The sequence below is a fragment of the Hydractinia symbiolongicarpus genome, chromosome 8, assembly GCF_029227915.1.
Source record: "Hydractinia symbiolongicarpus strain clone_291-10 chromosome 8, HSymV2.1, whole genome shotgun sequence".
NCBI lineage: Eukaryota > Metazoa > Cnidaria > Hydrozoa > Anthoathecata > Hydractiniidae > Hydractinia > Hydractinia symbiolongicarpus.
The window spans coordinates 27,627,283-27,744,468 of NC_079882.1; the positions used below are offsets into that span (position 1 = coordinate 27,627,283).

Below are 117,186 nucleotides of genomic sequence, written 5' to 3' on the forward strand. Positions count from 1 at the left end.
AATCTAAGGTTATTTAATGTGTGGTCAAGGATAGTTCGCAAATGACGTTAACGGTTAGGGGGAGATGTTACAATAAAAGTGAAGCTTGACGGGTTAGGTGGAAAATGATACTACTGTTGCCGTCAACCTCCAAAATTTTTTAACCCTTGATTGTTCTAATTAAGCAAAAGTTTATAGAAATGGTTGAACCGAATGTGATCAGTGTGGAAATCCTCTCGTGTTGCTATTTTTGCGTTTTCGTTCAAAGTTTGTTCTCTCTCCCTGAAGTCAATACGCGATGGGGATGAAGATTTAGAAGTAGTAGACTTTTGTGATGATGATAGCGGAAATTTTAAAGTAATTTCTTTGTAACGTTGTTGTAATAAATTTCTCTTGAAATCAAATATATATGAATATGTCGTCTGGGGATCTAAGAGCAAGGAAGGGAGAGGTAGTCAAAAAGGGAGAAGGAAGAGGTAGTCAAAAATCTTAAAAAAACTGGTTGTAGTCATTTGTGAAAAATTTCATACTTGAAAATCATCGTTTATTACTTTAATGGGAGAAATTTTTGCGGGGAAGAAATTTCGCGGTTTGGCTCATCCGCGAAATTTTAGAGTTTCGCGGGGACGTATTTTAATAAGCTCGTGAGCTTGTATTAATACGCAAATGTGTCCTACAAGAATGGAAATTTTTGCCTCTCTGAGCACCGACAAATAGGGAGTAGTCGTGTGTTCGAATCTCATCTTCCAACTCGTAACTATTGCCGAAATGGTCAATTGCAACGTCACAGATTTAAACTTCGTACCTAAACTCTGTAAGTACTTGGAAGTCATCTAAATGACGTTTCAGTCCAAAATTCGTATTTGTTTTCGACAAAATTTGGCACAGTTAACAAAAAAAGTATGCTGAACATGGTGTCATCAAAATTTCGAGAAATTTTTCGTTCAACATCTCACAAATCAATTTTGAAAAATAACTGCGCAGTGCGTAACAAATATTATATGTCGTGTCTAACTACGTAACAGAAATCAAATTTGATAGACAGCTTTTTGTAAACTTTATTCGCGAGGTTGTTAACGAATATCATACGTCTTGTTTTGCATTTAGTTCAAAGCTCTTTCAGCACAACTATAACGTCAGGTAGAATAACCACAACTAGATAAAAAACGAAATGAAATTACAGCCAAATTGTGAAAGAGTCAAAGGGATTGTGAATGCCGTCTTTGTGAATAGATACAAAGAAAATTCACAAACATTAAACCATTTTTTTCATAATCTTTTCTTTCACATTTATTCCTTCCTTAACTTAATTGCAATGCGAATTTTTGAGACGAATTTTCGTGTTTATCAAACTTTTAGGATTAGTTAAAGTAGTGGAATCGAGTACTACACAAAAGTATAAAAATATTAAATGTTCGTCGTTTCAACGCAATAGTATGACCTATGCAGAATGATTTACACGAGCAGATTATCGCTAAATAAAATATCGATTAAAAACTATATTTCGCTGTAAAAACACCACGTGTATACACATATCATTGGAGTGAAAAACTGTGGTAAACCTGAAAAATGTTTGTAACGTTCATACATCAGAGTGAGTTCGAAATGTTGCTTTGATAAATCGTTGAAGTTTTCAATTAATCTGGATGTCCCCATTGGATCACTTTGTAAAAGTTACTATATATCTTCAGCATAGAATAATTTACTTTTGATATAGATCAATCCATGCTTGACAGTTTCGCCTTCTTAGACTCTCTGTCTACATCACTGTCCAGTGTCCTTTTTTGTGACGTTGATGTTTTCTCACTGTCGTGTTTAAATCGTACGATGGTACACGTCATGTTATCACAACCAGACCCGTCGTTGTCTGTGTCTGGAGCTAGGCAGTGATCAAACAACTAGAGAAAAATAGTGAAAGTTAGTTTCCAACCTTTTTGAAGGGTTATCATATAAAAGAGAGAAGTACCTCTTCGCATATTTTTGACAATTTTATTTGTTCTTCTGATTTTTCGTTGATTCTTTCCCTTACAAAATTTATCACTTCCTCACTGGACATCATGTTCCTGAAAACAACAAATGGAGAGAGTAGAGTAATCTTTTGATGACAAGTAAATATGACGATATATGAGAAAGCAGAGAACTTACCAAATACCGTCACAAGCCAGTACCATAAAATCATCATCGCTGAAAATACAAATAATGATCGTATAACTTTAGCTTGGTTTTCACTTAGCGTTAACAAAATGAGCGGTAACATTTTGTATAAATGGAAAGCGATCGCTAGCAAGTTATCGCTTTTCATGAGCGGTAACTAGCACTAAATATGAAATTTTATCATATTGTTCAAAATAGCGCTTTTTCGAGATAACAGCATAAACCTTTAGGGAAGACATTTTTGCGGAACTTATTTTTGCTAAATTAAATTCTCTGATTTTGTAATCTGTTCGCACAACCACCTAAGTTGATGGTATTTTGTGATATACTTTACGTTGTTATAGATTTTTTAAACATTCGCAAAATTTTTTTAGCTACCAATCAAAAAGATATGTTTTAATTTCGAAAATTGCCTCCTAATCGCAAAAATGAGTTCCGCAAAAATTTCTTCCCTTTAACGTAAATCGAGGAATTTCCGAGTTTTACAGTATTTAGGAACTTTTTACATGGAAAATGTTTTAGCTGAGATATACCGCGAAATACATACGAAACCGTAAAATTAATTTAAATTAGTTAAAATCTAATCATAAAGAAATTTGCGTCTAGTGGTATAAAAGAATAAAATAAAACTTACGAAGTGAGTTCTATTGATTTAACATCAGGATAAGCAGTTATGACTTGCTCTTCGGGTGATAAATCTTTGTTTTGTTTATAAGTATGGTCGCCTACGAAAGGTTGGATGCACAGTAAAATCAACAACATAAATTTTGGTTACTCGAATGTTTAAGGAAATCCGAGGCTGAGAATGATACTATACGAAGATAATTTAAATGAATTGTTAAACCATCGAGAACTTCAGCTGCCCTTTACGGGATACAAAAACATTCAATGTAATTCGAATTAATAACATACCGATCGCCCTAGATAAGTTTAAACCGCCATTGACACGCCCATCCATTGTTATCTTGCCGCCCGCTTTTTCTATCCTATTTTTTTCTATTTCGTCTTCCGGTTTGTGATCCACTGACATGTCCATAGCTTTACCATTTCGACACAACACGCATCTCGAGTCGCCAACGTTGGCAACGTATAACGTTTTATTGTGAATTAACGCCACAATAGCTGTTGTTCCGCTGTCTTTTCCAACCTAAAAAATCAAATAAGTCACCCATTTCATTCTATACAAACAGCATTCATTTAATAGTAATAGATTGAATTAAAAGTCAACGCTAAGGATAATTCTTTTTTTTTTTTACGGACAATTGGCTTATAGATTTCTGGGGGAAGTTTAAGAAAAGCTTGAACACCATAACTATTGTTTAATAGTACAGGGGGAGTTTTTTCCTAGGATTATTTATCAAACATCTTATCAATAAAAGTGTCATGTCATGACAATTAATTAGTAACAGCAAACAAGAAAACCAGTCGAGAATAAAATCTGAATATCTGAGAAACGCAGAGAAAGTCAGAAGTGTGCCAGTTTCTCCAAAATTTGCAAACTTTAAATATTTAATTTGCATAAAATATGATGTCTTCCAGCCCTAAAAACCTGCGTATGCAAGTACAGCGTGGATCTATCTGTTTTTTGCTAAGCTTATACAAGGAATTATGCACATAAGACTTATGAAGTGTTGAAAATCAAAACATGTTGAGGCGAGGTTTGATACCATAATCAATATTTGGACATTCTTCTTTTACATTAAAACCTTAAGAATGTCTAGCAAATTCTTTGTACCTAAAATATTTAAGACTAATCAAGATTTAGGTTTCTTTTATCACGTATGACAATAGTTAGTGCATAATTTGTATACTTCAAAGTATGTAAAAAATGTATATAGTTGAAGCTTGCCAAAAAAATATGCTTCTTATAAAGGTCTAGTGCAACAACTTCTATCTAGCAAGCTAACTTTACTAAATGTGTATATAACAAAATTTTGCGGACATATAAACGTACATATAACTCTACTTTTGCATGTTGTTATAAAACATCTTTTGATGTCCCATTTATCAAAGCATAAAGTCTGTTTAACGTTTTTTATTGACGCATTTGAATATTCAAACACAAAGTATAAAAAATATTTTCGCGATACCATATTAGTTGGCCACTACTACAACACATCCACTGAACAATTTTTTCCACGGAAAACAAAAACACAGAAAAAACTCCGTAAACAGACAAGTGTAAAAAAATTAAAGGAACAAAAACTTTGTAAAGGCAGTAGTAGTGGTCAGATTTTTTAAAAGAATAACAGCAAATGTTAGAGCATTTGAGTAGAAAATAAAACTTAAAAAATGTTCCAGCAAATGGAATACCTCGTCTGATCCTTGCTGAAATTCTACTCCCTCACTATCTTCAAACTCCTCTTCACTATCTGACTCTGATGCTTCTTCATCCTCCTCACCATCATCCTCATCCCCATTATCACTGTCCTCTTCATCATCACCATCTTTTTCTTCAGCCTAGAAAAGAGTTATGACGATAGCTTCACACTGAAATACTAGCATATACAACAATGGCTTACTTACGTTAAAATCAGGGTCATCGTTACTTTTACTATCTACTGTATTTCCTGAACTGGAGCCTGCCAAAGAGTTCAAGTCTTCAGTAGCAGCGCTGGTGCTGGATGATGAAGAGTCTGCTACAAGTGAAACGGAGGAGACTTCTTCTGTAGTGTTCTTCGAGGCAGAATCTGATACACTTTCGGTTGCTGTGGCAGAACTGGAAGAGCTTCCACCCACAATGGTGGTTGCAGCTGACGAACTATCTTGATCGCCATCAAGATTCCTAAAAACCAAGAGTGGGCCTCTACACGAGCAGCTTTTTTAAGATGTCAACTACACTAGCGCAGGATTGGAAAGCTAACCCAATGCATAAACACTAGGAGATTATGGAGATCTCTCACAAAAACATGATTAACAAGGTGAGTGTTATTCATCAAAATTTATCTTGCAGCAGAGCATGTAAACCTGAAAGATTCTAGAAGAAGGAAAATGAAATTTGCAGGAATTACTTAGCGCTGGTGCGAATCCTAAGATATTCTTTAAATGCCAGATACTCAGTATGAACAAAAATAAATATGATAAACTGATAGAGGTTAAAGTAATTTTTTATGAGTACCTTTTTACTGGTTTCCTTTGTTTGCGAGATCTTGAGGAAGAATTTAATGATTCTAAGAAATAATGGTCAAGTGTCAAAAGAAATAATTACACTCGCTAAAAATTCACATTAGTCTGGGAGCTGACTAAGGGCAATTTTATTGTTATTCCAAGACGTTGCACACACGACCTTTACAATTTCCCTACAATGTTACTATATTTACTGACCAAAATCGAATGTAAGTTATATCAGCAAAGTCTTAAAAATGCTTAAAATTTCATAACTTGTGCAATAAAATTGCCTGTATTCTGCTTCCAGACTACGGCTAAGATTCCAAAAACAAGTAACTCGCATTTGAACTGTTTTATTACTTTTATGAACAACAAAGAAATGTGTGAGGTTAAGACATTACAGGGTCCTATCCAATTTTCAAAAACGCAATAAAAATCTAAATTTTTTTGATGTTTTCCTGACAGCTGAAACTATACATTATGTGACAGTCACAACATGTTAATGGACTGATCAATATGGTAAAGACTATACCCTTAAATTAATTTATAAAGCCAAAAAACTCTTTTTAAACCTTATTTTACAGTTTTATAAAAGTTCTACTGACTTATTTTAGAGTACAACCAAAATCATTTAAATTTGTATGAGTTTCCGGGTTGTCATTTTGTCGTACTGATAAAACAAACAAACTAAAACAATACTTTTACCATGTCCATTTATACCATTAACCACAGGTTCTTTTTCTTCTTCCTTCTCAAGTAAAATATCATTTTCTACTAGTTTTTCTTTAACATTGCCCTATGGTTTAACACAGTTATCTATTAAGGCTAAAATTTCAAAACGTAAAAAATTAAAAAAAAATATCAAGAGCTAACTACTTTGAATTTTTGTAACAATTCTTCTAATGGCATGTGTGCTTCTTCAAGAAGCATAGCAGCTTCATCTTCCTCCTCTTCATTTTCTTCTTCAGTAAGTCCACCAAGTGTTTTTAATATTTCTATAACCTAATAATATATCAATAAATTCACACATTTTAAAAGAAAATTACTCTCATTATATAGGAAAGTTTACAGTGTTAAACATCTTCAATCCATATATGACTGAATAAGATTTCCCTTGTTTTTAAAGCTACATATTTTACGATAGATATTTTATGAAAAGACCTGAAACATGGAGCCAAAGCATCCAGAAAGCAAAGAGTTTGTGGATTTTCCTTTAATTCTAAATTAAAGTTAACGGTTCTAACTTAACCACAATTTTAAAAAAATGTCTATTCCTAATTGTATTTCTGAAATTATTAGTTCTCATATTTGTCTGCAATTCTCACAAATTGACCTTTGCTATATACCCAGCTTTTCCTATGTTAGACATTGCAATGGAAAGAAATATATGCGTATTGCATCAGAATTAGTTGGTCTTGACATGATAGATCTTTCAGTACAAATTTATTTATTAGTTTGGATTCTCTTTGATGATTTAATAAAGGACTGTTACTCCCTGAACATGGCTCTTGAGAAAATTTTACCTCTTTGCTAGTAATTGCTTCATCAATTGCCATAAAAGATTCTTTCAATGCAGCATCTATCTTTCCTTCTTGATAAGACTCATTGTCAAGTAAAAATTTGTCGAAGTTTTGAGCACAATATTCAGCAACTTCTCTGCCTTAATAAAAAAATCATATATATTTATCAATCATACAAGCAGCTGATACAAAGAGTTTTTAAATATATGAATTTTTTTCTAGGATTGCGTTAGAGGTAAAGTTAAATGAACATCATTGCAAGTTTATGAAGCACGATGTGCACCAAACGCAACTACTTTTGTTCACAGCCAGGCTTGCATAGATTTATTGCTGTGTTTTGACAAAATTTGAAAATATTGCCTAATTATTTCAAGCTAAATTTCTCTTTTTAGCACTGGGATTATCGAAATGATCATGAAAAAAACTGAAGTAAATATTATACCTCCATGCCCATCAAAAACACCGAACAATGCATTGTTTTTTCCATCAATATCAGGTAGACAGCAATGAGCATCCTGTAAACAGATTAATAAAAAAAGGAAAATAATGGAAAATTAGAAAATAAACAAAAAAAAACTTTTAATGTGCACAATAATATGCAGTACAGCTTTATTTTTTAGTTGGAATGTGCTTCCAAACAGTACAAGTTTTTATGTTATAAATCGTTTAATTTTAACATAATCAAAGAATAACATGGTCTACCATGTTCAGTGGACTAAATTTTTGCCGATTTTTTTTTTTTTTAATATAATTATTCACAGTTATTTAGCTATTTAAATGAAAAAGCAATTTGATTAAATGGAATTATTATGGCTATAAAGCCATAAACAATTCAAGCTATACTTAGCATTGTTTAATGTTATGGATTTATTTCCCTACCATTTATCGATATAGCACAATATGGCTGACACACAAATTTTATAGCTAATTCTGTGAAAAGCAAGTATAAGATATCACACTCTTTGTATGTTTATGGTTTAAATAGGTTGCAAATCAACAAAAATACAATTTATAGTCTGTGAAAAATTGCCATTATACTGCATTTCAGTAACGGCAAATTTTTGCCATTATGTTTCCGCTGTATTATATCACAGTCATGGCAAAAGTAGGCGAAGAAGAGTTTTGTTTGCCACAGGATTGATGACTTCCATTATCCACTCATGAATTATATTTATTGTATCCACTGTACATACTCGCCCGTCATTAGAAATATCTTTGTGTGGTTTTTATTGTTAGCATGTATAGCACAAGTTTATTTTTTTTATATAAAGCTTTAGTCATTTTTTAAAACAGCAAATGATAGTTCACTTCATACGAAGTGGTGACATGTCTGTAACTTTTTTTAGATCTTTTCCCTTGTGGGTAAGTCTTGTTAATTTTTTGTTAGCTGCTTGCTTTTGCATTTTTATTTATAATGCATTAATTACAAAAAATACACATGTTTTTGACCTATGTTACCGCATTTTCTGGTATATAACCCAGGCCATTCCTTGAGACGAGTGTGATTGCACGCGCATTTGCCCTCACACTGGTAAAAAAATTTACGAGTGATTTTTATCGCACTCGTAAATTTTTTCTTTTTCTAAAATATTATAGAATGATAAAAAGGGCTATTAAACCTAAAGTAAAAATTCTGTTTTTTTTATGTATTTTTTTAGCATAAAAATAAACAACATAATATTTATTACGGGTTGTCTGTAACAGTGATGTACAGAACAATCTTTTCTAATGTTTATAGAATTTTGTTATCTATTTATATCTCAGCAATCACAGTGTGCACGATAAAATGAATGGCGGCAATAAAAAGGAGATAGTTGCGTGTGTCTAATTAATTATATTTTATATTTACTTTTGATATTCTCTGTGGCCACCTGTTGCTTGAAGGTAGCGAACATAAAAAAAGAAAATTATCATCTATACTATTTATCTATTTATTTTAACATCAATATTTTCAACAGAAATTAATAATTAAGTCCTGGGCACTAGGTTGTGAAATACATGTCAATTAAACCTAAAAATGATACCTGCTATATTGCTCTATTACCAGAAGCAAATCATTTCAATGTGCTCAATGTGATTGCAAAGATATAAATAGATTAGAATTACATTCAACACAAAAGAAAAATGATCTCCAGCATTGTGTTTCAGAGAGAGCTTATAACATTAGCAAGCAATAGAAAGTAAAAGCAATTTCACAACATTTTTTTGAATAGCAGAAAAAAAGATGTTGTGCAATAATTGAAATGTATTTTTATATTTTCACCACCAGGTGGCTGAAGAAAACACCTTCTTGGTGGCCCACAAATATAATTGTTCGTACACAAGAAGAGTATGACTTGAATATTCATCTTTATGCCCTTCAAAATAAATATTAAAAAAAAAATTGTTTTATTCATACACAATGAGAGTGCACAACACAAAATTTGCCTTTTATATTTCTTTTAATCATACATTTCTTGCAAGACTTAAACCTCATTTCTATACAGCTTAAATAACATATAACGTTGTGGTAAACAAAAAAAAGTTAAATGTGAATCACACTTGCAGATATTCACATCGCACATATTCACATAAATTTTGCTTACGAGTGCGATTTTTCACACACCATAGCACTCGTAATTTTTTTAACGGGTGCTTTTTGTAGCCCTGGCATAGTTTTATTCAAGAAATGGCCCTGCGGGTTATATGTTGATTTTTAAGATTTCCACTGTTGGTGTGGGTTTATATGTGGTGCGGGCTATATGATAATTTTTATTTTTTCAGTCAGTTTATTTGTAGTACTAAAACAACGTTATAAAATTACGCAGAATGAAACAAAGCAATAGTATATGTGATGGTCTGGGAAGAAAGTAGGGAACACAAAAGAATAATATAACTACATGCGCGATCCGATACGTAGTTCCCTTACTTCATGTGATTTAATTTTCTCACATAGTGAAATTGCTTTACATTTCTATTGCTTGCAAGTGCTACTATTAGGAGCTCTCTCTAAAACACAATTCTGGAGATAATTTTTTCTTTTGTGTTGAATGTAATTTTAATCTATTTATATCTTTGCAATCACATTGGGCACATTGAAATAATTGGCTTTTGGTAATAGAGCAGTATAGGTATCATTTTTAGGTTTTATTAACATGTAGTTCACAACCTAGTGCTCAGGACTTCATTAATAATTCCTGGTAAAAATATTGAAAAATGTTAAAATTAAATGTATAAATGATATTTTTCTTTTTTTATCTTCGATATATTCAAGCAACAGGTGACCATTGAAAATATGAAAAATAAATTAAAAATACAATTAATAAGACACATGCAACTGTTGATCTTCTATCTAGGCGATTACTAATAAGAATCACTTGGTGGTGGGGTTTTAATTGTGTTGAACCAGTATCATTGGTAATTCGTTGTGTTTAGTCAGAGTGGTGTTCAATAGTGTTGAGTTGAATCAATCACACTAATTTAGCGTTGCGTTATACACAGAAAGAACTATTGCGAAGATAACCTACAGGTTAGTCTTATATATATATTCCTATTTAACAGCAACTATCTCCTCCCCATTGCCACCATTCATTTTATGATGCACACTGTGATTGCTGAGATATAAATGGATAACAAAATTTTATAAACACGAAAAAAGAATGTTCCATGCATCGCTGTTACAGACAACCGTGATACTTATTATGTTGTTTATTATTATTTTGGCAGTCAGAGACAAGGAAGTTAAGACTGAGAGAGTCGCTAGTTCAGGCACTCGGTTCTCGTGTTTGGGGTCCACAAGTTTAAACGTCCAGCATGAAAAAAATGACACAGAACTAAAAAACAAACGAAAAAACAAACCACACGCGTGTGTTTATAAAATGATTCGGGCAAGTAAAAATACGCCGAATTTTTTTTAACACAATGCGGGTTATACGAAGGTGCAGGCTATCTGGTAGCATCTGATTTGTAACTCCCTAAAAAAGCTCAGCTGCGGGTTAAAAGATGTGCGGTTTATATCCGGAAAATACGGTAGCAACCATTTAAGTGGCTAAAAAAACAAGGAAAACAACGTTTTCACAAACTTGTCATCTATATCTTGTCAGAACAGTGGATTACATGTTTACAATACATCCATAGAATTATTTACAAGATAAACTTAGAAGAAAAGAATTATAGGGAAACAACGGAAAATTAAAAAATAATTTTCTGAGGGAACAAATCAAAATTTGATTAAAAAAACATAATCATACTGGTGATTTAAAGTTGTTTTAATCAAAAGTAATTTTTTGCAAACCATGCAAATGCAATAAATTAACACAATATGTATCAGAGACAATCCATTTAAAAATATTGTAAAATAAACACTTACTTCCATTGACATGCGCCATCCCTGCATACCAGAGACTCCAAACTGATACTGGCCTTGTGATTCATCAAGAGAAATCTTTTCAGTATTAGGGGCAGATAAATAGGCACCCATTATGATGTAAAAAATGTATTTTATTTTCCTTTACCTAATAAAAGTAACACATCGTAAAAGAATGCTTCAATTTCTCAAATGCTCAGATTCATGATAAAACTTATTTTGCAAAGATGCCACTGAAAGATAAAAGACTAAGCCATTTAAAAAGTTAAAAAAGTCCCATGTATGGTGTCACGATTAATTTTTAAACTCCCATGGAAACTTATTCTGCAAAATAAAATAATATTGATTGATAGTGTTTTTGTTTCAGCTGAAGTTGCAATAAAGTTATAACTTAAAAAATTTAAACACCCAAAACACTATAACTTTGTGTGCACTATTCTTGATTGACACAGGGTTTATGATTTGTGTTTTACGAAACATTTTTAGAAAGTTCCAGATCAAATTGAAATATCAGTAAAAATCGTGAACTTGTAAACACTTTAAATTTAAGAAAATATAATATTTTTTGTTAATGTTTTTTTTTGTGATGTCACATTTGTTAGTCTAGCTTGTATTTTTTTAAAAAAACGAAAAGGAGATAATGCTAACACTTAACTATGGCTTGTCATAAGCAAAATATTGTCATGCTACAAGATCAAAACTATTAAAAACAGTAAAGTTTATTTGAAAACTAAGGAGAACGGTAAAAGCTTCTACAAGTTGAAAATGGGAATAATTAAATATTAATACTGAAAATATTAAACTTGACTTGTTCTTTTCATGTTTTTGAATTTTTTCTCCTATTTTTTCTATGTTAACGGCTGATAACTATAGCTTACTGTTCAAGCAAGAAAATATAATGCAATATTCATGATTAATAAGAAAGAAACAATGAATAAAACAAACTGAAATTAAAAAACATATTAAAATTAAAAGCAATTGCATTACATGGACTTACTTGAAAGTTTAAAATCCCTATCATTATTTCTTATCTTTTATAAAAGATTTTCCTGACATTTTTCCTATATTTTTAAAGTTCCTGTAAACATTTCAACACATTCTTTTTCAACACAACATTTGTGTCTGACAAGTTGTTCTCCTTTCACGAAATTGTTGTTGTTAAAACTTTCTTATTATATTTTTGCAATTACGCTTTCAGCCATACACACAACATTGACAAAATACTCCCTTACTCAAATCTTGATGTTTTAAAAATAAACTCTTTATATATTGCAAATAAGATAATGAAAAATTTTAATGTTGACTTCGCCATATAGATAGATATAGTCAAATCAACATTAAAAATTAGGTCTTTAACAAATTGAAAAGGAGAACAAATAAAAAAAATTACATAGGATGAAAGCAACATGGCAATTTTTTTTCTTTTTTATCCTTTTTATTATAAATGTCAATTTTTTCCCCACTCACAACGATAACAATAATGTTTGTAGCCATTATTGAACAAAAGGTAACTTGATTCGTACATATTTTGTTGATTTGTGATGTCACACAGAGTATACATAGCTCAACAGGATTTGTATGGATGGATGAAGTTAACTCTATCCTTCGTCTTCTCTGAGTGATTTAAACTCATTGTGAGGTTTCAGCGATAAAGAAGACAAGCTAAATTTCAGTAGAACAACATTCTTTAGAATTTTAACAACATTTGAAAGTAGGTAAGCAATAAAAAACTTCAAGCTTGTTTTTGTTTTGTTTTGCTTTCACAAAATCACTTCCAGTGCACTTTATTGGAAATTATCATTTAAAGTTGTTTTCAAAACTAGCAAATTAAAGGACGCACCTGTTGTCTTACAAGATGTTTTAATACAAAAATAACACAAAAATCTCATAATAAATTTGAATAGCTAGCTAGGCAATCGAAAAGCAAGGCAATGTAATAATTTACTAAACAGAAAGTCCTCATTGACAGTCATGTGGACTGTGTAGTACTACTTTGACTTAAATATCTCGAGAACCAAAGCTTACAAATATAAAAAAAATATTCACATAGTTCATATTCAAACTTTAATGGACATTTTACACACGTAACTTGTTATCCTTAATAACATTTGAGTAAAATTTTTGAGGCATGTTCCTACTATTAATAACAAAGTATAAACAAATTAGAATAGTTAGATTCAGATTGGGTTTTACTGACTCTTATATAGCTAAGTAAACGCGTGTTAGTGTCCAGCCAGCTCCACACACACACACACCACACTGCGCTGATGATTGATTGAAAACAAAACCCGATTTATTGTCTATAAAGTACTGTCTATACAAGCTTGGACATAAGATGCTTTTTTAAAAGGAAAATAGAAAAGGCTTGTCTACTACTATAAACACTTTAACTATACCACGGGGTCAAATGCAGCTGGTTTTTTTTTAATACTCGTGTGGCAAGCACCATGTTTCCTCGTGAAGATCTTTCCCGCGGTAACTCGATATTCGGCACAACTTCCTTCGTGGAGACTGGATAATGCTAGTCACACTCCTACAGAGAGGTTTTTTTCAAAACTTGTTTAATCTCCTGCTCCCAAACAAGAGGGCTGCACGCTTCCCAACCCTCAAAATCCACACACCCATACAACCACGTCCCCAGGGCTATTTGATTCTCAACAACCGCGCTGCACTTCTAGCCCCACAGTAAAAGGTGCTGAGATCGAACTTTACTTCACACGCCGGCAAAAAAATCCGGCCTCACGAATAGAATATTAGTGAAAATGGCCAAAACCGGCGGCAAAATAACTGAGAATTTTTTTTTCTGACTTCGAAGTAAATTATTATGAGTATTTAGCGCATTTCCTTTATAAACTAGAATTAGCGCTTTAAGTCCTTTCGTTAATGACATGTTCCTAATAACATCAACGAGGGTATTTTGTTATAAACTTTCGTGAGAGAGGCGAATGAAATAAAAAAAGGAAAAATTAAGGAAAAAAACTTTTGTTTTGTTTTGAGTTAGTGTTGCGAAGTGAGGGCGATGCGATATGAAAGATATAATCTTGCACCGATACACTTTTTTGTCCAAAAATTTCTTCGTAGAAACGTTTGTGTGCATATGCTCAATTCTTTTCTACACGAGTTTGTGTACGTTTACTCGCGTTAAAATTAGAAAAATTGGCACGCTATAATGAGTCTTAGACGTTTCTATTAGGCGTTGAAAAACAACTTCAGCACACCTTTTTCACGCAAATTAACGCCAGATATTGTAACCAAGCTTAGAACATTTCAGGAGAATTTTCAGAAGCAATTTCGCCGTTGAAAAAATGTTTCTGAGAGAATGCGTCGAAAAATTCGCTTCGTCACTAAGGAGAAACAGTTCCTTTTTTGCGGCTAAATGATACGCCGTAATCTTTGAAAAAATTAAAACGCAATTATTACTATTTATTTTTGGAATAACTCATTTGTAAAAAACACTCACAAACGCTTTTGTATACCACAGATAATTCAGAAATAAAACTTTTCAACGACATTTTGGATTCTTACGCCTGCAGATGAAAGAATAGTTTTTTTTTTTATCAGACAACAGCACGGAAAAACGATAACCAGCACACCAACTTACAAGCGAAGACAAAAGTATAAAGTTTCAAATGTAAAATATATTTCTAGAGTATGTAAGGGTTTTAAGAAAAAAAGCATATGAGAATATTAAATAAAAGAGAGGGGAAGGTGTGACAGGGTAGGTGTGTTGCCACACCCTACCCTGTCATGTCATACAGTAAGTCATAATACAAATAAAAGAGTTTTCAGAGCTATTGAACTCGGAGGTCTGCCATCGTTTGGAGAGCTTATCGTGTATATACATAAATTAATCCTATTGTTTAAACTAGTTCTAACAAAATTGAAATAGATATTGAAGTGAATATCTATCATTACAAGTTAATTTATAAATAATTTGATTGTGTTTTGTCTTTCCGACCGTTGCTACACTGCTGTGTTATGCTAAATTTACACTGAAAAAAAAAGTTATGCGCGCGGCGCGTTTTTACTATCTATAGTAGCCGCTAAATGACGTATACTCACTTTCTGTTTGTGGTATGACGCTGCGGCAAGTTTGGATCGAATCCAGACTTGCCGCAGCGTTTAGCGTTGTTGCATGCTAAAATGACCATTTTCATTGTTATTCTAGGATCTCCTGTTTTTCTCTATTGTATACAAAAATAAAACGGAGTCTTTTAACTTTAATGCGAACAAAAAATTGCAGAAGTCATGCGGCGACGTGACATGCTGCAAGAAACTGCGTTTTCAGTGTGAATTTAGCTTTAGATTTATTAATTGTTATGACTTTCTGTTAAACAGAGGAGATAGAAATTGATTATTCTTAATTAGCTTTATTTGAGTTCTGCTCACAACAACCGACCAAAACAAACTCTTTAAATGTGAATCTCTCCTTTTTATTATAGTTAATATAATAACTACAAACAAGAAAAATAATAATCTTAAACAGATGTTGTTATCCAGGCAAAACCTTAAAACCTTAAACCAACAACCTCGTTCTCAGTGCTTTTTGTTTATTCGTCTCGGTTTTAATATAACATATAGAAGAAAAGATCCCTAGAAACAAGGTTGATAAGGCAAGATAATTGTTTTTGTTTTCTTGTATTTAAATTCTATGCGGTGAATGTTTCGATTTGGAAAGCTTGTTTTATCAGGACAGCTAAGTGAATATTATTCTTGTCAGAACAACTTAAGGTGAAAAGTTAAATAAACTGACACAGTGTCACAGTTATGTCAAGGCGAATGTATTAAGGAATTTGCCGATGTTTTTTGTGAGTCAACAAGCGAATAAAAAATATATAAACTGATTAGAGAGTCATCCGTGGAAATTTGTTTTATAAAAACAACCAACTGCTAAAAGATTTCTCGATATTATTACACAACAAACGGGGAAAGAAACATGGAGCCAACAGAAATCTTGCAAAAGTTAAAAAACGATGATCGAAATGAGGAAACAAGAATTGAAGATATGACGGAAGCTTTAACATGGCTTTTCTCACAACTCGTAATTATAGTTTCTTTTGCCTCGATTGCCTACTGAATTACCCACACAAATCTATAGTTTTAATTCATTCATTATTTTTATCTAAAAAGTCTGGTTCATTAAGGGCATAGGTCCCCTAAAAAGACCATGCTATAATTTTTTTAAAGTTGCGGAGATCTTATTACTGACGATAAGATTTTTGTATAAATTGTGCAAAAAGTTTTTTTAGTTTACGACTGCCCTCAATTGCCACGTTCTTGAATGGTTTTATGCTTCATTTGCAGAGTTTTTTAGCATATCCAAACTCTGTTGTTTAGAAATACTTAAAAGAGCAAGACAAGAGGTTAATGAAAGAGTTCAACCATATTCGCGAACGAATTAACACAATCAAGGAAACTTCAAACGCCAGAGAAAGAGGTATAGAGAGATATATTCAGCAAAAAGTCAATACCCATTAGCATTTTAAGCCGCTCCTTGCATGTCAGATGTGTACCTTAGGATGCTAGGCTTATGTCAGTTTTACCGTAAAAGAATTAAAAAAAAAACGATAATAGAAGGAAGACAAATTGTAAATTAACGCTGTGCTATCTAGTCAGATTTCGCCAACTGACTTGCAAATAAACAATACCACATATTTAGTAAGCCCAGTACTTCAACCTGCTTGGACATGTTATCACTTAGGTAAATAATATTTCGTCCCCAGGCCCTGGAAACAAACATCTACACTTCTCACGGTTTTACCCAGCTTACCACCATGACCTCCACGCCAGCACATGCAATTTATGATACTTCAGTGGGACTTCGCAATGCGAAACAATTCTCTAGACAAAATTTCGCGAATGAATATTGATGATATTTCGCGACATATACGAAATATTTGAAATTCTTTTAGATGTTATAGGGAACAAGGAGTTTTTTTAACATGTTTAAACTTGGAAATCAAATTTATAAAAAAATTAAAAATCTATAGATGAATATAATTTGCAGGATAAACTAAAAAGAAAATTAGTAAAACTTTGCGAATAAATGATTTCTAATTTTTCGCAAGAAAAGGTAAAATTCGCGAAAGTTTCTCCGATTACAGTAGGTCAAGTCAAAAATGTTTTGTATTATAGGTAGATCACTGTTTGATATTTATCACATTGAAGAGGAAGCATTTATTGAAGCTAGAAGGTGCAATTTAAATCCCTTTGATGAAGAACCAGCTGATGGCAAGTCTCTACGGCGGAGGGCTTTCAGTAATGTAGAATTAAACGCAGCAGGAGATTCGGCCATCTTTCATCGATCATTTAAAGAGAGTTTCTAAATCACACACTTGGTCTCCAGGTTTCTGCATTTCTTTTAAGTAAAATCGTAGAAGTGCAGTACGACATGGCGCATATTGATGGTATTGAAAACTATGCTGATCGGGAAAAAGACGTAAATAGACAACACCGGTTACATTAACATGTGAACATTGTATAAATAATTTGTTTAAATAAATATTCTTTACATCAAAAAGCGACATAATATTTTAACATTTGTACAAAATAATAAAAAACAAATTATCTATTGACTTATTAATATGAAGAAAGTTCTGATGCAAGCAAATACGCTTCCAAACACACAGCGCAAGCCGTATTTATCAGTGGTCCCATATAAAAAATTTGGTTTTGTCAAATCTCCACAAACAGCTAATGCTAGATATCGCCTTTGTTCAATGATTGTTGGCTGACAAAACTAGAGGTCATCGATTCAACCTCCTCTTTTCGATTTCTCGCTCAAGCGACAGGTCAAGCAAGCTTTAATTTGACGCAGCTTATATCTAGTGAATCGCCTATACCTATTATGCTATCGTATGATTTAATAATTTGACAATGTTTTCACTCATTTGTCGTGGACAGAACAAAACAAGCTAACGAAGTAGACAACTTGTATTTCATTGAGAATATGAATAAGGACAGAAACGACATGTAACCGATGAAAAGTAAGACTATCAAGAAATCGAATTTGAACCAACAATAAAGAGGGCAAGATTTGAAATTGATTCATCACAATAAAACTCGTGGCAGGTAAAAGATAATATGGCGGTATATGTAAACAAACATGTTACCAAACCAAGCCCTGATAAAAGGGGCGAATGAAAAGTCAACGCCAACGAATGTAAACACAGGATTCTCTTAGCATAAAAACAGATGTCTTCTAGACACGCTGGAGTCACAAGTATTGTATGCATTTCCTCCATTCTACTTGATAAAAAGAGTTTATAGTGGCTTAGACTTTGGGCTTTATTTCAGTTAGAGTCTTAAGGCAGAAGGAAGATCAGAAAAAAATAAAAGTAACAAAGTATTCTTGTGAAATAGCGTAGCTGGTGCCATCGACAACAAATATGTCTCACTGGATATGATTTAATATCTTTTTTCGATTTTTACTTTTATGTTATTCATCTGTCACCATTGGAAGTTACCACTCTGCTATTTCTGCATATCATGTTGAACGATTTTCGGTTAGGAAACACCCGATAACCTTAAAAGTGACAATGGTAATGGATTTGACAGCAGAATTACATGTTTCAGAATTATCTCAAGGAAATATCTTTTAATTTATCTGTTCCTTGCTGAGGGTTCGATTCTAGGGAAAAAACATCAAAAATTGTTATACAACATAAAGCTTGAAGATTGTATTGATGGTCATCAGGCAAAGGCAATATCTAAGATTAGCTCGTTTCTTCTCATTTTACTCAGCTCAGATTTACTCAAACTGGATTACGTGTTTGACGCTTTATCTTTCTTAAAAATGCTTTTAAAATTCGGAATAATTTCTTTAAACAAGTAGGAAATTTTAGAATAAAACTGCCCCAAAAAAGATTCCGAATGTTTTTAGTGATAATAAATGTTAAATTTAAATGTCACTAATCTTAATAAAATGTGTCGCAAGCAAGTCAAGCTTTTTTTCTGGAAATAGAAAATATTTTGGAAAAACGAAAAAATTTACTACCCTAAGTTTTTTTATCTTAAAAATATAACAAACAATCTGTGCTCTACGCTCCATTTTGTTTGTCAAAGTACTAAAATCATGATACTACTACCAACATAGATATAGGTAATAAGTTTAACCACATGACCAAATATAAACCTTACATATGCTTGTATTTCTTTTAAACTTCCTGCGTCGTTCGTGGAGATTTTTTAGTTGATATTACGAAGAAATGTATGTGATGGAGGAAGCGTATAAACCATTGATCGATGTATGTCTTATTTTTTTGGTATATATTCAACGCAATACCACACAAAACAATCATGCCAGACCAGACGTATCTATAGACAAAGAAAAACATATTAAATGCTTTTAATTGGAATAAAAAATGATCTTAGTTGTTTAATCCTGGACAAAAAAGATCGTCCAGAAACTTTTATTCTATCAAATATTTCACTTTTCAATATTCACAGTGGATATAACCTTATCTTTGTTTCCCTAAAATAGCCTTTTTAGAGGAATTTAAATGTTGCTGACGTCAAAATGACTTATATGCCAAACTTACAAGATTTTAACATTAGATTTTAACATTAACGTAACATTATTATTGTTCTGTAATATACACATGTTAAAATGTTAAAGAAGCTTTCCATTAAGGCGTTCGCACATGCATATATTTTTACCCAAGTTTGTAACTAATATAAAAAAAAACACAACACTCAATGAAAATAACTGAACTTACTGAAAAACAAACGGCTTCGTAAACAGCACAAACGATAAAATTATAGTAACAGCTTTCCTGCATGTTGTCACTAAAAACGAAAGAAAAACAAAAGGGTCTTATTTTATGATTTTGCTAAAGCTAAGCATAAAGAGATCTTAATACCTTCTTTTTACATAATATAGGAATTTCTTTTATGTTTACAACGAACAAAATCCTTGTACACACCACAAAGGAGTTTATTATCATTGCGTAATATTAACATAACATTCTCTACTCATAACAGTACTGTTATCAGTGCGAGCGTTTTGCGGGAAAATTGTGCATAAAACTTACATTTCAATAAGTTTAAAAGCATATCATACTTGAGGCAATAACTACATCAAAATATAGGATACAGTAAAAAATAACTAACCTGTCACGGCTAAGAGTGCACCGAAGGCTCGAACCAAAGTCAGTACAAAAGTGATACCAAGATACCCAGTTAATGAAAAAATAAATGTATAACCATAGCTTTGTATAGGATTCTAAACAATATATGGTAAGATCAACACTCTAATCAACAGACAAAAAGGATTCTTACTTAATTTTACGTTCTCACAACACAAAACTTAAAGGAAAATCTTTATATACATATACTTTTTTTCTTACGTCAGCATAATACTGAAATCCAGGAATTAAACTGCCTGATATCAGCAATGCAAAGAGCAGGTACACAAACCCAATACCATACGAATACAATACCTAGAAACAGAGTAGAATGACTTAATCGGTACAAAACTACCCGATCTGTAATCACAAAGACAGGTTAATAAAAAATAGAAAGTTTTGCAAATTTCTTTTTACACATAATGATGCACAAACAGGATCTAAAATCTAAATCACTGATCCAAATTCAAGCAAAATACACCGAAAATAAAATCTGCAAAAAAAACCAAGCAAAAAAGGTACTTTCTTCATCAACCAACACTTTGACCATCCCACCTACTTTTTACTTCACCAATAATAAAGACTCACTACTTCTACGTTGGAGGCTTTAAATAATTTCATTGACTTCTCTTGTACATTCCCAATTGCTGCATCTGAACACAAGGCTAGACTCATCATTATGATACCTGTGTGGAAAGAAACATAAGAAATTAAAAACTGTTTCCAATGAAACAGTAAAGGAAACAAAGTCTTCTACTATGACATTGTTCACAAACAGCTTTTTAGACTCACCTATGTAATTGAAGTTTGGTTGAATTGTTGAACCAGCCAAAATAAAGAATGTTAAACCTATGCTCATAAGTAGACATGATATAAAGTCAATAAAACCATAGTGTTTATCTAAAATGACAAGGTGTACATATACAATAAGAAATATAAAAGACAGGGTGCAGACAAGAGTGATAAAATTGATTGACAATACTCAAAAAACTAACTAGGTTGAGGGCCTAAAAATTCAATTCAACATTTTTTCAGCGTATAATTTTTAACCAGCGTAACTTACCTTGAATAAATATGCCACCTAGCATAACAGGTATTAATTTGCAACATTTGAAAATAACTTGAGTTGGGTAGTTTAGATAACGCAATGAAGAGTTAGACATCCCCATTGTACCAACTGTTAGAAATGCAATCAAGAAATACACCTTTATTGGCATTCTAAAAGAAGGCGACATATCATTTTATCGATCAGTGGAAAAACTCAAAGCGAAATCATCCCGAACAATATATAGCGCACATTTGATACAAAACTTGATAATATATAAACAAAAAATAAAGGATGATATTCTGATCAATAAAATGTTGTAATGAAATAGTCTCTTTTTTAAAACACAAGGTTTAATTGACCTTGTGTTTTAAAAAAGCTTCATCATTTATTATTCTAATACAGCAGTCCATGGTTATAGAGTCAAACAATATACAGAATACAAATGTACCTTTTAGTAATATCCTTCAAAACAAATATTGCTTCCATAGCTGCAAATATAGTGTAGAAGGCAAACTGCACTAATGTCAAATACCATCCATGGAGCTTGAAGCCAGGGATACTAAAAATCAATTCCTAATGAAAAATATTATAATGCATATGTACTGTACTTGAAATAACAAATTCTTAACAAACAGATGAAAATCATAACATAAATAAAAAAAAACACTGTATATGTCCAGATTTCTGTATTTTGTTTGTAAAAAGATTTTTTACCCAACAATTAAAAACCAGAAATATAAATACATACATACCTGGTAATAACCATATAATAAATAAAATAGAAATACACCTCCAATGCAAACTATAAATTGTCCACCTCTTGGAAGAAATGACATATCAATTCCACATAATAGTAGCTGTGATGGATTATTGTCTTCAATTGTGTGAAAAACATTTTTGGGAATGTAACTTCTCATTATTATGACTAAAACTATTTATGAAAAGTATACAGCTATACTAATACAATATAAGCTATTTATTTTTCCTGCAATGTTATTTGTTTACATTTATAGCTACTATTATGTTTGCTATAAGGTTAAGAGTTATACAGTGCTATATAAAGCCTGTCATTTAAGCTTTTTAGCCAATCAGTGCTGTTGATTTCCTGGATAAACCGATAAAAAAAGCTATCAGTTTATAATAAACAGATACTAACTGGTTTTGATTTTGTATTTCTATGAAATACAAAGCTTAATGTCAAAATAGTACAGAACAAGTATGCAGGCCAGTATTCCATGGGAATGTTTGGTCAGTATCCGGGCTACTACCTCACTGCATCTCACCTGAAAAACATACAAACATACAAAAAATGCAAAATTAAAGCTATTATTTTGTCATCTTCAAGTCCACAAGGAAGAAACTACACTTATTGTTCAATTTTGATACTTTCAGAGTTCAAGATTGTTTGATTTGAAACTTTAAATAATTTGTAATGCACGTATATATATAGAAAGAGAAACAAAAGGATGATTTTAGGTAAGCAACTTTTATATTTCCTTTTGTGCTATGGAAATCTGTTTTTTATCTGTCTTTGTTTTTATGATAAAATTTAATAATGGCTTTTCAAACTGGTTAGTATGGCTCCACACAAAGCCCTGAATGAACTATAAAAGGATCATTGGACTTTTCATTGTAACCGTTTTTCTTATCAGTCAGGCATTAAACAACCATATATAATGTCAAAATTATGGAGACAAAATATAAGAGTATATTATAATATTTAATTTAAAATCTAGTCCTGTTGGAAGCAAACTAATAATGGTGCTCACAAATATCAGGGGATAATTATATACCCTGTATGTTAATTCCAGGAGCCATGGTTTAGATGGGAAGTCCTAGAGTATTTAGTGCTAATTTTGAGTTACACAGTCCTAATTAAGGTTTACACCACATATATACCAGACAGCTTCCTGCAACATCCAATGGCCAACACAGTGTGCCATCTCCTCTAATCCCTCAATGGGTTTAGTTAACCCAGTGCTATATTAACATTCACTCGCCAATATTGAGTCGCTGCCAAGGGGAATCGAACCCATGATCTCCCACACATGTGCAACAGTTAAACCACAAATCTACAGCGCAAAAATGTTGATAATAGGTGTGACCAGATAATTCTTTCGTTTACATTTTCAACAGTAAGCTCTTTAGGTTCTGACATCTGCATGGCAGGCAAAAAGATAGAGACACTAGGTAAAGCAAGTTATTATCAGTCTATTCTGTCACATGTTGGCATGTTCTGCCCAATCTTGGAACGTGCCCCGTCTCAAGACTGGCCAGGTCAATGACGGTGACAAATGGGTCTGGAATGGACTGCCCAATCTATAGACATACATGTCCAATCTTAGAAAAATTGTGGAAAACACAGAGAACAGTGACAATTTTAGACTGTACCTCTTAAAAGGAACTTTAAATTGAAACTTTTCTTGGCAAATCAAAAGGCGAAAAAATGATACCGTTTATATAAATGTGTTTAAAAAAATTAAAGCTATTCAACCATATATGGCTGACTATAGCTAGCTAGCTAAACTTCTTATTCAAAATGAAGTTAACAGTTAACGATTTATCTGATTCTTTATATATAAACCTTTTTTTAAAAAAATTGGTCACTACGAGCTGTATAATGTCAAATGTATAATATGTGCTAGCTATACACACGTTTTTTTTTATAAGCAACTGCATTTTTGGGTGCAGCCTGTGGTTGCTAAGGCCTTTTCTGATTTAGTATATATCAAGGACAGAGGAGGGTTATGGCCAGTAACCAATGATGTTTTCGGAATCTTTTGTACAGATTCTTCTTGTGGAAGACTGATCTAAGTGGTTCCTAAGTGTGTAGTAGAATTCAGCCTAAGTTGCTTTACCACTCTGCCAAAACCCAGCCTAGGCAGTTGCTTAGCAGTTGCCTAATTTTTGACCATATTTCAGCCTCAGTTTTTTAGCAACCAGTTGCTTATAAAAAAAACGTGTAGCTAGCTAACTAACTACAATTTTTACTATGCCCAAAAACTAGCCTGGTCAATTCAACAGTTTCTTGTTTTTCGTTTCATGTTTATCATATATCCCAAATATGATGTTTTCATGTGCCTGAGAATGGTTGTTGGGTCTTGCAAACAACAGAGCTTGTGTGGCACATCCCTTCTTAAAATTTAAAAGGCGTCTAGTCTAAAAATGGGCCTAACATGGTCTCCTGCTTAATCTTGTGACGCCTTGCCCAGTCTTAAGACTACTGGGCATTTTTATGTCCAAAGATTGGGCAGTGTCCTAAGATTGGGCAGAACAGCATCGTTAATCAGAGCTAGCTACATTCTTCTTGTGTATTTTTAGGAAAATTTGAGCATAAAAAGTTCTCATAAAAAACCTGAATAAGAAGCCTTACACCGCTCCTCGCGCACTCTGAATCTAAAAATAGGTAGCCAGGTAGAGTAAAAGTAGGTAGCGCTTGTCTTGTGTGCTTGTATATTATATGTCGTATTCAGTGCAGCCTCATTTCTGCCAACACACACACCTCAGCTTAGACGTTTCTTGTGGTCCGCAAATATTTCTCAGCCTATTTTACCGAACTTAAAAATGCCGGAATCTTAAGTTGACACCAAAACTCTGCGAGGAACAAAACATGTTAAATTGCAACCATCATGACTGCTTTGTAGATGCATGTGGCTTTATTTATATTAATATTTATTAATTATTATTTCTTATTTTGATAAGGTCGAGACCTTAAGTTTCGTTAGAACATAGTCATATGACTATGGTTAGACAGGACCTTTTGTTTGTGATTTTTTTTTCAAAAACAATGACAAAGAAGATAAAGAAATTATCAATCGCTGCAGATGATAAAGGAACTATCGATTGATGCAAGGAACATAATTTTTCTTTTTCTTTGTGAACAATTTATTATCGAAAAGAATCGACCTTGTTCCCAGGGCACTTTGCTTGTTGATTGATAAAAGTCTTAGGGATAGGGGCCAAAAGACCCTGGACAAGGATGGAAATTGACGCGACCAAAACCTCACATTTAACATGTATATTGCAGCCAATGGTGATGATGGATGATCAACATGGTCATTCGTGTCACCTAAAAAATACCATTTAGCTCAAATATCTTCGCACTGAATCAAAAGTCTTGTTTAGTAGATCGCAGTAGGCTGGATTTACCAATTTTTAAAATGTTAATAAACTCCATTTTTATCAATTTTATCAAAAATGTGAAATAATGTGTTCTTTTGTGCATAGTTTTTAGAAATATTAAAACAAATTAAATTTTTTTAAATACTTTTTCCACGTTATAGATTTCGCGAAAGTTCTCCATAAATAGATCCATAAAGCTTCATAAGTTGTTTAACCAAGGAAACTCGCAAGTGTAGATTCATAACATAGGAACATAAATAGCTTTTTTCAATTAGAAACTCAACATAAAAAGTACCCTCTCAAATTAGCGCCCTCTTTAGACATAATCCCCAATAAGAGCCCATTTAAGTTTAGCAACTGATGAAAATAAAAAAAAGTAAAATCATATTAGTAAGCAACTTTTCAATATAAACATAATTGAGTTTCAAGTCAACCCATAAACATCACTATTTTGAGCGCTTCTTTGAGGTAGCGCCCTTCCTTTAATCAGCGCCCTGATGGGGTAGCAGTGTGTCGACCAAAATTGCTCAAACAATTTGAAGGTTTTCAAATATTTTTTCATCATTTTCTGAGTGTTTTTAAGGTTTTTTTACGTACATTTTTGCGAAATTTTATACGTTCCAAAATACATAGACGCAAAAATAACACCTATGCACAAAGTACTCTAACATGACAGTGCGAAACACTGTCATGTTAGAGTACTTTGTGCATAGGTGTTATTTTTGAATGGATTTGGAAATATTCATATTTTAAGGTGTTCAAGGTCACCTACTCCAATTTTAATTTCTTTATAGGTCTAGCAGGCTCTGTGAATAACCGCTATCCCTTGAAAAGATGATAATTGAATAAGCGACACGTTAAGATAAATGCAGTATTTATGAGCCAATCTCACTGACAATAATAATATTACATCGGATAAATCTCCCGAAGTGCACAAGTAAAATAGATGCATATCTACAAATCTGCTAAAGAACATCTTCTGGCATCGTTGTATACATAAAAACTTCAACCTAAATATCATCCATTGAACATAACATCAGAAACATTTTCTTCGAGTGCATGACGTGAAAATAAAAAATGCGTATATACAAAGCTTACAGGAATAGTTTTCTCCTGACACAAAAAAAACAACACACACGGGTTAATGTGTTTAATCATAGCCGATTATGAATCAAGGACATATTTTCGAAGGGCTTTTTTCCGCTTTTTAGTAGGTTTGTTTTGCACTTCTTCGGGTACTTTTCCCATCCTCCTTAAGTGTCGAGAGTAACTCCTCTTCAAAACAAATAATTCGAATTTTTCATGCGTGTGCTTCTCATCAAGCTCAGCTAGTTTTTCGCGAAAGGATTTTGAAAATTCTTCACCAATCTCATTGCATCCAACAATGTCTCTGTGTCGTGCCAACGAATGTTCTATAAAAAAAGTATTTTAATTTTTTGTTAAAAAAAAAGAAATGAAAAGCGAACACGTGTTGATATCACGTGATACATTTACAGACCAATTTAAAGAATTACAAATAGAAAACCGGTTTGTTTTGAAAACTTATAGATGTAATTCTGGAATTCATAGCTGGAAAAGAAAATTTTTTAAGGTATAATAACCAGCAGTTTGCCCTCATTTTTACAATACGATAAGCATTCATATAGTAATCGGCAAGTGCTACTGCAAAAAAATTTAAGTTCATGAATTGTCAGAAATATAATAAGGGCAAGTTAATTGACAGTAGAAGGTCACAACGAGAAAATGTGACTACGTAAAATTTATATCAATAACAAAGATATTATCACTTTGTTCAATCGTTCATAAATTCACACGTCATTTTAAAAAGCAGAAAACGTACTCTGTTTACAGCGGCCATTTAAAATACATATTTTTATATTAAAATGTTGAAACACTAACACAAAATCGCAAAAGATGCTGGATCGAGTTGTGCGAAACATGGAAAGTGGCCTTTAAATACTACATACACACTGCAAGCGCAGAGCATCAAGCGACAAAATATTGACACAAAGAAATTTGTTTCCTTATTTTTTAAATAAAAACAAAAGCTTCACACGGTGAATGCAGCTGGAAGGCTGCTCAGTCGCCCTATTTTGTACGCACCTTGGACAGGAAGACAGTGTAAAAACAATGATAAGAAATTAAAAAAAAAATAACAACATTACCCATAGGTGCGATTTTTCGCCTGCTGCGATACGTTCTCCAACCATACCAAATTATTACGCATACACAAGAGAGAATCAAATATGCGATGATCATATTCAAAACAAGTGAAGTGGATTCTTCAGGTGTCAGTAACATCTCCTCAACATCCAATAATTGCGGCTAAAACAAAAGAAAGTACACCAGAAGTTAGCCGAGCACGTCTGTTTGTAAGCCAAATTAGTAGTTGTGCGTAAGGACGGGTGAATCGAGAAGGAATTTACTCCTTTTTTCTCCACGAGGTTTTTGCTGGTTTGTTCAAATTTTGTATACGTATGGCACGATAATCATTTGGAAAGAAATCTAACAAATGAAACAGGAAGAATACGAATTTTTGTCGCAAATAGAAGCAAGGAGAAACATTTTGGACCCTATCTTTGTTTTATTCTTTGGCTTTTTTAGATTTACTTTTCTGTATGTTCTTAATTCTTCAAGATCTTGTCAAGAATAATGCCGTCAGTAAAGAAATGAACATTTGCTCATTTAACATGAGTAAAGACAAAAAAAATAAAAAAAATGATATCGGTCTATTTGAACTGATCTTATGTAGAGAGTGTGTATGGAGCTGTTAGAATAACAGGGTTTTTTTTGTCAATGCATAAGTTGTTCTACGTAATCACAACCGTAAAACAGCAAGTTGCGTTAAAAATCATCCTGGAGAAATATGAAAGCAAGCACCTGCAACAATCCAATTTTTCTTTGCACAAAAAGTGATATTTCCGCTTGGTTAGATGAAACGAAACTTCGGACGTCGGTTTCTACTCTCTTAAACTCACCAGATAACACCACACCATAACCGCTGTTCAGGTCGAGTATTTTATAGATTTTCACATTCATGTCGCTCAAACGTTTCTCGTACCCTTTTGTTGTGACTGCATCAATCAATCCAATCTCAACTTCTTGCCTCGAGACTGCATCGATGACGTCAAGTACAGAAGTATAGTTTCTTGTGTCATCTAGGATGGCGTTACGAAGGATGGCTGTTCGATATTCAAACGAGTTTTTAATAGCAGCAACCTAAAATATAAATTTTGGTTAATATGTAGTAACGCCGTCAAAGATAAAATTACCTGACCTCATCAAATCTTTTTGGCGTCTAAAAGTGACAGCCACATAGTTTATTTAAAGGCGGATTTCCACTTAAACGAAAATAGTCCAACCAATCGACGCCGCTCAAGAAAAAGTCGAGAAATTATTCTTCTTCTGTGAATTTATAAGCGAAGCAAAATCCACCCATTTTTTTCATAAACAATAGGCGATTGGAAGGCATTCTAAGTACTGTCCGGTTGTGTATTCGTATTTTTTAAATGAAGTATTATTCCAAAAGTTATTAAGACGTATTTGAGATTCTTTGTGTGCAAAACAAAGGAATGACGGTTTGAATATTCTTATAAAAGATAAAAGATATTTTTTTTGTAACTAAAGCACATTTAAATAATTTCCTGATAAAATATCGCTAGTCGTCCCATTTAGCTGTTTTAAATGTTCACAAGCTTAATGGCTATCTAGGCGTCTTACGTTTCTGTCCAAAACGTTCTTGTCGCAATTAACCAGAGTAATTTAATAGGCTTCAAAACCTAACATGGTTTGTGGTCACAGGCCAAGTAGAATACTCTTTCTTCGTTTTTTCCAAGTGTAAATTAACAACAGAATTGGGTGCGTCACCATAGTGAATATATTGCAGTTACACCTTTTTAATAGCGAAATATTGATAGTTTATGCAGCCTCTGTATCTTCTTTTGCATCAATCAACGTTGATCGATTCACTGATTTCGTTTGAGTGGAAACCCTCTTTAACATAGCAGATAACATGTGAATGACTGTAACAGTTCCCACCAAATATCACTAGAAAAACCTGTTTTTATGGGCTCTTTAAAATAGACAATTATCGTTGACTTTCCGCGATCTTCGAGAAGTTCTGTTTATTACAAAGACTCTAAAAAACTTCTGTGCAACAACAACATTTAAAAAAGTACTTACTTTCGCCCCATACAGTTTATAGCTCTTCTCGAGTGAACTCACGCTCATGCCAGATGATACAGCACCACCAAAAATGCTGACCACGCATAAACCTGTTAGTATCCAGATAATCATTAATCCCTTACCAAGGTTAGATGAAGGAACGTAATCTCCATATCTATTATAAGGTGAAATATTTAATACCTTCTTTAGTAGACACCAATTTTTTAAAGAAAGCACACGAAATTTTACCCGAGTGTCGTCATGGTGATAAACGAACACCAAAATCCTTCATAAGCACCATATATTGCCCGTTCTTGAGTCAAGTCGCTTTCCTCAGCTGTCTGGTCCTGAAAGTATATTAAGGTTCATTGCGAATTTAAGTTTAAATGAATTAATATTTATTAATTTATCTCTATATTATTTAAAATTTCAGTAACGAAAAAATAACAAAAATAGCAATGGTTTTCAAGCATACTGATAAAAGGGAACGAAAGATGTTTTTAATTTCCCGCGTTTTTTTAAGAAATTTTGAAATAAAGTAGAGAAATACAGATAACTCACGGCGAACCATAGTATCCATCCCATTATTGTAGCCAACAACACTGCAATCAAAATTACCGGCCAGGCTGCCGCTACTGCGGAGAGTATATTTACAAATCCAACTGTGTTATAATCCGGCTGATACACCAGCATGGCGCTTCCTTGCGATGCCACAAAACCAACAAATGGATGCACACCACCAAAACGTGTCAATGCAAACCTGCCAAAGATTGGTAATGATATATCAACATCATTGTTAAGATATTTTTTTACTCCCTCTACATTGTCTTTTTTGACACTCTTCCATCACGCGTTCGGTTGTAGTAAATTCTGGGCTTATATCCTTTGCAATCTACACATACAGCATTTACGACCATGGACATTAAATCCGGAAACAAGCCCTTGACAATGCCATCTTGATTAGACCCAACTTGTTCAATGTAAGGTTTAATTTCGTACCAATTACTGAATAGATATTTTGGACATTTGCATGTTCCTATAAATAAATAATGAATAAATGAATGAATGGATAATTGAATGAATGAGATATTTCATGCCAACTACAAAAATAATTCTAGAAATGAAGCAATTTCATACTCTTAAACAATCATATCGTCATCTTGTAGCTACTTACGTCCATAAACCGTTGCTATTGGACCATCACCATACACTGAATATCCAAATATCTGAAATTCATAAGTCGTATAACTTTCCAATCCTTCCACTCTGTACATCGAAGTGTGTCTATCTAATATAATATCATTTACTGATTCCCCAACTAAATATATGCCTCCTTGTATGAATCTTTTGTAGAATATTCTGTACCCGGTTAAGAAACCATTCTCTTCTTCTTTAGGAATAAAATCCCAAGTAACTGTCAATTCTGTAGTTGAATAAAGGTCAATAGCTGTTGCATTTGGCGGTGGTACACCAGGAGCTAAAAAGATAATAAAAAGGATAATAACAAGAAAATTTCTTATGGAGCACTAAGCGGTATATGGAATTTTAGTTAAGGAATTAGATAATTAGATAGTCTCATTGAAATTTATTTATCAAAGTTCAAGATTCCAGATACATGTTAATCATGGAGGTCATTTTATTAACACATGAGTTACCTCCAGGAGGGGTTCGGAACACAAACACTTCATGAGGGCCAACGCCTGCACTTGTATATCCAGCAACCTCAACCCAGTACCACGTGTATGCTTTGAAACTCTCCACCGTTCTTTGCTCCATCGTGTTATCAACTAAAACTGTATGGTGTTTTTCTCCGTGGTATTTACGATAAGTAATGTTATACCCAAGTAAATTGCCAGGTACTTCGTGACTAGGAATGTGGTCCCATGAAAAATAAACTGTGTTAAAATCCATAATTTGATGGGTGCAAGATGGTGGTTTGATGTACGGCACTACAAGAGAATGAAATGTATTAATTTAATATGTATTTAATTTAAGAGTGCTAATATGAAAAGCACTCACAGAACGAGGGATAAGACATTATAAAAAACCCTGATGATGTTATACATGCCACAAAAAAGGAATATTTTCATTAAATACTCTACGAGAACGATGAAAATCGCCTAAACAAATGACATATCTCACCTCCTTCTATAGTTTGTATCTCAATGAGAGAACTTGCAACACCGTTTCCTGAACTAATTGCAGTTACCACGCGGATTTCATACCACGCCCCTGGTGTTAAGTCAATTATTGTGTACGTCAAATTGTTTGTGCCAAAATTATCCCATGGCACACTTCGATCGCGTGGTCGGTAATATACTTGATAAAGGTTGAGTGCTCCGTTCAATAAGGTTTGATTAATTGGGCTCCAGCTGACGTTGATTGAAAATGGAGTAGGAGAGAAGGCCATGACAGTTTTAACTGGTCCCGTTGGAACTAAAAAAGAAGATTCATTAGTTACCATATAAATGGATTTATTTGTTCATTCAGATTTCTTATTATACTATACTAGACTGTAAAAAAAAAGAGCAAGGGTGAGAAAAACACATACGTGTATTGATAGAAATGTCCTCCAAAGATGTTGGCATGGTGTTAAGAAGACCATCTTCCACAGTATGTTGTAATACTAATGATTCGATACTTGGAACAGCATCATATAAAATGCTAAATTGTACAATAACACTGCCTCGCCTGAATTAGTAAAAAAAAAATTCAAAATAATATAACTAATATAAGTGGAAAAAAATATTAAAGTGGTCTTTTAAACCAATAGAAATAATTTGATTCGATAAGTTAATGTAGCAATCCCATCTACTTACGACATTGACAGAAATTCAATCTCGACATTCTCGGTTTGTTTCGATACTTCACTGGCATTATAGAACACTCTTAACTGTAAAAACAAAACAAAAAACTGTGAAAAACATATCCCTAAAAATCTGTCAACAACCCGTAAACTCTGAAAATATAAATTTTTTTATTGATTTTTTTTATATATGTTTTGAAATATAAAGTCAAATAGCTTGTATATTATACTTGGAAATATCTTTTTACTTGTAGACAAAAAAATTGAAATAATTAAAAACAACAACAACAACAACAATAAAAATCACAATAGCAAAATACAAACAAACAACCAAACAAAACAAGAAAACAAAAAGAAACAAACAAATGGCCAATGATCTGCAGTTATGTCTCATGGCATTTTTCTAACATATATATGGTTAAAGCAGTATGCAGAAAAAACTCTTCTTTTACTTTTTAAAGTCAATGTCAATTTCGTACCCTTGAATAACAACTTTTTAAATCTTGTAATAAAAGCACGACAAGAATAAAAATCATTAGGTAACTCTCGAAAGTAACTTTTATTGCAACGACGATATAAGAATGGATAAAGCTGTCAAGATTAATGAAGGACATGCATTATATTTACGTATTACAATAATAATTATAAAATGTTATGACGCTGAAAATGGAATAGATAGTCATTATGAAAAAATTAATTATCCACTGATACTTTTTTGTTGAAGTTTTTCTGTATTTATATTTATATACTTCAGATGTACCTGTCTGGGTGATTAAAATAAATGCATATATCTTTAAATTACAAAATTACGCATAAAAAGAAAAATCAAAAAACCAACCTCTTTCTCAATCTTTTTACTCAAATTCACAGATTTCTCGTTTGTTATTTGATACATTGGAAACTCCCATGTCTCTTCAGTAAATCGTACAGTATAAACATATAAAGCAGCTGAAATAGAAAACTTGGAAAAATATTTGGGTATTTAAAAACAGTTTTATTCTTAGGTTAAAAATTAAATATATTTATTTTGATAATATTCTTTTGAGAATGGAAATTGCTAATTTTATCTGACTCTGAATAATCTTGTAATCTGATACAAAATGTCCAAGGGATAGTCTGATCCCTTGGACATTTTGTAAACATAAAAAGCGTTTGAGGTGCATGTGGACTGTTTTCTCTATTCAATCGAAGTCACTTACGCAAACATATAGTATTCTCGCTACATGAAAAGTTTCTACTGTTCTTGCCAACGCAATCAGCACCTCCATAGAGCGGTGCAGGTTCATCACAATATCGTTTTTGAACTCGAACTCCATCAAATCCACAAGAATGTTTGCACTCTGAAACTTCCTGCCAATCACCCCATTGTCCATGAACTATAAAAAGTAGAATTCAACATGGTTCTTAACATGGTCATTTAGAAACTTAGGAGAAATGTCAATACACAGCTTTGTTGAAAAATCTTTTTCTAAAAACCTTCAACAAGACAAGACAAGGTACTACATTTCGGGTTAAAATGTTTTATTGGAGAAACAGACAAAAGAAATTTTTTGATACAAAATTGAAGTGAAAAAATAACAGAGTGATATTAAACACGTTTTACTAGTCAGTTTGTGAAGCTTGAGATGCAATATAACTTGTTTCACGCATCCAAGAGAAAACTAAGAAATACATTGAAATAATGAAAACTTTACTCTAAAAAAGAGCAAACTTTCATGAAATTTTATATACTGTAGACCTCTCAGTATAAGCCCATTCGATTATAAGCGCCTTTTTGTATCAGCCTATTATTTATATCGTTGCTGACAAGTGTAGGCATTGCAAGAAAAATTAGAACATCAAGTGTAATCTTAAATCCCGTAGAGAATTGATGAAAAGCAGATTTGCAGCTAATGTTTTGCAGAGGTGCAAATCCAAGACATTGTTGGTAACCAGGTAACATTGTTGGTAAACGGGTAACTAGATGTTTATACTGATTTGTTTGTTAGAAGACTACTAAAATCTCATGCGCTTTACCAGGTGTTTTTTTTATTTATTTCGTAAACTATTTTTTGTTTCCCGAACTATAGCTTATAACCTATAAACCCACCCGTGTATAGACTCACACGCGTACAAACCCCCCACCCGTGCTTGTGCATGAGCTAATAACCTGTGCTTAAGCCCACAATAAAAAGCTTATTAACTTGTACAAGCCAAGGGCTTATATTCAGAGATTTAAAGTAGCATTACCTGGACACGGCATTGGATTGCATCCTTCTTTTATATCAATATTGTGGTCTCCGACACAATAAGATCCATTGAAAGCGGGAGCAGGTGAATCGCAGTTCCTGCTCCTTTGTTGATAACCAAAACCGCAAGTTGCTGAGCAATTAGACCAAGACGACCATCCACCCCACTCACCATCCACTAAATAACAAATTTAAATTGTTTTTAAAATAAAAATTAATTATTTCTCTTGTAAAGAGGATAAGAATGTACCTGGGCAGGGGTGAACATTACAATCTCGTTTGTCCAGAGAAGTTCCAGTACAGCCTCCTGCAACAATACATTCTCTGTACCTTTGGTAACGTCCAGTACCACAATCTTTATTGCATAAGCCCCAATTAGCCCATTCTCTATATTGAGCCATCTCTGCAATAGGGAAAAATAAAAATATTTCTTCAGAATAAAAGAGAATATTAGTTGTTTATAAACATTATTGAAAAAGTATATCACCTTTGTCGATACATCTACATAATCTCCTGACTGTGTTGTCTCCAGTAGCATCGCAATCGATTTTAACAGGCACATTAACATATCCCCGGCAAATACCGCTGCTTAGAACTAAGCTCGGATCATATTTTCGAGAATAAAAATTTGTCTGCACAGATGAGTTGCATTTTACATAGATGGTTCGAGTGTAATTATAACCATCAATAACGTCTTCAAAATACCTTGAAGTGTTTTGAAAATTTAAGTCCAAAGCACACCCAAACTCTTCTCCTAAGTTTTCGCATGTTGATCTGCAGTTATCTCCAGGTGTTGCTAAATAATACCCTGAAAAGAAATTGCAGAAAATCAAAATTATGCAGGTGGAAGAAAACGACAACCCAATAAAATATCTTGAAGGTCAAACAATTAATCAAAATTTAGAGACGTTAAAGAAGTCTTTATTGGTGCTTACCTGGACATGGAAAGTCGTTACAAGGTCGGAATTCTTGTCTCTCTCCGGGACAATAGTCTCCACCTTCCTCTGGTTCAGGATTTGTACACCACCTTTGTCTCATTGCATATCCTAATCCACAACTCCTCGCACAGTTTCCCCAATTCGTCCATGATGTCCAGTTTCCATCAGCTTAATAAGAATTATTCAATTCTTTTACATCAGTAATAGTCAAAATTAAAATAACAGTGAAAACTTTAGTAAAGTAAAAAGACAAGTTGAACACGAGAATTTGTTCCAGAGAAATAATTCTTCTGATAAAGTTTTTCGACAACAAACAAAACTTACTGAATTCTCCTGTTGTACCATTCGCAACTACGCTCAAAACTCCATACCCAACTTCAGTATAACCAGCCACGTAAATAACATAAGGTGTATGAAGTGATAAATCAGTCAATTCACAACTTGAGGTGCTGCAGTAATGTTCCCCTTTTGTTCGTCCCCTTCTGATGTCTGTAAAACCCTCTTCAACTTCAAAGAAGATAACGTATCCCAGTAGTACTCCTTCATGATACCATTTTGGTAATGGTATCCAACTTATATTCAGGCTACTACTGCTGGTATCGTAGGCTGTAACATTCAATGGAGGAGCACTGGGTACTAAATAAAAGTTAGGCATTTAAAAACACACTTAATTAACTTTAAACGTTAGTTTCAATTTTGCAAAAAATACATACCATTCTGTTTCGTTTTGTAGCTTCTTTGGACAGAAACAAATGATTTTCCAGCCGAGGTGCAAGCTGCCACGCTTAAATGGTACAACGTATAATTATCCAAGCCGTCTACCAAAACACCCGTTGTATTGGAAATCCAAGTGTCTTCATTTTGATCTTCTATAGTTTGCCATTCATGCAAGGTATTTACAACAGTTATGTTGTAGTGAGTAACTATCCCACGCCGATTCATTGGAAAGACTGGCAGCCATGTTAGATTTATCGAATTTGCTGTAATGTTTGGAGCAAGTAAATGCCGGACAGGTCCATTTGGAACTGGAATTTAGAGAAAAGCAGAATTATAATTGAACTTCAATTGGACCATCTGCATATATGCATCTAAACATAGTCCAAGTTATATAACTATATAACTGCCAGGTATCGCAAAATTTTTGTCTTATCAAAATTTAAATAAAAATGTTTAAAATATGTCATAAGCATCTTCACTTGTTGTCTCAATTATTTTATGTTAGTGAATTGCAAAGTTTGCAAGTCATAGGCAACAGGGAGTAGTTAACTGCGAACTAAAAATATATCATTTTGAATCAATAGTTGTGGCAGCACATTTTACACCATGATAAGAATGATACCATAGGAAGTAACTAAATTAGAAGTAACTAAAAAAAAAGTTTTACTTTGTATCCTTTTGGTGACCTGAAGAAATTGCAAGACAAATTGAAACCGTAGCGATTATCTCAGACGTTACAGATAAAAAAAAAATATGCAGAAACTGAATTTACCCATATCTAGCGATTTTGTGAATATGTTATCCTTTGCTCCACATCCAACCCTAGTGCATCCAGCAATGGTGAAATTGTAGAACGTGCCAGGAAACACAGTGAACGTCGCATTGTATTGCGTTATATTTCGATCAAAGCAATGTAATGAAGCATTATGTAAGACACCACAACCATACAAATGATAATGCTGAAGGATGCCATGAACAGACCGCGGTGGTATATCTTCCCATGATAGTACAAATGTATCGTTGGATAATAAACTTACATTAAAGTTTGCTGGGGGAAGCGTTGGTACTAAAAAAAGGTGAAACGGTATCATGACAGACACTCCGTTAAAATAGAAGTTTAGTCGATTCAAAATATTATATTTCCATATATTGTACTTTTCTTTCTCTCCGAAAACTCATTTTAAGTCACAAGCAACTAATATTAAAAGTTTGACACCATGTAAATCCATCTTTTTCTCATTCGAACTTTTATTTTTGTGCAGCAATTGTCGCACTTTATGTGACGACGATTCAATATATAGATTATATCGGCACATATTTTTTTACTTTCACAAATACATCATATTTGTTTTAAAATTAAAAGTAGAAAATATTTTCTTGAGCTTATACTTAAAAAGTTTATAAAATTGATTGCTTTTTCTTTTTTTTCCACAAATTGTTATGCCTTCATTATTCTTTCAGGAGTTTCACCCAGGAGCTTGCAAGGACGATTACGCAATTTCACATACGTTGTGTCACATTTACGAAAAAACATGAAACTGCTTAATAGCTTAAAAAAACCCAGCACGTAAATTTAACAATAATTCTTTTTGAGTATACCTACATACAAAGGACAACGTTAAAGACATTTCTTCAAAATACAGAGTTCAACTTACTATCTTCCAAAGTCCGATTTTGTAATACGACTTCAGGACCAATCCCTTTCAAAGTAACAGCACTGATGGAAATATTGAGTTGGGTGAATTTCGTTACGTTAAAAAACACTGTTGAAGTTAAAACGCCATCAACTTCAACACGACGAAATATTTGATCGTCATACTCAGTTACAATATTCACTTCAAAATGAATAACACCATTCTGAAGTAACCTTTCCGGTCTCCCGATTGTCAAAGTAAAGCATGTTGAATTAAAATGCTCAATCGAACAATTAAGAGGGATGCCGTGTGGAACTAAAAGACAAAAAAAATCATGTTACCACAATCCAAAGGTGAACACGTGACTACATCTAATCGAGAAAGCCGTTTCTATGTACGAATGCAAAGTTAACTTTTAGAACTTTTATACCTATAACTTTCGTTTAGGTTATTTGGTTAGATTCAAAAGTCAACCTACACCCCTGTCAAAGTAAAACTTTTTCAGCCTAAGGACTGCAGAGTACTGGCCAAATGATGCTGTTTAGCCATGTCAACGGTTTTTCACAAAAATATCATGTTTAGGGTTGAAATTATATTACATTGTTTTCTTTTTCAAACTGTCCATCATCTTTTTATGATTAGCTGTCATATGTTGTCATTTAAAAACTAATCCGGAATGAATGCTGTAAAACTTTATAATAATAAATAAAAGGAAGAAAATAAACAGTAAAAAAACCTATAATTTTTTAATATAATTGTTTTTTACGAAAAAATCTTACCATCTTGGTCCGTCATATTGTAAACTGGATCAGAAACAAAACCCATACCACCATTATTTTGAGCAAATGCAAGTATTGTGTAATTCCAATATTCATGCAAACCAAAATATTCAATTTCCCTGGATAACGTTTCGTTATAAAAAGTTGCGTTTGATAAAAGGGTTTCTATACTGACATTTTCCCTCACAACATCGAGATATTTTTCTGTTTCTAACAATATTAATCCATAAAACTGCAATTCGCCTGATAAGCAATGGCGAGATAAGGCATCAAATGTGACTATTAGAGATGTTGAACTTGAATTAAAAAGTTTCACATTGGGTGGTGGACAAAATGGAGAATGTTCTGCAGTGAGAAATTTAATGGTTAGATTTTCATTGCTGCATCCTTCTTCACTACAAGCTTTGCCAGTCATTGTATAGTTCGTGTAGTAATGAATGGTTAGCATGTAGTTGACAACTTTTGAAGATACTTGTGGATAAGTCAGGTCGGAACAATTAAGAAAGACTTCCTTTAACATATCCCAATAATCCAACTCGGCTTTGGTGTGATTTATACTAACATTAAAAGTGGTGACATTATCCTCCCAATCTAACGACTGGTACAAAATTTGATAGTACATTACAACTGTTGTTTCATCCTCCAATGGAATATCACCAATGCTAATGTTGACTGAAGACATTTCATTTGGCATTTGTGGTCCAAAGGTGGTATTTAAGACCTGAATTTGGGGGGGAACTATAAAATGGAAGAAGATTTTATTAGATTATTGACATACAATCGTAAACCCTATAGTGTAAAGTGGACTTACCAGTTCGGCCTAAAACGTAACAGAATTCATGCTTCACTCCAACGCCGATGTTGTTATAACCAGCGATTGAAAGATTGAAGAATCTCATATGTTTACAGTTCTCTGGGTGCGTGAGCTCACTAATGTTATTTGCGATTTGCACATTTATGTATGGGCATGATAAGTTAAATTCTGGAAACAATGGCACTATACTGATGTCGTATCCATATAGTTTAAAAGAATTATAAATGTCAATATCATGTGGTAACAAACTCCAATTAAACGCAACCATGGTGGCATTCACAAGTTTAATTGATGTGATATTTGGTGCTAACTCAGGAACTGAATTAAAAAGATAATCGTTAAGTGGAATTTAATCCAGCAGCTAATATGTATAAAATGTTCTTAATTGAAAGTTTGACTATACTAATATTGCGAGCTTTAGAGGTGAAATTCAAGTATAACAAACAAACAACAACAACAATAACAAACATTCTCCTTACCACCTTCGTTGCTTCTTTGAACAACATTTGCAAGTGCACCTAAGCCTAAATTATTAACAGTACCAATGTGTATATCATACTCAGTAAACACATCTAAGCCCTCCAACACAAACTCTGTCACATCAGCACTAACATTCAAAACACTATGATTAAATTCACGTATGGTTCCAGTTAGGTTGTTCACTTCGGAAGTTTTTCTATAAAGTATTTGATAACATAAAAGATCTGGAGCGTTCCAGTAGAAAAAATCGTATTCTTCCCATCTCAGTTTGATTGACGTGCTATTGTGCGGCGATGCTTCTAAGATTGTAGGAGGGTGTGTGTTCACTAAAACAAAAGATAAAACAGCATCAACATATGCGCATATGACACTAAATCACATTGTATCATTACTGCAATAGTCTAATAAAAACTTTGATAATACCAGCATAAAAGTTTTAAACATTTTAAAATTTTAAACATTTTCTTTGGTCTCTTGCTTTATGATTCTTCTGTTTACTGTTGCCTTATTCGAGCATGTTCTTATTCGAACACATTTTTTAATCCGTCCTGTGTACGAATTAGGAGATATGTGCTGCATTCCAAAAAGTAGAATCTAAGTATTATAGACTACATATCGCTTTACCTGATGGTGATAATAAAATAACTGTACTGTTTGCAGGAGGGCCAAAACCCTGATGAGTAATTCTATAAATGGATAGGTAGTATTCACGATAAGGTGTAAGCTCTGATATCAATATGCTGTCAACACCAGTGTAAAAGAAATGCTCCTGCTCTGGCAAATATTCCACAGTGGTGTTAGGGTAATTTCCATGATAATAAACCGCATAACCTTTATGGTTTGTTGCATCTATTGAATGCGAATTTAAAATGTTGATTTTTATATCATATTGCCCTTCTGCTTCGTACTCAACAGCAATGGCAGGTACTAAAAAAGAAAAATGCAACAGTATATTCGAAAAACATGGCATATGATCTCTTATGTTTTAATTATTTGACTAAACAAAATTTAATTTTTACGTAGTCTTTAGATGGATTGAAAACTAGCTTTTCCAACTTGCATCTTTTCTGCTTCAAAAGCAAAAACAAAAAAACTAACCTCCAAAGGAAGAATTACTTCTTTCAAATTTATAGTAATGGCCATGATGCTCGTAGAAATATGTGCTGGTAAGACTATGAACGATGGTACGTGGTAAAGGTGGCTTGAATGAGAAATTTAACTCCGCAGAAACTGTACCGTCAGATGTTTTCCTAAAAAGTAATGATTACCCTAAAATAATATATTGAAATGTCTGTCTGTAAAGACCAAAATTGACATTTTTTCTTTCCAATTGCTGTCCGACTGCTGAGATATTATCTTATCATTAGCATAAGGAAGAAAGATATACATCGTATTTAAAATTTAGAGTGCAAATCTATTCAATATTGAATTGTAAAACTATTAACAGGAACTGGCTGACATTAATTTTTATCATTTAGCCAACAAAGCGTTTTGTTTGGTTATTTTATTGATTTACATAGAAAAGAAATTCATAAAACGAGATAATTTTTTCACCACAGAGCGAACAAAATGCCGTATGTTTCATCAACTAATAATGGCGGCACCGAGAGCGGACGTGTTGCTCGTGTTGTTGTTATCAATTTATACTTTTATCTATATAAAAAAACCAAGTTTTATAACTTCTGATGGTATAAGCCTTACTTTTGGAGTTGACCAAACACATGATATCTATTTATTGAAACATGGTTATTCCAGTTTATGGGTAAACAGAAGAAGATATGTGGATACAAGACCTTATTCACCAAAGAGTTTAATCGCGTTGTTGCTGATTATTTCTGGAGACGTAGAAAGTTGTCCCGGACCGAGATATACATGCCCAAATTGTACAAAAGTTATCCGAAAGAATCAAAAGTTTGACAAATGCCACAACTGTGCAAATCGTTGTCACCTAAAATGTTTTAAAGATGTTTACGAACAAGGAGAAGAACGCTTGTTTTGTAACTTATGTGGTACACACGACGCGAACGATTTAGAATCCGATCATTCGCTTAATCCTGGATTTATATCGTTTCTCAGTCAACGAGGAATGAAAATCATACATCAAAATGTTAATGGTTTATTCGAAAAATTGGATAGAATCAAGTTATTATTATCAGACTCGAAAAATCAGGTATCGATTTTTTGTATTACAGAGACACACTTGAACTCTTCATTAAGTACTTCCATACTTCACATTCCAGGATATATTGTTGAACGTAGAGACCGTAAAAATGGACCGCATGGCGGTGTTTTGATGTATATTCGTGAGGATATAAGTTACCAACGACGGTATGATCTAGAAACTGAAGGAATTGAAGGTATCTGGATAGAAATTCTTATTCCTAACACAAAATCAATTTTATTGTGTTCAGTATATAAACCCCCTGATAACTCAAAGTACATCGACATAAACTTCGACGCAAAACTTAATGACATGATAACAACCGTTACGGATGAAGGTAAAGAATGCTTAATTACCGGTGATCTAAATTGTAACTATTTGAAACCAAACGACCATGTCGATATAAAAGATATTTTTGCTACTAATGGTTTTAAACAAATGATAAAAGAAGCAACGAGAAGTATTAGTAAAACGTTAATCGATATCTTTTTGACAACAGATTCAACAAAAATATCAAAATCTTTTGTTGATGCCAACTCCATCAGTGACCACGACCTTGTGGGAATTGTACGTAAAATGCATGTAAAGAAATACGCTTCTCGTAAATTGTTTACTCGTGATTATTCAAAATTTAACAAGGATCTTTTTAAGGATGAACTTAGAAATGTGCCGTGGAAAAATTGCTTTGTTGAAGATAATATGAATTCATCATGGAACTTGTTCAAACATTATTTGACAATTGTTATCAACAAACATGCACCATTAGTTGAAAGGAAAATTCGAGGTATGCAAAATCCTTGGATGTCGAGAGATATTAAAACGAAAATGAACACTCGTGATTATTATCTCCGTTGTGCAAAACGTACAAATAGTGAAAATGACTGGTCAAGTTACAGAAGAGTGCGAAATCTCGTGTCGTATCTCATTCGACAAGCAAAAGCAAATCACATCCGCTCACTTTTTCGGGAGAACGGTACCAGCCCGAAAGACTTCTGGAAGCAAATCAAAAAGTCGTATCCTGTAAAAAACAATGAAAGTGCATCTAGATCATTTAAAATTGGAAATGAAACTATCACAGATAAGAAGCAAATAGCTGATGGATTCTGCCACTTTTTTGCAACAGTAGGATCTACACTTGTAAATTCCATCCCATCTATCACGAATTTAACATGGTTGCCATTTAATGGATCCTTTTATCTAACTAACGTCAATCCACAACATTTATCATTCAAATTCCAACATGTTGAAATTTCAGAGACGATCAAAGTGTTGAAAGAAATTAATTCATCAAAAGCTTCCGGTATTGACGATCTCCCAGCTTTACTTATAAAGGATGCAGCTGAGGAACTAGCAGCACCGCTATCATTTTTGATTAATCACAGTTTCAAATCTGGCATTTTTCCAACGATCGAAAAGACTGCCAAAGTAACACCTATATACAAGTCAGAAGCAAAACATTTGTTCTCAAATTATCGTCCAATATCCGTCCTTAACGTGATATCGAAAGTAGTTGAAAAAATTGCCTCTGATCAACTATCACAGTACTTTGAATCGAACGGCCTCTTCAGTCCTTATCAATATGGCTTCCTGACACCGTACACCATTCATGTTTACTTCACAAATTACCATACTACGGTATAACAGAGAATGAGCTATCATGGATAAGTGACTATTTATTCAATAGATCCCAATTAGTAAATTTTGAAGGTACCAGTTCTAGAACGGAGAGTATCACTCATGGTGTTCCACAGGGATCCATTCTTGGCCCTCTTTTGTTCATCATTCTTCTGAATGATTTGCATTTTCGATTAAAGAACTGCTCTATTTTGAAATACGCTGATGACACAGTGTTGTACTACTCTCATAAAAACGAACGTCACATTGTATCCGTTATTAACAAAGAAGCTGATGTTGTACAATCCTGGATTAGAGATAATTGTCTTATTCTCAACATGAAAAAAGGAAAAACGGAATTTGTTATGTATGGAAATAGATTGTCAAATGTGGATGATTGTAATGTTGAAATTTTATCTACTACCATCAGCCAGTCTGCTACTTACGAATATCTTGGTATAACGTTAGATTCTCATCTGAACCTGAACGAACACTACAGCAAGGTGTATAAGAAGATTTGCTCTCGTATATACTTATTGAAGAAATTACGACATCAGATTTCTCCTGTGGTAGCTAATTCCATATATAACGCGTTGATCAAACCAATATTTCACTACTGTTATCCTGTATATTGTAACCAAAGTAATTCTTGGAAAATGAAATTTGAAGGACTTCATAATCGTGCTAACACTATCATTCATAATACTGGAGAACATTCGATTTCTATTGAAAACGAACGTAAAAGAAAAGCTGTCACAGATGTTTTCAAGATTCTCCATAAAATTGATAACGTTAGCAATATTCAATACGAGCTGGTGAATCATAATATCAACACGAGAGGTAACAAGTCGCAGATAAGATTACCAAAAGTTAGAACAGAAGCTGGCCGAAAGACTACGAGCTACTATGGTGCACGGTTGTTCAATGCACTGGGCTTGGATGTGCGGAATGAAAAATCTTTTGTGAATTTTAAACGGTATATTTCTAAGCACGAATGGTAATATATATTCATATGTGACACAGGGGATTTTTCATTTCGTGCATCCGGGTTCGGTGTATTGAGCAATTGTGCACCATACGCCTCTTTTGAAACAGTATCATTGTGTATGATGATGTCTGAACTTGTGCTTTCTTAGTAGTCTGTCATAGCATTTCACCTCAGTTGGTGTTTTAACAATTCTGATGCCTCTTTTTGACTCAGTGTCTGAAAGTTTTATTTATTTATTTGATTATTTTGACACATTTTAATATATATATAGTCACACATTCACACTTACGATCCACTATGCCATTCTCCTTCACAGTGACTTATCCTGATACGTGCCTACTTGCTTACTCATCACTCGTCTTTATCCAAGAGTGCTACACTTACTAACTATGCCTCTTCGAAACCAAAATTTTTATAGTATTTTTAGCTTTTACTTTCATTTATTTTTGTACAGGTCCTGCATTGATACCAGATATGTATATATTCTGACGTAGTCAACCTGTGTAAATATGAATAATAATAATAATAATAATAATAATCTATTTTAAATTATTACAGTTAGAAAAAAACGAATTGAATAGCTTAAAATGGTGATAAAAATTCACTGAAAACAGGTGAAAACACCATCACTATTACCACCACCGCCACCACAACACCCCTTTAATACTCAACATATCATCTAAGTAACAGAAGTTCTGAACTATCTATAACGAACCTCTGCTGTACATCATTAAAGCTGAAAATATTTTATTGTGTATAATTTTACCTTTGCAACGCTTGCATACAATCTGAATGTCCTTATATACTCAATGCTTACAAGTATGACCAAAAGTTCCAAGAGTCAATAAAAATTTCAAAACAACAAACCTACTAAAGCAAAACTATTTTTGAACGCATCCTCGCTATAAAGCCAACAAAGGAGAAGTACTCATAATTCGCCCTAGCAACTGTTAGTTCTTAACTGTCACAATGACCTTCTCAACCATTCGTCAAAAACACATGATCTGTATACATTATTTATTTTTTTTGTTTCTTCTAAGAATTTTTTTCCACCACCTTACAACTATAGGCTTATCATAAAATATTAAACCAACCTAGCTATTTGCTGCTAACGAAACCAACACATTGACGTCAATATATCAAACGAAATTATTGACGTAAATACTGTCTTTAAATTGATAACATTGAATTATAATTATAATTTCGAAACAAAAAATCACAAAGCAAAGGAACACATCATCAGAAAAAAGAAGCAAATGTTAAGCCACGGATAATGAGGTTATAATTTCAGGTGATAGTGAAAAATTCAAATCGGTTACAGTTGTCGAAAAAAATTATCGTGACACCACACATCCGTGCAACAGGTAACATTCCACCACAGCCAGGAAAGGATTCGGTATAATTATTTTATTCTGATCGACTGAATAAAAAAATGTTGACTCAGAATTTTTGCTGAAAGTGGTGACACGAAGAATTTCTTTTTACAAGGGTTTCTTGTTACTCGCAACATTTTTTTGTTATTTAAAGTATGTATTTGTTAGCGACCATTAACAAGATACAAAATTAAGCGAACTGATTTTGTATCTTGTTACTGGTTACAAAATTAATGTTGATAGTAATTTAAAAATGCTGTGCAACAAAAAGCTGCAATGGCGACATCAGTAAATATTTTTTGCATCGTGGCCTTGTAGCTTTAGAGTGGCTAAACTGTTTATCAATAAGAATTGCTAAATTCTGCTTTTTTATAAAATGTCTCTCGTTTAAAGCCATTATTACATTAAAATCATGCACGATTTAATCAAAAGACGGTATTCAACTTACGAAAATCGTTTGACATCAACCTTGTAACCTTGATCCCAGATTGAAAATTCCATCCAAGAAATTATCTAAAAGGACACTCGAATTATAAAAATACATAAAAGATGTTAAAATAATTAGCTGGAAAACATAACCTGTGAAACTAAAGAAAAAAATTCAATTTTAAACTCTGTGTTGGGAAAACATTTAAATGTTACAGGCGAGAATTTATTTTCAGAGAAAAATAGAAAAATATAACAATTCCATTATTTATAACATAACATATAAAATAGTTCTAATTTGACTCACAGCATCTTCAAAGTTTTTCTTAACATTAACGTAAACGACACTTTCTTCATTTTGCAAGTCATCACTCCATATTGTGTCATTGGATGACACTTCGAATCTCAACCATGGGTAGTAATTCACTAAATAACAACACCACAAACATTTAAATTTCTAAATTTGCTGGTTACACCCAACTAGATGTACTAAGACGTTAATTTTAGCATGCTGAACAGTTAACCTTCAAGCATGTTTAAGGATTTTTACCACACCCAAAGTTCAAATTAATATTTGACATTACAAATAAAGAGTTGATTATTTAACAATATATCATGATTTCATAGTAATTTGTAGAAAACTGTCATAAAATATTTAACAACGTTTCAATAACAATGTATCGTTTAACAACACATTGCTGAGAATGCCTTTAGATAAAAACGTTTGTTCTATAGTACTCGCGACTGTTTTTTGTCCTTAACAGAAATAAATCTTACCTTTTTTAGCTAATTCATCACCTTAAAAAAATAGACAAGTGATCAAGTTGATTGCAATAATAAGCACTACATAACATATCCTAACTATAGAATAAAAAGCTTTAATATTGATTGTAGAGGATAAAATAGTAATCAAATGAAAAACTAATGTTAAAGGGAAATTACCTTAAAATTATTTTTTTATATATAATACAATCGGTCCATAAAACCATGAGAAAATATAACTTAGCTCCTGAAATTGGTGGTTTTTTTTGTAAACTTGGCAGCTATTTTGACTCGAAAAATTGTTATTTTTTTTATGGAACCTATTTCGTGTTGATGGTCTGCGACTGAGCAACAGCAATGACATTTATGTGTTTGGAGACAAAAAGTCGAGACTTGCGTAAAAAGCATACTAGAAAAACCTTCTGTTGTCTTATTATTTCTTCATAATATCGTATCCAGTTTTAAATCTTACAATATCCACAATCTGCTTTTTACTATAGGATAACAACTTTTGAAAAGGAACTATTGAAAAGGTTGCTTATAAGTCAAGTAACGCAAACAAACTGTTTTTGTTACAAGGACAATAGAGTACTTTTCTAAATGTTAAAATAAACCAGGCTTAATTAAGCAAAAAAATAATTAATTTTTGAAAAATTTATGCCCCCGGCTACACAGATAGCCATACTTTCTTTTTTAAAGTTTGTTTATTGCTTAATATTTTTTAATCATTTTGAGCACATTCAGAATACACGTATCTATTGTAAAACATGTAACTTATTTTTGATCTTTTCAGAATGCAACCAAGTACGAACAATGTTTCGATTTTACATTTTCGAGGACAATCGATATGCGCAGGTATATATGCGCAGAGAAAACATATAAACATTGGACCGCAACAATCAAGAATATTAAATGAAAAAAAACTGACGCTAATATTGTTAAAATTTCCTCTTAAACATTTACAGTGCATTTTATGTCTTGCATTCCTAAAAATCTATAAATTATCATGAATAGCCAATTTGGTCTAACATTTGCAAATCGTACAAAGCTAACGAGAAAGGAAATGTTACAATGTTAAACATGAATGTTGTTTTTTTAATTAAAAATAACAATATTAAAAAAAATACGAATCCTGTTTGATCTGTGTTTTTATCATGATAAAAATATATTTTATTGCAAAGTTGTTTCTTTTTTTAAATTTTATTATTACATTAAGTTTCTAAGAAATTGATAGTGATAGAGAAAGATTTGAAAATGGGCTGTTCAGTAGCGTCAGGTGAAACAAAAAAAAGATGATTGGGTCATATTAAAAGTGTCAATCACACACAAAAGAAAAAAGGTTGCAGTAAACATCGCAAGGAGAAAAAAAGAGTTTGAATAAACAGATAAAATTACAAACTAACTCATTTCATAAAATACCTTTTTTAATTAACGAAAGGATAGAGATGTTAAAATCAGTGTCCAGAACAAATATTAAAGGTAGTTAAAATGGAAAAAAGTCAAGAAATTGTGTTTATTCAAACTGAGCCTTGCTACTTACTTCTGACATGATAGATTCATTGGAAACAAGGAAATCGTTTTCGAAATTTTGATCGAAAGCGTTAGTTTCTTTAAGGGAACCCAAGGTATAAGATGATGTTGGACTTGTATCATAGAGCTCAAACAGTTGGTTAACAAGTCTTTTTTGAATTTTTCAAAAGAAACTTTTCGTTCTCAAGATAATCACATTTGAAGAATTCAGATATAATTATGCTGTATAATTATGATGTCATATTTAAGTGTTAGCAAATTTTGACATTTTCTATCATCCGTAATTTTACACCTGTTAAGGGATGTGCATTCAAACCTTATTAATGCATATATATAGAAATATTTCAAACTAAATTGTGGAAATGTTACTTCAGTAAGCAAAAAATGAAATTTATTATTTTTTTTACAACAACGAGGCACAATAGTTTCAGACGAAACAACACTTTCTATGCATTTTCACCAATAGTTTAGGATAACAACTTACCTATATGATTACTCAATCGGTTGTAATACGAATCCAGATTTTCCACTCGATTGTACATTACAAATTCATCAATACAGAGCTTTGATACATTTCCAAAGGAAAGAGATGTGTCAGAGATTGACAAATCGTTGGCTAATGAAGAGCAGTTGGCTTCATTGCCATTCTCGCCATTAATTCTCCATAAAAGTACACTTGAATTATTGACAATTATATTTATATAAAACCAAGCTTTGAATGGTAAATCTACTTGTCCTGAACATATGGCAACAGATGAATGCCATGTTATGTTTCCCATAATATATCCAAATCTAACTGAAGAATTTAAATTGAAGATAAAGTCTGCAGTAATGACTAAATTTCCAAAGCGATACAATTCAACAGATTTCTTGTCCTCGTTCTGATCAATGTAAAGCCAAAAGGCAACTGCAAAACCATTTGGACATCCTTCCAAATCTAACGCACAATTATCAAAGGCACGTGCAATTATCACACTTGTTTTTTCGATACATCTTCCTGAATTTATTGGAGATGAGACAAGATAACTTGAACCTTCATTAAACGCGGAGAAGAATTTTTTTTCATCCTGGAGTGATCTGTCAAAGCTCACATAACTTATGGCATTTTTAAACAAACCATCATGAAAACCTAAAATATGACCAATAACTTGTTGTTTATAAAGGAGAAAAATAAAACACAATCGATAATTTGACTTTCAAACTTTAGCATATATTTTACTTTGAATTATTTATTGTGCCGCCAAAAGTAATACCACTTTGACATTTATTGAGATGTCATGACAACAATATACTAACATACCATTTTGACAGGTTTCTTGCACATAGTATCTCTTTAAGGACGAAGGACATTTACACATACGCTTAAGGGGCACACAAACACCACCATTGGAACAGCTATATTCGCAGGACTTCAGCTCTATTTTACAGAACAAAATTGCAATGGTTATAAAAATATTGAAACGTGAAAAATTAAAGTAATTAAGGCGAATTTTTTAAATTTTGTTTTACCTAATCGATCTGGACAGAATTCTAAAGCTTCAACTTGGTTGGATGTCATGGTTGCATTGTAAAATTGAAAACAAGAAATTGAACCTTTAAAAAAGTCAGTCGGTGGAGAACCAAGCTTCGATGGATCACGGAAAAAATATAAACTGCTGGGAAATGTGAACAATGACGTCTTCAACTCTGCTGTGACATCATCAACCTAGAATAAACATATGTAAACATAAATACAAACTAATAATTAAAAAAATACAAAATAATAATTAACCCACACATTAGCTTCCCAATCGCTGCAAAGATAATAGATCGAATGGGACTTGAACCCACAACCTTTAATTGCTGCACTGGTTGCCCTATTAAATATGACACTATTAGCTAGCACATGCAGTAGCTGGTGTATGTTTGTATTGCGCCATATTTCTCTGCCAAGATATAACAAGGAAATATCATGGAATGATACACATCTTGAGATTAAGAACCAATGTTCGCTAATATTTTTCCAAATAACTCACATATAAACAGCTTTTCTATAATTTACCTATATTTCCTATGTAATGGATTTAAGTCTGAAACTCATCTCTGTTGGGAGTTGCACAACTCTTATGCTTAAAAAAACCAACTTAACAAATGTTTCAAATATAATTAATAGATTTTTACTTTAGTGATATATGGTTGGCACACGCTTGTAAAAGGATAGAACACAAGGTGACATATGCCTTGCGCTTATACCTATTATCGAATCAATGGCAAAACAATCCCCGGCAGGCTAAAGGTAAAGACTATAATGCCCACTTCATCCATAGTTTTTGCAGCACTTAAAAAGCAATTTTGCACGTGCACTAATTTTAATATCACATATATAAACGCTCGTTCTTTTTATACTGACAAGCGAAATACAGACATTATACAAAAACGGTTAAAGACCAAGTATAAATTTACCGTATTATTCATGTAAACAGATATTGTCTCATTCAGGTATGTTACAGCAACATAGGTCCAAGTCCCATTGGTCAGGTCCCAAGATGATGTATATAAAGTATCACCAGAATGTCTAAAAGAAAATTGATTTAGAACTTTGTTTTTAAAAAAGGTTAACACATGCAGTAACAAAGTTATTATTTCTAACACCTACTTTCTTCTATACTTACTTTAAAAGCAATTTGCTATTGTCTATGTTTACTTGAAAGTTTTCAGCAGGTTGATCACCAAACTGGAAAAATGTTACTTCATTTTCTTGTAGTGTTGGTCTTAAGTGAAATATTATTGAAAATTCTTCTTTAATACCACCTAAAATGCTGGAGAGATCAACCACCTTTAAGATAGCATCGTTTGATGATTTTGAAACATGAAATGCATGTAATGGAAACAAAAGTTTGTCTTCCTTCCATTGGTAAGATAACTCTGCGTGTGGTACGATATGTAAATCATTGCCAGAGAAATCATTAAGAGAATGTTTGAATGAGTACAACAAACTTGGTTGAATCAATCCAAATTTCTTCAAGAGTGTCGGGTTTAAAGTGTTTACTACAAGTAAGAAATAAAGTTTCATGCATTAACATTCTCAAACACTATGTGCTGGTTTTTAAATTGTTTTGATATAATTAAAATATTAATACCTTTGAACTTGTAATCAGGCATAAAGTCAGTTGAGTTGTTGCCATAATCTGCAGTAGCTGATTCGATTGAATCTATGGCAATATGTCCCGTATACCAATCAGTTCTGAAGGCACAAAATTTAAGCTAAAATAAAAATATGCATATTTTACAGCTGCATTGCTTTATTACTATCTACTACCATTGTCAATATTATTTTCAACATTATCATTACAAATATCATTATTTCAACATCTAAAACACAGTACTAGATTTGCATTGGCAGTTTCTACCAAATTCCATTATATGGAATGGGTTCACCTATACTTGCATTTATTAGTCCCTGCCTAGTTGATTTAGACCATCAGTTGTTTACTCAATGATCAATCTGAGAAACATTTCACTTTTCTGTTACTGCCTTTAAAATCAACCCACATCGAGTGCTATTGTTAAGTTATTTAAAATAACTGTAGTATATTGCCTAGGGCATTGGCAGGTAATAAAAGCCAGTTATGATAAATAACCACTTGATTTTAAATTGATTTAAAGATTTGGTTTGTCATGACCAAAGCTAAAATCTAACAATTTATAAAAAGAATTATTTTTATCTTTTAGATTATATCTTTCATTATTACAAGTTGTTAGGATAAGTAATAATACTGCAAAGATTTTATTTATAATAGCTTTTGCAAGGCATGCTAATGTCGCATTTAAGAACAGTTGTGCCAAAGTTTTTAAAGAGTTAAAAATAAGCCACAGAAACCATTTGGAGCAGACAGTAGTCGGTTATTATTGAAGAAAGAAAGGGGTCGTTTCTTATGTCAGATTAGCACTCAAAAGCTTCATCAACAGTGGATTGGTTCACGTACAAGGAGTATTGATGATACTATTAATTTTGAGATTTATTCTGCGTGAGAAAAGTATCGTTCCTTTTGAATACACAATTAATTTTTTGTACATTTTAAAAAAAATATTTCCTGCAGAACAAATTTTTAGCAGCCCCAAAATAGTATTTTTATGTTGTTCAGGCAGTGGGTCTGGAATTTTAGTATGTGGAAAATATACATTTCCAGGTTGCATTTCTAGAAGTAGTAAATGTTTCAAATTAACTGTGTGGAAACTTTATGTCATCTATCTGCAAATATAAATACAGTAGAAAACCTACTGTGTTAATAATGATATTTTCTTCCAAATGTCTACTGAATCGTTACTTTATAGGAACTATGCAAAAAAAAGTCCTGATATGTTACGCTGGAAAAAGTTTGAATATGAGAATATGAACAAGAACTCAGTAGAAGGAATAATTTTGCAAATAAACATTAAAAATCACCTTCCAATTCACTCCATCTTCTGGAGAACTGATAATTGCTCTCCTCCACAATGCACCCTGATTGCCTTCCTTCACAAACACCAATAGCGGTTCTTTCACATTAACTGCATCAATCAACCACACATATAACTTGCCAACAAAATCCCCATACATGTGGTACCAAAACGAAAAACTCTGTCGATTTTTTGGAAAAGCATATGTTGTATATTGGTTAGGTAGGTTCTTGGCTGAATAATATCTTGGTAAGAACTCCAAAAAATTGTCTAAAAGAATATTGGGATTGCAGGTTATTTTCAGGGTGTTTTGCCCAGATTTCCCACCCAAGTCCAGAATCTCAGAGCATTTAAGATTTGTATTGAAGCAGTATGGCATATTAAAATGTCATGAAAATTTTAAGAGGGTTATAGACAAATAACAAACACAAATATAAACAAGTTTTTTTTGCTGAAACATCGGTTTTTCGCTTAGAAAAATGCCAAGAAATATATTAAGTGCCCTAAATGCTTTGGAAAATTAGTTCTTGATAGTTTTCAATAAATAAAGTAGATTCTCAAGGTACTCTTCATTTAATTTTATATAAAGGAAAAGGCTAGCTGTTGTGTCCTTACATTAAAATTATCCTTGTAATAGATTTCAAATTTTTAATTATTTTGCTATACAAATGCTATGCATGAGTAGATAGTAAAATATCTTGTAATAAATAAAAATATAACTCGTGCCTAGGACATGTGGCTCAGTCTTAATTACAATCACTCCAATGATACAAACCTGTTTTTCATGCATCCTAAAAGTCTTACCTAGCCTACAACAAGGCTATGCGAAATGAATCAATAATTTATGTACTTTCTAGAGTTCGCAAAATTAAAATCAGTTCTACCAGTATGGAAATATCTTTAATAGTATTATCAGGTGATTAACATAAAGCAGACAATACTAATAAAAAACATAAATCTAAAAGTCATATTAAATGTTTATTGAACACAGTGACTTGTTTAAGAAAACAAAACATACTATTTTCTTTTTGATAATAAGTGACTAGCAACCTCATATACTTCATTCGTTTTGCAAATGGACCAGGATGTTTCCAGAAAAATACAATTGGAATGAACTCAGGCTTTTCCACAGCTGTTCTATAGGTATCAATAAAATTCCGCAGAAGAGGAGAAATATCTTCAGTAAAGACTTTGTTATCAGCCTGAAATGATTTACTTTCCCATATTAATGTTTGTTTTGATGATAAATATTTCCCAATAGGGTCAAATGAATTCATAGATAAACAGTTTGTGTAATTTTGTTGTAACAGTCCAATTTGTATCGTATTTTTTGTACTTGATGCTACATCGCTAAACAGTTGAAATGCTGCATATGTTATCAAAGGATTTTCACCAAAATAATTTTTCATCACAAAAATTGTAAAGGTTGTGGTAGGATCAGGTAAGGCAGCCAATCGAAATGGATCGCTGTAAGGAATGGTTATGCATTGTGTTTGATTCCAAAAACTGATATTCATCACTTGATAAAACTTGCGTAATACATGTCCATTACCTAAAAGTGAAATATTAGCGTTATCTACGTTGAATGTCATTTTAAAAGTAATTTAGCATAAGTACGTCCATAACCCTATTTAGGGGGGTGGGGGAAGAGTGGCAGTGGGTGATTGGTTGGTGGCAGGAAGTGGTGATGCTGAGTAGTTATGAAATAGTTATAAAAGAAACGTTGGTAGTCATGGGGAGAATAAAAGAGGTACATAGAAGATTTATGTGAAGATTAACACTTTAAATTCTGGATTTAATTCTGAATAAAATTTCTAGGGTGAGCTATACTTTCAGATAGCCGGTTAGATTAGGTGCAATTTTCAAAAGAAACAATTTAAAATATCTTTATAGCAACTATCAAAATGAAAAAGAATTACTAAAATACAGATTCTTGAATCTGCATATTAATACAAAGCTGCGTCTGTCCATCTGTGACCAGTAAAGCAAATATTTCCATTTTTCTTTGATGTAACCGAAAAAGTTATGTCTGATAACTTTTGTGACCTTCAACGGGCTTAGCGACTGGTAATAGAATTATATGTAACAAAAAAAAAACCTACTTTGACACATAAATTGTTTTTTAATATCGCAAGATATTCTACTCCAATCTGTTGGATTAATGTGTGGATTAAATTCTGCACAATCTTTGCTATCTTTATCTGCATCGGAAGTAAATAGCTGATAATCATAAGGTGAACCATCCTGCCAACTGCTCCCTTTTAGGCCAACAATCACATTTTTTGTGGACACATACTTGCTAGATACCATGGAAAGATCGTTGACATCCTCGTCACTGTGAATACTTGCAAGTAAACCACCATTTCTTTTACAAGTAGTGCTTGCTGCATCAAAAAACCTTGTCTTATTACCAAGATAGTAAGACTTTTGCATGGCAGCTAAAAAGATAAAAAAGGTAAAATTTAATACTTAAAAAGTTGCTGTTTACGTTATAGATGCAAAATAATTATCTTAACCCTATTCGGTCCAGGGGGGGGTCCTTATTGCTATATTATATGGCTATGACACTTACCGAGTTTCAATATTTATCTATTAGACACCTGCATACCAAATTTTTAGGCCCCATACCTTTCAGAGGCCATGAAATTGGCCATTATTCAAAACTACCCCAAAAAATCTCTATGAAATCCTCATAATGGGGAAAAATTAATAACTCCTGTTAGGATTATCCTTAGAACGTAAAACTTGCAACACAACTTTGTTTTATTAAGAAGGATCATTTTGCATAACTTGGACACGTGATTAATCCGATTTCCCGACTTTGTCGGATTTTACCCGAAAATCGGAAAAAAGGGGATTTTCAGGCAATTTCTGGCAATTTTTTATGCGATCCACGTAAAAACCGGATGTTAAAAATATGTTACATAACTTTTATTTAGCTTTCAGAAACTTCAAACAGAATGCAAAAATTCGCTCTGGAACAAAAGTAATTAAATTTTAAGCAGAAAGTGGCATTTTTAACAAATGTCAAGCTTCTGATGACGTCACAGAAAATGTGTTGATGCAAGCAAAAATTTATTGCTGCCATTTTGTTTCTTTTATGACGTACTATAAGTGCTCCAAATTTGATTCAATTTGAACAGCCCTATGAGAAGTTATTGAGGGGAGGGGATTCTCCCCATCCACCCTCGTTCGAAAACCCCCGGACCGAATAGGGTTAATAAAGAAGTAAACAGATCGTAAAGAAGTAAACATTACCGGCTTGGTATATATCTGCATCATAGAGTGGACCAGACTTGCATGGCCAATAGGAACATGATGTCGATATCTTACGGGCAAAATTTTGACTTTCACCATACTCAGTTTCGGAAAATGTGATGCTCTCTAAATAAAAATTTAGTTTCTTTTTACAACCAAGCCTTTTAAAAACGCAGTGGTGCGTCAAATATAATCAGCCAAAACTGTTAACAGAATAAACTTAATACCTTCAACTTTAGATCGCCATTTAATAAAAACAGTGCCATTCACACAAAGAATATAGCTTTCAGTCACTTTAAAATCATTACAATATTGATCCATTTCAAACAACCACTTTTTACCAGTTCTTTTGTATAAAAAACCATTAGCATTCACACACCATAGAATATGATTGTAAATGTATGGAAGTATGCATTCTTGCGATATCGTATCACGAACAGTGCCAGTTTGATATGTACCATAGTTTCGCAAGTCATAATTTAAATTATTCTTGGATAAGATATAATTAGCCTTATTGCTAAAAAAAGCAAAATCTCCATGGTAATTAATCGAACTGTAACCAGTGCAGGTCCTGCTTGTCAATGCACACCTGATATAATCTAAAAAATATGATTTTTAATATAGTGTAAAATATATGCATGTGGGACTCTATTAGGTCTCGGGGTGGATTTTCTTCTTCTTTTCTTTAATTTGGCTTTCAGAAACTTTAAACAGATTGATCAATTAGTTGAAAGATTTATGGAAGATATATGGGGCAGGGGGCGAGGGAAATCAACCTTCATGGGTCATATGTTTAGAAAACTTAAAAACAAATAACGTTAAGTTAAAACAGATCTTACCTTTTAAAGGAAACTTGTGGTAACTAGGATTATTCAAGAAATTTACAAGAATATGTTGTTCATCATGTGCTAAGGTAAAGTCCTTCACTTCCTCTGATGAAAATAACTCAATCCAGCTTTTATTAAAATACAAGTACAAATATGTATTATTTGAATCCAAACAAAATAGATAACCAACCATGTATTCCAACTTCTTGCAACTTTTATCAGAATGATATTTCCACTTGTTATTCGATACAGATGGTTCTATAGGATGTACAAAGATGCCATTTTCAGTAGTGCCACAAATCCACTGATCATTATCTTTGTTAATAGCCACGCTAATGCAATCATTTTCGTATGTTGCTGGAACTGGTCCAGATATAACTAAAACAACAAATCAGTAAGGTAACGAACAAATCCTATTTGAAAGGTATTTTTTCTATTTAAGAATTACAAAGCCCAACAATGGAAATTAGTGTATTTTAGAGAAAAAAAAAACGTTTGTGTTCCTAATTAACAACTTACCAACGTTTTTAAACTTAGAAACAAATTTATCATGAGTAAAATTATGTTTCCAAACTTTTAAGTCTCTTAGAGCGAAATTTTGTTCAAATGCTGCTAGATGATCATAATAGCCACCAATTATAACAAAATCATTTCCATTTGATTTGATAGCACTATGAACCACACCATGCTTAGTAGCCACTAGTGTTTGATTTAAATACAATGAAATAATGTTATTTTCTCTTGACCATATGAAAGCATAATCATTCCAGTTTGTCAATCCTTCACTTATATTTACAGGGTAGACTGCTCGTGTTAGCATTGTGGATGTTTGAACAGATACTATTAAGGATGAATGAGCTGATGATAAAGAAACTTGGAATCCAGTTCCACTACTCTTTTGTTTAACTCTTTGAAGACCAGATGAGATAATTGGAAATTCTGATAAATAATCTTTTCCTACAAATTCAGAAAAAAATATTTATAAGTGTGGGAATTTCCCCCTGCTCAGCCAATTTAATATCGTATTTGTTATTTGCAGCTTTAAGATTTTGTGTCTGATTTAATGTGACCCAATTGTGACTGACAGAAAGATAACGACTTTTATTATAGAGATAAACGGTTTTATATAATTACTTAAGTTAGCAACACTTATTCAACATATAGTAGCAATCCTTAGCAAACTATAAAGAAAAACAAAAACAAATTACCAATTGGTAATACTTTGCTGAAAATGTAATGGGGATCATGTGTATGACAGAAGACAGCTGTATTTGTCACATGGAAAGATGTACATTCATATTCATTGAAAACAACATGCCATGAATTCAAAACTGACAGAAACCAGATCCCTTGGTACAAACAGAAACAAAGCCCATTGGGAGACATACGGAAACTAACACAAGGGCCTGTTAAGTATAATTCTGCAGTGATACTGTCTTTTTGTTTGTAAATATTTCCATCATCCTTTAAAGTGTAAAGAGTATCATTGGCTTTGTCATATTCAAATTCCACAATATCATGTCCATATGCCAAATATGCATTAAAAACTAAATAACCACCATCTATAACAAAGAGGAAATTATATAGGCACATATATAAAACGAATACACCAACATGATGGCAAAGGACTACTATATACTCTCATAAAACAAATGAAATGTGCACTTTTTTTCAAAAAGAAGGAAGCATGTTATCAAATAGACATCTGACATAAAATTAGATTTTAATTTATGTCAGATGTCTATTTGTAAATTTATTTATATACTTGGTGTTTCTATCTCTCTGCTTATAAACTTGGTGTTTCTATCTCTCTGCTTATATACTTGGTATTTCTATCTCTCTGCTTATATACTTGGTGTTTCTATCTCTCTGCTTATATACTTGGTGTTTCTATCTCTCTGCTTATATACTTGGTGTTTCTATCTCTCTGCTTGGTGAAAAATTATTTAAACAATTATAAGATAATGTAATAAAAATAGTTTACACACTACATGGCCGGAAAATAAATCTCTATTAGCTATGTCTCGCACTAAGTTTTAGTTTACCTCAAGGATTCTCAAGGTAAATATTTATGTTATAGTTACTTTATCCCTTACTTTATCTACTTTATCTACTTTATCCCTTCATATATTTTTAATCTTCCTAATTTATGTTTCATCCTATTAAGTTTTAAATTCTATCCTCACCAAGTTGCACACCGATTTTATATTTACAGCACCACATTAAATGTAATATGAAATAATAAGAAAAATGTGCATGGTGAAAAAATGGCTCTGATTTTAATTGACATGTACCAGAAATGTCAATTAAAATCAAAGGCATCACTGAAGTAAATGATTTTTAACAAACACAAAATTCCTCTGAAAATATATAGAAAGTTAACAAAACTTATTATTAGTAAAAGAAAAATATTTATCTTAATTTTCGCCAAGCTAAAGTAAATAAAATTTATCATGCAGTTTTTCATTCTTCTTTCCCCATAATTGAATTTCCCTCATTAAATTTTAAAATTTCAAGTCCCTTCACTAGGAAGAAATTTAAAATATTCCCAATAAATGTGTCTTTACGGTTTGTATGTTGAGTTTGTGTTGTAAAGCATGTCATATTGTTTAATAAATACTTAACAACATTTAATTATAGTTAAATGTTTAGGCAGGTTTAGCAATAACATTATCCTAAAAGGTTCCACTATTAGCATTCTAACACAAAGGATACTGATTTAAATAAAAAATGGAATACATATTATCAGGCAAATTACTAAAAGTTATATTGTTCAAAATTAAAAGGTAAGAAAAACTAGTAGCAAGAGAACGAAAAAAGGGAGGATTTTTATTTTGAAACAAAATTTATTTTTTGTGAGTAAAAAAATGTCTATGGGTATTTTTAAAAACAGCTTAATTTTGCAGTATTGAATTATGAGGATTTGCTAAAATACTGAAAAAGTATTACTTTATCATAAAGACTGTGGGTTGATACTATTGTCTCAAAATATTTTTAGTGTTTCACCCTTAGCTTTTGAGCTTAATTTTGTTTTTGGCTCTGGTAAGGCTATAATTATATATTGACCTTACTCAAACATTTAATGGTAAACAATAGTAGTTCTAAGAAGTATGGCCATAAGCACTTGATTCCCCTTATGTTATACAGGCCAAAAATAAAAGCTAAAAATGTTGCTAGTTGTTTTGCCCTATATCGAGTTCTGCCTTTTAAGCTTGATGTTAATCATTTCAAGGAAGTTTTTCGTATGTTGTAAACGCTGTGTTAGGGACACACAATTTGATCTTAATCAATAGCTAACACTAAACTGCAAAATATAAGATTTAGAAAGTAATTTACAGTTCAAATTCTTACCCGGAACCAGTTGAACAACATCTTTAGAGACATTAAGAAATAAAATAAAATTTGCATCAGCATAAAAGTCAATGTCCATTATTTTCCCTTCATAACGGAGGATATCTATATTATTGTTAATATATCGAATACCAGAAGGTTCAATGCAGTATAACCAGTTGGCAGGACCACCATAAATACGACGGCACACATCTCTATATTCAGGTGACACTGTTCTCAACAATGTCGGTGGAGGAGTGGTTCGTTCATAAAGAGTATAACTATACACACCACCACCAACAAAATCATAGATGTAAAGAGTATTTTCATATGATGTTGAGTAATGCTGCCGAGTTAACCCATGAAACATATATAAGCCAGAATTGTCTGAAAAACAATAATTCTAAACATTTATACACAATTATGAGTATAAATTTTTTTGTGATACAGTTTTTTTTCATTACATAAATTGCTTTGCCATCTAAAAAAACTATTATTATGCAAGTTGGTTTTTTAAATAAGGACAAAAAATAAATAAGCAGCGTTGTGTGTGAAATTTCACAAAAATATAAATATACCTTCAGGCGATCTTGGGTACCTCTTTAAATCATGAGAATGTAAACATATAATATATGTACTAGCAACATCAAAGTCTAAACAGTTGCTTCTAGACATTGCTAATGTCCATCTACCCTTGGAAGGAATCCATTCTAAGATGTTGCCATTACTTAAACACCACAGAACACCATCTTTGCTAGTTCTAAGTTTTGTACATGTAACTGGTGGGAGTGATGTCCAATCTCCTGGTACTAGTGATGTAGTTAACGGTCTGCTAACAACAGTATTACCAGCTCTGAGGCCATAGATTATTCCAGTTGCATCACTAACTACAATCTGATAAACACAACAAGGCGCAATAAGTGTAAAATCCGGAGTTCCTATGTAAATGAATTATTATTGCTAAAATCTAATTGCAACAAAACAGTTAAGTAAAACATTCTTTTTTGCGTCAGTCAACATAGTAAATAAAGCTGATTTTGGCTGTCTTACTTATAGCACAACATATGTTCTTTATGAAACTAGAAATAAAAAAAATATTGAAATACTGTAATGTTAGAAAAACATTTGATTAGCATTTATCATGGGAGTACATACATAAAGTTTGTTTATGAATACTTTTAAAGATACTATAGATACTAGGCAGGGAACCTACTGTCGAAACACCAGCTTAAGCCACAAGTAACTGTGTTACTCTCCGTAGAAGAAAAGGTTAAGTACATAAGTGTAGGTAAAACATGTCACAGATTCAAGGGTGGTTTTCAGTAAAAGCACACAGTGTAATTAGGCATGTAAAGCTTTTTTACAAAATTTTCTGATTAAAAACATTTGGCCTTAAACCTAGAACATGTATTATTCAGACCCTATCTGCCTTACTTTTTATGTTTTCTGCACACGTCTCTGTCAAAACTAATATATTGTCAAAAAGTATTTATTAACATCACCAAACATGCCTTAATTTAAAAACTAAGCCAACTACGATGATTGGACAAAAAACTAAAATTAGCTCCTTTTCATCAAACAGGTCTAAGAACATACAATATAAAGTGTTAAATCACTGTTTCATGTTTAAAGAAGCTAAAGTTTAAAAGTCAAGTAGGTTTTTATAGTAATTGGTTTGGAGTTATTGTGTGAAATCTTGATTTGTACTAATATTAAAGACCTGAATGACTTAATCTTGAATTCTCAAGGTGACATATCTTGTGGTAAGCAGTAAGTGGTAAATATATTCATTGCTAATATCACCATTCACCATTGTGTTAAGAAGGGAAGACCAGCGCAATGAGGTATTCAAGATAGCAAAACAAACGAAGAAGATTAATCAAGATGTTGTAGGTGAGAAGTGTGGAGAGGAGGAGAAAAGGGTAGCTTGGAAGAATTATTATCAGAGGTTGCTTAACACTGAGTTTGATTGGGATGAGGATAATATGTCTGATGATGATGTTGTAGAAGGGCCAGCTATGCAGATCAAGACAGAATGGGTAGCGGAGGCTATTAGGAAATTGAAGATCGGCAAGGCTGCAGGAGTATCAGGTATTGTTGCAGAGATGGTAAAAGCATCTGGACATATTGGAGTTGAGCTTATTACAAGTCTTGTTAATCAGATTATAAAGGATAGTGCTATTCCGAGTGAGTGGCAGTTGAGTGTAATAGTGAATTGTTTCAAGAGCAAGGGTGATGCATTAGAAAGAGGTAACTATAAAGGTTTGAAGTTGGTTGATCAAGTAATGAAAGTTATTGAAAGAGTAATTGATAAGTTACTTAGAGAAAGTATTGATATAGATAAGATGCAATTTGGTTTTGTTCCAGGGCGTGGCACTACATATGCTATATTTTTACTCAGACAGCTTCAGGAAAAGTATTTAGAAAAGAGAAAGAATCTCTATTTTGCCTTTGTAGATTTAGAGAAAGCTTTTGATAGTGCCACGTAAAGTTATTTGGTGGGCTATGAGAAAATTAGGTGTGGATGAGTGGCTAGTTACGATGGTACAGTCTATGTACAGCAATGCTAGAAGTCGTGTCAGGATTAACGATTCACTTAGTGATGAATTTAGTGTAAATGTTGGTGTACATCAGGGTTCTGTACTTAGTCCTTTGTTGTTTATTCTAGTCTTAGAAGCGCTGTCGATGGAGTTCAGAACAGGTTGTCCATGGGAGTTATTGTATGCAGATGATTTGGTTCTCATAGCAGAGTCGATGGAAGAATTAGTAGAAAAGTTTGAGAAGTGGAAGAAAGGACTAGAAGAGAAGGGGCGAAGGGTGAACACAGCAAAGTCTAAAGTCATGATTAGTAGCATTGCAGCCAAGTGTGACCTTGTAGTTGGAAAGTGGCCTTGTGGAGTTTGCAGGAAAGGGGTTGGTAGTAACTCAATTTTTTGTCAGACTTGCAAGCATTGGGTACATAAGAAGTGCAGTAGTATTGGTGGAACGTTAAGGGCTGACATCCAGTTTGTATGCAAGTGTTGCAAAGGTGAGATTATAGAGAATGAAGTATTTCCAGCTTCAATGATGTACAACAGTGGCTCGTTAGAGATAATTGAGAACTTCTGTTACTTAGGTGATATGTTGGGCAGTGAAGGGGTGTTGGAAGAAGTGTTACTTGCAGTATAGGTTCTGCTTGGAAAAAGTTCAGAGAGTTACTTCCTTTGTTGACTAGCAGAGTCTTGTCAATTGAGTTAAAAGGTAGGTTGTATGAGGCCTGTGTAAGAAGTGTTATGTTGTACGGTAGTGAGACATGGGCAGTGAAGCAGGAAGATTTTGACCATTTAGAAAGGAATGATATGAGAATGGTTAGGTGGGTGTGTAACGCCAGTCTGAGAGACAGGAAGAGTTCAGAAGCAGGCTAAGTATCCGTAGAATTGAAGATGTTATCCCGATAAGAAGATTGAATTGGCCGGGGCACTTGGAAAGAATGGTGGGGATAATTGGGTAAGAAAGTGTAGACTTGATAATTCCTAGGGCAAAGCCCAGAGGCAGACCGAGAAACACTTGGCAGGAGGTTATAAGGACAGACTTGATACAGAGGAAGTTGAGTTTAGATCTAACACAGTCTAGATCAGATTGGAAGAGGGTCATTAATATACCCCGTCCAACCCATGCTAGCATGGAAAACGGATGTTAAGCCGAGAATGATGATGATGATGATGACCACCGACACCTAATATTTATTATTTGAAAACTTTCCTGCTTAAAAAAAAAATAAAGGCTGACAAACTGGACAGATTGACAAAAATGCTGCCATTGATATGTCTGTTTACCCATACTTTTAGCTGCTATGCCAAGTTCATAAGACACTCAGAAATTCACCAAGACACAGATGTAAAAGCAGTAGAATTATAAGACCATCTAAGAATTGTGGCTTGCTAGCTAGTGATGTATTTTCACTTTTACTAGAATATAAAAAAAAGGAATGGAGGCAGATTTTCGACAAAATTTTGGACAAAAATTTTGAGATAAGAGCAGTTTTTCCTAGCTGATAAAGCCAGTGGAAAAATCCACTGAGGCAGGATAAAATTGAAAAAGAAGCGTCATTTGAATTTTGATGACGTCATCAATCCGTCCCTTCCGAAATGGATTTGGACACAGGTTTGGAAAAATTAATGGCTTCAGTAATTTAATATAAGATATTGATGCTAAAATAGTAATATTGACGTTGCTCCTTAACGTCAGATAATAAAATTTAAAAAATCACTTTTTCGGCTACATCAAAGGAAAATGAATACATTCACTTTGCCTAGCACAGACAGAAGGACACACACTCTTTATTATTATAAGAGCTGGTATTATTATTTTTTCACATCAACAATCCCTCCCAGTTCTGAAATAACTGGGTTTACCAAACCTTGTAATTTTTTAACATTTACAGCCCCAGGTTGATTCTTCTTTCTTTCTTTTTAACAGTTGTAAATTTATTTGGCCTAAAAAATTTATTTGGTAATCTAATATCTCCTTTGAGGGTAAACTTTTATGTTAAGGTCAAAATAATACATCTTATTTACTAAGATTGCATCCACTGCGTTACAGCAATTTAACTGGACAGGTTATAAGAAACAAAACAAGCCTTCCAACAGGATAATATAATGAAAAACCATACCTGGCAAAGAGCTTCTATAGACTTGGCTGTCGATTCCGAGGCACAGTATGTATTCGTCAGAAATAAAGTCGTAGGATTTACAAAGTTTATTCACATAAACATAAGAGTTAGTTGAATTTGTTATTCGAGGTTGTCCATTGTATTGAATTCTAATGAAATATCCATATTTATCCACTCTAAATGCATCAGAATTTTTAGGAACACTACTGCCCTCAAAATGGACTATTTTTTTGGTTGGTTGATCCATGCCATCAATTCCAATATATTGTTCATAAACAAAATAACATTCAACGTAACAACATTTGTGACACCTCGTAGAGTGGAAAAGATAAATCACAGATTCATCAAAACTTATTTGCACCTCATGTGTATTAACTGATTTTCGAACTTCGTGATGCTCACCTAGAAAGAGATTGAAAACAATACAGTTAATACCACATCAACAAGATACTCATTTATACTACATAGACAGCCTAAAAAATGCAACAGCAAAAATACATAAATAATAACAACAATTTGCATCTAATCATTAGTTTGTTTGACTTACCAAATGTGTTGCATAAAACAACATCTAATTCCAGTTGAAAGAAGGACCCACGATAAGACACAGGGTAAATTCGTAAATGTTGAGCATAGATGGGGAAAGGAAAGGATAAATATTCAATTCCAGATTTACTTTTCCTAAATATCTAATAAAAAATATAAATCAATTGTAATGTAAAATATTTTTCCCCTTGGGCTTAATAAAATGTTTAGGCTTCATAAAATGTTAGTACAAATTACATAGGCTTTTGTTGTTCATTTCTACTGCAAAGTGCAGATACCGATTTTAGAGACAGGAGAATAATAAAGTGTTATGTTTAATAGTTTAAAAAGTTTTTAAATGATTGGCAACAGATATTTAAAAGCAACTGTAAAAAAGCTCTGAATTGTTGCCAAAAAAATAATTGTTTAATTGTTTGAAGGCGCATACAAAAAGAAAGTATTCTTTTGAAAGATTTTGCTTTCTATAATCAACCAAAAAGCTAATTTTACATAGACAATAACAATCTTTATATAGTTATAATCTTGTGGATATACTCACAAGTTCACCACCATCTGCATTTGAAATGTTATGCCAAATCGTATAATTTACAGCATAACGTATGCTAAATTCATCCGCGTAGTATAAAGGGTGACTAGCAACTTTTATCATTGCTAGAAACAAAGTAACACCAAAATCAACCTCTAAATAATTTTCAGGACCATGACAGTTTCTCCACTGATCTTGTACATCAAAACTTGCTGCCGTTGCTGTGAGAGCATTGTCTGCACAAGATACTCCAGGTTGTGAAAATTTTAGTGGTATTGGACTTCCGTATTGCAACTCGTAACATTCTAAAAATTTTTGTTGAATAATTTAAAATAATTTAGCAGAATAAGATGGATAAAAACATATCACAACGCATAAATTATGTCATACTCAAGAAAGTGTTTGGAATTATCAAAGAAAACAAAAAAGAGTTATTTGACAAGAATCTTTTAAGTTATGTATTCACGGGTAAGAAGAAAAATATAGGTAGATAAGTATCTTTGATTGATTTGTCAAGGTCTGAGCAAGAGATGAATGCAAGCTAAGTGCAGGCAAAGTCTATTTAACATTGAAACATATCCTTTTTAAAATGTGCAAATAAAAAAATCAGGAATTCCTTATGTTTTATATCTATACTCTCCTCTCCTTTGAAGAACATATTCTCATTAAATGTCCTAAGCATTTGTATATTACCAGTGAACACTGTAGAATAATCAGTTATTGCTAGTTTTTATTGATTTTTCTGGATTTACAAAAGATTAAAGAGATGCAAAAAAATGTGAATTTGCATAAGGAAATAAACACTGAAATTCAAAAAATGCTTATTGGTAATGGCATGTCCCTTTGTCGTAGTACTCAACAGCCACAAATCTATTTGGGTGCTTTGGGGATAGCACACAATAATTATTTATTTTAAAAGAAGCTGTAATAAGTATGAAAATAACCAGGTGAATTATTTGGTTTAAAGGAAAACAGTAACATTAAATACTATATAATATATGTATAATGAAGATTTAAATCAAGACAGATATTATATTACCAACTTAAATTATAAAACCATTGTACTGTATTAAAAATGAAACATACCAAGTTTTTTTAATTGCATGGTATTTTTAGTGAAACAGTCCTCAACATGAGAAATTTCAGGTATATTTTTTATCCATAAGTAAAAACCTTTAAACCCCAATATCTCTGCAACTGTTGGTCAAAGATACATGATCCTATACATTTTCTTGATCAGTGTTCAAGAGCTATATGGAAAAAGGCAACAGGTTTACAAATTTCTAAAAAAACGTTCTTGTCTTCCAGTCTTTGGTAACAGCAGCAAAATTTTTAAACCCTTATATTTCCTTAGGTGTTTTTCAACCTCTACACATTACAGGCAACAAATAAACTAAATTTCACCAATCTTTTTTGTATTTGCAGTGTTGACATCAGCAAAAATTTAAAGTAACATTATTTTTTATTGTCCTTCTGCCTACGTAGATTTCTCCATGGGGTTTATCAACTGGTTACTACAATAATTATGTTTTTCATCTTTTTTTAAAAAAAATTGTACTTAAAGGGATTTCAATATAATATAATTATGTTCCCAATTCATCAGTTTTTTTATTTCTGCAGTAATATATTAGACTAGTAGATAAGAACCTTGAAAATATCCACTTAAGCAAAAAGAAATAAAAAAGGTCTATAATTTGAATTTACTTAGTGCACAAGAATAATTTTTCACAATTTTTAGCCATTATGTAGAGTTTGAAATATTAATCAAAATAATGTATAGGACCACAAGGTTTTGATCAGCACTTAAATAGATATAAAAGTTCAAACATTTTGCTGGTATCAGCAAAGTCGAAACAATATACCTAAAAAAAATATTTAGAAATTTGCTTACCCATTTGCTTATTGCATAGGGTTAGAAATGCTGTTTAAAAAAATTTATATGATGGTATCATTTTCTTGTCTGTTTTGAAACAGGTGATTGGCCAGACTTTGAAAAAATTTGTTCTAATTTGGTCCTAGGTGGTCCCTAGTTACCAGATTAGTAAAAAATAACTTATGGCACCATCCTGTCTTCAACATATATTTAGTGTCAAAGTTATAAGTGCATAGTAATAGCTTCATTGAATTAAATGAAGTTGTGTTGTGAAGTTTACTTTGTCAATTAGTATTTGAGAACTGCATTTTTCATCAATTTCAAAAAATTGAAATATCCGCTTATGTTTTTCACTAACGTAGCCTAATATATATTGTATAAGATCCCAATTTTGGGGATTGTTAACCTATTCTTTTTAACATAGCAGAAATCAGAAGATATGTTAAAGCATCCTTATTTAGGTTGATGAAAATTCAAATAGAATTGAAAATTACAGCTCACATCATCCTTATTCACAATTTTAATAAAACATATTTTTTTGGCATTCTTAATTTTGGCTAAGTTAATCTTTTCTTATACTATATTACTGTCAAATTTTATCAGTTCACCCTTATTAATGTCCCTGACAGGATTATCAATGCACAACAGAGACTGTAAAATATAAACTTTTTACCATCACAAATTTGACGAGGTTGCACTTATCTTAATGAACAAGGAAACAATATAAACACCAAAGGTAAAAGACTAATTTTTAAATAAAAAAACATACCAAGATTGACATGTTTGTTTAGCTTCCATGTCTTACCAGACAAAGCAATATCTTTCTCCTCTCCATTAAAAGGTTCGAAAACAATGACCAGTGATGTTCCATAATGCCAATTTGGCATGTTAAAAACAGCTTGCAATAATGTTGACATACCAACAATCCTGTATGAGTCGAAAGCTCCTTTAACTAATACAATGCCTGACCTATTTTCTTGAATGGATAAACTATTATATTCACAAAAAGCAACAAAATCTTGTGATTTATTGATATACATCGTAGCTTTTAACTTGAAGACTTCATCAGCAGACCCAAAAGAAGATATCAACATATTAGTAGTTGATAAGACTGTTGCACCTCGTGCATTGTTAACTTCTTTAATGTATAAACCTAATTTCTTGTTTAAATTAAAATCTGCTTCGTTATTTGAGCATGTTCCATCCAATACTGCTGACAAGGGCATTACAAGATCGGTTTGCATCGTTCCATTTGGAATGTCAGTCACTGAAAAGTAATAGAAGTAAAAGAATGATATTTAACATTGTCATATAATTGCAATCACTGATTTTCACACAAAATAAAGATAGGCAAAAGTATCACAAAATTAATGCACAATAACACGCAAGTTAACCTATTAAAAAACATCGGGAAAATACATAAACTAATAATTTAGTTTAAATCGAATCCAAAGTGTAAACTGATTTTACCTTCTTTTAAGCTAAAAACATCAAAGGTTGTTTTGGTTATGTTAATACTCCCAACAATTTTTCAATATATCATTTTTAATATAGCTCTGTTTAAAGCAAATTTTAAAATAGATTTTTTTATTTTAAAATCTAAAATTTGTAAATATATTGTTTAGGAGTCTCAGAATGCTGAAACGTTAGCTAAATTTTGATTACAATTTTTTGGAAAGTGTTATTTCCATCCTCCCCTTATAGAAATAGGGTTAATAAGACAGAGTAAGTAATAATAACATACCCTTCGCAGAAAAAGAAACAGTAAGACCCGAACCACAATTGTCAGGGTTTACAATGCAATCATCTGAATCATAAGGTAGTGTCTTTAACTGAGATTTCAATGTCGAGTTAATAACCAAACCATCTGATTCTAGATATGCTCCTTCAACAGGAGAAAAATCTTGCATACTCTGTTTATCTTCAAAAGATCCAGTTAATGGCCAATGATGGGAAGCTTTAAATAAATGTTTTTTTGATAATAATTATAAAATATTAAAATATGTAGAAAACTATTAAAATTGAAAAGTCTAATCTGGCCTTAATAAGCTTTGAAATTATTTACAAGTTAAAATGTTATGTTGGGAACAAGGTTTGTAATAATTAAGGACTCTTATTACGTTTTGTAATTGACTCCTCATATAACTCCACACTCATAGAGGATTTGCATGGTTGGCATCTTGGGTAAAACTCAATATATTCTGCAATCAAAGGATATTTAAAGATATATCTTGAATCTCCTTCCCCATCAGCATATGTGGACCAGACAGCCTATTTAAAAAGCACTTAATAAAGTTAATAATTTGCTAACAATGTTTACTAAACAAAAATAACAAAACTGACCGTACATAACTATACATAATTGCTTCTTTGTACTCACCACTGGTTTGTTCGTCGGATAGTAGAAATCTTTCTTCTGAACACCAGTGTATGGCTTCTTGGACCAATAAGATTCCCCATAGTATATAAAAAATCCTGTTGTGGAGTAGTCACTTGTGTATTTAAATTTACGAACAACAATAGAAGTCAGTTTTCTTTTTCGACCTAAATCAATTCCAAGCCAAACCTTTTTCTCAGTTTCTGTTTGGTAGTAGTCACTTCCTGAAATTCTCCAACCTTCAAATCGAGCTGTATTCAACCTTGCAGCATTTGCATTTAAGTAATTAGTAATTTCAGTCCCGCCATGTGACATTTGCGCATCACTTATGAGGCCACTTTGTAGACCAACAGGGGAAGCATCTACATGTTAAGAGATTTAATGAAATAAAGAATTACCATGTTTAACGTTTTATGCAAAATGAAAGAAACATAGTACTTACATCCCCAATAAGGGCAACCATAAAGCTCAAATCTTGCATAAAAGTACGGAAAAGTGTAATTGTATTCAATTGGGATAAAAGAAACTTCCTTCGTGATTATAGCTTTATCAAACCAAACATAGTTTTCATCATTGCTTAATTTAAACACCTAAAATATATAGTCATAAAATAATGATTACATAGCTGTTATAAATTATTATACTGCTCAGCAGAGTTTGTAGAGAAGTATTGCAGCGTACATGTAACATGCATGCCTTATAATATTTAAAAAGAAATATATTTACAAACTTGTTTACATGCCATGTTTGATTTGAACACATGAAAGGAAAGTTGTACATTATGTAACTTGTTTGATGTAAACATCAAAACATCTAAACACATCTAAAACACATAGCGAATCATTTTTTTTTTGTACATAATCTATCTGCATTTTGCCGATTACATGACTTGTGATGTATCAAAGAAATAATAACAAGAAAATATTTGCACATGCAAATTGTGTAAATTGGAAACTATTTACTTAAGATCATTGGGTTCATACAATTATTGTCATGTAAAGGCGTTTTAAAAACTTCATTTAGGCAGCACACTATATAAAGTTGTATAAAATATTTACATGTTGGAATTACAATTATGAAATAAAAAGTCATGGTAGATTTTTCTACATTTTCGACGTTTTTAAAGTTAATATAGAAAATACTTGAATTTTATCATAAACATTTAGTGTATTATTGGAATCATATGTGACAGTAATTATTAAGTACATCTTCAATCAATATTGTTTTTAAACCAATGATTTAGTTTTGCAAAATCATGACACATCTTATTTAGCAAAAACATGGAAAGTAAACTTTATTTTAAAGAGATTAAAGTTGCCATAATTGACAACGATAGTTAAATTCATTAATTTAAAGCACATTGTTTGAGAGATAAAATAAGTATTTTATGGCTTTAAGGTGGATAAGAAAATCACAAAAAGTTGGATGTGCATCAGTTTATTTTCTCATTGTGTTACTGTTAACATATTGTAAAAAAATAGATAAATGAAAAAACTTACAGTTGAATTAAAGCCATTTCTTTCAGACTCATAGCCAAATTTAATTGTCTTTATTCCACAATGCAAACATGTTTTTCCAGACTCGACAGCAAAGCCAGTGATAAGGCTGAACTGATTCAAATTAACTTTGTAATAACCATAGCTATTGTTATCGTAGCTACCACACCAATAACTTTTACTAGAAGAAATATTGTAGCGCACATATTTGCACTTATTTGCACAAGCATTGTCATTTGTCACACTTGGTGGTATAGTACAACTGATAGCATCGTCATAAATAGCACCATTTTCCAGGCCGAGTGGAGAGGTACATTCTAAATTATCAATGATTATTACAAAGTACAGTATATACTACATAAAGTTTCCTAGTATTGGAAAATGCATTGTAGACCTTTTGATTCATGTGCAACATATTCTTCCTTATTGTGTGTCAACGTAACTGAATTTTAGTTACCAGATTTTTACAAGCATGCAATTCATATAACCAATATTGGTTACGAAGAAAGGGTAAATAGGGAAAAAGTAATAGCAAAATAGTAATAGTAAAAGTAATAGTAAAAGTAATAGTAAAATAGTAATAGTAAAAGTAATGACATTTATTGTCATCAGTAATTTTAGACCTGTTAAGGGATGTGTATTCAAACTTTATCAATGCATGTAGATATTATAAAGGTGAATGGATTAACATAAAATGTTTTGCCAAAATGACATTCGTTTGCTCGTCCCAGGCCTCCTAATTTCTTGCTGACGATCCCATAACTGGGATCTGCATGTCAGTTTTTAAAACTTGTATGTAAAAATGGGTAATTTTAAGATTTTTACAATATTTCCTGAACACATCCAGTTACAGAAAAAAAAAACAATGTTGGAAAACTAGAAGTTTTGTAGAAGCAAATAATAACAGTGTATAACTTTTATAACCCAAAGTTTTAAGACAAATCATTCTGAGGTCCAAGAACTATCGATATGGCATTAATAAAAGAAAATATATCTCAAAAAATGAACATTTTGATGCCAAATATTGTTAAATGACCTAATTGTTGCTGACATTAGCATGTTTAATTTTTCATGTTGTAAATTATTCCATTTATAGTTTAAAAGTAATTGAAAGTGTGACTAACAGACTTTTATAAAAAAGGCTCTTTACCTTGCTATATATTACATTTACAGTCTACTTGCAGTTGAGTAATGACCATTAGATGGTTATTAGTCAACTGCTTGATGCAAATTATAGTTACTTTCTTAAGGCAAAGCTCTGAGTGTGATGGTATTAAAATGGTCTATTTGAAGAATGACTTTCATTTAAAAAAATACAAAAAATACCTGAATAATTTTGACCATTTTGAAGCAATTCTCTAGTTTTTATAAAATTAACACATATTAATGAGATCAAACCAACAGTGACCCAATCCTAAAACATGTTGATACAAAGAAACTATGATTAAAAGATTTCATACATTCAATAATAACATAATTGCTTAAGTTATCAAAATACAAGCATCTGCTGGAACTAAAAAGACTGAAATATAACAATACTTCACCAATAAGTCTAATTATTGATTGGTCATTTATAAAAAGATAAGAATAAAATATGTAGAGGGTATAACAAGAAACAACTTTAACCATTATCTGTTTCATATAAAAACTTTATATATCAGAACCTATTCTTTAAGTGACAAAAGAAGAACATAACTTAAGAAAGAGTTTATTCATAGGATTAGGGAATAGTTTCAGCATTAAAAAATGTAGGAGAATGTCAAATGATGTTTGGAAAAATCCTTGTGAGAATTAGGAATGCAGTTTCTTGCAGCTAAATGAAACCTTGCAACATCACAAAATTGCATAGTATATTTAAAAACAATTATTGCAATATCAACAATCAGTTACCAAATTGAATTAGAAATTTACAATCAAGGTTACAGTACATACGTACAATTTACAAATTAGTAGAATTTCTATGTACCTTTCATGAAGGAGCATTTGAGATCTGCTAAAATGTCTCATGATTAAAAATGGTATGTAATGTAAATTGTTTTTTTATTCTAGATCATAGTGATACAGATTGTCAACTTAAGGTTAAAGAGTTCGCACATTGGGTAAAGAGAGTTTGCAAACAGGCCAAGACAGTACTGAAAATATATACAACAGAAGGTTTAACAGGCATTATTTCCAATATTTCTTCTGAATAAATAAGTTTTAACATGTGTTCTTCTGTAAAAAAAACTGTACTTAATCTTAAAAGGATCCCGAGGTGATAATTACTAAAATTACTGGTTTTTTCATTTTCTATAAGACTTTCTTATATTCGTCCTTTCTCAGTAATCTTTTGCTCCAATATTCTTTGATCTTTCTGATGAAAACCAACAGCTTGCTCTCTAATATTCTTCCTTGCTCAGTAATCTTTTCATCCAATACTTATATATGATTTTTCTGATGTAAACCAACAGCTGCTCTGCTAATATTTACAGAGTCAATGATATTGGCTTACTCTTTGTTCTATATGACAATAAATACATGTTAACAACCTTCCCCTCTTTTTTCTTTCTTTCTTTTATCAGTTTAATCATCTTTTAGTTTAATTAAATTTATTAACATAATTGAATGGATATCCATATTCTGCTACATCCATGTTAACAACAACATAAGTCATTTGACACAACAGCAACTTTAACCAATCCATATTGTGGTCAATATCAACGAAATAGAACTCCAAAATAGTTAGTATCAACAAAATACAACTCCAAAACAGCAAAAATGTTTAAACTATGTACCACATCATTTCTCAGATCTCCATATCTTTCTTTTTCTTGTTTCAGTACACCAGTTGCCAATGTAAAAAGAAGATTCTTGCAATTCGTTTGGTAAGACAATCAGCAATTTGCTGTTCTTTTTTGAAACCCATGCTATCTGATGCAATTCATTATTTCAAATCATTTCTTTCAAAAAAGCCAAATTTACTCTCAAACTTTTGTTTTGTGGAAGGTACAGCATCGTATAGTGTTACATTCGATTAAACATTGAATTGTTGGTGAAGTATATTGAAAATTTCCCTGAATAAACATACAACCCAGCAGCATTAATCAATTGCATGGTTCCTGCAGAAAGACTGCCATGGCATCAAGGATAGTGATTGATTTAGTTGATTCGCTAAGAAAATTAGGAAATTAGGAACACACTATAAGAACCTTCTTCCTTGATGATGCATTATGAACTACAATAAAATTAGCTTCTTCTATGTTTCCAACTGCCCTGAATTTCCATTTCACAGACTCACACTTCGCTTTTTTATATTATCACGTTGGCTCTTAGCATATCTGCAACAGTGGCATCTTTGATGTTACCATTAGTACGCAGCAATCAAAAAGAATGTCTGGACGAGTCTGCATAACTAACCAAATATAGATCCACACAATATTCTCTAATCATGTTTTCGTCATCATCAGTTTCCACTTCTACACGTGCTTCTAATTTTCTTCTTTCAATCGCAGTCTGCATGGATGCAATCTAACATATATTGATCCATGCTTTAACAGGACCTTTGAGTTTCGCTGTCCTATCACAATAACAGAGTCTTTTCCAGTGTCATCAAGTCTCTATTTATAGTATGCGTTATCTCCTGTTAGACACTTCACAACTGTAATACTACAAGGTCTTACATTAAGTCTCAAGGCTCTTTTAAACTTTTTAGAGTATTCAGGTTTTATAAAGGCTTTTCTTGCAGCATGCAACTCATTAATCAGCAACTAATTGACCACTAGTCCCTCCTACTAGAACTGGTGGATCATTCTTATTTTACAACTGGAAAATTGGGGTTGCTGCCAAACAATAGTTGATTTTGGTGAAAAGCCATGTATTTTTTCAAGGAATTCTTGTAACAATATTGATGTTTAAATTCTTACACATGCTACGATAATCCTTTCTTATTATCAAATTCCCACCATTACCGACTAAAAACTTTTTAGCAGAAGCAAATACAGACATCCAGATCCTAAAAATTAAATTAATGATAACTTCTTTCCTTTTACTTTGAATAACACAGGGTGCACTAGAGTCTTCATTTATCTTTCTTGTCCCTTGATTTCAAACTAGCTCCAGTCTTTTTTTGTGGCACCTGACCCAATTAGATAGGAATTACGATTTATAGCTGAAAAATGAAATGAAAAATCTAACATATTAGCAACCAGTGTATGCTAGATTCTTTTGTTTCGAACTGAAAAGAATTTATTTAAATGAACAGGTTGAAAAATTTACTGATTTATAACCTGCCATACTGGTCTGTATCCTCTTTAACCTTGTTTCAAGAGGTTGCTAGAAAAAACCCGCAATAATTGGAGACAAGGTCTCCCAAGTTACCCAAAAAAGAACTGCCAAAGTAAGTTTGAAGCATTGTGAAGAATACTGCTTTAATGCATCCCATGATTCCAATAGTAGCGCAAACATCAACGCTGTGTATTTAAACGTAAGAATGCTTACATACAAAAATGTTAGGTAACCAGTTTAGAATTTAGAGTAAGTGAACCTCTTCCTCAGGCCTTTTGCTTCTAACTGCGCTGTACTTCCATAATAACAGCTTTCAAAAGCATGCATTAAACATGCATTCATCTCTAGCAAACTTAATTATAAAAACATGTTTTTTACCTCCTTTCTTCGGATATTGTAAAACAATGGAGAGCCGTGGGAACGCATGTACAATTAAATTATCCAATAGATGCATTCTCCTTCAAAAAGTCAACTGGTATTACTGGAAAGTTTGAGTTCACCAGGAGTTTAAGAATCCCATTTCTTAATCAGAATCACTTGTCAAGAAGTAGCTTTATTACAAAATGAGTCGTTTTTATTGCAAAATGCCTCAGCTTTTTTTTTACAAAACAAGCTAATAATTTATTACAAAACACATTGAATTACTATTACAAAATAAGCTGTTTATTGTAAAATGTGGCACAACAGTGGTGCCATACCAACTGGTTTATTTTTTTACAGTTTAAATAGTTTTTTCTCAAAACTATATTAGAAACAAAAAAACTACGTTTAGATATAAGGAAAGGGCATTTAAAGCATTTTCTTTATAGACAAGCGAATTTAAAATTCTTCCAAGAAAGGAACTTGTGATAACTATATATATAGGTTACAGTTTTTGGTAAGGAATATTTCTAATACTAGAAAACTAGAAAGTTTAAACTAGAAGACTATCATTGTGGCCAATATTATAGTGTCATCATCATCATCATCATTCTCGGCTTAACGTCCGTTTTCCATGCTAGCATGGGTTGGACGGGGTATATTAAGACCCTCTTCCAATCTGATCTAGACTGTGTTAGATCTAAACTCAACTTTCTCTCTATCAAGTCTGTCCTTATAACCTCCTGCCAAGTCTCTCTCGGTCTGCCTCTGGGCTTTGCCCCAGGAACTCAAAAAACAGAAAAAGAGCTATATGTGACTATCCAGAGGAATTTGATAACAAACAAATTAGCGTTAAACTTTAATGTTATATTGCTATGAAGAACAAAAGAATTAACGCTAATCAACGCTAGATAAAGTCCACTTTAACATTATAGTGTTAACATGAGATAACATTATATATAGCGTTAATTTTTATTGCAAAATAGTGCTAACGTTCGACAATACATTATTAGCGCTAAATTAATGTTAAAAGTGTTAAATTAATGCTAAAAGCGTTAATATAATTAGCATTGTCATTTCATGTCATTAATTTAGCATTGTCTATTCTTAAGCTTAAGAATTTTTTAAAAAATAATAGGGCCACGTCGTAACTTTGTATAAAGGTCACAAAAACTTGAATGAATACTACTCTAACACTAATGAATACTAATCTCTATTCCATGTATTAATCTGTAAAGCAAAAGCCCACAATGCATTCTTACAGTGTTTTTCAGGATTATTTGAGTAGGTGTGCGATGATTTGCACGTGTAAATCAATTAATGCATCAAGTAAACATGTAAATTAACTGTGATGTAAATATGCAAAGGAAGTTATGTGTGCTCCAAGGTTGATCTTTGTTGCACATTTAATTTGTCATAGAAAAGTGGGGGACGTTTTGAATTGTGAGCCTAAACACAATGATCGAGCGTCTACTGGTGAAGCGACTCTCTCAATCTTAACTTCCTTTTCTACATGTCCGAAATAGTATGCATGAATATACTGTTATTTTCATAAATTCAACAAGCAAATAGTCAAAATTATGCTTCGTTTTCAAATTAAAAAAAATCTTCATCCACGTGGCTTAAATAAAACTTCAAAATTCATTCAGAAAATTCAGCTACCTTTTAACAAAGTTTATATATATAGAAACTGTTTAAAATTGTATAAAAAACACTTGCATAAAGAAAAGAATCCATTAAATTTGAACATGCATGGTTTCCAATTCTTTTGTCAAATGAAGAAATTATCTACAATTAAATCCATAATAAAATGTCTCTTCTACCTGTAAGTGCAGTTTTGCAGACTTGCTTTATCCGTGTTCCATTGGCGTTCACTTCTGCATTAGTTAAGAAACGCATGGCTGGATTTCTTGTGTAAGACCTGGTTACCAACGATGAAGGGGGCAGGCAAAAGAGATTTATGTCTACGTAGTTCTTTTAACTACATCAGGAGTCGGTGAATTAGCTAGGAGGGTCAGATCAGCTTTGAATAGGCTTCTTCATGGATTAAAAGGACCAGGACTATTCCATAATTCTGAGACCTAAAAGTGTCTGACCTAGACAAAAATCTATCGTACGTTTTGTCCAACAAAAGTTCGAAACGAGCTATGGGGAAGTCAGTCGTGCAGGAAAGGTCTCAGCCCTGTTATTATATACTTGACATGGCTAAAAACAAATTTTGCCAGCACACGAAAAATCAAAATGGCGTAATCATGCTTTTTAACGTTAATAGCATTATTTTAACGCTAATTATTATTAACGTCTTAACGTTATTACCATTATAAAAAAAATTGTATTAGCGTTAATAATGTTGTAGCATAAATGTTAGCGCTAAAGCGTTAATATTAGCGCTTTAAACGCTAATTAACACTAAGTGTTTGTTATCAAATGCCCCTGGACAGTCACATATATATAAATTATAAAATAAAAGAGAACTTTTTCCATATTATTATTCAACCTTGTTTTGTAGCAAAATTAAATAACGTTTCAAAAGATTCCTAATCCAAGGTGTACTGAAAATTCGCGAATTACAACACGACACAAGGTCGGGGGTTTAGGATTCAACACTGGTACCCAAATGTCAACAAAAAAGTGCCAAGATAGGTGATAAATCTCTCAAAAGAGGCTTTTCTTTTTGGTACTTCTTGTATGCTTTGTTACCGAGAACAGAGGCTTCAAATTCCAACTTGCACCAACTGCGGGAAAAATAAATTTGGCTGCGCTGACTCTGAAAAGACGTATTTGTGACATCTCTCCCTTTCTCTCTTCAGGTCACAGAAAGTTGATTGCATTCAATGTTTTTTACTATAAACAACAATCTTAGTCCCAGTGGATATATATATATATATGCAAATAGGCAAAATACTTTTAAATCCAGAGGTCATCATCATCATCATCATCATCATTCTCCGCTTAAAGTCCGTGTTCCATGCCAGCATGGGTTGAGGGAAATCCTCTTAATTAAGCTGTATAGCTTAATTTGGAAATCTCCTAAATAAGCTGTATCATACAGCTTAATAAGTTGATATACATCTAAATTAAGTGGGTAGAAAAAGTTTTTCCCTGATTTCTCGAAAAATGTAAATTTTAGCAGAATCACCACTGCAGCTCTTTCATCATCAGTTTGACCACAAAATTATAAAAGAAGAACGGTATTTACAGCACCCCGGGTTCAAAAGATATGGACTATAAACAATGGTTCATTGTTAGCGAAAGTCTATTTAAGCTGTACTGCATCCTAATTAGGATGTCACATCACGTGATACATCCTATTTAAGCGGATATTTTTAAAACTTTATATTTAGCGGATCTCCGGGGTGCTACGAAAAAACTAATGTATTGGAGATGTTTATATGCACATAAATATTGGATTTATTCAGTTAGCTAGATATAGATGCTAAAATTCAGTTAAATGTGTGTTTTAGACGATCAAAGTTTTGTACATCTTAACTAAGCTGTAAAACGCCTAATTAGACTGTATCATACATCCTAATTAAGCTGACATCTAAATTAAGCTGTATAGAGCTTAATTAAGAGGATTTCCCTGACTGTATGTTAATGACCCTCTTCCAATCTGATCTAGACTGTGTTCATACGTATATACTCATCTGGCTAACTAAGTGGAAAATGTCCCTGGTATTGACACACATTTAAATAACAAATGGTTTACATAACATGGCAATTTTTATCTTAATACTTTCACAGGTGTCACGGGTGCAATTTTGCTTGTGGGTGCCCACCATTTGACTTTACTTTTTGCTCCGCTTTACTTTCGTTTTCATTTTTGTGATTCCACCTTCTTTGGCTATGATAAAGCGGACCAAGAACCTTGGGTAAAGAGGGCGAGATCTGCACATAAATTTTAGATAAATTTTAGACTTCGTTTACATTGCTGAATTTTGCAGGTGCATAATGTTTGTTTTGGAGGAAATCATCATTATTGAAGAATTTTTAGCATCAAGTCAAAATTTAAAGATCCACGAGTACATATCGCCGTGTGACAAAAGATATTTAATGTCAGAAATTCTCGCGGAAATAAATTTTCGCGAATTTCACGAATGGACCCTAAATTCGCAAAATTAAATGCGTGCGAAAAAAAATCTTTTCGGCTCATTCGCTAAAATAAATTCCTGCGAAAACAATCCATTTTGCGATCATTTGCGAAATTTCGCGAAATTTTTCAAAAATCTGAAGAAATCTTTAAATTATATTTTCAATTCTTTTTGAGCCTAATATTTGCATGTGTTGTATTTTGTAGGTTTTAGGAATAAAACAGTACAATTAATGCTACTACTCCCTAACTTTTCGTCGTTCCTCCCGAGATAACAGGGCTCGACTGTTAAAAGAAATGGGAAAATTGTGACTAATGTTAAAAAACCAGTTTTCTTCTCTTTTATAAAATATCACTAAAATAACGACGTAAAACGTAAAAATAAATTTTGTCTAAATATTGTGACAGTCTTTTCCGGCTTGTTGATTTCTTTTTCGTTACTTGCCCAAACATTTTTTTTTTATGTCACGCGAAGCTGTTTGTTTTGTTTTTTCTTTCTTTTTTCTTTTTCGATTCTGGTTGACTATTGCTTGGCTCAACATCAATATCATCAAACACAAAGGAGCACAAATATAAACTTTCTTCTGGTTTGCTGTATAGAATCTTGGTCATTTCTTCGTACCTCGCAAGTAGTTAATGTTCCGGGCATTGACACTTTAACCATACAGGGTATTTCAAGCCCTGCTTGTGATATAGCTGATCGTCTATAACGAATTGACGTCAGTATGGCTCTTACTTCTGCACCCCTGTCAAGAATAAACTTTGTTAATCTGCTGACTTCACGATGTCCAACTGGTGTAGAGTCTAACCTTGGGGAAAATAAGATAATAGTTTGAGTTAAGGCGATTTTTCCTCTTTAAAAAAAACTACTTAAGTATCACATTTTGTATAGTCAAAGATTACTGATTTTGATAATAATCTCGAATATCCACTTGTTTCAATTTGGAGGTTAACTTATTCTCTACAATTGTGTCAATTTGGTGAATACGTTGGTGTATGCACTCATCATTTTCACTGAACAGCATGCACTCGCGCAAGACCTCCAGTGCTTGGCGAACGTCGTCAGATTTGGGACAACTTGGTTGAATATGTGAAGTATAATTATCGCTTTCTTCCGTCGCATAATCATCTTGATCTAGGATAACTGGTTCCGTGTTTGTGACAGAGTCATTAGCAGATACAATGTCAGCAGCAGTGATTCCTTCGGTGAAAAACTCAGGCAAGTGAACAGCTAATTAATCCAACTGCTCCTGTAAATCTTTGAAAGAATCATCAGCCTCTGACGAAGATTCGGCTTGCTTTTTCTTTTGAAATACCAGCTTTTGCGAAGCAGTTCATAACCGTTTCTTTTTAACTTTTCCCCATCCAATATAGCAAATTCAGAAAGTGGTTTGTTCTTCTCTATGGCATCAATTAATTGTCGGACAGACAATGATCGGACAGACAAAGCTTTTAGAGATCGTATGACAACCAGATCCATTGGCCGAAGCTTTGAGGTCGTGTTTGGTGGCAGGAAAATTAAATCGACTGATACAAGGTCATCAATTGATGGATGGGCCTGACAATTATCAACCAGTGAAACGTCGATCTATTTCATGGATCCATTCTTCAAACAATATGCTTTCCATCCACCTTTTGTTTTGACTGGGTTAGCGACATGGTTAATGCTTTATTCTTAAAACATCGTGGGGATTTTGACTTTCAAATGACAAACAATGGCAACTTTTCCCCCGCTGCATTAGCCGCTGCTAATCCCGTAAGCCGAAGCTTGCTGTGCTTATCACCAACGCATTTTTCATCCTTGAGGTGTAGAGATTTATCTGGCTGAGCACGATAAAACAAAACAAACTCGTCTGCATTGTAGATCTGGTTGAGTTCATACTTAGCTAGAATGGTTGGAAACGTAGTCTCTGCCCAAATCGCAGTCATTTCATGGATACACGCGTTTCTTTCACCCGAGACCTTTTTAAAAGATACATTGTACCGCTTTTTCTAGCGGTCAAGCCAACCATCTGAAGCAAAATTCAAAGTGTCATGTGTAAAGATCATTGGAAAAAAATGTAATCTTGGCAATGGGGAAAGTTTGCTAGTTCTCTGCACGCTACATATATCCGGACATGTGAAGTTTATATTTATTTTAAATAAAGGAATTAATTAGAATTTAAGAAATTTAATTTTTATCAAACAAATTGTTTTTCCTCTTTCCTTTAAAGTTCGAGTTATCCGAAGGAATTGTCTGAAGGGGAACTCGAAAATGGTTCGAGATAGCAAATGTTCGAGTTAACCGAGGTTCGAGTTACGAGTGATTTTTATAAAAAAAGTAATAGGAAATGTTCAAGGGACTGGACAAAATAGTTCAAGATAATAAAGTTCGAGTTATCCGGTGTTCGAGTTACTGGAGTCTACTAGTTGCAGAGAAAAGAGGTTGTCCACTTCTCCTAGGAGAAGTCGATCAGATAGTTTAACAGTACATCAAAGCAGCTTCACACAGAGGAGCTGTTGTAACAAGATCGATAGCCGTGTCAACAGCTACAGCGCTAATGATACGCTATCCAGATAATGTTGGAGAGATTGACCTCAAAAATTCTCAACGTGCAAAAAGACGAAAGCCACAACAGCTAAATTACAATTACGGGCAGGCGTAAAAGAAAAGCTCAGCTTCTTTTTTATCACCAAATCGTTGAAAATAATAAGACCAGTCACATTCCAGAATCATTTGTTTTGAACTTTGATCAAACTCCTATCAAATACGTACCAGTAGCTTGCACAACGTTAGCCAAACGGAATTCTAAGCAAGTAACGATCAAAGGATCCGATGACAAAAGAGCGATCACTGCTTCTTTCACCATTACACTTGACGGAACTTATATATGGTGGAAAAACTTATCAAAGCTTGCCACGCTTGAAATTCCCACAAAACCTTTCTTTGAGTGTAAATAAAAAACATTAGAGCAACAAGCAAGAGTAGCTTAAGCTTATCGACGAAATTATCCTCAATAAAGAACTAAACCGAATGCAGCGACCAGATCAAAGAACCCTTGTGTTTTTTGATGTTTTCCGGGGACAAGTTACTGACAAGGTATTGAAGAAATTTAAAGAAAACCACATCGAAACCGTTTTTTGTCCCAGCCAACATGACAGCATTGTTTCAGCCTCTAGATCTCACTGTCAATGCCTGTGCAAAGCAACCTCGTTCCCAGGGTCTTGTGGCACCTGACTTTATCAACAAGGCAAAATGCCCTGAGAATGAGGTTGTATGCAAAGAAGTTCTTAAAGAAGAAGTTGAACAACTGATATATGAGTGAGATCTCCAACCAATTAGATGCTGGCAAACAAATTGAAGAAATTGAAGCCAAACTTCAGTTAACGAAGCTCAAACCATTTAACGCTGAATGGTTAACAGATCTATACAACAACATGACGAAACCCGGATGTAAAGAAGTAATAATAAATGGATGGAAAGCTGCTGAAATTTTGGAGGCAATCGAAGGCGGCGTCAGCAAACTATGTCTTGATCCTTTTAGTGATTTGGACCCATTACTCCCTCAAATTTCCGATTATGAGATCACCTTCGACATCATTCAAGAAGAAGAAAAATAAGTGTTTCCCAACGAGCGGGAAGATAGCGCTGATGAAAGCAATGAAGTGACGTATACCTTCCGAAAGGCGGCAATCGAAACATCTCGATCTTTTTGATTCCATCGAGGAAGAAGATTACGTAGTTATAGATGTATATGTCTTCTAATCTTTTCATTTTACGAAAGAAAAGCCTTCTTATTGTTTGTAATACTGATCTTGCATTTAAAAATCCTTTCCTTTTAACATTCAATTATTTGGTAAGTTCTGCGCTTGTTAATCAATTCTAAAAGCTTCCTTAAAAAAAATTTTAGACTTTTTTTGCCCTTAATTTTTTTTTTGTACAATTCGCGAAAATTAATTCCGGCGAAATACAAAAAAATTCGCAAATGGGGCGACTCACGAAAATTTCTTTCCGCGAAAATTTCTGACATTAAAGTAGGAGATGTTAAAACTCGCGTATTTTTTCCCCTGCATGTTTTAACATAAGAAGTTGATTTGTTGTACACTGTAATTGTTCTTAATTGTTAGGATACGCCGAAATCCTAACAATCTCAACACGAAGTGATTGATAATTTAATAAATTATGGCTGCATTCTTAATAACCCACATTAGAAGCTTTGGTACTAGAATCACAAAACAATTCTCTACCACTATGCCCTTTGTTTGGTTTTGGTGTCCTTGTTTTTCCGCCCAACCATTCACATAAGGATAAACACTAAAAGATATCTATATTATAATACCCGTATACGTCTGTCCGCCTGTCTGTGTGTCTGTCTGTCTGTCTGTGTGTCTGTCTGTCTGTCTGTGTGTCTGTCTGTCTGTCTGTCTGTGTGTCTGTCTGTCTGTGTGTCTGTCTGTCTGTCTGTCTGTCTGTCTGTCTGTCTGTCTGTCTGTCTGTCTGTCTGTCTGTCTGTCTGTCTGTCTGTCTGTCTGTCTGTCTGTCTGTCTGTCTGTCTGTCTGTCTGTCTGTCTGTCTGTCTGTCTGTCTGTCTGTCTGTCTGTCTGTCTGTCTGTCTGTCTGTCTGTCTGTCTGTCTGTCTGTCTGTCTGTCTGTCTGTCTGTCTGTCTGTCTGTCTGTCTGTCTGTCTGTCTGTCTGTCTGTCTGTCTGTCTGTCTGTCTGTCTGTCTGTCTGTCTGTCTGTCTGTCTGTCTGTCTGTCTGTCTGTCTGTCTGTCTGTCTGTCTGTCTGTCTGTCTGTCTGTCTGTCTGTCTGTCTGTCTGTCTGTCTGTCTGTCTGTCTGTCTGTCTGTCTGTCTGTCTGTCTGTCTGTCTGTCTGTCTGTCTGTCTGTCTGTCTGTCTGTCTGTCTGTCTGTCTGTCTGTCTGTCTGTCTGTCTGTCTGTCTGTCTGTCTGTCTGTCTGTCTGTCTGTCTGTCTGTCTGTCTGTCTGTCTGTCTGTCTGTCTGTCTGTCTGTCTGTCTGTCTGTCTGTCTGTCTGTCTGTCTGTCTGTCTGTCTGTCTGTCTGTCTGTCTGTCTGTCTGTCTGTCTGTCTGTCTGTCTGTCTGTCTGTCTGTCTGTCTGTCTGTCTGTCTGTCTGTCTGTCTGTCTGTCACGCCAAATGGTAGCTTAGCTGCGCAGATAGCGAGACGCACGCGATGCGGTATAAAAAGGACGGGCGAACCCATGGATTTTTCCACGGCCTAATAGTTTTAATTTACTATTCAGTTTTTTGAATTCCCAAAAGTCCTTCAGAATAAAGTATAGTCAGTTATAATCAAGCGAAACCTCTCTGACGCATGAATCAGATAAAGGGAATTAATAATAGTAATAAAAATTGAAAATTCGTAATTGAGAATTGGCAAAAAATTTGTGAAGCTACATAAATAAATAAGTTTTACAAACATCAAAAATTAATTACTATTCAATAAACCAAGCAACCTTGTTCCCAAACCTTTTTTTAGTTTTCACAATTACTCAGGAAATAAAGGTAGATTTCCAAGCTTTGGAGCATTCTACTCTAGAGTTCAAACTTAATAGAAATCAATTTGCCGCTTTAAAAAGATGTTCAAAATAAAATGGCTGCCGTAAACAGAAGAAACCTGTTGCTGCGGAATTTAAAAATAATAACAACAACTTAATTATTATTAGTTTATAAATTTAACCATCAATGCCCTCCTAAACAAGTAAGTGATTTTGTGTTTATCAGGAAGATTTGAAAAGAATTTAAAAATTCATACTTAACACGAGACACTTTTTTCTGAACATGTTGTTATTTTGTGAGTAAAAAGTACAGAAAAAAATATGTTTTTTCTAATGTGTTTTTGAAATGAAATATATTGCGCAAATGTTCATATTTCCTTGAATTTCATTGGTTAAAATTTCGAGATAAAAAATACGCGCCAAAAAAGTCAAACGATGAGTTCAACTTTTTGAGAGAAGCTCTGGAGCATCTTTTTGTTTACGTTTATTCAGCGGTTATTCTACTTCAATGCGCATGCTTGTGCAGCTTCCGCTCGAGCGGAAAAGCAGTCGCGTGGAAACCTCCCTTGTATTATGAGTCACTTAAATTTGGCGCTTATTGCGAAGCATTTATATTTTTTAAAAAAAACAGAAAAGGATAAAAAAGTTTTGAAGCAGAAGTTCCACAGAAAACGACGGGTCACTGGAGTTTTTTCTGACTTTATTCAATTTTCTTTAGAAGGTTTTCTATGATTTTTGGTAACCACCACATTGCATTAATAAAAAAATTTTCTTACTGAAATACTTTTAATGGCATATATCCATTCTTATCTACATATATTTTTTTTACAAACATCGACCAAAGGAAGATGGTTTTAGTGGTATACCATTAACAAAGTTGTTAAAATTTTCATTTTTCAGGGAGTCCTTAAAAAAAGTTTAAAATAAAAAAAAATCTAGGACCTGCTTAGGAATGCTCGTATTAAATCTTTTAAACTTTTTCAAAGGTAAATCCATTAATTTAGACGATACCTTGAATTAGTAAAAATGTTAAATAATCTTACCATACTTGACCATTCCCGCTAACTCGTATCAGAAAATAAGTTTTCAACTCCTACACCCACATAATTTAATAAAATTTATATATATTCATATAAAATAGATTGTATATTCACTATCTTAAACTTGATTCTTTTCTGCGCTGCAGGCACATATCAATTAAATATTTTAAAAAAGGTTGCTCGTAGTGATCAGAATCACAACAAATTTTACTCAATTTTTTGGCCAATCACAGAGTCTCTAGAGTTTTTTTATATGAGAAAAGTCGCGGACGAGGTCACTAGGCTTATTTAACCAATCAGAACGCATCAACAGTTTTCTTTAAAACTTAATGAGAAAATACCCTATGCTTTATTTCCCATGACATTTGAGGTTGAAATTTTGTGATTTTTCTTTACTTATAGATGCTGATGGAAACTTTTTTATAGTAAATTTTCGAGTTTGCTGGAATCTCCCGTCATTTTTCTGTCAATAAATGTATGTTTAAAATTATTTCTTTGAAAGTTATGACGGAAAAATGTTTTTCAATAGTTGTTGTCATGGTACGCATACTAGATAGAGGCCGCCTGAAGGCAGTGTTCAACGAACAAAACAGAACAAAAAAGAACGGAAAACTCTCTGCTGGTAATTTTTACTTTATATTATTGCGCACATTTCAATGCGGAAAGTAAACCCATTGTGAGTAATGTGCGCTAACTAATTTCAACTTTCAAAACGTAATGCCTCAAGGCCAACTGACACTGGAATTCAACAGAAAGATGATGTGATTACATGATGCATGCAGCTCAATATTCAGTGCATACTTATCAGGCGTTTGGTTCTACTCCAATTTTCTTGTACACTACCTTACATTACGTTACTTGAATATGAATTTTAAAGAGGGACTCTGCGTTGTGTTCTTCGCTATCAGACGTGCGACGTTGATGTTTTTGTTACAACCTTGTTGTTCCTATGTTCAATAATGGAACCATTTGCCAAATAAGAATGTTTTTTTCGTGAGAGGCGAGGGGTGATTTCGCCAAAATAAGAACAGAAGACCTTAGGAAGATAAACGGTGACCGGCTATGTGCGAACCTCGTCCCTTACCTAAGAAAAAGCAGAGCAGGTTGGCCACACAGAAGTTGTCAGAAGACAATCTGAGAAATCTAAAACATTGGTGCTATGCTATTTTTTTGCTTATGTGCTTGTAAAAGGTTACATAAGTGTTTTGTATTTACTGAAGTGCCTAAAATTTCAAGGCTTTTTTACATTAATAGCGGCTCATATTGTCAGGTTTAATCCAATCGCGAAGTGACTAGCCAACTAGCTTCTTAAGTTATTTTGCTAAGGGCTGAAGGCTACATGTGTAATGCAACCGCCAACTATGGGATAGTATTCACGAATATTGTTGCAGTGACCATTCACCAACACCTCCTTCTACACCCCTTCAAGCCTTATTCAAGGGTATTAAATGAGTTTTTCCTTTTCCTACTTTCGATTCTGATCTCTTTCAGCGTCATAGATGGTAATGTGGCTGTCTTGGTGATAAAGTTGATGTAATCAGTTTTTCATGTTGAAGGGCTGATTTCGTACTCTGGACATTAAATCAAAGATATTGCGGGATCCTTTTTTACAATATATAGTATACCGATATCCTTGCATTTTTATTTGCAATCTTTCGGGAATCAAACCTTTTGTAATAAAGAAACTCACAAGGAATAACCAAAGGCCTAAAGAAGGTACTCAAGTTCTAGAAAAATCCTAAATTAATAGAAAAAGCGACAGGTAATGCTGTGAAAACCTACCGTTTTGATGATTTTCAAGGACTAACAGGATCAACTAATATCGATCTACCACAAAGATTAAAGGCAAAGAAGGCCTTAATAAACGTTAGAAAACAATGAGAACAAATGTTTTACTTACTCAATACGGTTAGCGCCTTATCCACCAGACAGAAACCCACAAAGACCATCAAAATACAAGGGACACATTAAAAATCTAAACTTCGAGGGTATAAACGTCACAGTAAACATGAAGGACATACCAAATTTTAAAAAAAAACGACATAAAGGTAAATGTATTCGTATACGATAAAGTTATAAGGTTTACAGGAAACAAAGACGTAATTGATCTGCTATACGCATCTGGACATTATTGTTGGATTGAAAACCTACCAAGCCTCGTCTCATGTCAAGTAAACAGTCATGGCAGCAGAAAATTTGTAGACTTTGCGTGAGATATTTTAAGTCAAGCAATGTGTTTAAAAAACATACAAATGCTTGCATTAAATTGTCCAATCTTCGCAACCGCACTAGACAACTTACCTTTTAAAATCGACTTTTCCTCCTCATGCACATCCAAATCATTCATCAACTGCGCAATCCTATCCTCAACTCTCTTCCATCAAATCATTCTGTTTTCATACTCCAGATCCAAATAAGCCTTCACCAAAACATGTTTCGCTGTCCCACAATGCCTTATCGAGACCAAGTATCTTCCTCAAATACTTTCTAAACTAAAGTCCACCCAGATCAATATTTCTCGCAGTCTCAACCTGCTCAACAATCTTATCCAACTCTTTACCCCCGAACTCCTCGGGGGAAAAGAGTTGGTTAGGCAGTTGGTTAGAGATAGGGAAATGTATGTTCTGGCGCAGTCGCGCACGCGCACGCACGCACATACGTCACAGTCAACCACAACAAATCAAATCCATGCGGTGTTGAGCTATGGAATTCAAGGGTAACTTCATAACCGTGTTGAGTTATGCAAGGTAAAGTCCCTATAGAATGCTGACGTCATCAATGCTGCAAATGAGTCAAAAAAGTTCTAGTGCACTATGTAGGGGAATTCCCTTAGATAGTTCTAATAATCATCAAAAATCAACGCATGCACAGTCAAGAGGTTAACTGTTGTTAAAAATACTACTATAATAAATGTGCATCAAATGTCAAAGAAAACTTTATATATTTGGAGGTGCGGTAGTCATGACATTTATAGCCGGTATTGGTATCTCCCTACCACTAATGGCCCTGGCCCTAGTTAAAAGAATCAGAGAAGGAGAAGAAGAATGAATGGAGGATTAACGACGTAGAGAATCGTATTAATTACGCTTAAGAATCATAATATAAATGGTGAAACAATGCAAGGACTGTGAAAGGGTACTTGATGTGTACGACAGATGTACCTGCGGTAGGAGGTTTGAGGTGAAGGGTAAACTTTTATGCTGGTATTACTATCAGGAATATATCACATATAACGGGGGTGACTGCGTATGTACAATGACATGCAATTCCTTGAAGTCGTTTGAATTAAAATAAAACAGGATGCTACAATTTGAGAATGAGCTTGTCAACCCTAAATTATTCTACTCATTTGCTGCTACTTTTACAGACATCAACGATATAAACGTGGACTACCTGACGGTGTCAGATCCCATCCCTGCTAACAGAGGTAAGGATGATCAGTACATAGTAGGTTACCATACACGAGAACTCGTAGTAGCCCTCAGGGTAAAAACACCCAAAATCTGGTTCCCGCATGGGGTCACTCATTACAACGCCAATGCAGTACCAGCGATGAGTCTTGATTTTGAAGAGTACCCTGATTGGGTTGGAAAGTGTCGCCAAATCTGGTCCAAGATAGAGGAGTTATCTTGGACCAGAGATATCTAAGCAATTGACGACATAGCCTGTGAAAAAGGACCGTCATGTAAACGCTAAACTCAAATACTACAAGGTTGCAATCACGACTAAATTCCATGGTGTGCCAGTAGCCTATGATGAACACTGCCAAGCCACTACCATACTGGCTATTTCATCAGTATATGTGCAAGGTAAAAACCACTACCCCCAGGTACATATTACGGAATGTAGGGACTTCAAAGAAGAATGGCTGTTAAGTGATGACTAAAAACCATACATTTTATGGGCCTACGAGACCTATAAAATATATAAAATTAAGGCTTATACTCAGGTGGGGACTCTAGTTACCGCTTACATACTGCGCATATCAACCGTTCTTTAAAATCTCATTCTGCATCGCTTGCCTCCCCTCTTGTTTTCCCTTAGCAAATAGCTGAGCACGCTCCTGTGCATTGATGGAGTCAACAATACGGTTAAACCGTTGCCTTATCTGTTCCTTCAATAGCATATACTTTTCCTTCTCTCGAGAGATCAGGCTGTACTCGTAGTCACTGATCGGCCCATTTTCTACTGCCATTGAGATGAGATCAAAAATGGAATTCAATTTCGATTCGATTCTCCAGGTCAGCATGCCCCCAAGCGTTTAGCTCCTTAGTGGAGAGTAAAGCCAGAATCTTAGACTTTTTGCCATCAAGTAGGCAGTCGTCTTCATCCAACTGCGGACAAACGAATGTCAATATATGGTAAACATCAGTCCTGTAGTATGCATTGTGGTCGCCCTCCTAGTAACATTTACCATCAGCCAGAGCAGGTAGACCCAAGAGCTCTTGCAGTGGTTTGTTAATCACCACCGTATACCCGTGGCTAACACGGAGCCTACAGAGTCTATTTTTCAGGACAAAAAGCTTAATCTTGTCCTGTGTCTGGGAGTTGACAATAGTGGGCAGATCCTCGATCTTGTACAGGCCGTTCATGATCTCGATTCGAGTCGCCCTCTGATCGCGCCCCGCCCTACGGATAGTGAAGTTGTTGTCACTATAAAGGTTCAGCCACAAGGGTGGAATACTCATCGATTTCAAGGCAATCCTACTATCTTGTCCCAAATAGTCTTCAATTATCGTAGGTTTTTCAATATCAGTTGCTTCATCCTTTCTTTTAAGAAAGGATGAACATGTATTCGTACAACCCCAAGGCAAAGTCTCGCACATTGAGGTGACCTTCCCCGAGTTTTGTAACTATGCCATAAAAATCTCTACCAATCTGCTGAATGACCCTGTTAGAGTGGTTTGGACAGGACAAGCGTGGACTACTGGAATATCTAGGTGAATTTTGCCACCCATTGCGCAAGCACTGCATTAGACATATCCGCTAAACATACGAAGGGTTCGGTACCCCTTGTTAACTCGATCTTCAAATTCCATGTTTATTACCACAAACGCCGTATTCTGACAAGAATGAAGGTCCCCATGCCGAATGATGATGTGTTTAAACAGTACAAAAATCCATACTCAACCTCTGGATGCGCACAAGTGTGTAGGAAATACGGTGCAGATCCTAATAGCCTGGACAAATTCAAGGCCGTCATGTTGTCATTGCCTAATGATAGATGGTGGCCTCAAGTCGATGGAGACTGGGCCAAATTCATCATCCCCACAAATCAGGGCTTGATATCAGAAGGTCTGACCAAGCTAAGCGAGAGTATTCGAGTCTACGTGGCCTTGTTGCTGGGGTCCCAAGCAGGAACCAAAGCATCCCCAATCTGATCTAGTGCCGACAACTACACAGCAAGGCAAATATTACTGCAAAAATTTGAAGCCATGGTACAGCGACAAGAGAATGTAGGGCATGATATCACCGAATCCAAAAGGTGTTGAGATAGAGCACGAAAAAGCCAGAAGCTGCCGCGATGGCCATATACAGATGCTTAGCCGCGTATTCCACGTTAGTTGACGCTACCCTGAGAAAGAACGAGACAACCGTACCAATAACCCCGGGTAATGCGGCACCTGCCTTACCTGCCAAATATTTAAGGAACCTTCCGAGCCTTTCAAGTTGCCGCTCTACAAAGCCTTTTCGACCACTCGACGCGGCACTTCCTCCTGCACAAGCCGCGGCAGAACCTCCTGTAACGGCAAGTACAATGGTGGAAACCAGTGGGCCAATAGCTTGAAGAGTATTTTAAGCTTTTCAAGCAGGGATGTGTTTTCTTAGGTGATTTTCAACAGCGTGTCCTTGATGTGTCTCAGCTGGCTGTAAATATTACGTTTAAGTTCTTTCACCTTTCCCTGTAAGGCATTCTTTTCATCCTTTATACCTTTAATGTTTTTCTCAAGCTTTTCTATTATTTTTGTATCAAGGTTAGAAATCTCACCATCATATGCCCCATCTTTTTGATCCCTGAGTTGTTCCAGCCTGGCGTTTGCCTTGTCAATCTTGCTGTCATACGAAAGTATCTTATTTGTTAGACTTTTAATGTTACCCTGATAGGTTTGAAGTTTAAGGTTAAGCCCATTTAATTCACGTTCGGTGAATTTATTTAATGAAGTTTCTTATGTAAGGGCTTTTGCGTTATCAACCTTCGTGATATTATCTATCGTTTCCATCTGAATGATCTCACCCGAAGCCTCCCCTTCACCCTCCTTAACAATATCATCAACCTTTATCGCAAGTTTCTGGACCGCTTCCACTTTGTTGAGCGTAATGACATAGTTGGTATATCCCATATCTCGAACATCTTGAGCCGTAAGGCCATATTTTTTAAATGTATTTAATGCCAGAAACCCACTCCCATACTCCTTTGTAACCCTTATATCTCTGAAAAAAAGCTGCTCCCCTTCACGCTTGAAGTTACCATTAATTACATTTATATCTATCCGGGTTTCATCCAGAGGTCCCAAGTTCCAATTATTATTAATAAGATGTATGTAAAAATCGCTTACCTCTTTTTTTAATTAATTTTTCATGAGTCTATCAAGTGCACTTCCCTGCCGTTGTTTTCCTGATGTTAAAGTCCCCGGTGTTCCGGGGAGTCGTTGCGTACCATCATTTAGTTTATCATCCTTCCCACCACCCTTATCCTCCTTCTCCTCCCCAAGATCTGGTTCATATACTGGATTCCTCAGCATTCTTTATTTAAAAGTTCCTCCTTAGATAATAAACGATGAGTACATTCGAAACCACCCCAGGCCCATATGCAGAAACGAAGCCGCTCTTCGGCATCAAAGGCAGAAGGCACGGTGTTCAGGTCAGCCATATACCTTCTACAATCAACCAGAATGAAGACCTCTATATGGATATTCCCAACATAGGTCAGAATGATGTCATATTCCCCGGCAGTCTAAAGCTCTTGTTTGATCTGACACTGACGTGGACCAATACAAAACGTACCCTGGTCAGCATTATTGGTAAAAGCCTGGTGCGGAACCTACGCATTACGTTGAACGGCAACGAGGTACAGAATATATCTGGTTATAATACCCTGGCAGTTTACCGGAACTTGTGGTTACCCAAGTTCGATCGTGACAACAACCTTATCCTCGAAGGCATCTCTCCCAATGATGGGACCATCAGAGCTTTGCAGGTCAGTGCTAGTGAGAAGGCGATTAGTGTCGCGTATGGGAACACCTTGTGCGTGCCCTTGGGCAAAATGTTTGAATTGACGAGAGATTTGTCCTTCCATCAGGCGGGATTGTACGACACCTCCAATTTGTCTTGCATTTCGCGGCGCATAGCGATGTCATCAAAGATGCAGAGACAGCCGCATCGGGGAGCACGGCAGCAAAGGCTGCCGATACCGCCTATAAGATTACCAACATCAGGCTGGAGTTTGACAAGACTACCCATAAATGTCTCGCGAGTGCCATGATGTCAAGGTGAGCAAGATTGGCCCTGCCCTACGAACGCATACTCGTAGCAAGGTTGTCATTATAAAAAAGGCCGATACCTCATACAACCTCCAAATCGACACTCCCGCGAAAAACCTCAAAGGTGTCTTGCTGTTACTCATAGATCCCGGAAAAGTGAAGGCTTATGCTGGTGTCAACGAGGTGTTATACAATCCGAAAATTGAGAAGATTAGCGTCACCGTTGAGGGAGAGCCTAATGAGTTATACTCACATACCATACTTCCCAAGGACCACCTCGAACAGGTCATGAACATTTTCGGCAGTCACGACTCGAACGTCACCATTGGGCATTTCTTCAACGAAAGGTACGTGTTGTTCGTCCATTTCAGAGCCTCCAATGATAACAGTCTGCATGGATGCATGGTTCTTTAAGGCCTCTACAACGCCTTAGTGACGGCATAACCCTCCATATGACTAAAAAGGCTGACGGAACCGGTGATTTCAGGTGCTATGTTTACCTTCTGCAGGAAACTCAGCTGAACATACTCGATGGCAGGTTTCGTCGGTGGAGAATTAGACCACAACTCGTGTTTGTCCCTAAGGGCAAAAACGAGTCAATATAGATGGAAAACGTAAATGCTTAAAATGTAAACACTTTTTATTCTTGGACAGTTTCGAGATTACGCGTAATGGTCAACTAACAAAAATGTGCATCAAATGCTTGAATGCTAACAAGGCGTCGCGTGAACGTAATAGGTGCGCCCATGAAAAACTGAGGGCCTATTGCAAAGATTGTAAGGGAAGTCAGATTTGCCCTCATAAAAGGCGAAGATCACACTGCAAAGACTGCAGGGGTATAGAAATATGCAACGATCATGATAGGCGAAGATCACACTGCAAAGACTGCAGGTGAGTCAGTATTGCCACCATGAAAAAAGGAGATCAACGTGTAAAGACTGTGGGCGTGGAAGCATTAAATTAGACTGGTTTAACGAGCAACGGGAATTACAACAAAAGGCCGGTAAGAGCTTTCGTGATTTGGACGATGACATGTACAAATTCTACATTGCTTCAAACAAGAAGGCCCCACAATTGTCTGATTTTTACACCCCTTCAAAGGAGCAACAAGATGAGAAATTGGTCTTTGTTCTTGGTTCCTTATCCCTGCTAGGCTTCGTGGCATATAAGTATTTGTGAGAACATTTTTCTGACATATAATAAAAAAGTCAGAAAAACCACCACATATCGTTACCGATGGGGAGGCTGAAAAGCTAAGCCGAATTTAATATACCTCAGAACATCTCTGGACCGGACGCAAGGCTATAAAATTGTTCGCTGCAGAAGATGGCCTATCAAAAAAAAGGTCACCCACTGGCTGAGTAGGCAACTCTTGTGGCTACGGCATATAAAGGGTACTAAAAAATTGATTACCCTCATTTCACCATTACAAAGCCTAATGAGATGCATCAACTTGATCTACTCTACATGCCCCATGTCAAACTATATGGAAAAACATATAAGTATATTCTGACAGGCATTGACGTGGCCTCAAAGTACAAGGTAGCTAGGCCATTGCGAAGCAAAAAGTCCAGCGAGGTTCCGGAGATGATCGGTGACATTTATAAAGCAGGACCTTTACAATAACCTATAACCTTTCAATATGGCGAGTTCAAATCGGATGTAACCAAGCTACTAGAAGGCAAGGCAGTTGAGATCAAGTGGGCTACTACCAAGTACCGTCATACATTTACAGCCTTTGTAGAGTCGTACAACAAGGTACTTGCTAAAAGGCCATTCAAGCCTCAAGATGCCAGGAGCTAGTCTCTGAGAAGAGCAGCAGCATTTGGGTTAAAAAAATCTGTATGCTATCGTGAAAAGTCTCAACAATACCAAGACTGCCATGATTGGTATGAAACCTAACAGGGCGATCAAGCTCAGCGATATACCGCTCTCAAAAAGCGAAGAATATCCCGAGGAAAACCCCTTTCTCGACGACGGTTTGTATCTCTATCTACTACAACCAGGAGAAGAACATAGCGACTCGAAAAGACACGCAACTGACGCCTTTTGGAGCAGGAAATTGTATTGCATGGATCGTATTGTAGCTGGTAGCCGCGTGTTATATTATTTGAAAGACGGGCCAGATCGCAGCTTCGTCTCGGAAGAACTCATGCAGGTACCAGAGGATGTTCAGGTACCGCCAGAGCATGTGAAAGATTGGTAAAGAGCATTTTCAAGAGTACCTCAAGGGTTCATCTTCACACTCTTTACTTGGATCTCTTATATACAGCAAAGAAGGCTCTGTATAGAACGGGTACCCATAAGCAATGCCCTTGATAACAATAGGTTTAATATCAAGATCAATGTCAACCAATAGTCTATGTAGTACAGGAAAATTGAGGATATTGCCTTTTGTTTCTATGTCAGCCAAATCCGACAACCTCAACCCCTTATCCTTGATGACCTCATAGCAGAGTGCACCATACCTGTTCCTTTTAACCGAAACGATATAGAGCCTTAGAGTTTGAATATCGCCCTCGAGATCCTCGTCGATTTCGCTCCTACCTTCCTACCTGACAATACCCTGTTTAAAAGCTCTAGATCGCTAGGGTATTCAAAGCCTTCATAGTATTCTCCATTTCGATACCTAAAATTTTCCAGGCAGGTAGGGCAATAACCACTGATCCTGCCTTTATGGAACATCGTATTACAGGTACGCAGATATCGTAATCCTTTGTAAAAAGATTTTTTCGTACATAGGCTTCCATCTTTTAATATTTCGAGAGCTTTTAACATACAGCCAAACTGGTCAATAGAGGAGGGGTTGGGAGCCCACTACTAAATGAGGCCCTTGATGCTATATGATGTGGGTAGCCATGCCCATTTTTCGCCTTACCAAGGGGCCCATGGGAGGTGCCTCATTAGACCCTACTATTTCTTCTCTTGTTTTAGGTTGGTTTAAACCGATATGTGAGGATAACTTCACTACACGCAAGAGTAGTGAAATTTAGCGTATACTTACTACATGTTAATATCAAACATACCTTCGAATAGATCCCGTGTATCATCGTCGGGTAACGTGAAGTGATTGAGGTATTAATTCTCAATGCCCAGGGTATCGTCCCTGAAACGGCACCAGGCAGGTACAGCATTAGGATCGTCGCATTCCAGTTTCCTCACGGTCATTTTGGGGTATATCTCCCCTAACGTGCTTATTCTTGCACTGAGTTGCCTACGCTGGCATCGGATCATGTAGTGCCTATGCATGCCCTCTTTTCCATGCTTGTGGGGATCGTTTTTATCAATCATGCATAGCACGGTGTATTGATATCGGTGTAGGACATGTCTTTCTTTAAGCCTCGCATTTTCCTGGGTCTGTACCTCAAGTTTGTCCCCGAGTACCATGAGCTGACTATCTCTGTCCTCAAGGGCTTGGCGCTGCTTCTCAAGATCGTCTTGTAGTTTTTTCACACCTGCCCGGGCAAGCCATTTGATTAGCCCCATAGCCTTAGGCTTTTTTGAGCTACGCACAATCTCTAATGCGCCGTCCAGCGTGACAAATACATCATGCAGATTTTTCCCTCTCCCAAGGGGGAGGGTGCCACTCTCCCCCTTCAACCCCACAGTTTCTTATCTTGTTATAGTTCCCTCAACATATTGAAATTTGCTCTTTTGTATCGGCAATACGCAAAAACGGCCAGTATCGGCACGTTTGAACATAGGTTGATTTTGATTGCCAGACAGTGTTTCGATGGTCTCTGCGTTGAACTTAACTTGTGACGATATCTTTCTATATACCAATGTTCGGCCAGAGGTTTTCATCGTGGTCATTTGAGAAACTTGCAAGTCCTGGGATGCTCCAATCTCACGTATAGGCACGCGTGTTCGGACTTTTTCAGCCCAGCCTTGACACCCTCCCAATCGGATATCATGTTTGTCTCTTCATCAGCTTGTCTCATGTCGCTCCTCTCCGAGGGGTACCATAAAAATAAGACCTTCTTCTGCCTCCTCAGATTCTTGGGATAAGAATGGGTTAGGAGCCACAAGCCGTGCCTTCTGTGCCTACCTGAAATAGCCAATTCAAATAACGGCTGCCTTTTTCATCGAGGCTTTCATTGGCTATCATATTGTCGACTATGAAGAGACTCTCCTCACCTGCCAACAATGAGGATAATTTTGGATCCATTCAAAGAGTTCATTTCCGGGGTCTATTAGGATCACGTAATCATCCTTCCTGAGTGAGGCCCTTTCTAAATAGGTGATATTCCACCGTAGCGTAGGGCAAAGTATCACTATGTTGGGATAGTGTGCCCTATACTCATGCTCAAGCAGATCCAAAATGCGCTGTGTTTTCCCACACGATGTGGGCCCTGTGAAGACGTCGACGTCTAACACCATTTAATAATAAGACCACTTTCGATCGTGAGCTTTAGGGTATATCGTGGCATATGTTAAACAGATTAACACACCACCGTGATTGTCCACCAAAGACCCCCGAAAGTCAGGGCAAAGGTTGGTATTTTGGGTCTTATAATCGAGGGGTGGCGGAGCATATGGTAATTTACCCTGTAGGAAACGCAGTACTTTGCGGAACCTATCGACGAGCAGAGCATTCTTCTGGCCCTCCGGAGGTGCCGCGATGAGTTCACTATACTAGGGTATGATGTTGTATGTGAGCAGAGTGTACAGAAGCAGGTAATTCTTATCCTGTTGAACCACTTGAATCTCCCCGTCAATGGTAAGGGGGTCTAATTCGTAGTCAACGTCCTTGATGTCTTTGCTTTTGGTACGCCGGTTCCCCTTTGCTTTGTCCAGGGAGCTTATACAGCTTTTTGTTCTACTAGTCCCCCTAATCTTAAAATTGTCGGGGGTTAAAACGTGTTTGCAACTTGAACATTCCCTGCTCTACATTTACTATGAAGAGATTCGCCTTGTGTAATGCCTTGGCAACATCAGCAAGCGTTGGGGAATTGCCAGTTTTGTGGTGAATGTGCAAAATTTCATAATCTTTCCAGGTCACACCTTTCGGAATACTGGGCTTCCTCCTCTACAGATAGCCAGTACCTCCTCTACAGATAGCCATGAGCTCATGAAAGGGCTGATTGCCTTGGCGTGCCGTGCGCTCCTTTGAAGCCCTCTTTTTATCGAGGCACCGGATACATGTCCTTGTTAGTTGAGCATTACGCTTTATCTTGAAATTGTCTATATCTACATCTCTGGCACTTTGCATCTTCCATATTTCTATTTGTCCCTAGGGAGAAATAGAAATTTCACTAGGCGGTCTATTTTGCCTTCTTTGCACTCATAGCTATCAGGATTGTGTACGATACTATCCTGACTAAATCCAATAAAGAGTCAATAACCATAGTTTCCTTGGCACTAATGTTGCTATCCAAGTGCTTGCTTGTTGCCATTTATTTATAGCATTTTGAAAATCTCAATATTTAGTTGAGTTTGGCCTGCTGGGGCTTGGGATGATTTGCCGGCTTGTTAGATTCTCCATCATTTTTACCTCCTCTAAACCTATACCAGACGCTTACCCCTATCGTAAGCACTGCCAAAGTCCCTACACCATAAAGTTATAAGGACTGTACGGAACTGGTCCCAGAAGGGGTTTTGACTGTAAGCTCTACAGTACCCTCTTGTTTCATTTCTTCCTTCCTTTTCGTCATCAGTGTCGCCAACTTATGCCCCTGCGCAACCCTTCCGGGATGCTTTACCGGCTTTGTAATGACTCTCTCTTCTTGTTTCTGAACTTCTTTACTCATTTATATTATAGCACCGCCGTCCGAGGCTCTTCATTAGTCTCCGCCTTCTCCTGTTTCCTTTTACCCATATGTCTCGTGGCGCTAGATTGGCGCTAGACATCTACCAATGGTGCACTTCTTCGGCAGGAGGCGCCCTTTGCCTTTCCTCAGTGCTTCTTTGAAAGCTTGGAGTTTATTGATGGGTTTCCCTACTTGTTCATATTATGCAAAGGCTTCGTCAAATATATTCGCGAGCTGACTCATTCTCTTTATTATAGGGCGATATCTAAAAAGAACATAAGCAATCAGGACGTAGGTAGAAATGTAGCGATATACAAACACACCTCAATTTATTCCCGCGTAGACACCAGGTGGTAATGGCCACGGGCAAGCGTCGTAATTTGGTCGGGTTGTACAAGCCGTTTGTCATTTGCCCTGTTTAATGCTAACTTTGATACCTTTTGGGTGTATATTTGATGGCTTTTGTTTTGAATCAGCACTTGGCTTTTGTAGATATCAACGCCCTATTGTCGTCAAAAGTGATGGACTTCTTGGTAACACATCCCTTTACGCCCTTCGCTTTGCGATCACCGCCCTCTTTTGTAAGGCTCTTGTAGGCATATAGCATGGCCCTTAGGGTGATGAACTCCGTCATTTTTTTCCCACCTAATTCGTCCTTCATCAAGCCAACCCTTTTTTTTTATTTTTCCCTATTTGGAGAGGTCTATTATCATCAGGATTATAGGCACTTGTATCAAAACGTGTCTCGACATCTTGTGCAATATCACAGTAGAAGACGTCTGTTCGTATGTGGTATACAAAGCTGTCCGTATCCATGTAGCAGAGCTGCAATTTGCTGCCGTATTTGGGCTGCATATAGTCATAGTGGAACTCGCACATTGCCTGGCCTATATACACAGGCTTGTTCATCTTGACCTCCGTCTTGCCCATTTCAACATCCAGAAGTTGTTTACTGAACTGGCTTCCACCTTTAAAATTTGGCTCCAGGCCAATCCAGGTGCACAGTAAAATGCACAGGATGAAGCTTATAGTTTGTCAAGCACACACTTCGAAACGTTTCAAACACGTCGGCCAATAGCAGGACGTCCACGGTCAGGTAGATGTTATGATAGTCGCCCATGATGATCACATCACCCTCTGGGTAATGAAATTCCATACCCTTTTTGCGTATGCATAGTCATTGTCGCTGATGCCCTTCATGTTCAGCTTGCTGTAGAATGACTCCCTAGGGGGCAGCTCCAACTCTTCAAATCGTTGCCATCCGTCCATATACTCGTACGGGTACACGCTTTTTCGAATCATCAACCTGAAAACATCACCTTTGTCGCTGAATTTGGCCATGGATGGTATGTTTGCCTTTACCTGGTCTCGATTAGGTTGCTCGGTGGTATTCGAGTTGCAATTTTTACACCAGAATTTCGCCATGTGTTCGGCGTCTATACTCTAGAATTCAAGACAGGTATCTGCACATTGATGGCATTTCATACCGGTGGCATTCGTTCCAATGAGGTTGCTTGCCAATATGTCCAGGCTTGATGGCAAGAGTCGACAACTATCGATGAACTTTATCGCGATCTTCTTATACGTTTCCCCATCGCCATATCCCTTTGCAAGTGGTACCTTAATTTTAACATTAAAACTGATATATTTTTCGCTATTCTCCGCTATGCAACTAATGTCCTGGGTATCATAATTTTGACCAAGTTCCCTTATAAACAGGTGGGCCTTGTGGCCGGAGAGATTGTGGAATATGACGGGAATATGAGCAGGTATCTTGTATTTTAGGTTACAGATCGCGTGCGCTGCGCCCCTATACAGTCCCGTATAGTGACAATGGTCTCGAACCTTACGGTTATACTGGCAGCCGTCAAACGGCTTTAGGCAGATGTGGCAGTGCGTGGCCTCGTCATGTTCTCTTTTTAGAACCTCTGTCAGCCCCAAAATGGGTTGCCCCGGGTAAGTATAGTATAACCGTTTCACCTCGTCCTCTAGGTGGTCCACAAATCGTGTCACACAGTCCTTGCCACGGTATACTGTTAGAGGATCTGGTACATCCTCATAGACAAACGTGCTGTAGGTGCACCAGCATGATGGTACGTGCTTACTCAGCTTTTTCATTTTCGTCCCCCTTGTATCTTCTACCGGCATTAACAGGCTCTCAAAATCTGCATAGATGCACAAAGGTACCTTGAATTGTTGTTGGCCATCTCTATAGAATAGCTATTTCTCGGCCTCTGTTGGCATCGTGATTTTAACGGCCTCATGGTACTTGCAGTAACCATAGTGCTTGTCCCTTGATTCGACTGTGTTGAAGGCCTGCAGACAGTTCAGGCAAAAATGCATCGATTTTGTGTTCTTTAAATTATCACTACCTAGGAGTCACGATAGGCTTTTGACCGCCGCATTAGTGGGTCTTTTTTTCATCCGTGATAAGCAGTAGGGTCAACTGCTTGCTACGTACGCTGTGCTCCGATCGCCTCAGGATATTAATTTTCTTTCCCGTCACGTACAAGAAGTTCACCGGAATGTCCTTATTGTTCTTCTCGAACTTGTACATGCTCTTGGTGCTTGTAAGGAACTCTATACCCTTCCAATTGTAGAGGTCTACATAGGGTCTCAGCTTGGGGATTCTTTGTGGATCTTTTTCAATCTCCGTATGGTGTAAGGATGCTATAACAGTCCACTTGAAACACTCCTCATCCTCATTTTTTGGGTTGATGATGGCCTTCTTTGAGGCTATCCATTTAGGTGCCCCCATATACGATGAGCCTCTTGTTAGACGCACCTTATGGAAATCTACATCAAGGTGTAGAATTCGACTAATCGTGAAGCCACTCTTGGGTAGTGTCAGATGTTCCACGTGTGTCTTGATATTGGCAAACCTCCTATCCAACATGTCGCCTACGTCGCTACCCTGGTAGATTGACGCTATATTAATATTGAAGGCCTTCTTCACCTCAATGTACACCGTTAGCCCCATCCATAATTGATGTCTTCTTCCACATGATCCACAGGGACAACTGTACCTTTGCTGATCCCATATCTTCTACCTGGTCCTCAACCAATGTTTTCACGTTGGGTCTTGCCATTTCCATATACCCGTCTACGGCAGCTGCCCATATTCCCGGAATGCGAAAACTCCGAAAGGTTCTGTGCAGCGCGTGCTTACGTTCCCGAGACGTAAAATCTTGTCCCGGCCGATAATATAGATTTTGGATATCTTCAAGGTAGTCTTCCTCGGCCTCCTGTTCGACCTCGTCATGAAGTGTAGGTCTCGTGTTGGCTGACCTACTATAGAGCCCCATCACATTACGCTTGAAGGCTGGAAAGGTTCTCTTGACCCCTCTTTTATAGGCTTTGGAACAACGTCCACAAGCCAATTATACTACCCTTTCATCTTATTCCCTACAAGCGAAAGATTTTTCGACAGTTTCTGTTTCTTGAATAGCTCTATCTCGAATGGGGGTAATAGCCAGTTGTGCCATTCCCGGATTTTACCCCCTATAGTTGGACGTGTCTTCGCCATTTCCTGTCTTCCAAATAGGTCCATGGCCTCAAAGGTTATAGGCCCGACTGGTTTCTGTGGTACGTTCTCCAGTATGGCAACCAATTCAGCCTTGCGTAGCTTGTAATACCCCGTAAGTCCACGACCTTTTGCGATATCACGTAATTGTTTCACAGTATGTGTGTTCATTCTTTATTGTAAGAATTTTTACTTTCTCAGAGGATTTCAATGTGGTCAAATACTAACGCAGTACACCTCTTGACTGCGCATGCGTTAATTTTTGATGATTATTAGCACTATCTAAGGGAATTCCCCTACATAGTGCGCTAGAACTTCTTTGACTCATTTGCAGCATTGATGACGTCAGCGTTCTATGGGACTTACCCTACTCAGCACGGCATGATAGGGACTTTACTTCACTAAGCATGGCATGGTACTGGATTTGTTGTGGTTGGCTGTGACGTGTGTGCGATGTGCGTGCGCGACTGTGTTAGAACCTTTTTGACTCATTTGCAGCATTGATGACGTCAGCACTCTATAGGGAGTTTACCTTGCATGACTCAACACGGTAGGGAGTTACCCTTGAATTCCATAGCTCAACACCGCATGGTATTGATTTGTTGTGGTTGACTGTGACGTGTGTGCGTGCGCGACTGCGCTAGAACATACATTTCCCTATCTCTTGGTTATGCAGGTTCACCTATCGCTTTTTTCTTAACAAGTGAAAATGGCTGAAGATATCTATCTTAAAATTTTGTCCGCTTAACCAAAGAAAAACAAAAAGCAAACTTCGAAACTTGTAACGTAAACGGCAGTGAATGAGGGCAACAAGGGATGAGATTGTGGAAAGTAAAAAAACATTGAAAGAGGTCGTCTGTAACGTGTGATTTTGCTAGTCGGGATGAATGTGTGATTACTTTGTTAGCTGCAGGGGCAGTAGCATCAGCACTCACAATCACAGCATTACCAGGATTTGTGAGCACAGTCATTGGTTTATCAGTTTTACCAACATTAAAATTTATCGAAAAATATTAGAAGAAAAAAGCAAATACTCAAGCAAGTCCCCGGTAATAATCGAGACTCTAAGGGTTTAGATGAAGGAAAGACTTGTAGTGATGAGTTTAAGAAGATAAGAGATGAATATATTGCCATTACTAGGGAAATCACTAAGGTGTGTATCAAGTCAAAAAAGGACCAATGGGGATCATGTTAGAAAAAATAGACGGCCTCAAATCACAACGGTACTCTGCAGCATGACGTTTTTAAATCGTTTTTATATAAATGGATAAGAAGTTGAAGAGGATTTACTATGAGAGTGGTGGGTATCGGCAGATAATATCGGCAGTGGGTGAGTTGCGGAAGACAGCTGGTGTTAGAACGGATGATGCTGAGAAATGGTCTAATATAAACAAAAACACACAAATACGCTCTGCGTGTTGTTAATGGTGCCTCCAGATACAAAATAGCATACAAACACTGCATTCAAAAAATATGGGAAAAGTATTAGGAAAGAGAGTTATTAACCTTTATTCAATTGTTGTTTTAAATGGTCTCGGTTGTGGCGATATTGAGTTGGAGGTTGATTTGAGAAATAATCCTCTTTTAAATGAAGCTTTGCGGGGATTAAGTGCGATTTGTATTATAGGCTTGGTCTCCCCCTTGCACCTTTGGTTGGTGTTTTAACTGGAAACATTATTTGAAAAAGTCTTGCATGTTGACAAAAAAAAAGGAGAATATATGAGGGATAATGGTTATATTATTTATTTGGCTGGTGGTCTGGTTGTGCTATTGTGTGAAGGAGCTTGATATTTTAGAAAGAATTTTGATGTCCGGGTGACGAATCCTGTGGTGCGAGAGTCTCTAAAGGCAAATTCCAATCCAGGTCATGAAATGTGTTAAAGAAAATCCTTATGTAAGTGAGTGAATCTATCATGTCACCGTTGTTACTGGATTAAGTATTGATTATAAGATGTTGCTTGATGATCAGGAGGCATAATGACCGTAGGCTATGTTTCTGTTTTGTTGCTTTTGATGATCCGTTTATCATCTTGTTAACCGTTTCTGTGTATATTTGTAAGTTTGTAGCTCCTGATGACGTTTATTTCCTGTCGATTTTCTTTTTCTTTAAACATCTGTTTAATCGTCATACTTATCACATATTAATCGTTCTCTGACAGCTTTTGTTACCCGCTTTGCCTTTTTACTTTTATTCCCATCAACCTCCAATGCATTTAACTTTTGTTTCATGACTTTTTACCACACTTGTCCTTAAACTTTCCTAATACCTTTTTGTTTGTGTAGCTGTAGTTTTAATGGTCTTTTTAGTAGTTTGAATGGTCGTAAAGATCTTTATCTTCCCATAAATCGAGATACACATGGTCTGTTTGGATTTCAGTGTCTGTCAATGAGAGCTTTGCTCTATCATTGTATTTTTTTTTCATCACGTTGAAGTGGAAGTATTACATCAATGATTTGGATGTGTCGGAGGTTTATTAATAAGTTTGGTTGGTGTAGGTGGGCAGCAACTAGGTTTTTGTTGTTTTGTCATGTTTGTTTCATAGTGTTTACCCGGTGTCTGATATTATCCAGTTTTAACGAACACGAAGTTGTCCATGGGGTTGAAATTTTTTTGTAAAAATTTGTTATTGCCTTTTGTCTTTAGTTTGGTGTAAAACTACTTTAAATCAAACTTGGGAGAAATTTACTTTTGTAAAAGGACATTACATCTGAAAGAGAACACCGCTGAATAGTTTACTTGAATAACTGCATGTTAAACTAGTAATGATTATAAGAGGCAATTATCTCAAGTAGGAAAATTACTTTATCTTATCATCTTAATGATAAGCCCAGAAAGTTTTAGCATTTAAGTTGTATCAGAAATAACTACCAAATAATAATTTTAATTTGTTAACGACATGTTTTGGATTTCTGAATTCATCTTAAGGTGTAAAAATAATGAAAAGACGGTTAAGATGTTATACTCTTTCCAAAAAACTATTTTCTATAAACATGTACTATCCTCCTTGATAGCATCTATTTATTATCATTACATATCTGGAATACAAAGCATCATTTTTAATTTCCTTGTCAAATTTGCTCAATTAAAGGTTTATAGTTGTTGTAAGGCTGGTTGTGTTCATTGTAAAATTATCAACTTAACGGTAGTAACCATAAGTTAGCATAACATCGTTACAGCTGCGCAGGAGAACAACAATTCTTTAACTGTTTAGGTACTGTCTAGAATATACCAAACTAGCAAATTATTTAATTCTGTTTTAACGAACGTTGATGTAAAAAGACGTCACATCAAAACTTCATATTTCAGCTTGATCCTCCACCTCCATTTTCAAAAAATCACCTAAAATAAAATCTGTGTTGAACTTGCACTCAAGTGCTAAAGTATAAACTAGAAAAGACATGATTTAGTATCTCATACTTGTCCAATGGTTAATCGAAGTGAATCTTTGTCAAATATTAATTATCTGCTTTCTATTAAAATTTTTCAATCAGTTCAATTAATGCGAACTTGGCATAACTTAACTTAACTTGTTATTGTTTATCGCAAGGTGGTCCCTCCTTTTGCCACACATCATTTTTGTGTTGTTTGATTCGAATTTTTTTATTGTGTATTCTGACTTGTCAAAGTTTCAGGGAATATTTCCTGAAACAAATGACGTCTGTACCTTCACAGTTGACGTTGTAAGATACTTCGTATGTTTATTAGGTGACGGAGATTTTAATTTAACTAGTCGTTAGCCCGTGGAAAAATCCTCGGGTTCACCCGTCCTTTTTATACCGCATTGCGTGCGTCTCGCTACCTGCGCAGCAAAGCTACCATTTTGCGTGACAGACAGACGGACGGACGGACGGACAGACGTATACGGGCATTATGATATAGATAAAATAATTTTTTAGGCAGAGTAGTAGTAGCAGTAGATAACAACAAACGCGGATTTAAAATATTACATGCAAAGCATTAAGTTTTTAAAACATCAACTTATTAATGATGGTTATACAAAATTCAGAATGAGGAACTTGGTAGAATTGCACTAACAAATTTAACATCGTGCTGTTTATAACGAATATTGTGATTACTTAAAAAGGAAAACTTGAGTTGCGACTTTTGCACATGACATTACTAATCTACGACGCGGATAATTTCTCCGGAGATTATTGTTCACTTTCAAAATAAAGATAGGCGATACTTTTGGCTAATGACATGTGGGTGAATTATTGTTGCCAATAGATTAACTAACCATATGACTAATTTCCGCTTATAAATCTGTCTTACTCATTCAAATAAATGACGAGGTGATAGCCAACATAAAATCAAACTAAAAAGGCTTTATTTTTGTTAAAATAACAGACCACACCTTGACACTAGCATTTTTCAGGAAATGTTTAGCATATCCTGATTGGTTTTACTTATTAATATTATTTTTTTCTCCGCTGTTCTTTAATGAGAATTTTCAACCATCTTTTCAACCGTGTTTTCATAAATGAAATCGAGAAAATCTTAATGATAACTTATTAAAAAGTTTAATTTTCGAGGAGATTTGAGGAGTTTTTGAGGAGACGTTCCAAAATTAAGGACAATGATGAATTTTAATGAGGCGTGGCATTTCTGAATAATCTCTAAAAGCAATGTATTGATTCACTTCAATAAAAACTTTTATGTTCTTGCGAATCTCCTCCACAAGTTAAAAAAGAGGCGAACGATGATCTTTTTTGAGACATCTACAAAATAAGTTTGCGACGAAGGAACAAAGATTACTAAATTTCGAAATTCTATAATCTACTGAAATAACTACCAGATAATAAATACGTTTGAAAAATGTGTAAAAATGGTAAATTATAATTCATATTTGCACTAAATTTGTAAACAAACTAGCATTTGATTATAAACTGATGGATGTTTTATGTACATTCAAATGTGGATTTGCAAAGTATGCAGACACCAGGTCATCTGGTCTGGTCTATAAAATAATTAACTATGGTATTGCGAGCTTTCCATCTGCAATCGTGCCCTATCACGGATGGCCCCTCCTTTATTTAATTTAACAAATGTCTATATTATAAACTAGTAACTTTGTAGATGCATAATAAGGTGGCAAAACAGATAGAAAATAATAAGTCATTGTTCAATGAAAAACAGTAACCTTGCGCTGCCTTTTGGGAAGATCTTTGCCAAAATCATATGTTGCTGGTTTTCTAAGGAATTTCTGCTACAAAAAAAATTCACTTAGTTATGGCGCAATGAGTAGTATACTGTTTATTTTTAGAATTTAATTCTAGCACGTCGGTAGAACAAGGAAAAGTTTTTTGTCATTTATATTTATCAATTCCTGTTTGCATCATTATTTGCACGTAGGGATTCATAACAATAATATTAGGCACATACTACCAGGAAAACCACTGTCAATATGTAAAACTGTAGTGGGCAGTATGACTTCAAGGCACAATGTAAATACCAATATAAAAAGTTATCACGTCGATGTTTGTAATGCAACCAACCGAAACAACTTATGTGTACTAGGCGTTATTTCCCGCTCCCCAACAAGGAAATATTTCACAAAGTTAATGATGCATAAAATTACATCAGATTTTGGTATAAATGTAAGTGAAAAAGCACACTTGGTAAGTATACCTCACAATGGCTGGTGAAGTTTATGCATTTGCTTTCGCAGTTCATCTTTGTGCCTCTTCTGCTCTATATATAGTAGGTTTTTTTCCTTTTCATCACTTTTATATACTGCAAAAAACATCACTCGAGAAGAATTCTAGAGATAAAAATGGTTTACATTTAAGGATGGGAAAGCAACAGAAGTTGCACTTGGCAATGAAGAGAAAATTTCCACAGAAAAAGGTAAGTTAGAGCCAAGACTTCAACAGTAGCCGAAGTATGAACTGCATGCATTTCTTAATTTACTCATCCACGTCTTTCAGATGTTCCTAAAATATGTCTAAAGGATGCTTTTCTAAAGAGATACAAGGAAAAAGGTAGACATTAAATATAAAGTTTAATATTCTATAGTAATAAGTAACTATCTTTTGTGAATGTCTACATCAAATTTAAAAATTTGTTTACATTTCAGATGACTCGCTTCTTTTAGAAGATATTCCTAATTTAAAAAACTGCAGTCAATACTATCCGAATTGCAAAGATTATGCTGGAACATTAACCGCAACATATGCAGAAGGTAATGATGGCAAAACCGTGATTATTTTTCAAGCCACAGACATTAAAAAGCAAGGTACCGGACATGTTTGTAATGCTATTTTACTGTTAACACATTCAAATTTTTAATGAATAAAATTTTATCTTGGTAGGATGTTTGGGGTATTTGCTTCAACTAACAGATGATATGGGAACAAAAGATACATATTTCAATTTTTATAATCAGGTAGAGGTGTTTTGTTAACAATTTTTACAAGCTAGAGGATAAAAAATTAATGTCCGTTTCATTAATAAAAAATTACCAAATTCTGAACAAAATTAAAAAAGCTGTTATTTTAGGACTCAGATTTCATGAAATTGATCTACTTCCGTCTTGGGTTTACTTACAACTTTACTGTCACACCATTGCCAGGAGGTAAATCATTAAGCATAGTGACAAAGGCACCAAGTAAGATATATCTTATGATAATTAGATGCTACCAAAAAATATAATGAAGTAGATAAAGATGCAATAGCTAATCATCTTCCTTCTCTTTTTTTCTCTAGCACACTGTGAACTAGAAGTGATAAAGGAAATTTACTACAGTAAGTACAAAATCAACCTTTGGTATCACCTAAATGTAATACCATAGGAATAATATACTTATACTATATGATTAAGTATTATATTTAAATATTTTAGAACTTAAAAAGAAAAAGAAATTGTTTGCTGACTGTAATCAACCCAGTAAGTTTCATAGTATCTCCTGGACTGAGCAGTAAGATATATCCACTTTTATGGACCGGGAGTGTTAAAAGCTTTTTTATAGACATCCTTTTGTATCCAAAGTAATCACAATGTGATGTATTATTGATTTAGTAGGAACGATAATTAAAAGATAGGGATTATAATAAACTTTCTCATATACTTTTTTTTAAAAGGCTATAAAGAACGAAAACGTGTGGCTACGGAAATATGTAACAAGTATCCTCGCAATGGAGCGAAACGGTGGAGAACTACACAAAAGTTGCTTACTGAACAAAAGTGTAAATTTGTACTCCTTCCATATAACTCCACTTGAACCATCGATAAAGTTTGCACTGTTATTTCGTACCACAACAATTTCGTACCACAACAACTAACATTTAAGTATACAGAAAACAAATAAAATATCTTTTAAATATTGTTTTGGTAAACAATTGCTTTTTTATATATATTTTTTATGTGATATTTTGTATTTATGGGATTGCACTAATTTTAACAAATTTTGAAAGAGCGTTTTTTATAACTACGCCCAAACACCCATCATAAGTTTTGTGTATTATCTAAATATATACCAAATTGCGCAAAATCACTGTGTTAGTCGCAGATATATTTTAATAGTGAAGTAATAGAGTTTGCATCAAACTCAATATCCGCTGATAAAGGCATGGTATACGCTTTATAGTGTTTTTGGTCAAATATTCACTTTTAAGTTCTGTGGTTATTTTTTTTTAAATGTCGTGGAATACACTTTCCGATGTTATTAAAAATTTATTCAGCTTATCCATTTTTAAATCTAAAACGAATTTGTGGAGTCTGTATAATAGTCTTTGTTAAGTGTGCCAAAAACACACAGGATTTAAAGAAATCTATCCAGGGCATAGCCAGGACACCCAAGCTTTTAAAAAAATAAGATGGCTGCACTGGTCTGATGCTCATTGGCCAATTTGAAGTCGGGGTTTGCTCTGATTTGTGTTTATTGGTTGGTTTGAATTAGGATTTACTCTGAGACAGTCGTTTGCCCCATAGCTTTCGTATGAAAGAATGCAGGTTTATGGTTCATTGTTGAATTATACTTTTTGATACATGCATAGTATACATGGAATAATTTATGTGTTTACTTTTCTGTTGTATGGGTGTGAATAGTCATTTTTTACTTTTATTTTCAATTGTAAAAAAGGAAAAGGAAAAATATTCTCCATTTATAAAATTTCGGATTTTAGTTTTCACAGATTATCATTAGTTCCGCTCGAAATACAGATGTGTAACAAAAACCACACAATCGTACGATGTAGTGGACATCTTTTATAGAAACCTAACCGTTGTTATGAATTGTTGATTAGACGTCTTAACAAAAAACAATACTGATGTTATCCTTTTTTTTAAAAAGTAAACTAAAATTAGATTGTCATAAATTTTCACCACAATTATTTTATTCTAAACTTGTCGAGATGTAGTTATAGCAACGTATGTTCAAAGATTAATATAAGTTGAAGGATAAGTTCATTTAATGCATCAATGTATCGCGCATTGACTTTTAGTTAAAATAATTATTAAGGAAAAACAAAATAAATAAATAATGAACACAAAAAAACCCAAAGAAATAGACATGTCAGATTACAACGTCTGCTATGAATAAGTTGTAAATGTCACTGTTCATGATTATGCTTAATATGAACATTACGCCACAGAACTATTTGTCATAGTACATCATGCGATGTGTTACTTAGATCTGCACCGCAGCTTTGGTTAGTTACAAGTGTCATACAAATAAGTTGAGTTATTTCATTCTAATGTTGTGAAAACAGGTTATCAAATTGATATCTAAACACGTTGTTCATCAAGTTCCTCATTCCATACCTATAAGTTTAATCAATTTATAACGATTTGGTTAATTTAACGTGTATCAATATGTTAATTAAAAACTCTTTAATCTGCAGGTCAAAACCGTGTGAAAGACTAATCTTGCATTTTCCTTCACTCAATACCTTTTACCAAAACTGTAAATGATAAGGTTTTTTATTAGGACAAGGCAGTAATAAGCATTCAAATGAAAACGATCATTGACCACTCATAATGAACTCTCAGTCTTAGAAAATACCTTCTTTTAGTAGGTGAGTATATTATTAATTTAGCATTATTTGATGTCGGCGTATTTAAGAAACTACAGTACAGAAGGTATTGATAGCAAAATCTCGATCATTTTTTAAGTTCCAGGTATTAAAACGTACGCTGTACGTACAGTATACAATTTTGCATTACATAAATTTAAACATAAATGAAGTGGAACGGTGCTTCCTAACAGTTTTCATTGGCTAAATTATACGTATACCTATTAAAGTAATATCCCAAGTATTTAATTATTCAATGCATGGAAATAGCAACAAAAGTATATATCAGCAAACATGTGTGTTAAGGCTAAAATACACGGTAAGTTTAAACGGACCGTTAAAATGTATGATAAAACAAACTTACCGTGTAACCAGCAAAGATGTACAACTTTTTTAAAAAGCTGGACATGTTCAACTTTTGCTAAGTTTTCTATTGAAGTTACCAGAATGATTAATGAGCTATTGTTTAAACTAAACATTTGAGTATATTTTGCAATTTTTAATCATAACCGCTTTTTTTCTTGCAACATTTACCCTGCTGCTGTTATGAAAATACCCGCAACGGAATATTTACGTGTTTTTCTTTGGCATTCATTGTGAAAAGTGCGTTTTTTAAAAAAACTTATAGATTTTATCTTAACGTGTAAAAAGTAACAATCATTTCTCGCTTATTTTATAAATAAGGGGGTGAAACATTAAACATTATGCCAAAGGCACACATTAAATCATAGTTTTTGAAACGTCTAAAATAATGTGACAATAAGCAAATTATTGATCTTCTTTCCCTATTTCACCAGCGCACTGTAAACTAGGAATGGCAAAGACATTTAATACAGTAATTAGTTACAAGAAAATGCTAGGTTTAACTCAACAACCAAACATTTATGAACTAAAAATCATTTTATGCTACATGTTTCGTTTTTTTAGAAGTGGAAAAAGAACAATGATTTGTTTACAAGTTAAAGCAACCAGGTAAGTTTTACTCAATTATGAGAATATTGCAAATATGTTACAACGCATTCAACCTAAATCACAGGCCTAAAATTACCACAAAAGTAATTCTAAGACATTTGCTGAATAATAATTTAGTATGGAATGAATTTTATATTCACATTTTCTATACAATTTATTTGTAGGGAAAAGAGTGGTCTCTTCTCTAAAATATAAGCAAGTTAGTGAAGAAAAGGCAAACTTGTTCTTCTTTCAAGTTTACTTTCCACTTAACAGCAAAACGAATCCAAAAAGAATAAAAAAATTAATTTTGATTGGCTATCTGTTAACTATTTTTTCGTTTTTATAATTTTTTTTGTTTCTGTCTCGAAGAAAAGTTGCTTTAGTTAAAAATCAATTATCAAACAATAACGATAAAGTTGCATGAATTCTGTTTATAATTGTGTAGTTTTTGAGTAACTTTCATTTATAAAATTTATTGTTGCGTCCTGTATTTCATTATATGTATGTATCTAAATATAGAGCTATTTTCTTTAACTTTTCAGTGGCGGAAATGTTAATCAAACAAAATTACCATAGATGCCCAGAAAATATTCGATATTTTCACGCGAATATAATAGAAAAAAAAAATGTTTTTTACAACTATCTGTAATTACTTTAGTTAATAGGATGACGGATATAACCTGTTTATCTGCTGGACAACATTGTGCCAAACTAGTGGGTTTTAGACCTCCCAGAATGTTAGCTTTTACTTAAAGCAATCAAACTAAATATTTAAAAAAATCCTAAAATATGTATTATTTCAACTTTCCTTGTTGTATTGGTTAGATTTCAAAACATCACCATATTTTGATTTAACGAAAAACTAGCTTGCTTGATTGATTGAACCTACTGTGTATGCAATGGAATGTGAGGCTAATAACTTTCTAAATCCCAGAAATCGGCGAATTTGTACCTAAAAGAATATGCCAATATTGACTTGGATTTTTGCAAAGTAGTAGAAAAATGATTTTACGCCTATTTGCTAATCAGAGTTTTTCATTAAAAAGTTAAAGTTTTTTAAGTAGAGCAAAATAATATTGCAGTTATCCAATTAATGCACATACAAAGCACTTTTAAGAGCCTGCCGAGACCTCAAGTTGTGTTTGCTCCGCCTTAAAAAAGAGATGCTATTATTTTCTGACAAGATTGTGTCATGAGTAAATAATATTGGCATTTGATTCTTCTGCTTTTGAACAAATGCCATACATAAAAGTTATCTCAATTTTGACATAATTTCATTATTTGGACCTATCAAGGATTTGTTAACAAAAATTTGGTTTACACACGAGCAATAAAATGCCATGTACAAGATAAGATCAAAGTGCGTCTACATTAAATTATCTCAACAAAAGACGTATTGTAAACTGGACGTTAAATAAAAATCTTTTAGATTTTATATGCACGAACACCTTGCCATTTTTTGTGCTTAATATTCCAGTATTCCAGTACTAATGGATTAATACTATATTTACTTCTTACCTTCGTACAAAAATGTGTTGTTGAATGTAAATCAAGGGAATTTGAAATATAAAAAAAGCAATGTTTCTCATTTTCCACCTTAACTTTATGAGCCACAAAAGCGAATAAAATACCACAGGAAAATCGGGTTGCAAACTAAAAATATCTGAGAAGCCAATGAGTTTAATGCCAGCGAGGTAAATTGATGTATAGCACAGAGATAATGCATAAGGGCACGTGATAATATCACAAGCTAATAAGATTAGCAGTATAGCATTAATACAAATTAAGAAACTCAATTTATTAGAAATGACATGATAAAGCTGGAAACACAGATGTAATCATTCCTTGTGCCCTAGTGAAGCTCTAACATAATGCCTATTATGAAATGATGTTGAGGTCCTGAATATATGTTATTGGATAAGAAAGAAGTTATCTAAATTTATATGTTGAAGATTAGGATCATACTAATAAAAGTATAAACGAGGTTTCATTGTGATTACGAGACTTCCAAATAATCTCTTTTTCTGAATTTTTATCATTCAAGAAAATAGGACATTTTTAGATGGGGTGATATTATGAGTATTAAGTATATTTTTAAAGTTCACTCATGCGCCTTCAAAAGAAGAAATAACAGAGCCTTTATTATTTGTATACAATGCGTTTATTTGGCATTAAATTGACCATAATTAATGAATTATCAACTTTGTTCAATATATAACGTTTGGAATGAGGAACTTGGTAAATAACATGTCGGCACTTGTCAAATCTTGTCGTGTTCATTTAATAATGCAATTGGATACAAAGGACAAATCTTAACACCCATGAATTTTCCTTATGACTTTTCGTCGTTTAACATTTTCGTTGTTTTACATTTTTGAAGGTAAAGTTCAGAGATAATTATGATTAATATGCAGGCATTAGTAAAACACAAAATAATAATTATCGATATCGTCCAATAAATATCTAATATTATATATCCGTATGTTTCAACTCCTATTATTCGATTGAAGTAATTAATTTCATGTTGATTTTTAATCATTCAAATCAATCAAGTATTCAACGAATGGGTAAGCAATAAACACATAAGCACATCAGAAATTTATTAAAATGAAATCGCAATACAAGAATAATTCTAAAGGCATACATTAAACGGGGTGTATCACAGCTTAATAAACAAGCTCTTCAAGTGAGTGATTGGAGTAAGAAATCACAAGATGAAATTCTACAAAAGAAAAAAGACTCACGAAAAGCAGTGCATTTTCCTTTTGTAGCCCACTGCCTTACAGGGGCTACAAAAGAAACTGCTGTTTTTCGTGTTTAGTGACATACACGAAAGTTAAGCTGATGACCGGAGGGAAGTTTCTAAGCAACGGGGACAAAAATGTCATCTTAAATCACCTGACATATCATACTGGACACGAAAGTATCACTGAGATCGAAAGAAAGTGAGCCTGCAAATATGTGGTATTTTATTCTATTATCATATAATATTGTCTAGTTATTACACAATGTTATTCACAACGTGCAAGGGGGGGGGGGGGGGGGGGGGGCACATTAATCACAAAGCTTAATTGAACCAATCCTAGTCTATCATT

General features: G+C 34.2%; 5 protein-coding genes across 9 annotated transcripts; 1 reads left to right on the plus strand and 4 right to left on the minus strand.

The window, feature by feature from the left end:
• Window positions 1–1,463: 1,463 nt before the first annotated feature.
• On the minus strand, window positions 1,464–11,271 carry LOC130653838 (probable protein phosphatase 2C 3). The gene is made up of 13 exons (XM_057456341.1): window positions 11,110–11,271; window positions 7,204–7,276; window positions 6,765–6,901; window positions 6,118–6,243; window positions 5,947–6,037; window positions 5,252–5,303; window positions 4,660–4,918; window positions 4,447–4,593; window positions 3,046–3,280; window positions 2,768–2,858; window positions 2,125–2,163; window positions 1,946–2,042; window positions 1,464–1,877 (listed from the first exon to the last, which is right to left on the minus strand). The coding sequence occupies exons 1-13, from the start codon at window positions 11,218–11,220 to the stop codon at window positions 1,698–1,700; spliced, it is 1,638 nt and encodes a 545-aa protein (XP_057312324.1). The 5' UTR covers window positions 11,221–11,271; the 3' UTR covers window positions 1,464–1,697.
• A 4,477-nt stretch (window positions 11,272–15,748) lies between these two features.
• Window positions 15,749–17,673, plus strand: LOC130654817 (uncharacterized). Its single transcript, XM_057457455.1, has 3 exons — window positions 15,749–16,147; window positions 16,444–16,543; window positions 17,242–17,673. Exons 1-3 carry the CDS (start codon window positions 16,043–16,045, stop codon window positions 17,430–17,432), a joined length of 396 nt encoding a protein of 131 aa, XP_057313438.1. The 5' UTR covers window positions 15,749–16,042; the 3' UTR covers window positions 17,433–17,673.
• Window positions 17,674–18,530: 857 nt separating this feature from the next.
• LOC130654816 (adenosine 3'-phospho 5'-phosphosulfate transporter 2-like) lies at window positions 18,531–24,727 on the minus strand. Of its 4 annotated transcripts, none has more exons than XM_057457452.1 (10): window positions 22,032–24,727; window positions 21,728–21,852; window positions 21,295–21,449; window positions 21,024–21,131; window positions 20,820–20,917; window positions 20,442–20,546; window positions 20,218–20,329; window positions 19,824–19,893; window positions 19,246–19,422; window positions 18,531–18,631 (listed from the first exon to the last, which is right to left on the minus strand). In XM_057457452.1, exons 1-9 carry the CDS (start codon window positions 22,194–22,196, stop codon window positions 19,263–19,265), a joined length of 1,098 nt encoding a protein of 365 aa, XP_057313435.1. In that variant the 5' UTR covers window positions 22,197–24,727; the 3' UTR covers window positions 18,531–18,631; window positions 19,246–19,262. The 4 variants fall into 4 exon arrangements, with proteins under 4 accessions (XP_057313435.1, XP_057313434.1, XP_057313436.1 ...); XM_057457451.1 differs by having other exon boundaries at window positions 18,531–18,736; window positions 22,032–24,721; XM_057457453.1 differs by having other exon boundaries at window positions 18,531–18,736; window positions 20,454–20,546; window positions 22,032–24,101.
• A 1,531-nt stretch (window positions 24,728–26,258) lies between these two features.
• On the minus strand, window positions 26,259–30,410 carry LOC130655615 (uncharacterized). Its single transcript, XM_057458381.1, has 6 exons — window positions 30,127–30,410; window positions 29,815–29,912; window positions 29,584–29,740; window positions 28,282–28,620; window positions 27,567–27,726; window positions 26,259–26,813 (listed from the first exon to the last, which is right to left on the minus strand). The coding sequence occupies exons 1-6, from the start codon at window positions 30,256–30,258 to the stop codon at window positions 26,566–26,568; spliced, it is 1,134 nt and encodes a 377-aa protein (XP_057314364.1). The 5' UTR covers window positions 30,259–30,410; the 3' UTR covers window positions 26,259–26,565.
• On the minus strand, window positions 30,384–87,424 carry LOC130655613 (uncharacterized). 2 transcript variants are annotated; one of them, XM_057458379.1, is made up of 51 exons: window positions 87,374–87,424; window positions 73,445–73,532; window positions 72,122–72,435; window positions 71,065–71,212; window positions 70,626–70,984; window positions 70,366–70,516; window positions 69,990–70,202; window positions 69,015–69,512; window positions 66,385–66,677; window positions 65,848–65,989; window positions 65,301–65,702; window positions 61,228–61,587; window positions 60,671–61,036; window positions 58,528–58,881; window positions 57,839–58,276; window positions 57,332–57,697; window positions 56,720–57,091; window positions 56,493–56,618; window positions 55,337–55,672; window positions 54,253–54,786; window positions 53,242–53,504; window positions 51,935–52,058; window positions 51,467–51,842; window positions 51,258–51,369; window positions 50,325–50,520; window positions 50,116–50,232; window positions 49,300–49,944; window positions 47,301–47,321; window positions 46,831–46,949; window positions 46,546–46,610; window positions 41,060–41,211; window positions 40,586–40,888; window positions 39,961–40,287; window positions 39,479–39,799; window positions 38,668–39,405; window positions 37,910–38,203; window positions 37,027–37,320; window positions 36,251–36,562; window positions 35,862–36,173; window positions 35,535–35,705; window positions 35,087–35,407; window positions 34,850–35,002; window positions 34,601–34,777; window positions 33,571–33,747; window positions 33,210–33,319; window positions 32,385–32,458; window positions 32,117–32,256; window positions 31,708–32,001; window positions 31,221–31,514; window positions 30,740–31,042; window positions 30,384–30,601 (listed from the first exon to the last, which is right to left on the minus strand). In XM_057458379.1, the coding sequence occupies exons 1-51, from the start codon at window positions 87,374–87,376 to the stop codon at window positions 30,384–30,386; spliced, it is 13,386 nt and encodes a 4,461-aa protein (XP_057314362.1). In that variant the 5' UTR covers window positions 87,377–87,424. The 2 variants fall into 2 exon arrangements, with proteins under 2 accessions (XP_057314362.1, XP_057314363.1); XM_057458380.1 differs by lacking the exon at window positions 73,445–73,532 and having other exon boundaries at window positions 87,374–87,401.
• Window positions 87,425–117,186: the final 29,762 nt, after the last annotated feature.

What these genes read in the sequence shown, in the direction of transcription:
- LOC130653838 (XM_057456341.1), bottom strand. Translation starts at nt 11,220, where the DNA reads ATGGGTGCCTATTTATCTGCCCCTAATACTGAAAAGATTTCTCTTGAT. An exon ending in TGTTTTTGATGGGCATGGAG is followed by an intron (nt 6,902 to 7,203) that starts GTATAATATTTA and finishes TTTTTTATTAAG; the next exon opens with GCAGAGAAGTTGCTGAATAT. An exon ending in CAAAGGAAACCAGTAAAAAG is followed by an intron (nt 4,919 to 5,251) that starts GTACTCATAAAA and finishes CTTGGTTTTTAG; the next exon opens with GAATCTTGATGGCGATCAAG.
- LOC130654817 (XM_057457455.1), top strand. Translation starts at nt 16,043, where the DNA reads ATGGAGCCAACAGAAATCTTGCAAAAGTTAAAAAACGATGATCGAAAT. An exon ending in CATGGCTTTTCTCACAACTC is followed by an intron (nt 16,148 to 16,443) that starts GTAATTATAGTT and finishes TCTGTTGTTTAG; the next exon opens with AAATACTTAAAAGAGCAAGA. An exon ending in TTCAAACGCCAGAGAAAGAG is followed by an intron (nt 16,544 to 17,241) that starts GTATAGAGAGAT and finishes TTTGTATTATAG; the next exon opens with GTAGATCACTGTTTGATATT.
- LOC130654816 (XM_057457452.1), bottom strand. Translation starts at nt 22,196, where the DNA reads ATGAGAAGTTACATTCCCAAAAATGTTTTTCACACAATTGAAGACAAT. An exon ending in TTGAAGGATATTACTAAAAG is followed by an intron (nt 21,450 to 21,727) that starts GTACATTTGTAT and finishes GCCTTCTTTTAG; the next exon opens with AATGCCAATAAAGGTGTATT. An exon ending in AAGCCTCCAACGTAGAAGTA is followed by an intron (nt 20,547 to 20,819) that starts GTGAGTCTTTAT and finishes CTCTGTTTCTAG; the next exon opens with GTATTGTATTCGTATGGTAT.
- LOC130655615 (XM_057458381.1), bottom strand. Translation starts at nt 30,258, where the DNA reads ATGCTGGTGTATCAGCCGGATTATAACACAGTTGGATTTGTAAATATA. An exon ending in GATGGATACTATGGTTCGCC is followed by an intron (nt 29,913 to 30,126) that starts GTGAGTTATCTG and finishes ATATACTTTCAG; the next exon opens with GACCAGACAGCTGAGGAAAG. An exon ending in GCGAAAAATCGCACCTATGG is followed by an intron (nt 26,814 to 27,566) that starts GTAATGTTGTTA and finishes CTTTTTTTATAG; the next exon opens with AACATTCGTTGGCACGACAC.
- LOC130655613 (XM_057458379.1), bottom strand. An exon ending in ATCCGACGAACAAACCAGTG is followed by an intron (nt 70,517 to 70,625) that starts GTGAGTACAAAG and finishes CTTTTTAAATAG; the next exon opens with GCTGTCTGGTCCACATATGC. An exon ending in GTTCCGAACCCCTCCTGGAG is followed by an intron (nt 31,043 to 31,220) that starts GTAACTCATGTG and finishes TTATCTTTTTAG; the next exon opens with CTCCTGGTGTACCACCGCCA.